The 144,179-nt window shown below is 32.4% G+C and overlaps 11 protein-coding genes and 2 long non-coding RNA genes across 14 annotated transcripts; 5 read left to right on the top strand and 8 right to left on the bottom strand.

Moving 5' to 3' along the window:
* Positions 1-21,224: 21,224 nt before the first annotated feature.
* On the bottom strand, positions 21,225-31,713 carry LOC108469904 (mediator of RNA polymerase II transcription subunit 33B-like). Its single transcript, XM_017771013.2, has 12 exons — positions 31,107-31,713; positions 29,863-29,973; positions 29,181-29,528; positions 28,646-28,965; positions 28,450-28,541; positions 27,321-27,681; positions 26,653-26,860; positions 25,623-25,737; positions 25,321-25,482; positions 23,849-24,509; positions 22,920-23,126; positions 21,225-22,537 (listed from the first exon to the last, which is right to left on the bottom strand). Exons 1-12 carry the CDS (start codon positions 31,370-31,372, stop codon positions 21,420-21,422), a joined length of 3,969 nt encoding a protein of 1,322 aa, XP_017626502.1. The 5' UTR covers positions 31,373-31,713; the 3' UTR covers positions 21,225-21,419.
* Positions 31,714-32,492: 779 nt separating this feature from the next.
* LOC108470059 (BTB/POZ and MATH domain-containing protein 2-like) lies at positions 32,493-37,329 on the bottom strand. The gene is made up of 4 exons (XM_017771247.2): positions 36,550-37,329; positions 34,687-35,035; positions 33,925-34,201; positions 32,493-33,058 (listed from the first exon to the last, which is right to left on the bottom strand). Exons 1-4 carry the CDS (start codon positions 36,963-36,965, stop codon positions 32,880-32,882), a joined length of 1,221 nt encoding a protein of 406 aa, XP_017626736.1. The 5' UTR covers positions 36,966-37,329; the 3' UTR covers positions 32,493-32,879.
* Positions 37,330-38,550: 1,221 nt separating this feature from the next.
* On the bottom strand, positions 38,551-39,330 carry LOC128296511 (uncharacterized). The gene is made up of 2 exons (XR_008287120.1): positions 39,172-39,330; positions 38,551-38,848 (listed from the first exon to the last, which is right to left on the bottom strand). It is a non-coding gene; the product is annotated as an uncharacterized LOC128296511 (long non-coding RNA).
* Positions 39,331-43,488: 4,158 nt separating this feature from the next.
* On the top strand, positions 43,489-46,105 carry LOC108467832 (cyclin-B1-2-like). Its single transcript, XM_017768628.2, has 4 exons — positions 43,489-43,797; positions 44,116-44,216; positions 45,596-45,687; positions 45,814-46,105. Exons 1-4 carry the CDS (start codon positions 43,672-43,674, stop codon positions 45,912-45,914), a joined length of 420 nt encoding a protein of 139 aa, XP_017624117.1. The 5' UTR covers positions 43,489-43,671; the 3' UTR covers positions 45,915-46,105.
* A 2,880-nt stretch (positions 46,106-48,985) lies between these two features.
* On the top strand, positions 48,986-54,540 carry LOC108467491 (E3 ubiquitin-protein ligase SP1-like). The gene is made up of 11 exons (XM_017768117.2): positions 48,986-49,528; positions 49,669-49,721; positions 51,030-51,154; positions 51,241-51,336; positions 51,521-51,658; positions 51,746-51,811; positions 52,361-52,473; positions 52,571-52,681; positions 52,856-52,899; positions 52,979-53,084; positions 54,042-54,540. The coding sequence occupies exons 1-11, from the start codon at positions 49,455-49,457 to the stop codon at positions 54,142-54,144; spliced, it is 1,029 nt and encodes a 342-aa protein (XP_017623606.1). The 5' UTR covers positions 48,986-49,454; the 3' UTR covers positions 54,145-54,540.
* A 50-nt stretch (positions 54,541-54,590) lies between these two features.
* LOC108468393 (sugar transporter ERD6-like 7) lies at positions 54,591-72,463 on the bottom strand. The gene is made up of 18 exons (XM_053032113.1): positions 72,217-72,463; positions 71,017-71,079; positions 67,544-67,723; positions 67,320-67,460; positions 66,663-66,722; positions 66,448-66,579; positions 57,870-57,945; positions 57,702-57,766; positions 56,708-56,803; positions 56,532-56,612; positions 56,369-56,453; positions 56,250-56,296; positions 55,646-55,708; positions 55,491-55,550; positions 55,307-55,360; positions 55,185-55,244; positions 54,997-55,111; positions 54,591-54,927 (listed from the first exon to the last, which is right to left on the bottom strand). The coding sequence occupies exons 1-18, from the start codon at positions 72,349-72,351 to the stop codon at positions 54,812-54,814; spliced, it is 1,629 nt and encodes a 542-aa protein (XP_052888073.1). The 5' UTR covers positions 72,352-72,463; the 3' UTR covers positions 54,591-54,811.
* On the top strand, positions 63,298-64,368 carry LOC128279379 (agamous-like MADS-box protein AGL80). The gene has a single exon (XM_053018003.1). The coding sequence runs from the start codon at positions 63,384-63,386 to the stop codon at positions 64,125-64,127; it is 744 nt and encodes a 247-aa protein (XP_052873963.1). The 5' UTR covers positions 63,298-63,383; the 3' UTR covers positions 64,128-64,368.
* A 4,515-nt stretch (positions 72,464-76,978) lies between the features above and the next one.
* LOC108470036 (serine/threonine-protein phosphatase BSL1) lies at positions 76,979-83,490 on the bottom strand. Its single transcript, XM_017771214.2, has 21 exons — positions 82,826-83,490; positions 82,670-82,730; positions 82,495-82,573; positions 82,318-82,397; positions 82,120-82,214; positions 81,715-81,814; positions 81,545-81,614; positions 80,556-80,657; positions 80,367-80,448; positions 80,105-80,275; positions 79,744-79,933; positions 79,465-79,666; positions 79,207-79,374; positions 78,886-79,124; positions 78,655-78,739; positions 78,456-78,554; positions 78,179-78,378; positions 78,022-78,097; positions 77,800-77,935; positions 77,589-77,728; positions 76,979-77,491 (listed from the first exon to the last, which is right to left on the bottom strand). Exons 1-21 carry the CDS (start codon positions 83,028-83,030, stop codon positions 77,408-77,410), a joined length of 2,664 nt encoding a protein of 887 aa, XP_017626703.1. The 5' UTR covers positions 83,031-83,490; the 3' UTR covers positions 76,979-77,407.
* A 6,148-nt stretch (positions 83,491-89,638) lies between these two features.
* LOC108468860 (histone H2AX) lies at positions 89,639-90,467 on the bottom strand. Its single transcript, XM_017769718.2, has 2 exons — positions 90,166-90,467; positions 89,639-90,090 (listed from the first exon to the last, which is right to left on the bottom strand). Exons 1-2 carry the CDS (start codon positions 90,361-90,363, stop codon positions 89,869-89,871), a joined length of 420 nt encoding a protein of 139 aa, XP_017625207.1. The 5' UTR covers positions 90,364-90,467; the 3' UTR covers positions 89,639-89,868.
* Positions 90,468-96,655: 6,188 nt separating this feature from the next.
* LOC108467532 (protein SLOW WALKER 1) lies at positions 96,656-98,562 on the top strand. The gene has a single exon (XM_017768179.2). The coding sequence runs from the start codon at positions 96,769-96,771 to the stop codon at positions 98,389-98,391; it is 1,623 nt and encodes a 540-aa protein (XP_017623668.1). The 5' UTR covers positions 96,656-96,768; the 3' UTR covers positions 98,392-98,562.
* Positions 98,563-101,659: 3,097 nt separating this feature from the next.
* LOC108468147 (uncharacterized) lies at positions 101,660-106,344 on the bottom strand. 2 transcript variants are annotated; one of them, XM_017769016.2, is made up of 9 exons: positions 106,075-106,344; positions 105,802-105,918; positions 105,174-105,235; positions 104,836-105,072; positions 104,592-104,762; positions 104,366-104,415; positions 103,907-104,036; positions 102,833-102,870; positions 101,660-102,150 (listed from the first exon to the last, which is right to left on the bottom strand). In XM_017769016.2, the coding sequence occupies exons 1-9, from the start codon at positions 106,112-106,114 to the stop codon at positions 102,054-102,056; spliced, it is 942 nt and encodes a 313-aa protein (XP_017624505.1). In that variant the 5' UTR covers positions 106,115-106,344; the 3' UTR covers positions 101,660-102,053. The 2 variants fall into 2 exon arrangements, with proteins under 2 accessions (XP_017624505.1, XP_052887475.1); XM_053031515.1 differs by having other exon boundaries at positions 105,992-106,339.
* Positions 106,345-122,825: 16,481 nt separating this feature from the next.
* On the bottom strand, positions 122,826-134,051 carry LOC108468392 (receptor like protein 21-like). The gene is made up of 16 exons (XM_017769277.2): positions 133,694-134,051; positions 133,438-133,556; positions 133,225-133,317; positions 130,172-130,553; positions 129,975-130,052; positions 128,921-128,995; positions 128,729-128,803; positions 128,284-128,436; positions 127,557-127,631; positions 127,297-127,452; positions 126,269-126,343; positions 126,011-126,166; positions 125,841-125,921; positions 125,603-125,755; positions 125,364-125,513; positions 122,826-125,262 (listed from the first exon to the last, which is right to left on the bottom strand). The coding sequence occupies exons 1-16, from the start codon at positions 134,049-134,051 to the stop codon at positions 123,017-123,019; spliced, it is 4,425 nt and encodes a 1,474-aa protein (XP_017624766.2). The 3' UTR covers positions 122,826-123,016.
* Positions 134,052-138,478: 4,427 nt separating this feature from the next.
* Positions 138,479-139,938, top strand: LOC128279489 (uncharacterized). Its single transcript, XR_008269681.1, has 2 exons — positions 138,479-138,743; positions 139,692-139,938. It is a non-coding gene; the product is annotated as an uncharacterized LOC128279489 (long non-coding RNA).
* Positions 139,939-144,179: the final 4,241 nt, after the last annotated feature.

A 144,179-nucleotide genomic window follows, 5' to 3' on the forward strand; every position in this document is an offset into this window, starting at 1 on the left:
AGGTCCACTTGTAGAATTCATTAGTTTTTGATTTTATGGGTGAAATTGGAAGTTACCCTGGATGGATAAGGGAATTTTATGATGAATTATTATGAAATTTAAGTTCTAATTTCATATTAAGGTGGTTTTATTAAGTGATTTTGATAGGAAATGATATTTAGGACCTAATTGTGAAAAAGTTGTGAATTGAAGGTTTCTGTTGAAATTAAGAATATAAAAGGTTTTGAAATAGTTTATAATGATAAAATAAAGTTTTAATTGAGAAAAATTAGTTCAATTGATGGGTGAATTGAGTAGGGACTAAATTGTGAAAACTGTAAATTTTGGGGTAAAAGTGTAATTTCGAAATTTGAACAGCATAAATTGTGAAGTGAAATAGAAATCAAATAACTGCTAATGAGTAGAAATATTTTATATTATAGATCAAGAATCCAAAGAAGAACGAGGAAAAGAAAAAGTTGCGGAATAGTCCCAAAATTTCAATATCTTTTACAAATTAGCCGGGTAAGTTCATATGGTTGAATTTAGATGTTTATTTGTGAATGATTGAAGTTTATAATGTGTTATTATATACGAATTTGTTGTGGGATTGTGTAGATTTTGTTAATGAAAGAATAAATGTGGAAATGCAAATTAGGAAAAACGCAGGATTGAGTAACGTTAGTATCGTGACGTGTGATGAATTGATTGGATAAGACCATGGTTGTTCCATGGCAAAGTGTGAAATGTAGGTATGGTATTATCCATCTTGAAATGTGAAATGTAGGTATGGTATTATCCATACTGAAATGTGAAATGTAGGTATGGTATTATCAAATCCATACTTGAGTTAAGAAATGTAGGTATGGCATTTCCCATACCGAGTTGAAAATGTAGGTATGGTATTTCAATGAGGAAAACCATACTGAGTTGTGAATCGTGGCATTGAGCAACGACGTACTCAATTTCGTAAGCCGTTTCCTAATTTGATTATAAGAAATAAAGAGAAGTGATCCAAATGAAAGAGATTGAGTAGTTATTCTTGTTGAGCTCAACTATGTGAATTATTATAACAATGGTTGTGAATCGCAGGAAACTTTAGTAAATGTTTTGGTATTGTTTGGAAATATTATGTTTGGTAAGCATTACTTTTAACTTATGAACTTACTAAGCTTCAATAAGCTTACTTGTGTGTGTTTAATATTTTTATGTAGATTGACTTGAAGTGAAGTGGGTAGATCGGATCAACACAATATCCAGATCAATTCCGGTAGCTTTTGTTTTATGTTTGAAGATTTATATGGCATGTATAGAGTTTGAATGAATTGAAGTAAAGATGTTATAAACTAGTTAACAATATTTGTACTAAAATAGTTTTCGTAAGTAGCAGTAGTTTGACTTTGAAAATCACTAAAAATAGTAGAAATGGAATTAAATAATGAATAAATTATGGAATCAAATCTCGATGAGTCTATTTTCATATGGAAGAAGCAAAACAGGTATATGAGCTATATTTTATGAGATGTTTAAATTTTTGTGAAACAGGGCCAGAGCAATTTCTGGATCCCCTGTTCTGACTTTGAAATTCACCATAAATTTTACAAATATAATTAGAAGTCATACTTTATATGTACAGATTCCTTATTGAGTCTAGTTTTATTAGAGACAAACGGCATAGTCATTGAAGCTCTGTACAGAGAGATATCTGATTCGTAATACACAAAGGTCAGAGTAGTCAAACCCTGAAACAGGGAGATTTTAAATAATAAACTGTACTAATTGGCTTGACCAAAATTCTAGAAAAAATTGGTAAGTAGATATATGAGTATAAATTCAGAGAAAATTTACGGATTTGGATTTCGAGTTTTATAACTCGAGATATGAACTATTTAGCAACTATGACACAGTTGGACAGCTTGTCTGGAAAGTGTGATATAAATTGTTTGAATTTGTTTAAGTGCTCAAATAAGTTTAGTAATGCCTCGTGCTCGACTCCAAGACGGTCTCGGGTAAAGGGGGCGTTACAGGTTTGGCTCATACGAGCATCTGGTGTGTTGGTTGGTTTGGTTCATATGAGCTTCTAGTATATTGGATGGTTAATCGTGTACTCGTATCCATTTATCATTCATCGGGCTATATTTTTATTGATCTCTATATACTACTGAATTGTGGAAACTGGTTTGCACAATCGTATTAAGCATTACTTACTGTTGTGAGCTGTGATTAATAGGAAATATGTTATTTAAATCTTGTTATTTGAATTGTTATGTTTAATTCGGTAAGATTTTTCGTTTAATCGATGAACGTACTAAGCTTTACGTAAGCTTACTCGTATCTTGTTCCTTTTCTTGTAAATTACATTTTATGGAAGGGAGATTGGATCAACTTGCAAAAAATCACACTATCCCGAGGACTCTTTTGGTAGATTTTGTAAACATTTTGGTTATATGACATGTAATAGGGCAAATGATTATGTTTGTAATGTTTCATAGCCATGTGTGGTATTTTGATATGTTTAATGTTGTAAAATGGTAACCTTATATGGTATGCTTGTTAAACTCAAAGTTCAGGTTGAGTGTTTTGTCTAGGGAATGGTAAATGTCATGTTTAAGTATGGTATAATGAGATTGAAATAGATTAGTTGGTGTGTATGTTATGACTTGTAGGTGATATGAAATGATAATTTTTGGGTATGGGCATTATTTTGTAACTTCATGTATGACACATTGGTTTGGTCATAGGTGGTTGAAATTGGCATGTTTTGGTTACTTTTAGGTGTGGTTATAGTCTTGTGATCATATGTTATGAATTTGTTTAGGTATCTATGTAATTTGATGAAAAATGAGCATAATTTTGCTCACTTTTGGGTACAAACGGCCTTGGAAATGGGCTGTCACACGACCGTGTGTTACGCACGGGTAACCCACATGGGCATATGCCACTAGCGTGTTAGGTGTAGGGTTCACACGGGCAGACATACAGGCTGCGACGGCCATCTGACCCAAGTAAGAGAGTTACATGGCCCATACACATGAGCGTGTGGGATGGCCACACGACTATGTCTGGAGCCACACAGTCTGGGCTCTGTCACACGGCTTGGACACATAGCTCTGTGACTCCTATTTTAATTTTTTTTATTCTTATCCCAAATCTCCTATTTTGTTCCGAATTGATCCCTGATTGTTCTTAAACTATTTTTAGGACATCGTAGGCTCGATTTAAGTCTTGTGAATGTATGTATTGCTTCGTTCTGAATTATTTATGAATATTGTTAATTAATTTGATGAATTGGATGCTATTGTTGTGGAATGTTCCAAATTGTATAGTAATACTCCATAAGCTTATTCCAGTGATGGAAACGGGTTATAGATGTTACATTTGTGGTATCAAAGCTACGGTTTAGTTGGTCCTCAGACTGAATGTAGCGTGAATGAAATATAAAAATTACTTGTCATATAAACCTGTGATAGTGTGATATTGATTGATCCAATCTAACCCCAGCTTTCTTGTAGATTTTAAAGATGTCATCTGGTTCTAATAGTGATGAAACTGATGAGGTTAATAGTAATATTCCGACTACTTGTAATAACCCGAATTTTACCGTTACCAAAACAGTGTATTTTCGGGTCTCCGTTTCTGAAAAACGGATTCGTAAATATTTATTAAAAATATTTACGAAGTAAAATGAGTGGTTAATTAGAGTTTAATTAAGTAAATTTAGCTTAATTAAGAGTAATTAGGAAAAATGACTAAATTGAATAAATGATGAAAGTTGAATTGTAGATTAAAAGAAAATGAAGAGGACCAAAATGGCAATTATACCATTTGTCTTAAGTGAGTGGCATAAACATAAAAATTTGAGATTTTTATGTGTTAAAATATATATTAAATTATTATTATTTATTATAGTTTTATATTTAATTATTATTGTTATTGTTATTATTATTTAAATTGATATTATATTATAAAATGAATAAAAGTAAAACAAGTGTGTGGTAAAAAATGATTTATATGTGTACCAATGATATACATACACTTGTAATACACATATATGTTTGCTTATTATATAAGTATATTATATATTATTATTAAAAGTAAAGTAAATAAAAAGAAAATAAAGGAAAGAAACAGAATGAAAAGAAACAGAATGTGGAAACGAAAACAGGGGAGAAAGAAAGAAAGAAAAAGGAAAATTTGGGGTTTCAAGGTTCAAAGTTAATTTGGTAAGGCAATTTAGCCCATTTTCTTGTAAATTTTGAGTTTATGGAATCCTAGAGATGAATACTACTTGGTTTAAGTGAAAATTTTGAAAGTTGTTAGATTTTTAGATATTGTTCTTTTTGAATAAAAAGATGAATTAAGGGCTAAATTGCTAGAAATTCAAGTTAGAAATGAAATAAGGATTAAATTGTAAAGTGATTCATAAGTTTTATGCTTTAAGGACTAAATTGAAAGAATTTCGAAATTATGATTTTATTATGAAAAATAGATAATTATGTCTAAGTTTGGTTAAAAATTGAATAGAAATGAAGTATGAATTGAGATAGAAAAAGCAAGTGAATCTAGTTAAGATTAAATTGAAATTAAAGTAGAAATTGAATAAAATTGTATTAATTAGATATAAATTAGTAGTGAATTAACGAATATGAGTTGTTTTAATTCCCGTAGCTAATGTTGTCTCAAGAAGTTTCGGCTAAGTAAGGAAATAGCAAAGTCGACGAGGAAAAGCTTGGAAAAGCTCGGAAAATATGGTTTGTATTTCTATAATCCGAACTCGGTCATTATTTGTTATATTTATATACATATGACAATTGTTAGTGTTAGAATTATGATGTTTTACTACTGAAATTGATTGATTTTGGTATGTGATGAATTTATCAAATTTATATTGATTGAAATCATTTTGATTGAATTTATATTGATTGAAATTATAATATATATATATATGATCTATGTAAAAATTTGAATATTGAATGAATGTTATATTGAAAAATTATATTGATTGGAAATATGAGGAATTGATATGAATATATGAGATTTGTGATAATTGAATATTTGATATTGAAAAGTGAATTGAGTTATATTGGATTATGAATTAATGTGAATAATTGAAAATATTGTTGAATTGAATGAAATTGTATGAATTGTGAAAATGGGTGAATATATGTAATTATCTGAATGAGATATTGATGAAAGAATTATTAAATTGAGAAAGTGAATGAAATACCCTATTAACTAGTCGGGCTGAGTCGGATATAATTGGCATGCCATAGGATCTGGAAGTGTACGGGATTTATCGGCTTTATCGATCAGGCACTTTATGTGTCGTATTTCAGGCACCTCGTGTGTTGTATCAGGCACCTCGTGTGTCGTTTTAGGCACTTTATGTGTCGATATCTCGATCAGTACTATGTACCGCTTTAGGCACAATGTGCCGCATGGTGTATTTGGGTTGGAATCCGTGTATCCGTCAAAGTCCGGGTTTGTTAATAGGGGTAAATAAGTGAAAGATAAATCGAGTGAATGTGATTGATTGAGCTATTGGAATGAAATGAGAAATTGAATTGAGAATTGAAATTGAGATATGAGATTGAAAACATGAACCAAAAGGTTCATGAAATGAGTGAAGTTCAAATGGATGATGATTGATGTTAGAATGAATTAAAATGGTATATTGTTAAGAAGTAAAGTGTGAATACAAATAAATTGTGAATATATTGTATATAATTTATACAGTAAGTAAATGAAAAGAATTGAACAAATATGTTATTGTGTTTGTTATATGACTTGTATAGAATTTTTATGGTAAGTAAATAAAATTTATCTATAAAACAAATAAATGAATACTTATAAATTTTATTGTGATTTTAAGTTTAATTGTTATATTATTAAGTGTTCGGATTATGGAAATACCATTGAGTATACCATACTCGATTATACGGTTTGTTTCGCATGTGAGTTTAGTAAAGATAGAACGTTGAATCAGCATCCCAGTTCGATCCCGAATTCATTAAGGTAAAGTGTGTTAATTATTGGTAACGGCATGTACCTAGGATGTCTTATGTGTGTGTCATTTTGAAATTGTAAATGTAAGAATGAAATGATATTGTATGGATTTAGTGAATAATAGTGGTGAATGAATAAATATGGCCTTGGCAGTTTTAGGTTACTGCAGTAGTGTAAATTTTGAAATTTACCATAAATTGTGGAAATTGAATTAAGGGCTGAATAAAATATGAGATTAAAGCCTGATGAGTCTAGTTTCATATAGAGGAAACGGTGCATGCAATTGGATTTTATGTTATGAGATATTTAAATTGTTGTGAGACAGAGTCTGAATGACTTAAAGATCCTCTGTTCTAATTTTAGAAAATCATTAGAAATTATACAAAAATAATTATGAGTTTTAATTTATATAGTTAAAATCCTTATCGAGTCTATTTTCAAGAGGAATAGACAGGAACATCATCCGAGTCCCAAATTATGAGATAAATAATTTTTAGTGAAGAGAGGTCAGAACCGTTGGACAGTGAAACAGGGGAAATTTTTAGAAATAAACTGTACTAATTGACTAAACCAAAAATTCTGAAAATTTTATGAAAGAAAGGTATATGAATCTAGTTTTAAGGAAAATTAACAGAACTTAATTTGGAGTTTCGTAGCTCCAGATATAAATATTTTAGTGACTGTTGCTTAAGAAGACAGTTTTGACATGAACATAAGAAAGTAATGGAATTGTGTGTAATTATTCTGTAAACTCCGGTAATGCTCCATAACCCTCTTCCGGGATGGTTTGGGGTTAGGGGGTGTTACACTACTGATTCTGGTGTCAGTCATAGTATACTAATTCCACTAATGTTTGAAAATGAGGTTAAAAATATGTTATTCGGTTTAATGGACAATGGTTCTCTAAGTTTATGAGAAATAAATCAATAGCTCAACAACCTCCACCCCCTGTTGTACCCCTCATTAAACCTCCTATGGTTATTTCACCCCCTGTTACACGATAACGATTCGGACAATACTCCAGATCCAGATCCAAGATTTGGGCCATATAAACATCCACCCCATATAACCAACATCGACCTCTCTGTAGAGGGTGGTTTAGAGTTCCAGCAGCTCCCATACAGAACACCTAGCTATGGAAAGCTAGATATTGGAAATTGGCATGGAGTACCCCAACAAAAATGTTTTTCTTGCTGCACTAAAGCAGTATAGCTTCAAAAAAGGTGTGAACTATCATGTCACAAAATCTCATTTGGAGAAATTCGAGGGAAAGTGCGTAATGCGCAACGAGAGGTGCAAATGGAAATTTATGACATCTTTTCAAAGTAGACATATTTGTGGACGATAATAAGTATTCTAGTCCACATACTTGTGTTGTAACAAGTGCGCGATGCAATCACTCGATTTTCTGACATAATGTAACTTTACCAAGGTCTTCATTTTTTCCAATAATGTAACTTTAACTCATAATTTGTAAGTGTAAGTCAAGATCATCCGAAGCTAGACTCCGACATAATATCTAATATAATTCTACCTATAATGAAAACGAGTTCCAAGATTCTCGTCTTAGTGTTGATTGCCAATATTCGTGGCCAGTACGATTACATGCCATCATACTACAAGGCATTGCTCGCAAAACAAAATGTTATGGATAAGTTGTATCACGGTTGGAATAGTTTGTGGCAATGGTATCAGGTACTAGATAGTTCTGTACCAAGTTCTATAACTGATTTAGAAATGCACCCAACGTACTTCGGTGATCAACTAGTCCCTGGAAAAAAAGTATTCTACTGATTCTTTTGGACCTTCATTCAATATAGGGAAGCTTTCCGACACTATAAGCCTTTGGTGTAAATTGACGGCATTTAGTTGTATGAGAAGTATGAGCATCAGTTGTTGATGGTCGTTGCCTAGGATGGTAATCAAGAGATTCTGCCGATAACGTTTGCGACAACTCCATCTGAAAAGACAGATGACTGAGATTTCTTTTTTAACCGATAGCGTTGTCATGTTTGCCAGCAGCCAAACATATGTGTCATATCTGACAGGGGAGCCGAATCTTGGTCACTATTGAGCGACATGGTAGCCTTTGGGATTGCACCTATCATAGGTACTATATAAGGCATGTCGGTTCCAACTATTACTCAAAATGACCTTCAAAAAGTGAGTGAGATCAATGTATTGGCATAGGTACATAGTTACCATTATTTTCATAATCATGCTAAACCGTATATGGAGTATATTGTTTGCATTCATGGGTATACATTTTTTGACAGGGTACGAGCTCATCCAATATCATTTTTATGAGATATTGGATAACTTGTGCACCATCAACAACGCTGGTGTGGACTTTCTCGCCAGCATACCTTTCAAACAGTGGACGCAATTATATGACGAGGGTTTACGATATGGGCACATGACAATGAACTTATCTGAATGCGCCAATCTCGTACTGAATGGGACGCGTCATTTACCGATAACCTTGATTGTCAAAGAAACATACTTTTTCCTGGTTGCCTTATTTCCAAAGTGGGGGACGGTATATACGTCACGTTTAGGGTGAGGATGTGATGAAAAAAATTAGATGAAATGTACAAAAAGTAAACACTATGTATATAGTGCATCACTCGCATTCAAACCTGAGATTTTGGGTCACGGAGTACGTTAGGCCTGACCAAGACATGTCAGAGACATCATTCTGTGTTGACCTACCAGAAGGGACTTGCGATTGTGGGAGGTTCCAGACATTTCAATTCCCATGCGCACATGTAATTGTCACATGTGCAAATGTACGAATTAAGTACACGCTTGTATAGATTGGAACGTATGTACAGATTGGAATATGTATACAATGTATGGAGATTTGAATTCTCACTCTTCCCTGATTAGAGTATGTAGCCACTAGTGTCCAGTGCCCCGTTCAAGTTGTCCTCGAACATGAACTTACGTCAAATCTTAAAAGGTCATCCAACTTCCACTCAGATACATAGCAATATGGATGTTTGGGAGAAGGACAATCAACAAAGGCTATGCAGGTATTGTAGAAATCCAGGGCATATGAGGACAACATGTTCCTTATTAAAGGATACATTGAGGCCTCAACGTTGTTAGCATTCTTTTTTCTTTTTTTTTTGCGATATAAAATTTATTATAATGCTTCTTTTCTTTTGTACAAAATATGTTCATTCTTTCTTTTTGTATTTCATTTGTATTTGTTATTGTATACTAACATTCATATAGTGGAAAAATTGCTACTTTAAGCACTACTTCAAGTACCAATTTTAATTTCTCTAGCTATTAAACTTTTACTATTTTACGATTTAGTCCTTGTACTTTAATTAATCACTAGTTCGATAAAGATACCTATCCAAAGTTACATATTTTATATCAAATATTATATATGGAAAATTACGTATACTTTATATTAGAATTTAACAAAGACAAATATTAGTTGCAACAGAAATAGAAAAAAAAATGATTATTTTTTATTGATATCATTTATATTTACATCACAAAAAGTAAATAAAAAATAAATCATCGGCGTCGTCGGGATGAATGTGTGTCACAGGGCGATGGTTGACGATTAGACGTAGGATTTTTGCGTAAAAATTGTGGTGCCGGCTCCTACTGTTGGTGATGATTATCTTTTTCATCTTCTTCGTCTTCACTTCGTCCCTCGTGCTCATCTTCATCTCTACTCTCGGTTTCATCTTTGTTTTCATCGTCTTCCTCCGTGCTTGAATGCGGTGTCGTCCTAGCCTCCCATTGTGTGTCCTCCACTCCACGAGAAAATGGTTGCATCGATGACCCACCTCAATTAAACAAAAACACGGTAGGTGTTTGTGACACTATTAGTGAATAATCATACGATGTCGTAAAACCCGGATACATCGACATTGATGTGGGCATCAATACTGGCATTGATGACGACATTGGTTTCACCATCGATGTAGGTACATGCATCAACATTTATGTCAGCATTTGCGTCAACATCGACGTCAGCATCAGGGCTAATATGTTGGGGACGGAGGTACCCTAAAATATGTACCTGCGAGAGGTTTAGATGCAGGGTGCTGCGGTGGTGCATAATATGGTGCTTGTGAATAGAACACAGGGTTAGTGAAATGAACAGAAATATATGAAGTGAACTGATCAGGATTTAGTGTAGACATTGGTAGCGTTTGTTGGGTTGGAACTAGTGATGAACCCGTCGTAGCATCTTCTGACGAAGTTCCCTACTCTTCGCCTTCACTAATAGCAGACATGGCTTATCGGCGACTCTGAACCAAGGCATATACTCCAAACAGACGCATGTTACATAAGAAAATGGTTTGCAGATAGGTAAAAATTTCATTCTCTGATCCCAAATGTCGATGTGCTCTTTGTGGTAATCTCGCCAATTTTCATCGGCCTTCTCCTGTAGATCAAGCTTGTACAGTGCTTCTATATCTTACAGTGGCGGCAGAATTTTTTACCTCTACCCGAACTACCACATCACTCAATGCGATTTATACATCTCCATCGTCGCGTACACTATCAATGGCACATTCGAGTCCCACATACTCCTAATGGCCAAAAATTTGAGTAGGACACATTCTATGATATCCGTATCGACGTATGACATCCATTTAAACTACATGCATAATTATAAATTATATTATGTACGAAATTTTAAATTTTAAATTATTGCGTGATTATTATAGGTTTAAAAAAACCAATAACTAACATCGACTTCTGAGCGTTGATCTAACAGTAGTCGGATATCTTTGAGCTGCTCTAATAGTATCATGTAACTCAGCCCATGGTTCCACCTATTCAAGTGATGTGTTAATTCAAACATATAATAAATAAACAACATTTACTATATTAATTACATATTATTATCAAATGAATTTTACCTTATCACCAATGGAAACGTATAGGGGTCATTCATTCGAGGACATAGAAATGGTAACCGCTACGATGCCCATGACTGTAGCAAGAGCAAGCAACCACTGATTGACATATTATTCTTTTCCATCGTTCGACACAACTCCTGGTGCAACGTGGCCAATACGGCTGATCCCCAACTCAGTCGTTTGCATTCTTTGAAGTCAACTAGGTGTAGTAGCCACCTTATGTGGATCAAATTTGGAGATTTATTGAACATTATAATGCCCCCGATTAACCTCAAATTGAATGCTCGGGCATATTGTTCTTTTATAACGTCGTTCGTGCCCTTAGAAAGTTCTTTGAGTTATTTTCCAAACACTTCATATCTATCCTACCACCTTGAAACTTATTCGACACCTTCCCCAAAAATGTCTCGCAAAGGTCCTCTTTACTGGGAATGGCTGCTAACCCTGTAACGAATGGCCCATCCACCAGTAAACCATGTTGTAAAGCTACGTCCTCGAGTGTGATTATACACTCACCGCGTAGAAGATGGAAAGTGTGTCTCGAGCCTCCATCTTTCTACCAACGCGTTGATGAGTGTAGGACAGAGTTTGTAACTCCCGAGCATACAAGACGCATTCAAGAATCTCGAATCTTGCAAGTAACCACAAATTTCGATGTCTAAATTTCTTGACAAATTGTGTATGAACCCCTCCAAAACACGATCTAGCTATTTATATAAAAAAATAAAATATTTTAAAAATTAAAAAAACTTTAAATTTAACTGAATTGAAATAATGAAATTTAAAATTTATTCTTACCATTATTGCTTGAGCAGAGGAAATATACTTGTTGTCAAAATAAATCAGAAAGCTTACCATTCGTGAAAATTTAATCGAAATGAATATACGAAATAATTAAATAAAACTGTAGTATTTTTAAACAAGTGTATAAGAAAATTTCGAACAAAACTTGAGAAAATTGAGAGAATAGAGAGAGTTGGATTTGAGTGAAAAGAATGAAAAATGGTCTAGTATTTATAGGGAAAGAAATTATCGTTGGCCCTTTAAAAAAATTTACCATTGCCAACGTTTAAAAAGTTGTTGGAAAAATAATCGTTGGAGGAAAGCGTGCTCATCCCGCCGCCGCCGTTGGCCACCACTATTTTTCTCCATTTTTCTTTCTCTCCTCCTCTACTTGTAATTGATTTTGTGAAAAATAAAATAAAATAAAAATAAATAAAAACACACAAATTTTAAGTGGAAACCCTTTCGGGAAAAAACCACGGACAGAGGAGAAGAAAATTCACTATGTCGAAAATTTGAATCGATACAAGAGGAATAGACTATGTCTATTTATAGGCTTGTAAAGCCATGTTCTAGTAGGATTGGAACACCTTATCCTAATCAATATAAAATAGATGGAGTTTAATAAGGTTTAAAAACCTTATTCTAAAATAAAATAAAAGAAGTCTAGTTCTATATGGATTTTACTTTTATTTTATTTTCCATTGTATTTTATTAAATAAGAATTCGGGTCACTTAATTCTAACAATCCCCACCTTGACACAAATTCTCTATGAACAAGTTCTTCATCGCGAACTTTTAATGAACAAGTTTTCCACCTCTTCCATAAAACCCCTTAAGGGTTTAACTTCAACAATGAACACCAACCAAGTCTAAGCAATGCTCAAACTTGGTTATAGGAAGTGACTTAGTCATCATATCTGCAGGATTTTCATGAGTACTAATTTTGCTCACAATAATATCACCACGAGCAATAATATCACGAACAAAATGATACCGAACATCAATATGTTTTGTTCTCTCATGAAACAATTGATCTTTTGTAAGGAAGATGGCACTCTGACTGTCACAAAATACTGTACTGATTTGAAAGTCTTCATTGAGTTCACTAAATAGTCCCTTCAACCAAATAGCTTCTTTACAAGCCTCAGTAATCGCCATGTACTCAGCTTCAGTGGTAGACAAAGCGACTGTAGTTTGCAAAGTGGCTTTCTAACTAATTGCACAACCTCCGATTGTAAAGACGTAACCTATGAGAGATCTTCTTCTATCAAAGTCTCCAGCAAAATCAGCATCAACATACCCTATGACTCCATCTTTAGTTCTTCCAAACTGTAAGCAAACATCAGTAGTGCCTTGTAAATATCTTAAAATCCACTGAACTGCTTTCCAATGTTCTTTACCGGGATTTGCCATGTATCTGCTAACTGCACTGACTGCATATGATAAATCTGGACGTGAACAAACCATAGCATACATGAGAGATTCTACTACACTAGAGTATGGAACATGTGACATGTACTCAATCTCATCATCTGATTGTGGAGACAAAGCCAATGAAAGTCTGAAATGGACTGCTAAAGGAGTATTAACAGGCTTAGCACTCTGCATATTGAACCTGCAAAGAACTTTCTCAATGTACCCCTTCTGACTTAGGTACAATTTACTTGCTTTTCTATCTCTGAGAATCTCCATACCAAGTATCTTCTTTGCTGGTCCTAAATCTTTCATCTCAAATTCTTCACTTAGTTGGGCTTTGACCTTTCTTATCTCTCATTTATCTTTTGCTGCTATCAATATGTCATCAACATAAAGAAGTAGATACACAAAAGAACCATCACTGTTTTTCTTAAAGTAAACAGAACTGTCTAAACTTGTAATACCCCGAAAATCTTTACAGTAATATATTATCCTTGATATAATATTGGGAAGTTTTGAGTTATGGCAACATTGGGAAGTAAATTATGATATCTTGATTCAGGAAAGGACTAAATTGTAAAAGTCAGAAAAGTTTTGTTGCCTAAGAGGAAATACTCAAGACTTAAGGGGTTAAAGTGTAAATATGAAAAAGTTGAAGGACCAATAGTGTAAATATTTTAAGGGGAGAATGATCTAGAAACTAAGGAAAATGGATGAATTAGGACCAAATTGAATAAGTGAAGAACTATGAGGGACTAAATTACAATTTTACCAAATTAAATGATGACTCAAGGATGGAATTCTAAAAGATCATGAAGGGCAAAATGGTCAATTAGTAAGAGAGAGAATTCTAGAATGTAATGATTATGTTGATGATATTTTAAATTAATTAATTAGATAAATATTATTTTATTAATATTTTATGAGATATTTAATATTATTTTATTATTATTTATTTAGTATATAAGGAAAGAAAGATGAAGAATTTTCATCATCTTTCCTTTCCATACAAACCAACGTGAGAAAGAGAAGATGAAGAATTTTCATCATCTTTCCTTTCCATGCAAACCAACGTGAGAAAGAGTAAGAAGAAAAGAAGTTTTCTTTCTTTACAATTTAGTCCTTTCACCAAAAATTCATTATTCTCACCTAAAAATTGAAAGAATTTCCATAGCCATCAAGAGAGAAAGATAGCAAGGAGATGATGGGGAGCAAGAATATCAAGTTGGATTCAAGAAATAGAAGCTGGAGGAGAGAGAAAAATCATGTTAAAGATTGAAGTTAATAAGAAAAAGTAAGAACATTAAGATTTCAATATATTTTTAAGTCTAATATTGTTGAAAAAGTATGGAATTGATGTTAATGTAGAGTTTTCTTTTATATGGTTCCATGTTTTTGATATATTAGTGAAGGGAAATGAGAGAAAATAATGGGAAATATGGTAGAAAATGGAAATAAGAGTGTTATAAACTTGGTAATCAATATGTTGCACTAAAGTAGTTTTAGACAGCAGTAATAGGCTAACTTTGAAAAATCACCAAAAATTATAGAAATTGAATTAGAAGCTAAGGGTGATATGGAATTAAAGCTTATTGAGTCTATTTTTATATAAAATAAATAGAGAAAGTAAAGTAATTCTGTATTCTGAGATATTTATATTTTTGTGAGACTGGTTTAGAATGATTTCAAGATCCCTTGTTCTGACTTGGAAAAATCACTAAAAATTATAAAAAAATAATTTTGTTACATAATTTATATGTAATGAGTATATTTTTATAAGAAATAAATTATAACATCATTTGAATTCTGTTTAAAGAGATAATTAAACTTTAGTGAAGAGTGGTCAGAACTGTCAAATAGCAAAACAGGGGAGACTTTAATGAATAAACTGTACTAATTGGATAAACCAAAAATTCTGAAAATTTTATGGTAAGAATACATGTGAGTCTAGTTTCAGGAAAAATTAACGGATCTTAATTTCGAGTTCTGTAGCTTAATATATAAATAATTTAGTGACTATGATGCAAATAGATAGTTTTGAATGTACATATAAGTAAATAGTGAAATTATTGATAATATTACTTGTTGCATGTTATATAAATTAAGAATGTGGAATGGAGAGGAGGAGGAGGAAAATATGTATGAATATTCATCTAGCATGGCTAATTTGCATGTTTTAGGCTTAGGGACTAAATTGAATAAAAGTAAAACTTTATGGGCAATTTTGTAAAATGTCGAAATGACTAAATTGCATGAAATAGATTATTTTATTATTTAAATTACAAAATTTAACGAAATTATCAATTTAGTTCAAGATTGGGGGAAAACATGTTTTAGGGATTAAATTGAAAAGTGTTGAAATTGTGAAAAATTTTGATATTTTATAGAATTCATGGACTGTTATCGATATGTATGATAATAATAGCTGGAAATAAGGATTAAATTGCAAGAATTTTATTTTCTTGACCCTAAGGATGAAATCGTCATTAATTAAAAGTTTAGAGGCAAAATGGTAATTTTGCCTGGAGCATTAATTAAATGCATTAGAATATGAAATGAATGAAAATGATGATCAAATTTATTTATAAAGATCCAGACGACACAAATACGAGACTTGATCATGGAAAAGAAAATATATCAGAATAATGAAATCATAAATATGAACAATCAATGAGGTAAGTTCATGTAACTTGAATTGTATTCATAAATGCTTGAAATGTATGTTATTGATGTGAATATAATTTGATTGTTCATTATATGAAAATTGATAAAATATTGATATATTTGATAAAAAGGGGAAGAAATCCCGATTGAATGAAAGAAAAATTCGATGGATCTCTGAGAAAGAATTGACGGTAAAAAGGATCTAGCCTGGACGGGTGATCCTAACCTGATATAGCCCTCCCGAAGAATATGTGAAAAATGGATTTAGCTCGGACGGGTAATCCGAATTAGGGTCTGAATTTAGCCTCGGGTGGTAGTTCAGATCCAAGCTCATTAGAGTAATTGTCGTTGCGAGGATTTAGCACGACCGGTAATCCCGACAATACTCTATGAGTTTATATTACAGGGGATTTAGCCTGGACTGGTAATACCACTGTAAGAATGAGGTTCGCGGGAGTGTGCTCTCTGATATGAAATGTGTAAGACCATGGTTGAAAGATACCATGGCAACCTAATATGAAATGTGTAAGACCATGGTTGAAAGATACCATGGCAACCTGATATGAAATGTGTAAGACCATGGTTGAAAGATACCATGGCAACGTGACATGAAACGTGTAAGACCATGGTTGAAAGATACCATGGCAATGTGATGGGGAAATGAATAAGACCATGGTTGAATGATACCATGGCAACATGACAGAAAATGAGTAAGACCATAGTTGAAAGACACTATGGCATCATGTCGAAGATAAATAAGATCGTGGAAGAGAAACGTTAAGATATCTGTTGAACAACCAATATTCAGGTAATATAACAAATGGTTAAATGAATTGGTTATACAAAATGGTAATGTGAAATGTTTACAGGAATTGGTCATATGGAAATAAATATACCTAAGATATAAGGAAATGATGGTGCATGAAATGTTGATATAATGAAATGAATGATATATGTTATTAAAGAAATGGTAAGAGAATGATATGTATCATGACATGTACATATGAGATTATCTTTTATATGTTAACATAAGGAAAATATGTAAGTTAAGACGAGTATTAAATTCAAATATGACATATTGAAAAAATAAGAATTTATATGAAATATGTGTAAGTACACTAACAAGTGTTGTTGTTGATGCTTAGGCAAGTGCCAAGCCATTGATTGAATGGTAATATATTTATTGATGCATTGAATTGATAAATATTTAAGTGAATTTTTTTTAGTGATCTGCAAGTGGTAGTAATGCTCCGAAACCCTATTCTGGTAGCGGATACGGGTTAGGGGCGTTACAAAACTACTTCTTTTGAAATCATGAGAAGTCATAAAGGAATCAAACTTCTTATACTATTGTCTTGGTGACTGTTTCAAACCGTAAAGGGACTTTCTCAGCAAGCAAACATAGTCCTCTTTTTCTGAGACTATAAAACCCTCTGGTTGTTGCATGTAAATATCCTCCTCAAGTTCTCCATGCAGAAATGTAGTTTTTATATCTAACTGCTCAAGCTCCAAATCATGCATGGCCACAATACCAAGCAAAGCTCGAATCGAACTATGCTTAACAACTGGAGAGAACACATCTGTTAAGTCCACTCCTAGAATTTGACTGTAACCCTTTGCAACAAGCCTTGCTTTATATCTGGGTTCTTCAACTCCTGAAGTCCCTTCTTTTTTTTTAAACACCCATTTACAACGAACAGCCTTTTTACCTTTAGGAAGTTTCACAAGGTCCTATGTTCTGTTTTTGTGGAGTGATTCCATCTCTTTTTGCATAGCAAACATCCACTTTTCTGAGTCTTCACAGCTAACCGCCTCAGAATAATTAGATGGCTCTTGATTTGCATATATATCTTCAGCCACATTTAAAGCATAAGCAACTAGATCAGCCTCGGCATACTTCTTCGGAGGTTTAATTTCTCTTCTAGTTCTGTTTTTGGCGATAGAGTATTGTGGTGAAGAAGCAACTCTATTCTCACTTTTTGTTTTTGCTTGAGGAGTTGACTCTGTATTAATATGATGCTCCACCTGCTTTTGATTTTCTTTATTGGAAGAGTCTTTAAGAGATAAGTTAGGTAGCATAGCAGTTTCATCAAAAACAACATCTCTGCTAATCACAACTTTTCTATTTTTAGGACACCATAACTTATACCCTTTTACACAGCTTTATAACCAAGAAAAACGTATTTAATGAATCTCGGTTCCAATTTTCCATTATCAACATGAGCATACGCAGGACACCCAAAAATCTTTAAATCAGAATAATTAGCAGGATTACCAGACAATACCTCTTGTGGAGTCTTTTTCTCAATGGCAACGGATGGAGATCGGTTAATCAAAAAACATGCAGTAGAGGCTGCTTCTGCCCAAAATGACTTCGGTACGTTGGAATTTGACAACATACATCGAACTTTCTCCATGATCGTTCTGTTCATTCGTTCTGCAACGCCGTTTTGTTGTGGATTATGACGAACTGTCAAGTGTCTCATGATCCCTTCTGACTTGCACAATCTATTAAACTTATCAAAATAGAACTCTAAGCCATTGTCTGTGCAGATGTATTTTATCTGTTTTCTCGTCTATTTTTCAATCATAACTTTCCAAGACTTAAATGCGGAAAACACATCACTTTTCTGCTTCAGGAAGAACGCCCAAACTTTTCTGGAAAAATCATCAATAAAGGTTAGCATATAATTAGCTCCACCTCTCGAAGGCACTCTAGATGGCCCCCACAGATCAGAATGAATATACTCCAACGTTCCCTTCGTGTTATGGATTCCTCTAGTGAATCGAACTCTCTTTTTCTTCCCAAAAACACAGTGCTCACAGAAATTCAGTTTGCAAATTCTTTGCCCATCAAGAAGTCCTCTTTTGCTCAATTCTGCCATGTTATTCTCACTCATATGCTTTAGGCGTATATTCCAAAGTTTAGTAATATCATCATCTGACAAGGAAGAGGAAGCGACAACTGCATCACCAGTAACAGTAGAACCTTGCAAAACATATAACTTGGCAATTTTTCTCTGGCCTTTCATCACAATAAGGGACCCTTTGGAAATCTTTAAAACCCCACTTTCATTGTGTATCTGCACCTTTTGAATCAATAGTACTCAACGAAATTAAATTTCTTTTCAATTCGGAACATGTAAATGACGTCACTAAGTGTTCTGACAACTCCATCAAACATCTTAACTTTAATTGTTCCAACACCTGCGATTTTACACGAAGTATTATTTCCCATCAAATCAACACCTTCAGACACTGTTTAGTAAGTTGTAAACCAATCCTGATTGGCACTCATATGAAAGGTGCAGCCTGAATCAAGTATTCACTCCTCGCTTACTTTAGAATCATTGACAGAAGCGACTAGAAGTTCACCATCACTGTAATCTTCTACAACATCACCTTCACCGAATTTTCGGTTGTTTTCCTTTGATTCGCAGACCTCCTTTTAATCTTATTTTGTAGCTTATAGCACTCAGATTTAATGTGCCTTTCTTCTTGCAGAAGTTACAAGTTTTACCTCTGTTTGAAGACTTCGATCTACCCTTAGATTTACCACGAGGATTTTGTTCCTGTGTCCTACCACGATCAACATTAGCATTCCGATCTTATCTCCCACGAACAATGAGACCCTCTCCCTGAGAGTCGGGTTTAACCACAAGATGCTTCATATTATCATACGAAGTTAAAGAATCATAAACCTCATCAACTGCGAGAGACTCGCGGCTATATAAAATCGTGTCTCTAAAGGTTGAATAAGACGGGGGCAACGAACAAAGCAGAATCAACCCTAGATCTTCCTTATCATACTGAACCTCCATTGCCTCCAAGTTTGAGAGAATTTCTTTAAACATTGTTAAGTGTTCGTGTACAGACGCACCTTCCTCCAAACGATGAGCATAAAAACGTTGCTTCATATGCAACTTGCTTGTTAGAGTTTTCGACATACATATTTGTTCTAGCCTCTTCCATAATGCAGCGGCAGTCTTCTCTTTCATCACATCCTGCAAAATTTCGTTGGAAAAATGTAGATGTAATTGTGTTAACGCCTTTCGATCCTTACGCTTCTTCTCTTCATCTGTTAATATCGAAGGCATCTTATCTATCCCTAGCAGGGCATCCTCTAGATCTATCTGCGCAAGAACTGCTTGCATATTAATCTACCACAATGCAAATCTGGTGTTGCGATCCAATAGCGGAATTTCATACTTCAAAGACGTCATTACTGTGATTGAGATGAACAACCCGGAAGCTCTGATACCAATTTGTGAAAAATAAAATAAAATAAAAAATAAAAAACACAAATTTTACGTGGAAACCCTTTCGGGAATAAACCACGGGCAGAGGAGAAGAAAATTCACTATGTCGAAAATTTGAATCGATACAAGAGGAATAGACTATGTCTATTTATAGGCTTGTAAAGCCATATTCTAGTAGGATTGAAACACCTTATCCTAATCAATATAAAATAGATGGAGTTTAATAAGGTTTAAAAACCTTATTCTAAAATAAAATAAAAGAAGTCTAGTTCTATATGGATTTTACTTTTATTTTATTTTCCATCGTATTTTATTAAATAAGAATTCGGGTCACTTAATTCTAACAGATTTTCTATTCGTTCAACTAGTATATTTCTATTTTAGAAAGGATTTATTAACATCTTTTTTTTCTAATCCATCTTTTTATATTTTTAATATTCTGATTAGTTGTGAATCCTCCGTTGGCAGAAAAGTACATCTAGCGAAACGCGTTTTTACAAGCTCCTTACAAAAATGATCTATTTCCCTAATTAAAAAAAACAGCATGCTAATTTAGCGTAAAACCAAAATTTACCAATTTGAGGCTAGTGTTTTGCTAACTTACTTTGATACAAAGAAGAAAACCGGTGATAACGAAGGTATTTATTATTTGGCAACAATGAAATTCATCACTCAATATTAAATAAATCAAATTAATAACTAGATATTGAATTCGCCAGTTAATCTGTTTATAAAAAATTTATTAAAGGCTATTTTATTTGAAATTTTAGAAAATAAACGAATTTCTCAAAAAAAAAGTGTATACCATGTTTGTTAAGCCTTATTAAATAAGTTTAATATTGTTGAGAATTTCGAATTATGATTTGACGATTAAAGGTAACGAGCATTGATATAGGCGGTCATCTTTTATCTTTTTAAAATCCAAATATCATATTTCAATTTTATGTCTATTACAAATTTGACATTTTATTTCTATATATTAATTTTAAAAATTTAGTCCTTTAATTTTTAAATTTTAAATTTGAATCTAATTATAATTTTTTAATTTATTGATATAATATATTAAAATAAAAAAAACCTACTTAGTGACATTATAATTAACTTAAATTTAATAAAATAATTTATAAATTTATAAAAACTACAAAAACTTATAACATATTTTGCGATCGGCATAAATTTCCAAGTCTATAAAAATGGAAAATTAAATGACAGAAAATTGAATCAAGCAAGCAAAAAATAAAACTGTTAATAATCCAAATTAAAATTTACAAAACAAAAAGAATTGCTTGGACTATATTTACAGAAATGTACTTCAGATTAGTTTTCATCAATTCCCTGTTTCAAAATTCTTAGAAAGTAATGAAATGCATCTACATGAAGTGAATAAGTAGAAATAAGGGTATTTGAAATTTTAAGCTCCGATTTCGACAATCAACTCAGCAGCTGTGCCAGCAGCAGTGGCACCGCCAAGTCCGAGCAAAGCTATAGCCAGTTCTTCCTCATTCCACTGCCTCAATCCATTGCTCAGCCTTTTCAAAACATCAACATTGACATCCAAAACCCACTTGTGAGTGCAACCTACCATCAGGCTCACAAAACCAGTTACGTATGCACGCCAAGTGGCATAATCACATCCGAGCGATATTTTCCCATCTAATGCACTTGCAACAAATTCCAAGTGTGAGTCGAGAACTTTTGGTCGCCGTCTTGATTCTGGTGAGACTGAGTCCACACCCCATGCGAATGTACCACAAAGTACAGCAAAGTATGCAAGTGCATAACCCCTTAGCATGGAAACTACACCTCCAGGTTCCCCACGGTCCAGCTCAGGTGTATGGGCTGATATGAACCAAGAAGGTAATGTTTCTTTAATCAATGATTGGACTAAGCTTAATCCACCGGATAGCCAAACCAATGAAGCCCCAAGTGAAGCAGCAAGTTTGACTCGTGTCATTGCTGTTCCAAGAGAAACTTGGCCATATCTCAGTCCAAACGTCGTCTTTTTCAGCTTCTCCATTTTCTCCTGGGATAACCTACTGGCAATCTCTTTTACAGAAAACATTAAAAGAGAAACGATTTCTTCTGTCATAAACATGATATCTCTGATTGTTCGATGTGATCGTAAGTACATAATCCCTGGGGAAACCGGAGCCATTCCCCCTGAGAAATGAGAGCCAAATCCATGACCGAGGAGTGCACCCACTCCACCGTTGCTGCACATGATAGAAGGGCTTAATCCGAGAGTAGCCGTGAAGCAACTCCTAAGAAGCTGAACTACAGCATCGCTGTTGTGGTGGAAGACAGTACGGGCAGAAGAGAATACAAGGAAATCATTCCACCGCTTAACCTTCTGAGCCCATAGTGCAGATATGATGGGCATACATGGCCAAGGACAACTCCCACCTAGGGAACTCATTGCTGGGCCAAGTAATACAAGGGAGCGCTCAGAGGATTTATCAAGTTTATAGGTTATCGTGAGGCTAACGAGAGCAGCCAAGGGCAAAGGAAGCATAGCCGGAGAGCTTCCCCCTGTAAGCAAAAATAAGAGTGCATGACAGAATATTAGCTGACCAATCAGTCAAATCATAAAACTGCCTAATATGCTTGGCGTAAAATTCATTTTTCGGACATTTTTAAAATTGCAAGGACATGTAGGTTGATCCTCAATTTAGATGTCTCATTACATTTAAGATTCCGTCCAGCAATAAAAATTCTATCTTTACTTTCCTCTTTTTCTTTTCTTCTTAATTACATCTAAAAATACAGAAAAAGCAATTCAGTGGCCAGTATTATGGAAGCAACTTTTGTTCAAAAAGTCACTTCTGGGGATACAGATTGATAGAAAAAATATCATTGTCCACAAACTAATAATCGGAAAAGGAGAACAAACATAATGGTATAAAAATAATACCTGTTTCAAGGCTTGGGACATCAACACCAGTGGCAGCAATAAATTTTTTGATTTGTTGCAGAACGACGGATAAATTTGCCAAGGGACTAGGCCAATCTGTTCCATTCATAAAAACGGGCTTCCATATACCTCGTGTTACTTCAGCAGAGAAGTAGCTAATGATGGTTCCCAGGGTTGCCGGAAGGAAATCAGCAAGATCTTTGAGTCCTGAGATATTGCAGGCAAAAGAAAAGAATTATGTTGATATCTTGAAGAACAGGATATTACCATTTCTTTCATAAATTGATTACTGCAGAAGTCCAACACACACTGTTTATGGAAGATATACAATACCTTTTAGCAACTTAAGAAAGACTGTTCAATTAAGCTTGTGTGTGATTGTTTCGATTATGCAATACATAAACAGTTTGCGACAACTGCTATATACTACACTGCATTCCCATATTAGTTTTCAGATATCAATTTAGACTGTCAAACTAAATCCAGTATCATGCTTTAGAATAGGAAAAAACTTGCAATCGAGCGACGTTAAACTTCTTCAGAATACCAGCAATTACTTGTAAGGGTCAATTTACAAAATTACATTTGACCCCAATGGATCACAAAGAAGCATATAAAACTCATATTCAAAAAGTAATTCCTATATCAAGAAAAAAAAAAGGAAATTCCAGAAATGTCACTCCAGCATTCGCATGATGTGAGATTGAACCCACTTTTAACTTGACAATAAGATATGATATCAGTCTATTCCTATATAAGCTCTTCGTACACTAATACCAGATCCTGCTATACCTCTACCAATATTGTTTTCCATGCATATATTTACTTTCTATGTTTCTCCAACTCCTAATTTTTCTTGAATCATGTCCGGAACTTACAACTGGGTCTAAGTTACGTGGCTTACTTTTAAGCCAAGAGAAAGGTCAAACCTGTTGCCAGTTCACGGGGTGCGATTCTTCCATGGGCACAGGCTGTCAGCGCTGCATCAAGCACATAGGGAGCTCCTTCCAGGATATCCCATGCTGGCACTTTTAGTCTTGCCAAGATATCCTCAGCTCCAGATGCAGAAGAACTACTACTTCCGGAAGTTGTAGAAGTTGAAGACTGAGCAGCCCTGCCTATCTTCCGAAACATCATATTGAGGAGTGCATCAACAATCTGATGAACAGTGGTCCCTTGTACAAGCCCTGATAGGGTCGAAGCAATGCATTTTTGATGCTGCCGGTACCAGCGTTTTAACTTGGGAAAGGAATCCATAAAAATGGGTTCCATACAGAAGTTTAAAATTTTTGACATTCTTCTAATTTTCAAACGATCCTTCGCTGATTTGCCAAAAGCTGATAATTTAGAGTTTCTAACCAACAACAGATAATCAGGACTTCGTTCAGATCCCACTGGTGTTGCATCTCTCATCACATGTTCAACAGGTGGATGATCAAACTTCCATAACATCAGTAGAATAGTGAATGCATTGCTGAAAACCGCATGACTAGTCAGTTCTTCCCCCGTTGGAAGAGTCCACGAAACATTGGGAGCAGTTGACCCGAAAACCTCACAAAGGGGCATCAATGCACCAGCGAGTAGGGGAACCTGATATCAAATAGCATCAATGAGTAGAGCACATAGGATTTCACATTGTGGATATGTGCCACAAAGGTGCTTCATTATTCACATAACGTATTTATCTCTTTTAAAGCAGAAAGCAACAGCTTCTAATTCTTAGTTATCAAAGTTACATCTAAATCCCCACAGTTATACACAGACTGCAGAAAATCTAGGGTTGGCAAAATTACCCAAACCTGTTGGCTCCAATGAACCCCGACCCTATAGGGAGTTTTTTCCTTTTGGAAACCGGGTTCAGGGGCAAGGCGGGCTTTTACATTAACATTTACTGGATGGAGTCCAAGGTGGTTTTAGATCAAAATGTCCCCACCCTGGGAAAATTACTAAAAGGCCTTCTTTTTAGTTTATAACTAATTTTATAATTCAATCATTATTTGTGAGATTTTATAACATTAATTAGGTTTAGTTCTGTAAAAATTAATATCATAAATAGCATTATGTAAAATTTATGGGCAGGCAAAGGTCGGGGTCAAGGGATATATTTTCTATTCAAGGTCGAGGAGGGAGTTGATGTGTTATATTATTTGATGCAGCTTGCGTATATATACTTAAAAAGTTGGGTTAGAGTCAGGGCAAGCAAAAAAAACTGCCTCGCTCCACCTTGTTGCCGTCCCTAAGAAAAACCATATGCAACTCATTTGCAATATATGATAGCAGGGTCTTTTCAGAAAACTCATTCAAAAAATGGCTCCACGGACCTTTCTTCAATTCACAAGGCACATAAGAATATTCCAATATAAGCCAGCTGAAAACACAAATCATGAAAAATAAAGCGCACCATGCCATGTAAAGAGAAGATCTGGATGCAATCTACAGGTGATATTCCAACAAGAAGAACATTAAAAAATGGGGCATATCTGATCAAATGGCTCTCACTCCCAGAATAGTCAGCAGGAACTGGTGGCGACAACAAACTTATAATGAAGAGAACAACTTGTTCCTACAAGGAGTTAGACCAACATAAGCCCCATAAATGGCACAAATAGAAGAAAATATAAAGGGGGAAAGTGGATAACCAAACTTGTGAAGCACTTAAGAATGAGTAATGCACACTGTATGAAGTGACCTACTGCAAATTACCTGTATATTCCAACCACGCACTAGAGATGCCCCACAAAGAATGCTAGCAGCAGATATCTTCTCATCATCCGAACCTTTGGTTGCAATCTCGTATATTTTCTCGATCTCTGGTAAGCTTCCATCAAATCCATGAGCTTAAATTCAGTTGCCTTAGGACTGGGTAAATTTACAAAAAAGAGCATCTCATATACCTGGCTTCAGGAAAAAGAATGCCATAACTGAAGACCAGGTCATAGCCAATAGATTACTCTGATTCTACAGTTAATCAGTTGAGATACTTAAAATCCCCACTCCCACTCCCACCCACCCAACCCCATCTCACCCCAACATGGACACATTACCATACATTAATGAGATACGCATAGCTGCCATGCAGATATGCATTTCCAATTTCTCTTTGAATGTATTTATTTTTAAACATATCGTGTTTGTGCATAGGAAACTTATCGTACAGAAATAGAAAGAGAAAATATATGATGAATATTGTAGCATCATCAAACAAGCAGAGCAAAACGGGGAAAAAATGCTAATGTGCGCAATAACTGGAAATAGTATTAAACCCACATTTCTGATGCCCAACTCATACGCTGTACATAGTAACTATAAGGTATAATAATATAACTGACTTGTTGACATCTTTCAACCATCCAATTCAAAAGCTCTCACATTCAGAAAAGCAAAAAGAATGGCCATTGGTGAAAAAAAAGCATATATTTAAATTTAAAAAAAAAAAAAAACCAATTCTAGTGAAGCCAAAAAGGCATTCAGATAAAATCAATGGTACAAGAAACTCTCAAAAAAAAAAACCATGCACTCTTTTTTTAGATATAAGAAAATAATAAAAAATTAATACATGAATGATGTCGATGACAACTCTAACAAGGATAGTATTAGGGTTCAGAATGATGTTTCTGTCATCGGCCCCATCTTAGTGCTTTAATTAAGCAACCAAGCCAACTACCCTCCCCTTTCAGTAAAGCAAAGACGAAAGTAAAAATATCTAAAGAAGAAACATCATGTTGCAGCATACCTAGAAGCCGGAGTAGCAACCAACGCATTTATCAACGTAGGAGTTAGAGGGGATCCTTTCATCAACGACGACCAACCAGGCACTTGACTAGGAACACTATGGGGTATATTAGCACGTACATTTACATAGCCTGGCCAGAGATATGCTGACGTGTCCAATAGATTTCTGGAAATACAAGCCTCAATAATCAGATGCCGCAAGTTTCCAGCTGCAAGAAATACATAATAGTGTAAAATAGACCAGAAGTGAGAATATTGCACATGAGATTAGGGGAAAGCATTAGGTGGGGGAAAAAGCAAAATCTAAGGAAACAGCTACAAGCAGACAGCAGAGAATTAGAAAATGGGACCAAAAAATCTGTCTGAAATGAATGGAGAGAAAATATCAACAAAATTTTCAGAAACTAAATCTAATATCTAGAAAGAGAAAAAGAGAGCTTTCAATAATTATGCTCTTATATAGAGGAGGGAAAGTTCACAATATTTTGAAATAATAAAAATAGTAACTAGCACTGTTCCGTGTGTACTTCTGATTAGGAATCTGCACTTAAGTCAACTTATGCAAGAACTCAAAACAACCTTATAATTAACTTGTACAGGAACTCATCTCAAAAAAGACTTAAATAGATAGGTAACTTCATATCAAAAACGAAGGATAACAGTGCTTACAGCAATTCATGGGCATGTCATTAATGCTCATGCACTCATAGTATCCATTGCCAACTGTGAGACCAGAATGAAACATGATTGCTTTGGCAGCAGCCTGGTTGGCTACTGAACAAACTGCTTGAGGTGGAGTCAATAAAGCCTCATAATCGCCCAACATCTGTAAGCTGGATATTAAACCCTTACGACATCTTCCCATGGTTTGCTTCTCTTTTGTTGGATTCGACGCACTACAATCAGTTTCATCAATCAACTCACTTTCCTCTTCCTCAACAATATTGGCCACCACAAGCGTGGTGATAGACAATAACATGCACAAGCAGGTATCGAGGCGAGGTACAGGACCCTCAATAATGTCCCTTTCCTATGAAACAAATAGGATAGAAAGGAAAGACAGATCAGTTTAAATACATGAAATACTTGGGAAATGAATATCAAAGCATAATTTGTTTTATATCAAAAACATGTGTGCTTCTCTGAAACATACTAAGCCTTTGACAAACCAACTTTACTGATAATGAACCAATCATTTCTCAATATCGTTTCTTCTAGTAGACAGCATTATTATAATATCCTAGTATTTCCCGAGAATATGTATATTACTTACTTGTTTGTCACAACAAGTCTCGTAAAATTGCCTCAGAAATTGACAAGAGTACAAGACCAAAACAGAGAACCAAATTTAGAGTTGCTTTAAAGCAGAAAGTCCAAAGCCACAACAACAAAGATTGTTTACCTGCAGTATACACACACTAATCCATCTGGATACATGTAAGCATATATGTTGTATCATACATACACATAGACCGGACAACTTTGGACACAATATGATTACATGACATAAAAAAGAAACTAAAACATGACATGACATTTATACACGAATGTCTCAGAATCTATATGAAATGAATTATTAACATATCAAAAGTTGTAGAAATGCAAAACCTTAAACATGATTATGACATGTGAAAATATATATAAACACGAGAATGCACCAATTGCCAGGTCTACATATACACAAAAACACATACATATATATATGTACTTCTGTATGTATATTTGGCATCAGTAAATGAAGCGAAGAATGATTACCCTAGGTCAACAAGAGCTCAACTGAGTTTGCACAAATTCTTACCCTTTGAACAAGCCTCAAAGCTGCAATCCATAGACCTAGAAATGTATCGTGCCATGTTGTACCATTGACTGCTTGTAAAGCCTTTACTAAACCTGCAAAGTTTACTCTGCCTTAATAAGATGATTGAGAAACTAGAATCTTTTCTGTTTCAAATAAAGAGATGAATTGAGTGTCCGAGGCAAGTATTAACGAGTACCAGCAAGTCTATCAATAGCACCACTTGCAGCCACCTGGGGTCCAGCCATAGCATCCTCAAGAAACATATCAATAGGAAGCCAAAGTGCAGATGGACTAGTTCCGTGCCACTGACCAGATGGAGATGTTAGGGACCCATCGCCCATAACAGCATGTAACGCTTGTTGAGATATTCTTTTACATTCTCTAGATAGAACGTTATGTGTATCAGATGTCAGCTGCAGAAGGTTCTCTGGTGTAATATGTTTTGAATTTCTCAATTCCACTGACTTTGCTGCAAGAACTCTTAATTGCTGAATGAAAGCTTCCCAATGTGATGGCCTAAGAAGAGTAACAGAATATAAATGTTAGTCACATCTTACTATCAACTCAAAGCATTACCCAGGGCCCCACCCAACTTCAGTAAATCAAAATCTACACTAAAGGCGCTAAATGAATGGCTATTTTTTTTCTCATTTGTCTCTTATTCATAAGGTATAACTAGCACCATAATCCCTCAACAGAAAGAAAAATTAATAACAGATATAAGGTCTTACATGTTTCTTCGTGCCAAGAAAAGAATCCTAGAAGTCACTTTATTTTGCAGAAATTCCCCAATTATCTCAATAGCTATCATAGTATTTCCTTTATACAGCACATCATGGTGTGCACTTCTCGTCTCATTAAAGTTGTCAGCGGTATCTATTTCCATGTCTTGAGTTACAGTGGGCCATATAGATCTCTTTTCTGGTGTAAGTTCCAGTAACCCTTCATCATCTAGTGAAGCATCAAGCAGTTGCCATACAATTGAAAAAACAAATTCAACTAGAAGCAGACCAGGTTCAGACACTTGAACACCAAATATCAGGGAAAGATGTAGAACATCATCTATTGATTTCATAATCCTGTAATTTCAATGAAACTTGCTTTAATACATATTTCAAGTGTCTCCAAAAAGATATGAAAGCAAAGGCAAAGGTAGAGAAGTTTATACAATCAGATCAAACCATTCATGAACTAGAAGTTGATGTGAATTTAGGTTTCATTATTTTGGCACATATGACATAGTTTTCTTTAATACAATTTAGCTAATAATGTCTTCAAAGAGGGAAAAAATGTAAAAAGTCTTAACTGATCTTAGATTTTATTTTAACCAATAAAGAGGTAACACGAATGGCAACCCATAAACAAACTATACTTTTAAGGAAACAAAAAAACGGGGGTGAAACTGAAAGTTACTTTTGATAATTTTGCCCATTGATTTGACATTTAAGTGGAAAGGCATGTCTCCTAAGGAGTTCCATGTAAAGCCGATATGCTGTAGGATGAAACTTACGCTTTGGAATGACCCTGTCATAGAAATCAAATGTCAGTTTCAATAAATGAAATAACATATGAATAGGCACCTTCCGACAAAAATCATGATCTCACCAGCCACCCCATTGCTAAACAATATTTGCAGGTGGAAGACCTAAATGTTTTGCCCAAAAACTAAATTATAGCTATTTAGTGATTGCATTCTAACATAAAATTCCAATCAAGCAGAAAATTTCTTCAGAACCAAAAAGGGAATAAAAACAACAACAATAAAAATCCACCAGAAAAGCACAATATTGTAAGATGCCTCAAACTTTGGTCACTCACAAGCAAATAGGATTAAAAATAAAATGTTTAAACTAGCCATTAAAAGAAAGAAAAACAGAACCAAATAATATATTTAAGTATTTAACCTTTGTTGAAGAAACATCATAGTGACTTAATTTTCTTAAAAATATTGGCCTTTTTCATTTTGGTATTTGAATTAAGTAATGCGAAGAAAAAACATAGAAATACAGAATGAAACAAAAAAACAGTTGCGACGCATGCATCCTTCAAATGATGAGCACATATCCGCCATAAAAACTGAACCTAGCTACACCTCAGCACCACCTTCAACTTCCCCATGTATGCATGCATACATGTACACACACAAACATACAAAAAGCTGTAATCATCTTTTAGACTTTTACACCAGCAATGGAGTTTAAAACAAAATCATATTAGGCAACTAGGGGCAGTGTGTGAGAAGCAAAATTATAACAGATTCCTACACGAAACAGGGGTCAACAGAATCAACAGCATCCTGTATTCATCTGAACTGTTAAGAGTTCTATTGTGTTTAAAAATAAAAAATCAACTAAGGCCTACAAAAGATCGATACTATCAACTCAAAAACCAAAACCAAATACAAGTCACCAACAACAAAATCAAACACAAAAATGCCCCCATAAGAGAAAAAAAACCAAACAATATAGTCACAAATATCATCAATTGTAACCAGACAAATAGGTAAAGTAATAAGAAGCTCGATGTCCTTTATCTCGATTTCGAGTCATGGAGGAAATAGGTGTCGAGAGCTTTTCCGGTCTGAGCCGGCTCGACTCGGATACCGAGGCCTTAGACCATATATTCTAAAACCAAACTTCTAGAGAAGGGAAACGGACCTCGTAGAGAGAAGGGCAAGAACGAGCATAGGAGGGACGAAATTGGCAGTCAAGGCCTTCTCCAGGAACTTCCACGTAATGGGCAAGTGATTATCCCAGCAGATGTGAGAAACAAGAAGATGAGCCAGGTCGATCGAAGGCAATGAAACCCCAGCTGAGTTAAGCCTAGAACTGAGTTGAACCGCCCAAACAAGTGGGTCACTGTTCTTGTCCTGAGCAGATTTAGTCTGCTCCAGAACTGATTCCCATACCGGACCAACCTCCATGAAAGCTGCCGGAGCAAGGTGGTGGTCGGAGATTTGATTATAGTAGCGTTTAGAGTGCACTAGGTCGAGTAGAGAGCGTTGACTCAAGAAGTCTCCGTTGTCCCTTTAAACCTCGGGACAAATATCAACTATGGGGATCGCCATGATTGAAGAAACTAGAACTTCGTAAATCAAAGCAGGGGAGGGTCTTTCTTTATTTTTTTTGTTTTACATATGTGAAAAACAGTGAAAGGGATTTGTTATTGTTTTTGACTCAATTAAAGCCTTTTTAAGGGGACAGTCAATTTTGGGGGCTGCTTGTTTTCCCATGCATCTCTTCCCCTTTGGTATAACGTGGGTTTCAACCATGTTTTAAAAACCGAAAATGTGACCCAACTATTTTCGGTTTAACCTATTCCACTATAAATCCAATAATGATAAATTAAATAATTTATAATAAATTTAAAAAATCAAATAAATTAATTCAATTTTTTATTATTAACCAATTTTCAATCCAATCGATTTGACTTATCATCGATTCACCTTCATAATCCAACCCTTAAATCTACTCCACCCATTTAAAATTATTCATTAAGCCATCTAATTCAACTATTGACTAGATCTTATCAGAGATGTTATATCACCTCTACTAGTCCCCTATACGTGTTTCTAACAAGCGAACTACAAACTACACATGTGTCTCTTCCAATTAAACCTTAAACCACTATCAATAACGTGACAAACTCTTGCTAGATCACATTACCTTTGCTTAACCCATAATTATCTTAACATGCCATATCCTTGATTTAAAACATTACATCAGCATCATTGTGAAAGGACAAGATATAACCCCATTGTCAATAAACTCAAGATACGTGAATGTTTCTATTCTCCACAACACCTGAGAGAAAAAGAGACCAAGACACTTTAATACCTTGACTTCCTATCAACCTAACCCAATACTTCTTCCATCCATCTCCTTCCTTACCAACATCATGCAGCTTCTCGCCCTAACCCGTAGTGAATCTGAATCACCACAACTGTCACCTCGTCGATGTTACTTGTCAACAAGAGACTATCCTTCAAATTTAATTACAAAGTGTAGAAATATTATTCTTGACAATATGATCTGAACTGAAAATTTATGAAATCTAAGAACATGGATTACTAACAATGAAATGTATATGTAAAGTGGTAAGCACTTCGGGTGTCCAAATGTTCCCTAGGACGTCAATCCTTGAAAAGCACAGACACAGACATCAGTAATCAAAGTAACACCAACAAGTACTACAAATGACCAAACATACAGATATATAATATATTTATATATTTATATATTTATATATGGAAATACAAAGCAAACAAAACAATGGACATCAAATGGAAAGCTACATTTACATCTCTCAAAAGTACACCAACAGTGGAAAAAAATTTCCTAGTCCTAGAGAATTATATTTTTGCTCCTCTTTTTTTAAAGGGTTCACAACTACAGAGACAGATGGGAACAGTAGTAGTCAGCCGCTGCAAACTATAGTCGTTGCTTGACCCGCCTACCATTGGCATCACTTCCGTCAAGGATGGCTTCGTTCCCATGCCTGCATACAATCACTGAGTGCTCGTTGACTCTAGCCACATGCTCCAACAGCTCGGTCAAGACAGACGGGCAACTTTCCTTTAAGTACTCGAAACCGTCAGTCTGCATTACAGCTGCAAAACATGAAAAAGAAAATGGGTCAAGAAACAGTTACAAAAAAAGAGATTGATCTTTATTGAACATACGAGGAACAGCGCATGAAACAATAATAATAATGGAATTGCATTTAGCAGTAGCATTTATAACTCATAACATCACAACACATCTTTAAAAAAGAAAGGCCAAACCTATTTATACTTTCCAACAAACTCCTGTGTGGAATTGAAAAGTAAGGCAACATAATTAAGGAGTTACAAATGACTTGCTATACTTCAATCTAGAAACCCTGTCATCAATTAGGTTGCATGCAGTATGCAGCGATGAAACAGCGAAAACCAGTTTGACCTCCATGTCGTCAGTTTAACTGGTTCAACTTGATAATTCAATTAAAATATAAATTTAATATCAAATATATCATTTTAATATTAAATTACTATTAAATAAAGAGACTAGTGATAAAAATATGCATTTTGTTTAATGGCACGGCCATTAATATATGAATAAGAGGTTAAAATTTCAAATTTCATCACTGCCATACATAGCTTTAACAAAAGAAAATTAGAACTGCTATTTCACCAGGTTTTTAACTGGTTCAACCAGTTCATAGGCAGTTCAATGGATCCCCAGTTCTTGATTATGTTCCAGACTGGACAGACCAACAGTTCCCAGTTGATCCGGCTGGTTCAATCCAGGTTTTTCATCATGGTGGGCAGTCCTTAATTTCAATGATTTCATATTAAGAAACAAAGAACCTTGGGAATTGTCCACCTGATAATTAGCCTAATCAAATAAAATTTTCCTGCTAAAATAATATCCATACCATAACAAAATCTTGCCACAACATTGATGTAAATAAATATCAAAGCAAAAAATGATCCACCTCTAAGATTTTCTGGCATCGCAACAAACTTGAGACACACAGCTTTCAGCTGGAAACAATGGTGCTGCTCCGCCAAGGCTAATGTAGTTGCCACAGTGTTAATGGTAACATCCTCACAAAGATTGGCCTCACAGAGTAATCTCAGCCTATCAAGCCCATACCTATCTGCAGCGGCAAGCAGGTGCTGAGACATCAAAGCAGAGGCCCACTTTGAGTTGAGACCAGTGAGCTCTTGCATGTCAGGTAGAGAATCCCAGTATATAAAGTGAAGTAAGGCCTGAAAAGTACAAAATTGGACAAAGAGATGGAAAGAGTATCAGTAAACATTACTGATGAATGCATAATTATTAATGGTTGACTTGCTCTAGCTTGATGAGTTAATGGAGGAAGACTTCAAATACAGAATGAATATCATGATTTTTCAGAAATGAACAGTCATGAGTTAAGTATTATCATGTACAAACACATGTTACATTAAGCAAAAAAGAGCTTAAGACAGTACATGCCACAATCCTGACTTCAAAAGTATAGCACCAGCCAACCCTATCATAAAGGCTCTAGTAAGAAGTTCTCAGTGACTAATTGCTGGCATCAGGTTTGCTACCAATGGCAAGTTGATATCATAGATCCGAGGACAGTTCACATTATCCATAGCAAGTTCACAGTTTGATGCCATGCATCCATTGCTGGTCAATTATCAAGGATAAGAAGTAGTAGCATGAAATTTTGTCCAATATAAGAAGAGAGCGATTTGCACTGAACCTTGAAAACAGGAGCTTCCATATCTTCAATTTTTATTTGCTTCGTATTCTGATCCTTCATCGGTCCAAAAAGTTGTGCCCTAAACACAGGAGAACGAGCAGCAAGTACCAACTTGTGGGCATGAATGACTTCCCCATCAACCTCAAAGCTTACATCAGTTCCCTTTCCACTTTCTAGTAGTTTCCCAAAATGACGACTGATGTTGGAAGGTGTAACAGCTATGGAGTAGATCTTAGGACCCTCTGTGTGTGACTTAACAACACCAACACTACAGTGAACCGAGAGGCAATCATCTTTGAGGTAGTCCGACTGCTCCAGTAGAGTTCTTTTGAAAAATCGTTTATATCCCCTGCAGAAGATCAAACTAATTACTCCAACACTCACCAGTATTTATCATATAGCGTGAGAAATAAGGGAAACGAATAAATCACGCTTCTTTTTGCTCATTTTTCAGGTGAAACACTGGAGAAGGGGTCAGACCCTGGAACTTAATAAATTCCCCAATACAGGGAGCTAAGAACCCATGGACCTAGTGGCTAAGCCTAAATTCTGATATATCACAACCCACAAATGTCTTATTAGCATTTTTTGCCTAGTTAGTTAAGGTCAGGCATGATAAGATCAAAGTACTATAATCAAGAGTTGCATGTTACAAGAGTTACTCAATCACTCTAGCGCTAATGCTATTGTGTATGTCTTTAGGGGATCATGTCTTACTTGATAGTCACCGAATGCTTTATGATGACCAAAAAAAACACAAGCTACTACTAGTTTAAACTGTAGTGATATCAATCATAGTAAAAAGCAGAAATAAGCATAGCTTCAGGTAACAATCCTCCTAGACAAATAATCATAATGGAGGAAATGTGCAAAACACACCACCACCAACAACAACAAATCAAAACTTAACACTCTAACATTCAACATTCAGTGACAATATTCAATAATTGACTTTTTCTTTCTCCTTACTAATCCAAACAACCTCTTCTCAAAACAGAATGTAGAATTTTATACTAAAACATTTATTTCTAAATGAATTTAAATTCACACTGTCATGGGTCTTAATGAGAAAAGGAAAAACAAAATAATAAAAATTATAAAGGAAATTTTAAAAAATAAATAATAGCAGTGAAGGTTAACCAGGAAGCTAGTGAACAGGTAATGACTAATGAGCAAACCATATCGCATTTGCATGTACCATAGAATAATGGTGAATAACATTAAGAGCAACAACCACTTTTAGCATATGTCCGGTCCATTATTTGCAAGCCACCCTAACTTCTTTTGATGTCAAAGAGTATGTCACCAGAGAGAAGCTCATTATTCCATATTACCCAAACCCGGCAACTCCTTTTTTTTTTTTTTTTCAAGATATTCTACATTTATACAACTTTTGACAAGCACATAACTTACTGTATATAGATTTAGACATATTTCTGAATTCGGGTCATGTTCTAGTATAGTGTATACTTGAGTCGAATGCCAGGTCTAATTTCCCCCTATTATGTAGCTATTATATGTACTATACAGGCAACACACTTGTTATACAAACATCCGAGCTCCCTAAAAATCAACAAGTTCAATCAACGAAACAAGAGATGACCCCGGATCCAGCCCTTGAATAACAAAGTCAATCAGCGAATTATAATGTTGAAACACAAGAACCACAAGCAAACATCATGAAGTTCTTACTATGCAGCAATACACTTGAACCCCATTAACTATCACAACAGAAGAACCACGATTATCAAATCAAACCCCAAATTCCACCAAACTTCGAACAAGAAAATTCTATTCCAAACCCCAAATCAAAGGCCAATGCACCAAAAACAAAAGAGAAAAAGAAAAAATGGGAACACTTACCACATGCTGCCGCGATACTTAAGTGTGTAAGGCCCACTCTCAAGCGTCCTCCCAAAATGGCTATGCACCTTATGCCGTTCTTTCCCGCTTTGATCCAAGAGCGTGAGCTCAAAAAGCGCCCTTACATCGGTCCCCTCGCTTGCCAAAGCAATGAACAATGAAACGTAGGTGGCATTATCTTCGGGGCTCTTTCCATCGGGATAAAAATAGATCGCCCACAAATATCCACCCACCATGAACGTGTCGGAAGCTATGTATTTTCCGATCCCCAAACCTTTAGACAACGAATACCCCGTGATCTTGAACTGGTGAGACCCATTCACTGTCTCCGTCACCGACGTCGAAGTCGTTGTCGTGCTAACGGAGGAGGCCGACGACGAGGATGGCTTCGATGCTTCCAATAGAACCTTCCCCATATGCCCCCCAAGAAAATTCTAATTTCCTTAAACCTGAAATTGGGCTTTAAAATTCCCTTCTTAATTAATATCGAAAAGGATTTTCTCGGGAAAAGGGAGGGTTTTATTGAGAAAATTGGGGGTTCTTTTGATTTTGTGATATTGGGAGGGTGAATTTCTAGGGTTTCGGGCAGAGACAATTGAGAGAAGGGAGAATGATAATGATTGAAGATGATATCTTTATTTGAGCTTTTTTCCTGAATAATAAAATAATTCTTTTATTCCTTTCCCAATATATACATATTAATATTAATCTATTTATTTAAATTCTTTTTTTATCTTTACAATCTTATCGAGGAAGGGAACCCTGCACCTTGAAGTTCCAATAAAAAGCTTTAGGCCTAGTGCTTTGGGGAATGCTTCTCGACATTTATGAGTCTAAATTTGATTGAAAATGGTGATAGGAATACAGCTTTATTTCCTAAAGGAGAAAGATAAATTAGACTGAAGATCCTAATGGCAATTCGCAAGATGAACTTTCTAAAATAATATCAATGTGGTCTATGAGATTCAACACTCGATGAAGAAGAAACAAACAAGGCAGCATAGTTCTTTTGATTTAAAATTAGACATGAAGAGTGGAGTGATATTTTATCGAAGAAATGAGATTGAACTTTGATTTTTTTAAAAATTACATTGAACTGTTAAATTTATAATGAGTGTGTTAATTTGGTGACGATGACATATATAGTGATTATTAATTAAAGAGCTAACAATAATATCACTTCAACTCGAGAATTGGGAGAAGGAAATCCATTAAGCTCATATTGTTTCTAATTTGCAATGAAATGTTTTCAAAACTTTTGAAACTTGCTAATCAAGGAAGTGTTTGTAGGGAACGACAGTATGTAGAGATCCTCGATTATTCATTTATTTTTTTCGTCGATAACAATATTATTTTTGAAGAGGCATTACTAATGGGGCTTTTATTGTGAAATAAAATATTAGAAATGTGAGGCATGTTCGGATCAATGTATTAATTTTGAGAAGTCATCAATCAATTTTGGCTCCAATGTGAATATGATCTATGGAGAGAGAGGGGCATATATATTAAGTGTTTGAAGTATTAGCAACCTTAAACATTACTTAAATCTCTTTATTATGGTGGGATGGAACAAAAAATTTACCTTTTAGAGTTTTATAGATAAAGTTCATAACTAAATTTGTAATTGGAACTCCGGAACACTATTTAATAAGACAAAAAAAAATCATTGTCATTTTTACAAACTATTTCAATGTGTGCAATGTCTTATTTAAGGAACTTGAAGCAATTATCTGACAAAAATCTCAAGGGGAACATGGGATTCACTAGTGTTTTAAGCCTGTCTTGTGTGAATTAAAGGAATGTTGGGGAATGAGTTTTGGTGATTTAAGTTTAATATTGCCCTACTTGCTAAATAACAGTGAAGATTAATCTCTAGCCCCCTATTTCGTTGGTTCTTAATATTTCTAAAGTAGTGACTATATGAGAGTAGGGTTAATCTGGAGTGCCAGAGGACTATTAGGTGCTGGATTAAGGTGGAAGGTTGGTTCAGGGCGAAGGGTCTTACAAAATTCAATCTCCAAGCATTAATAACATTGTATGGGCTTCTGATTTGATACAATCGTAACAACTGGAATTCGCACCATTGTTAGTGCAGGTGAAGCCGACTGTATTCCAAGGAATCATCAAGGAGACAACCGAGAATGCACACAGTCAAAAGCAGATACAATTCCTCCTATTGCTATCAGAAACTTATACAAGCAAATGTGACAAATTACAACCCCAACAAAAATCATACGAGGTTCACTGGTCTCCTCCTTTTATTCGTTTGTCAAAGCAAATTTTGATCTGGGTTCCAATTCTGGATTCAAATAATGGGGATAATAGTGAGAAATAATGATGGACAAGTGATAGGAGTGTGAACAAAGACATACCTAGCTCCTTTGTTATTGAAGTTTTAACTTGTCTACAGCTGATTCAATTTACTAGTGAAATGGGTTTTAGATTCATTGAAATTGAGACAGACTCACAATCAATCATTAATAAACTCTTTGAGACAAAAGAGGACAACTTTTTGGTTAGTGCTTACATTTGAGATGCCAAAATTATCTCGAAAAGCTTTGAACAAGGCAACACAGTAGCTCATAGTCTTGCAAAAGAATGTTTCAACAGATTAGAGAGTACCTTTTGGGTAGAAGAAGCGCCGATTTCAATGATGGGGGACAGGTTGTGTGGGTGGATCCACCGGATTGATAAGCTTCATTATCGGATTTCTAGCAGGGGAAAGGCTCGTTCTTGGCTTCCCGCCACTATGCATGCTTATAGTTTAGAGTATTTCACAGATAGATCAAAAAATTTGGAGCTAGAGGCATATTTGAGTTGTTGATCAGCTTTCGATTAAATCGAGTAAAAAAAATTCTTATTGATGAGTTTCATTTTATGATTCTAATTCGATTTAAAACTTTTTCAAGTTAAGTTGAATCGAATAAAATTGTTCAAGTTAAATTTAAAAAAGAACAATTAAACATGTCAAATTAATACCGAAAAAATAATTGTAAACATGAAACATGAATTTACTGTTCTAAAATTATTATTCTAGAATTTTTAAATTTTTATATATTCTTTAGCTTTTTAATTTTTATAATTTTTTAAAAATATAAATTTTGAAATTTTATAAATATTTTAATTTTTTGTAATTTTATTGAGAGATATCAATTTGTTAATTTTAAAATTAACAGAGACCAAAGGTATATTTATACCGATCTATTATTTTATTCAAATTATACCAGTTATCAAATTATTCGAATTATAAATTTTAACTTAACTCGAAACTCAAATTACTTATTCAAATTTATTGAAAAAAACCGAATAACTTGATTCGGTTAACTTAAAATTCGAATTATTTATTTATTTTTTCAAATCGAATCGAGTTTTACTCATTTTTAATCTAATTAACTTTGAAATGCAAATGAGGAAGAGAGAGAGCTGAAGAAGATGAATTGTTTATCTATTTTTGTTTTTTGAATTTTGAGATGGTTTTATGGCTATCATTTTCTTTTAATTCCTTCTCCTATTGTAACATGTATTAGGAGCTTTTCATCTCACAACTTAGGGGTATGACTGGGAAGGTTATAAATTGTCATTTGCCTATCAAAGGAGTTGTCGTTGACTAGCACAAAATTTTCATTCACATGGTCTTCATCTTCATTTTCTTCTCATTCCTATGTGTAAGATTCTCTTTTAGAGCTTTTTAAATTCCATTTGGATAGATTTTAGAACTTTTTAAATTCCATTTGGATAGACGATGACAGTAGTGCGATAGAATTTTTTATTTTATAGTTATAATAATTAATTTCATCGTTACCACTAATTGAATCTTACTAAAAATAAGCGCATAGGGCATTTAAAAACACCCCTAACCTTCCTCGTTAACTTAAGTGGCTGAGTAATGATTTTGCGGCTTCACAACTTTAACCATAAGCCGATTATCCCTCTCCACCCTGTTTGTAAAAACTCGAAAAAACAAAACCTGGGCTGGGTCAAGATCAACGTCGATGCTACTGTCTCAAATGGAAGAATGGGTTTCGGGGTTATTGCAAGGGACGACGAGGGCTTTGTGGTGGACGGCTATGGGGGCTCTAAAGAATCGACGTTGAATAGCGAGTGGGCAGAGCTGTTGGCGCTAGAAGAAGGGGTGCAGCTGGCCAGGAAATTAAAGCTTCAAAGACTGGTCTTTGAATCAGACAACGCAAGCATTGTAAACAAGATTGGAAGAAATGGGCAGGATATCACGATTCTGGGGCAGCGTGCGTACGATACTTGCATGCAATTGAAGACTTTTGAAGCGGCTGACGTGACGTGGGCTCCTAGAAGTTGTAATAAAATAGCCGATTTCATTTGCAATTTTGTTTTAAATAACAATTGTTCTTGGGATTTTGACGTGAATTACCCCTAAAGAAATTCACGAGTACGTAATTCATGATGCTATTAATTGACTCTCGGCCTTTTTAGGTCTTTTTGATAAAAAAAAAAAAGAAAAAGAAAAGTCGCTGAGTAGAGGAGCATACGAAGCGACTCATTGATCATTGGAAGCGAAACGAGTTGACCTTGCTCTAAAACTAATGAAATAAGTTTTGGGGATGGAGTGCTTCAAGAGTGATGATAAGAACATATGACTTAAAGCTGGATTTTGCCATTATTAAAAAGCTGCAACTATTACATAACATATGAATTACATATTTTGATAAAAGAATTCCATAGTTAAGTCTCAACCAAAATTTAAAAACAAGCTTTATTTTAATATAATTTGTTTTCACCCTACATAAACAATAAGATAAATTTGATTATATGTCGGGTTGAACTGATGTAAAATTTTAGGTTTGTTTTCTATATTCAAATCCAACTAAAAATTTGGATCTAAAATTTTATACAAATCAGTCTATATTAAAAATGCTAAATTCGAGTTTGATCCAACCCGATTGTAATATAATTTTTAATATTACTTTTATATAAAAACAAAATTTAAAAATATAACATATTAAATACACTAAAAATATTAAAATAAATGTTTCTATTACATTGAAAATATAATATATATATATATATATAGCCATGTGATTCAGGCCAGCCCGGACCAAAAAAAATTTGCCTGAGGCCCAACTTGTTTAGAAAATGAATTTTATTTTTATTCAAACCTATATTTTTGTTTAAATCTTCTAACTTTTCAAACAAACATTCAGATCTGGACGAAGAACTTAATCCATAATCAGGCTTACATCAATATACTAAAACAACTAATAAGTTAAAAGCAAAAGTGTTACTTATAAATATATTTATATAAAAAAATTAAAATTAAAAGTTAGAAAACTGTTTTAGTCAAAAAAAAAGTTCGAAAAATGATTAAAGGTTGAAGATTGTTGTCCACAAAATATGTATCATAACTGCATCTGGTTAGGGAAGAATTAGTCAAGAAATCCATCAATGTGACTCTCACTTGTTGGCAATGGACCACAAATTTGTTAATTGTGATCTCACAGAAGTGGTCTGGTTTGGAGGACCCTTCTCTATCACAATTCAATTTTCAGTCTTAATCTGATCAGATCTAGTAATGGTCACTAGTCGATGATCTAAACAACATGGAAATGAGATATTTTTATACCATCCTCGCATTTACGTAAAATTTTTAGTTGCTGGACTTCATATTTAGGCTTTGTTTATTGTTACGGTTGAAAAGTATTCTTCAAAATTTTAATTTCAAATGAAAAATTTTAATAAATAAGCAGCTTTTCAAATAAAACATTGATTTTAAATTGATATTTTTTTTATGAATTACAATAATAGAGTAAAGCCTAAACAATAAATGCAACTAGTGCGATTTAGACCCAAGCTACACTTAAGGTAATGAACACCCTTAACTATTAAAACATCACATAGGGCTCTTAAATTGAGATTTTAACCCAAGCTAAAAGTGCTTTTCAATAAAATTACCTTTTTATACCCCGTTAAATATTATATTTTATAACATTATGTCTAAAATTATAATTTTATCTTCTAAAGCACCTTTTGATTTTAATGATAAATACTATCAAATTTTCAAAAGCTCTTTTTTACCTCATTTTTTAACCTTAATGGTAAACTAGTCTTTAGTGCGTTTTATAAAGAATAGAATATCATGGAAGTTATTATGTATTTGAATAGATATTAGATAGGGACCAAAGTATTTGAATAGACGAAGGAATAGAGAGCAAGTGGAATCTCTTTCTTAGAACCGGAATATCTTCCTTAACCATAAAGAGAAGAAAAATGGGTAGCTTTAGATGTGTAGTTATGCAAATGATTAGGCTAACAATATAGTTCTAACTTGTAAAAGGTCGTATTCTATTTTATCTTATTTGATTAATTCTACTCCATTGGGGAGAATAAGTATTCGTAATTCCAGATTAATGAATGGAGAGAAGAACTAGAGTAACATCATAGAGGGAAAATCAAAGCTGAATTAGAACATCATCCTAACTCTTATATGTATTGAAACTCTAATGCATGATATGGAAATGATAAAATCGATACAAGAAGACGAACAAGTTATAAGAAAAATTAAAATTGGGCAAAAATGACAACCAATATGGACTTCTCGTTCAGCTGGTCCCTACTCTATTATGTGTTTTTTTTTCTTTTTATTTTTTTCGTCGATTACAAATTAAAGTTTTTAGAATCGAATCGGTGATTGAACTATCAGAATGCTGATTTATTGTTTCAATAAATCTATTCAATTCGATTAAATAAATCATTAAAAATTTATAAAAATAAAAAATATATATTAAAAATCTGATTCAATTGTTTGGTTCAGCAAATTATGTCTAATTCTCGAATTTAGGGTTTACCAAGCTAATTACTTTTTTCCCCAATTATAATTTACTTTAAATTTCAGTACTTCAATAAGCTAAGTCCGTATTGCAGCCCAACAACAATATAAACCGAGACCCATATGTAGTTTGGCAGGTTTTGAGGAACTGGATTGCTGGCACTTGCACTATTGAATACGACATCGTATGCAAGCTTTTCCCTATATCACCTCCTTTTCTTGCTCGCAAAGATATAACCCTCCTGCGACATTATAAAAAAATCCCGAAAGAAAAAATTTAACAAGAAGAGACTATATTCAAAAAGGAAAAAAAGAAGAGGAAAATGGAGGCACCAAAGACGATTCAGCACGAAATTGGAGGAGTCCAGAACGACGCCCTGCGATTCGGTCTCCACGGCGTTAAGAGCGACCTCGTCGGATCTCACCCTCTCCAATCTGCTTACGAATCAGTAATCCCTACAACCGTTTGTTTCCCTAGAAAATATACGAGACTTAATATTATTATTTTGTTTGTTTATTTGTGTGTGTGTTTCATCTTGTTGCGTTCATTACTCAGATCTCAAACGCACGCCTGAGCATAGTTGATCGACCGCATTATATTTTTGAAAAAAAAAAAAGTGGTTTTAGGGTTTTTGTTGCTAGATGGTTCTTATGAAGTTAAAAATAGCTACTTATTTTTTTTAAAGATTTTTAATTAGGTTTTGAGGTAGTATTGGGAATGGAATACTATTTAGTTATATGTGTTTTTTTTTTTTTTTTTCTTGTAGGCAAAGAAAACGCAGGAAGAGATGAAGAGGAAAGTTCTGGCCAATACTTATGGGACAGCAATGCCACTCAAAATGGATCTCGATAGGCAAATTCTCTCGCGGTATGTTTCTATCTTTATGCCAAATTACTGCTCTTTTAATCCCAATTTTAAGCTGTTGAAGTTCAACAAATTGCTTTAGACTTGTCTGCATAATTAGAGTTTCATCTTCCCTGATGACATAATTATATGAGCCCTGTCAGTTTCTTAATGGCATAAACATGGAGAATAGAGTTTAGAAGAGGTTTAGAATAAAGAATTCGAATACATTATTTTTATCTCCAAGTGGTGAAGAAAACCAAGAGGGGGATGAATGGTTCTTACAAAAATTGAAGTGAAATTCTCATCCAAGTGAAAAATATCTAGAAATTAAGTACTTGATGAAAAATATAAACAATTCATGCAAGTATATGGCCTGTAAATAAAGTAAAAGAATAGGGAAAGTAGAGCTAACAGAACAATATAGAGTTTCTACCCTTTCTTTCAGCACCTGCATGCTCACTTCGTGCCCTTGTCAAAGTACTCAATCCACTAAATTGATATATATATATTTATGCTTTATTCCATGTATAACTTTTAGAATCCCTGTCTTTTCTAGGCTTAGGTAGCAACGTTGTATCCTCTAAGGCTTCTTCCCAAATTTTAGTTGGCCAAGGGTCTTGCACACCTTGAATCCCTTCTATTTCAAGGATTTTCTTGAATCTCTTAAGAACTTCTAAAGGGTAGGTTTTTGGTACTTTTTAGGCACAAATGAAGAGACTTATTCAATAATATAACAAATGAATCCAAATGATGAAGAAAAGTCATTTCTGGAAGAGAAGGCTTATATGGAAGCACTCATCTTCTTGTCATGTCCAAATTAAGAATCGGGTTGGCCTTATCATTTTTTTTTCATTATTAATGATTGTAGATTGTTGGGAAGTTCTTTTATGAAGATTTTTCTTTCCACCATGGTGTGTATAAAATGTGCTAGTATTATGGTTTTTATTCTTAAAGATCTGTGCATCTATTTGAAATAGGAAGAAATCTCAAAAACTCTGCTCATACGGGAGTACTTTATTTTTTTGGTTATTTTACTTAGTGTTTGTATCTATTTTCCATGTTATAATCATGTTTAAGGTGTTATATATTTATAAAAATTTTGATCTGGACGCATTAATGATCCATGTTATATAGATTTGACTCATTTGTGTTGTGTTGTGTTAGCGTCTCTTTTATGTTAGGGGACATGCATATATCTAAATGGTAATTAAAAATTTCCCTTACTGGTTTTAGAGAGGGCATGGATTTGGACCAGACAGATTAGAAAAGCCTAATTATCCCTATAGTGAACAAAGACTACCAAGATGTATATAGTGTATGACATCTTTAGTGGCAATTATCAGATTTAGAATTCACTGCTGAATAACATCTTTTATTTATATTCTTTGAAAATTATGCAGGTTTCAGAGGCCATTGCTACCATCTTCGATGCTAGGGTTGGAAGCGGTGACAGGAACTTTAGATGATTTTGGCTTTGAGGATTATCTAAATGGTATAATAATACATACTAAAATCAAAATAAGCTCTCTTTTCCTTGTGACTATTGCACATATTCATCCCATGGTAATGTTTATTTTGCGGGTTATCTGAAATTTAAAATTAATGTTGTTTGTTGCAGATCCTCGAGATTCGGAGACTGTTCGGCCATTGGACTTGCACCACAGCATGGAAGTTCGTCTCGGCCTCTCCAAGGGACCAGTCTGGCCTAGTTTTATGTGAGATTTTCATTGACTACTTCAGTGTTGTCCCATGAAGGAAGTCACTGCTGAACTTTTTATTTTCCCTTAATGAATTTAGCCGTTCTGGCCTTTGTATAATGCACATCAGCTTTTTTTATTGTGTTGGGTTGAACTTCTTGAAAACCAACTGCTTTGACAACTATTTAATCCAATACCAAGGCCAATACTAAAGCTGGAGATGTTTATGGGTGGAGTTATGTCACTGTTTGAAAACTCACCCAAAGCCACAAGGCTCTTGCTCTTTTATACGCATTCTTGATTGGAAGTAGATTCCTTTTAGTACCTTTTGCCTATTGTTAGAAAGCAAATTATCTAAAAGCCAAAAAAAAGGAACCAAACCAAACCATTATAGAGTTTGGATTGATTGGTGGTCTAACCAATCTGATTGGTTTGATTGCCGGTTCAATTTTAATTAAATTAAATTAAATTATATATTTAAAAATTTGGTTCAAATGGTTTTGAGCTGTTCTTTGAAAAGTTGTTGCTATCTTTTTATTTGGATTGATATATTGATTGAGTTTTCGAGTGAACAATGAAGGAATATTTACTTGTTTAACATTGCTACAATGACAATGCCAAAGAAAGACTAAGAAAATTGGAATTGGAAATATAATGTTCTAATTTGACTTTTTAAAATATAGTTTGGTTTTGATCAAAATTATAATTAAATACATTCGATTTGGATTGATATACATGACAAAAAATCATAATTGCTGGAAACGAATTGAATTGTAATTTTATAATATAAATATTTTATTCCTAAATGAAAAACTAACCCGTAAATTTATTTTGGTTTAAGTTTAAGACCCGACCAACTATACTAATATGGATAGATGGAAGTTAACTTTGTGATACCTAATTTGATTTCATTATATTTTAAATAAGGGTAAATTACACTAACAGTCATCCAACTTTGATGTGGCTGGCAAAACAGTCACCTAGGTTTTATTTTAGTCATTCAACTTTTGAAAAGTTACAAAACAGTTACTAACGTTATAAAAAAATGACAGAATAATCACTGATTAACAGTTTCCGTTAGGTTGTTAACAGGATGCTGACGTGGCAAGTTAATCAGCTGATGTGGCAAGTTAACTTGCCACGTTGGTGATGACTGTTGGTATAAAGGTTCCTATCTCCATCCTTCCATCTAACCAAACTGCAATTTTCACTCATCTCCTCTCACCATCTTTTTCGGCCGGGAACTTCCACAAAACGTCACCTTCAAAACAGATCTTAATGTCTTTGAACTCCAGCAGTGCTGCTATATACTCTCCTAAAAAAACAAACAACTCCTCCACCTCTCTTCATCTTCAACCTTTTTCATTTCTATGGCTGCTCATTTTCATCGTCTCACTTAACCATTCTCTTTATGGCTTGCGCCGTCCCTTTCTACAATCGTCGAACCCATTTTTCAAACCTAGTATCTGACCCGTCGAACCCATTTGCTCTACCAGTTGCATCATCCACTACAATTCCAATGCTTGCCTTCTTAAGCGCAGGTGCATCATTCACACCATTTCTAGTCATGCCACAAAGTCATTTGCTGTAATTCATTACAATCTCATATTTGTGCTCATGGGAACCATCAAGCCTGTAACCAGTTTCTTTGCCAATGGCTAATTCATAACTAGTGATCACCTTGATATTGACACCAAGATTTAGAACCAAATGAATTGTCTTCGCACTAAAAGCCTTGAAGGATCGAGCAAATGGAGTATACCCACAAACTCCCATGCTTCTCCTTGAACAACCTTGTGTTTTTCTTGCACAATTTGTCTAACCACATCAAGAGAGCCAAGTCCTCAATCTGCTTTGGCTTTTTTGGGATCACCTAGCATTCCAACAACACAGGCAACAATAGCATCTTGATTCCCAACCGAACTAAGCATATACATAAGCTTCCCAACCCAACCCAACTATTTTGGAGAAAAAATTTTCTTAGACTTTTTTTTTTAACGCCGGGAAGGGAAGAGTGAATGAGATTGAATATGAGAGGGTGAAAGGAAATGAGTGAGGAGCTTGAGGTTGAATATGAGATACAATGAATGGAGGGCCATTGGGTCTACATACAGGGCATAACAATTTTTCTTCTTTTTCTTCTTCTTTTCCTCTTCTTCTTTTTTTTTTCTTTTTCTCTAGCTTTAAAATGGTACTAGGAGGGTAGTTAAAGTGAGAGTAACCTGCCAACTGGACAGTTTTTTTGACAGCAATGACTCTGTCACCTGCCACGTCACTTTACCTTAACATCTATGACGGAAAACGACAAAAAGGACTGTTTTGTAATTTTTCGAAAATTGAGTAACTAAAATGAAACTTAGGTGACTATTGGTGTAATTTACCCTTTGAATAAAACCAAAGTAAATTATCTGTATATTAGTAAAAACTTACCAAGTTATGTTAATGAAAATAAAATCTTTATTTCAAAAATAAAATCTTTAAAATATTATATCTAAAATTTTTAGTTTAATAGAAGGTGAAAGAGAGTTTCTTTCAATGCGAATGGTTGTTTTAGACCAATTAAGCCTTCAATCAATATGGAATTATTAAACCAATATTTAAACTCTTTTTGTGAATTTTTTAATAATTTCTTTAATCAAATTGGTTGAATTGACAAATAGTCAGACCGATTTGATCATCAGTCTAGTTTTGAAAACTTTTGATGGATGTTTTGAAGACTTTAAGAATTTATATCGAATCTTATTATATATAAATTATTTTTAAATTTATTCGATTGATAGTCCGTTAGTTTATTATTTTATTACAATGATTGATTTTGTTTTCCATTTATGGTTATTTAGATTATATTAAATGTAATTGTCATTATATCTTTACTATTATTAAGCCATTAATTAAATTTGTGTAATAAGTAAATCATAAAACATATCGAAAAAATTTTAAAATATATTTTATAAGTAATAAATATTATTACAATGATATTTTAATTTTAGATAAAATCTATAAAAAACTATTTAAACCCGCAATAAATTAAAAAAAACCATGAAACCTAAACTTAAGGAAATAAAATAATCAAAACCTTATATTATTATTTCTAGAATTTATAATTGCAGTAACAGTAGTAACTGTATTTTGTTTAAGAAAGAGGGAAGGGAAGATTGCGTGCGTAAGATAAGCTTCTTTACCTCGTTCCATAAACTCTGAGTTGGTTGCCTGTCTGTCTCCTCCACAATTCGCATCTAATTGCTTCTTCATTTTATCCCTCTCTCTTTCTCTCTCATCCCCATAATATATTAAATTAAATAAAAGCTTTTAACTTTACTAATTTCTTGTGTCTTGGCCCTTTCTTCACCCATTCTCCTTCAGATTTACTTTCTTTCTTCCTTTCGTTTTCCTTTTCTTTTCTATATTCTTGTTTCACTCGACTTTCGTTTGTTTTTAAAACGTTCATTATCCGGAATCCGATTGGCTTTCTTTTCTTTTTCTTTTTCAATTTTTTTGGGCAAAATCTGGTGCTGATTTATGGTAAAATTAGGGTTTCGTTTTGAGTTTCCCTCTCTTTAATATGGTTCCGTGGGGCGGCCTCACTTGCTGCTTGAGTGCAGCCGCTCTTTATCTTCTTGGAATCAGCAGTGGCAGGTTAGTTTTTCCGTTAACTGTATCAGTAATACTGATTTTATCTGGTTTTTTTTTTTTTTATCTATGCACTTGACAGAAATTTCAGGGAAAAAAAGAAAATAAAGTTTTAATGAAATTCCATGCTTAAAACGGTGGAACAGGGATGCACAGATTCTCAAGACGGTCACTCGAGTCAATCAGCTTAAGGAATTGGGTATGGAGCTAATTTCTCTTTTTGCGTTTTATCATTTATGTGATTTGTTTGATTTCTTCATAATTTTTTGAGATTTATAGCTGTTGGGTATTGGTTTCTGTTGTTTTTATAACTTTTTGAAGGAAATGAGAGAAATAGGCAAATAATTTAGGATTTGGTTTAAGTTTTACCATTTTCTAACTTGTGTCAACTTAATACTATCTGCCCTCTCTATAACATCATTTCATTATAACAATCAAGTTATAATCAAGTTTGTTGTAGAACCGATTTTTATGTTTATTTTTCATCTATAACAACAACATTGTTACTCTTTAATAAGTTAGTTCTTTATAACATTTTGTCTCAAATTTTGATAAAAGTTGTTCTATTCTTAAATGAAATGAATTTCTTAGTTAAGATATTATTTTAATAAAATTTTAATTTTATATAAAAATATTAATAATACATTATTAAATGAAAATAATCTTGAATAAATGTAATTTCATTTACAAATTTTATTAAAGATACACTGCAATCTGAATCTCACTAATTAACAATATTATTAATATATTATAGTTTTTAAATTTGAAAATTCAAATATTATCTAAATCTCAAATGCTATTATAGGTGTATAACAACCACCTCTTTGTAACATCCAAAATTTTGTCGAAAAATGGGGCTGTTATAGAGAGGATTGATTGCATATCAAGTTCGAGAACTGGTTCTGCATTTATTGATCATTTAAGAATTTATTGGTTATTTTGCTAATTAGTTACCTTGGAACATCCCAAGTGCTCATGAGTGTAGCAATAAGTTCATTGTCCTTGATCATTGATTTGCCAGCAAGTTTATTGAGTACCAGTTTAACTTTCATTATTTCATGTTAAAAACTTCGGATAACATTGGAAATTATCCTATGGTATGTCAACTCTTCATTTCTTTGAAGTACTTGTGTATTTGTGTTCAGCACATATCCTTGTTCAAAATTAAAACTTCCTATGTTATGTCAACTATTAGGGAAAACGTAGGAAAAATTAAGTATACCCCTGTTAGATAAGTACTTATATCCAACACTTGCATTCGATTCCAAGTAACATAGAAATGATATTGTCCACCTTAAACATTAACTAATGAAAAATGGGTGTTGGACACATGTATTTGATTGTTGGTGTGAGTTTTATTTGCATTTTCACTTGTTATGGCTCTAAAGATGTTCATCATTAAATTAATGTTAGGTGACAGACTTAATCGTTGATGATTTGGTTAGTTTCCTTCATTTGAATTTGCTACGCCGTGTCTTGATGATACCATGTTTCTTTCACCTTTCAGCTCAATTGCTAGATATTGAAAGTAAAGTGATTCCTTTAATCGTTACAATCTCCGGAAGAGTTGGTTCTGAGACCCCAATTAATTGTGAACATAGTGGATTAAGAGGTGTTATAGTAGAGGAAACGGTAACTTTCTTTTCTTAAATTAAAAGAGCATTAATGTTGGATTTTTTCCTGCTTGCATGTAATAATTCTTGTTCATGTATCTTTAGGCCGAGCAGCATTTTCTAAAGCACAATGATGCTGGTTCTTGGATACAAGATTCTGCTTTGATGCTTTCTATGAGTAAAGAGGTTCCGTGGTACCTGGTTAGAACATATTTCTCTTCATCCTTTTAGTTTGAGTTGTATGCTGGAATTGTTTATGTTTTCTGGGTTTCTAAGGTGGTTGTCATTTGAAATCACACTTGAAGGAACTATTTTGTGTTGCATAAGAATTGAGGTTGTTAATGTAGCTGATTTTCTGAAATTGTCTTTAAATTATTAATTATAGGATGATGGGACGGGTCGTGCATATGTAGTTGGTGCTCGCAGCGCAGCAGGTTTTGCACTAACTGTTGGAAGTGAAGTGTTTGAAGATTCAGGCCGATCAATTGTACGTGGAACATTAGACTATCTCCAAGGTCTCAAGGTATTTCTTCCAATGTCTTTTTTTGTCCATTTTATTGTAACACTTTCAGTTGAATTAAGCTTATTTGAGGGCCAATTTTGCTTCTAGATGCTTGGAGTGAAGAGAATAGAGCGTGTGCTTCCCATTGGTTCTTCCTTGACTGTTGTTGGTGAGGTAGGTTTTGGATAATGATTGCCTTGAGTTTCTGATGATGCAGGAATATTGATGCAAATTGCAGTGTACAAAAATATATAAATATTAGGAAATTGCAATGCTGTACTAGTTAATATGCTTGGTGCTTTCTGCCTTTCTCCCTACCAAGGTTTTGAAGTTGAATTCTTGGATATGTGTATAGAAGTATCTTGTGCGTGCAATTATGGTAGAAAACCAATTTTTTTTTTAAATTTTTTTTAAGGAAAGTATAATTTTAAAGCGGTCCATCCTGATGCATATATGGTCCTAAATGAGTAGAAGGTTATGTTTCAATGTGATTGGACACTGAAGTCTTATCTTAAAACATTAAAGGCCCAGTGCTGAAGCAGTTTGATCATAGTTTTTAATGGACATGAAACAAAACTTGATCTAGTATTTGAGATTGATCTTTGGTCCAGGTAACTTAGTCAAGGCCATAGTTTTGGCTCTGCCTAGAAGTTTGTTGCTGCTATTATTGGGTTCATAATTTGTATTTTGGTTATCTCATTTTGCCTCTCCTATACATGGTAGGCTGTCAAGGATGACGTTGGAACAATTCGGATTCAGAAACCCCATAAAGGACCGTTTTATGTGTCCCCCAAATCTATTGATCAACTCATTTCCAACCTTGGAAAGTGGGCTAGGTTGTAAATATTCAGGACTTAGGACTTTTTTTCTCACATTTTCAAGTTTCAGTGATTATTTCAAAAAATTAAGAGAGTAACAGGTCCAATTTTTTAGATTGTACAAGTATGCTTCGTTTGGACTGACCATCTTTGGCGCCTTCCTAATCACCAAGCATGCAATCCTTTATTTCTTGGAGAGAAGACGCCGACGTGAATTGCAGCGAAGGTATGCTTGATGAGTGCTTGTAGTAATTGTTGAGAAACACCAGGGTATGAATTGAATATTGAGAGCAATTAACATTTAGTAGTATCCCCCTTTTAAGAGAGGCACGTATTTACAAGCATCTGCTTATGTTATTTTCTGTAATAACAAACTCAATTGTAAACTTTGTTCATTCAGGGTTCTTGCTGCTGCAGCTAAGAGATCCGGGCCAGATAATGAAGGTAATATGCTGTCTAAATGATGGTTGTTGTTATGGTCTTATCTGTGTAAGATTTTGGGATCTCACAGTAATTTCTGTAGATCCAACTTTGAAAGTTGAAAACGGAGCAGAACCCAAGAGAGATCGCATGATGCCAAATATATGTGTAATATGCCTTGAGCAAGAGTACAATGCCGTTTTTATTCAGTAAGTTCAGTAGTTGCATCCTTTTTGAGTAGTCAGATCCAAATTTTAACAAGATGCTGCTTGCTGTGAAAATAAAGGCTTTACATCTGACTAGTTTATGCATTAATTTCCATTAAGTACTTATATGATTTTGCTTAGTTCATATCAGTCTCATTTGAAAATTCTATCAATATCTAATCTGATCCATAAAGTTCTGTTGGATCAGTCACTTCTGTATATAATAGAATTTCTATTGCCTCTATTACATATCGTGAGTTGCAAATAAGATGTTCACTCGTTGTGCATATATTCCAGTAGACAGCAATATATCACCATTACCATTACCATGTAACGACAATATTCCACATAAATGCTAAGGTTTTCCTTATGAAGGATTGTTGTTTGTCGTATGAAATATGCTGATGCTGTTGATCCAAGAGCATTATATGTATATATCCTTGTCATTTTCTGTCCCTCCTTTTTGGGTTGTGAATGGAATCACCTAATATTTGCCTTAGACTGCATTTTCTGACTCTTCTTTTTTATTGAAGTGCTCATGTTTGTCGTATGTCTGGACGTGGGTATGGGGATATAGCTATTTAAAGATCCTCCAAATACATGGAAAAACTTGGAAAAAATTGAATGTATATGTTGGATATGCATGTGCCTGATTAACATAGGCCTTAGAATATGTCATTCAAGCATTGATTTAGAATTTGGGTTTAGTATTTTCCATATTTGGCTGTTGCTTGAATTCCCTGTCCTCTTTTATGAGCTCAAGCCTGAAGCATTATGCCTGTGGTGATTGCTAGCCCTGCGGAGAGTATTATCTACATGTATACATGCCTTCTTTCAATTTGTTCTAGAATGCTTGGGAAGTTGTGTCTTCATGAATAACTTTAGTCTTGTTTGAAGTCTCACTGCATCGAAATTGTCGGACTCCTAGCAAAGTACTTATTGCTTATGATATTAATGCAGATGTGGCCATATGTGCTGCTGTACAACCTGCGCTTCACACTTAACCAGCTGTCCTCTTTGCCGGAGGCGTATTGAACAGGTTGTAAAAGTCTTTTGCCATTGAAGTTTCGGGTTATGAGATGTAGGGTTCATTTGGACCCCTGGTGGAAAGCAGCCTGACTGCACAGGGAGTCTCAGTTCTGTGATCGGAACCCCTCAAATAAGTGCCAACGTTATCAGCTGGGAGATGAGGATCTTTATTTTTGGCCAATTATGCAAATCCCTACTTGCTGCAAGCCCTATTATAACTTGCTTGATATCCTGTAAATATTGAAGGTTACTTTTTTTAAAAAAAATAATGTTATTTTGAATAATAGATGTTTTCATTGTTGTAATTTATTTACAGATGCAGTTTTTATTTTTTATTTTCCTTTTATTTTTATTTTGTATAAATTTGTTCACCACCTTAAAATATGTTTTTAACCTATGTTGTCTCGGATGAATAGAGTATGTTTTTTAACATGAGTATATTTAATTTTCAATTGCACATATATATTTATGTAATGTGCTCGTTTAAGATGATAATGTGAATAAATTTGACACCAATTTAGTATGAAAAACTAACTGAAATTTGACTTTTAATAAATTAATAAATATTAATATAAGAGTGTTTTTTTTTTTTTATATGAAATGCTTAAATAAAACTAAATATGAAATGTCTAAAATTCAAGTTTAATTTAATTTAACAATAAAAGGAAAATCATTAATTTGGAAATGATAAGTTGTGAACTTCAAGAATTGATGGAAGCTTGTATTTCTTTAAGGGTTCTTCCTTTAGTTTCTGGCACAACTTTGTTGACGAAAATAATAGAAGCTGCACAAACTCCTGAATATACCAAAAATGTACCTGTTTCCACCAAACATTACTTTGATCAATTCTATACATTATTTTTGTGATGAATTAAAATAGTAATACCTGAAGGGCTCCAATCCATGAGGAAATTGAAAGTGTAAGAAACAGCCCAAGCACCAAACCAGTGTTCTAGATTCACCAAACTTCCTGCTGCTCCCTTTACATTTATGGGAAATATCTGCATCCCCATCCCAATTTCAATTTCTGTTTACTATTTGCATTAATTATTAGATATTTCAATAGAAGTGTACCTCCGACAACAGGACCCAAGGAACTGCTCCCATTCCAATTGCAAATGAACCCACGAAGATCTGCTTTCATTTTTAAAATTATTTTGTATGAAATAATGATATAATTACATAAAATTTATTACCAGCAATCCACTCAGTACAAGCAATGGAACCCATTGTTGAAGCAAGTTGTGTTCCTGAGAATTTCAGATTTTGTACATAAAAATCAAGTACTAGGAATTCAGACAACATTTATTTATTGTTTTTAAATTAAAGTTGATATTTTAAAAAAAAAAAAAGAAAAGAAAAGAAGGATCAATGATTTACCTTCATTAGAAATGATATTGCTGCAATAAAACATCCTAAGAATGTGCCTGTTGATGAAGCCTGAAAAAGACAAACTCATGTTTTTTTAATATTATATTTAAATACACATTAAGCATGAATATTTTAAGAAAAATTGCAAGTAATTAGGGACTTACTAGCAAAAGGGGTTTTCTTCCACAGTTATCCACTAAGAATGCACTCACAGCTGTTATAGGGATCTGTAATAATTCAATTAGGTATTATTATCACCACAAATTATCCTTAATTTTAAATGCCATACAAACACAATTCCAATAATAACTAAAATGTACCTAATATGGATACATAAATTTATAAATATGTCAAAATTTTATATAATAACATGATAATAAGGTATAAAAATAATTAGGTATATTAGAGATATAAAACAAAAGAAAAAAATATTATACGAAACAGAGATGCCACATCGTCTTGTATTCCTTATCAATTATTTAATGTCATTTTAACCTATTTTTATATGTTATTGACACATCATTTCTATAAATTTTTAAACTTGTATCTTAAACCGTGAAACCCTAAACCTTGGATTCAGGGTTTAAAGTCTAAGATTTAAGGTTTAAATCTAGGGTTCAAAGTTTAATGTTTACGTTAAAAAATTATAAAATGATGTGTTAAATATAAAAAATTAAAATAATATTAAATAATTGATAAAAAATATAAGATGATATGACGTCTCTGTTTTTTACTATCATTTTTCAAAATAAAAGAGGGAATTAATACCTGAATAGAGGCAAAAGCTATTATAGCAATTTTCGAAGAAGAAAAGCCTGAAACACAGAAATATTCATTAATATATATATATAAAAGAAGTTTAATTATATAAAGAAAATACTGTAAACCTGCAGAGGTGAAAATTTGATTTGCATAGAAAGCAACTCCATTTATCCCTCCAAATTGTTGAAACATCATTAGCCCTACTCCAATCTGAAAAATATCACAAATATAGCCTCATATATATATATATATCCGTGTGTGTGGATCCTCGAAATTTTGGATGCTTACAATGATGGAATGCATGTATTTTGTTTGGAACAAGTCTAGCATAGTGGCGTTAGATTGGTGCTCTAGGGTTTGCAAATAATCCTGTCAATAAATAAATACAATTTTGAGCAGAACTGTTTTTAGGTAAAAAGAAAAATGTTATAAAATTTAAAAAAGATTGGATGCTTAATTAGTACTTGGATTTCATTTGCTTCATGAGTAACAGCATCTTCATCATCTCCATGGAGTCTCTTCAAAGCATTGTAGAACTCTTTTTCATACCCAACCTTTGCCTGAAATCATAAATCAGTTTTCTTCTTTTTAATGTTTTGGAAGGGATTCAATTTAGTGTTATTCCGATTTTTATTTTACAGTTTATGTTCACGGTTTAAAATTATCACTTTTAACATTGTCTCTCCTAAGGTTCGAATCATATTCTTTCTTTGGGAGTGCAATATATACTACTATATATATATATATTTTTAGTGTTTGACATATATATATATATATATATATCTATTTCCTTACATGAAATCTGTCCTTACCAGAGAAACTAATGGCCAAATATCAATTCTAATCCCTCCACATTTTCCATGATATACCTATTCAATGCTGTAATGTCAATTGTTTTCTTTTTCTTTTTACATGAGAAGGTGATGGCAAAATATCAATTCTAATCTCTCTACTTTTTTACATGACAGCCGTCCAGTACTCTAATGTCAATTGTTCTTTTTTTCTCTCTTTTTGACACGAGATGCTAATTGTCAAATATCAATTCTAATCCTTCTAGTTTTTTGAGATTATATAAAAATGGTTAAATTCCAGATCTAATCCCTACATTTCGCTCAAATATGAAAATTAATCTTTATACTTTAATTTTGACATAATGTGGAACATCAAATTTTATAATATCATTAGTTAGCTTAAATATTTAATTCTAATTACAGATTTAATAGAAGAATTTTAACAGTGTTTACAAATGAGCCTAAATATTTAAATTTAAAAAGTAGAGGGACTAGATTCCTGAAAATAAAGTATTAAGATTAAATTCTAAATATACAAAGAGCACAATAACTTTGAACATATTACAATCTTTAAATTTTACTTTATAATTTAGTTAAAAATAAATAATTATCTTAACACGAAGCGCGAGTAAAAACCATACTAATTTAAATATAAATGTGCACTTACCAACCATCTTGGAGACTCACAGATGAAATTAAGACCCAGGAGCTGAATTAAACATGGAATGATTCCTTCAAAAACAAACAAACAAATTTGTTTATTTATTTAAAAAAGACAGCACAATAATGGTGAAGGAGATAGAAAACTCTTTGGTTTTCTTCAATATTATCGTACCAGTTAGAGCTAATAGTCGCCATTCCAAAGCTGTCCCTACTACGAACGTCGTTGATGCTCCGATCACTATCATCAGCTGCAATACCGGGTTCAGGTGCGAGTGTCGAGTAAGGATGTTAATTCTACAAACTAATACATACATAAGGGCAAAGTCGGGAAATGTGTGATAGGGGAAGAAGATAAGATTAAAAAAAATTAGGGGCAAAGTTAGACCTGATCATGAATCGGGTCGGATCAATATAAAATTTTAAGTCCTGAGCGTGGTTATAAAATGGGCTTAAAATTCTGCCAAATTTATACATTAGCATTCATTCAATGTACATTGATACGTGAATTTTATGCAATTATATAAATGAATTTTTCCTTTTAATTAATTTATTGTACAAACCACTAGCATTGTGATTAGAGGTAAGCAAAACACGATTTGATTCTAAAAAGTCAAAAAATAAAAATTTGAATTACGTGTTAATCAAATCGAGTTATTCGAGTCAACTTGAATAGGTAATTTGAGTTTCGAATTCGAATTGAGTTAAATTTTATAATTCGAATAATTCAAATAATTCGAATAGTAGATTGGTGTAAGTACGGTCCTTGTCAATTTGAAAATGAGAAAATTAATCTCTCAATAACGAACAATAGCAACAATTAACAGAATTTCGACAACCAAAAGTTATGTTGATAACCTTTCAGTCAAACACCCCTCAACAGAACAACAACAAAACTAACGAAAGGAAATAAAAGAAAAAGATGAACAGAGGAGAAGGAGAAAATGATAGGAAGGACAAAAAAGAAAAAATTAAAAGAAAGAAGAGGGAACGGGGGGAAAACAATTTAGTTAGTTTTAAAAATAATCAAATTTTACGGAATTGCACAAAAATTATACTTCCACATTGATTACACAAAAACTCAAACTTCGGATCTCAACACACAATTAAGTCATTGATAGAATCTAGCAAGCAAAGGTTAAATTTTTGGGGCATTACAAGAATCTTTATGGAGAATTAAAGTTCCATTCAAGATAATTTTATTCCGGAAACATGCAATTAACTTTTTTTCCATTAAAGTTGAGCTTCGAAAGAGAGGTATGTCAATTGAAGACACTAGTTTGGTTTGCAGATTACATATTAAATTTTTGGATAAATTGTTTCACAGTTGTACCTTTTCTTGAGTTAGGGTGTAAAAGAGATAGTGGTCTTCGAAAGCATTTCTATTTTGACTAAAAAATGAACTCGATTTGTTAATTATCAAGTCGAGCTTGGGCTCAAGCAAGTTGAGCTATCAATCGAGCCAAATGTGAGTTTAATAATGCTCGACTCGGATGGCTTGCGAGCCTTATAAAGCATTTCATATTTTTACATAATTAAATTATGATATTAGCCTTAATATATACTGTTATACCTAAGCTTAATCATTAGACTGAGCTTGAGCTTGAGCAGAAAAAATTAGTAAACGAGTTTAATCAAACTCGAGCTCAAGCTCAATTATATCTAGAGCGAAGTTTGAGCTTAAACATAGAAGCTCAATTAAGCTCGAGTCAAGAATCGAGCTCGAAATTTCAAGTTGAGCTTAAGCTCGAACTTGACAATATTCAAGCTCAACTTCGCTCGATTACAACTCTAGCTTGGGTTGTTTGGATTGATTGCTTAGTTGCAAATATAGTGGAAGCTTATAATTAACATTTCAACCAACATATACTACATTAACATGGATATGTAGATCACCCCAATGCTTCCATTTTGATAATTGCACTATTCTAAGTCGATGAATGTTAGCATTACGAATTGTATTTAATTGGCGATCTGCTCTTCTTCATGGTGCAACATTACCAGAAGATAAATGATTGCAACATCTCTTTTCATCCAACGGTTAGCTCACCCTTTGTATAGGTCAATTTTGGGCCATTTATAAGACTCAGACCCAAATGCATTACAAATAAACTAAGCCTAAACAACTAAACCCGAAGCCCAACTACCCCAGCCCAATAACCTAAACTCAGCATTCAGAAAACCCTAATCCCACCACGCCCCATACCCCCTGCCATCTGACTTGCACCACGCCCCACGCTTCTGACACCAGCACTGGCCGTCTGCTCCACCATGCCTCTGCCACCGCCGTTCGCCCATGCCCTGCAAGCAAGGAAGAAGACAAGACAGATATAATAAAAAATATGTGTAAAAGGGTTATAAAAACCCAAATCAAAAACTGTAAAAGCTCTCTTTTTTCGGCAAGTTCTAATACATACACTATATTTTTCAAATACAAGATCAGTGAATCAACAAGTCAAAAATCAGAAATCAAAACCCTAAGGTGATTTTTTTTCTTTTTTTCTTTCTATTTTCGATTTAAATCTGTTTTACACCCATAAATACATATAAATAAATAAATAGCAAAAAAAAAAAATTTATTTTCCTTCCACCACGTGGCGATGGCCGGCATGCGTCGCCGACGGGCTCGGTGCCCAATCAGCGACCGCCGATGACGGCCCGTGACCGAGCCCCTCTCCTCCCTCTCCTTTCTCCCTCTCCTTTTCTCTTTTTTTTTTTTTTCTTTCCCACCTCACAAATGTTTTTTTGATTTTTAGGCTATTTATAGCCCGGTGAAAGCAGTACCGCTTTTGGTACCAGATTTAAATAAAAACGACGCCGTTTTGAGGCGGGCCGACCGATCCGATCCGCTCCGGACAAGGATCCGTGTTTTTATAGAGGGTTATTTGCAATCAGTCCTTCCGCATTTTTATGTTCTAAATCGACTTATAATTTTTGCAAATTGACCCTATTAACTGTTGCGCCGCAATTTGGTTCCCCTTGATGCGCATCGTTTTAAAGGCGTTGGAAAATTTCTCTATTGGTCCCCACTACATGCACGCGTGTTCGAATGAGTCCCTCTTCTGCTTTTTATTCTAAATTTGCCCCAAAAGTTTCGATTATAGTTCATTTAGTCATTTTTCTTACTTTTCTCATTTTTAATGTATTGTATTTATTATTATTATAGATCTTATCATTTATATATATATATATATATCTTAATATATATATATACGTATGTATGTATATATTATTATTGATTTTACTTTAATGATATTATTACTTTCCTATCATGTTATGATGTAAATATTTCAATATTATATTATATACGTATTTTTATACGTACTATTTATATATGCTTCTAATATTTTACAGGTATTTTTACGTAAATGTTTAATATTATATATTTTTCATATATGTTATATATAAGTCTTTTAATATATATTTTATATATATTTTTAATGTTACTAGTTATATTTTTATGTATACCTCTAATATTATATTATATATTCCTAATACTTGTATTTATATATATATGCATGTATGTATTTATGTAATATACTAATGGTCTTCTTTTTCATATTATTATTTCTAATGTATGTATATATTTCTATATTTATAAATTATACATATACATTTTAATGTTCTTTATTGTATACTTCTTTACTATTCATACACTTTTATGTATGTGTATATATCTTTTATATTATTAGTTATGTATTCTTTTTACTATTTCATGTATATTATTATATATGTATACTGTATATGTTCATATTAAATATATTATGTATATATATTTCTCACGACGTTACATACATACTCTTAATACCATTTTTATATATACATATATTTATTGTTTTCTCGTATCTTATGTTATTATTACATTTAATCTTGCATGTATTATTGTTATTTTCTTATATTCTTGTCACACTCGTTATTCGCCTCAATATATTTCTAGATCCTTTAATTATCTTTATTTCGCATCAATTTGCTTAGCATTATTTGAAAATCTTATTCTTGTTTTTAAATAAGCGAGGCAATATATCGATGTGACATTAGGTCATGAGTTTCATCGCTATGTTGGATGGAATTTTTAGGCCGTGTTAACACGGTATATCCTTCTCAAAATAAAAAATTGAAAGTTTTCGTCTTTTGAATTGGATCACAATTGAATATTACTTTGAACTCATATTTATGAAAATCAAGACAACACTTGTTTATGAGATACCATTTTTTGGGCGTCGCGAGGGTGCTAATACCTTCCTTATGCGTGAACCGACTCCGAACCCTAATTTTTCTCGGCTTTTTAACGTAGACCTTAACTCGGCCTTTTCTCGTTTTTAAAAAAATTTAATAGGTGTCCGATCACACCTAGTAAAAAGATCGGTGGCGACTCCCGGTTTAATCTAAAATCAAATTTCAAATTTCAAGTTTTTAATTGCCACAATTAGCGACCCGAAACCAAAATTTTTACGTCGCTACACCCTTTACACAATTTGGCTATTCATATAGCAAAAAAAGTTGTTATACTTAGTCTAGGTGGCATACTTATCATCTCTACGTTATTTTTGTCGTAACATTAAAATATTTACCAAATTTATAAGAAAAAATATATAGCACATTATTACAATTCTTAGTTAATAATTTACACTACTTAAATACCAAACACTCTAACATGGTAATTATATAACTGGTACATACCATTTATGCATTATAATGTTATTTTTACCTTTTTTCAATTTTCCAAAATAACTGTTGTTTGAAAAAATAATTTTGTTTTTGTTTTATATGCTTTATTACCATTAATAACTAAAAATTGCCATGGTGTACATGCATGTATGGTATATGTGAACGCTTGCCTTTTATATACCTATGTATGCGTTATATTTATCTGGCATTACCATTTATAAATTAATATACAAAATATTTATGATTCTTTTTAAAATATGGATAAAATATGCTATTAGTCCCTGTACTTCTACCGAATTTAATATTTAGCCATCATACTTTAAAAGCTAATAACTCAATCATTTTACTTTTTTAAATTAAAAATCCTAGTCCCATCATTATCATGGTTGGTAGTTTCCGTTGAAATCTATCAACTTAACATGACTATTTTTTGTCAATCATATAACACTTCATATGAGGACAGTTTAATCAACTTATCAAATTGATAAATTTTGATGGAAAATACTTACGAATTTAATTATTGAACTGATATTTTTAAATAAAAAGTTGGAGGACTTAATTTTTTACTATAAGTACACAGACTAAGTCTCAGATTTTGTTTGTACAAGGACTAGCACCATATCTTTTATATTACGTTAGTTGTATAAATACATGATGAAAGTCGTTTTTATCGTTTTATAACTAACCAAATTATTCGATATTATAAGATTCATATAGATACGTAATAATTTTTGTTGTAATACATATGACGTCACTTTATGACTAAATAAAATATATATCTGGATAAAACTTTAATCATGGAAAAATAAAGAATAAAAACCTAACCTATCTCGATTGGATTCTTTATAATGCATTACAATGATATCTTTTATATACTAAAATTAGTGGTTATTATTTTCATTTAATTTGAGAAAATTTTCACTCCCTTCACCTCTATATAAAGCATCCAATTTTTGTTTGGGAAAGAAATACATAAGAAAAAGAAAAAGCCATTCCAATATCCCCCTTTGCTTTGAGAGCCATGACTGGGAAGAAGGTTAAGCTTGCTTATATCACCAATGATTCAGCAAGGAAAGCCACCTACAAGAAAAGAACGAAGGGTTTGATGAAAAAACTAAGTGAGCTGAGTTCCCTTTGTGGTATCGACGCTTGTTCTATCATGTACAGTCCTTATAAGTCCCTACCCGAGGTTTGGCCTTCCCCCATGGGAGTCCAACAGGTGCTTTCCAAGCTTGAGACGATCCCCGATATGGAGAAAAGCAAGAATATGTTGAACCAGGAGAGTTTCCTCTCCCAAAAGACCACCAAAGCAGCTGAGCAGCTAAAGAAGCATTGCAAGGAAAACTGGGAAAAAGAGATGACCCATGTCATGTTCAATACGATTTGCGGCAAAGGGGTCATCCATGGTTTGAAATTTGAGGCCTTGAGTGAAATCAACTTGTTGCTCGATAAAAAAATGAGTGATATTGACAAGAGGATAGATGTACTTGCTAAGACACCTATTAATCCTCAAGGGGTGTCATCATCATCATCGTCGTCCCTAATTCTACTGCCACCGATGATGATGGTAACGCCCGAAGCGATGCCAAGGACAGGTATGGAGGATATTGTGCAAGCAGATGTGAACGAAATGGATCCAATGCAAAGGCAACAATGGATCATGGAACTGATGAGCAACAACAACAACAACCCTCAAGCTCATGTGGGAGACAATGGGATGATGTTCCAATTTGGTGACAACATCAATCCCAACAATAGCCTTTAGTCAAATGTTGTTTTCCCTTGGGGAAAATGAGAGTTCATTCGATTTATCTATTTGCTTCTATTATGGCCTTTGATCGAAAGGTATTTTGCCATTTTATGTTAGGATAGTGTTGTGTTTGTTGAACTTTGCTCACAGATCATAATTTTTCCCCTTCAACTAAAGCACCTATATCATTTTCCTTTTTAGAATTAAAAAATTATGTTTGTTATTTGAATTTAAAATTGTTATGTTATTCTCATAATTTGGAGTTTTTATTTTATCTTTTAAATTTTCTATGCTTCAATCTTAATTACTTTAATGAAGAAATTTTTAAGATCATAAGTTAGATTAGCTCTTATTTTATAATTTTGAGAATGAGAGTTCCTATAAAATATATAAAAGCTATCTTGAATACATGCTATAAAGCAATCTAGGAAGATGCTTTATTATTTTTGAGACAAGTTAGTGAAGGGATTAAAACTTATGAAAGATAATTAGGGAATGATAAAATTAGATTTGTTGTGACTTTCTATCTAATTCTATGGGACCAAAACTATATATTTGGCGTGTGTTTGGTTGGTATTCATATTATTTTTCTATTCAACATAATATAAATTTATATAAATTGGTATTAGTACATTTTAGTAATTCATTTTATGGTATTCATGTGTTTCTTCAATCATATATCTATGTTATGTTATTTTTCTTTATGTTCGTAGGTTGCTAAACATATACCGCAACTTGTATAAATATTTAAAATATGATAATAAAAATTAGGTATTGTTTGACAAGTTGCATTTGTTTTAATTAGGTTAATTTGGATTGATTAATTCTTTTTTTCATTTGGTTTTGAGAGTTATGGTTGGATTATTTTTAATTTAGATAATAAGGGTTGTTTTTTTTTTTTTTGAGTTATTTCAAGTTCAAGTCAATTTAAGTTAGGGTTGGACGAGTTCGCGTTATTGACCTTTTATAGTCAAATCAAGTTATGTTCTATTTGGATTCAGATTAACTGGGTTGGAGTTTCGAGTTCATATTAGAATTTATAAGCCTGTATAAAATTATATGAATATATAAATAATTTAAAACTTATACAATAAACAATATTGAAACAATATAATAATCTAGGATAAATTAAAAATTATATATGACCCTTCATTTAGTGCACATTGATACGTGAATTTTATGCAATTGTACGGATGAATTTTTCAGTTTAATTTATTGTACAAACCACTATTATGGTTGATGTAACACTAATTTACATTTACTTACTACATAAAAATAGTTATATTTATCACAAAATACAATTGGATATTCAAAGATACATGTATATAGCCAAATCAATATAAAACTTCTTTTTGTGTATAATTGAACTAAGTTGTTGTTTAACAAACTAAAGAAAAAATTTTAAGTGCTGAAAATATAATTATTGAGTTTTTAATATTTAATTCAATATGTATTGAATTTGAATTATTAAAGATTTTGGTATTTATTAAAAAATCGAAATTAAAAATGTTAAACTTGAGTTTAAATTACGCGTATTAAATTTTTAAGATTTTTTATAAAATAAATTTAAAAATATAGTATATCAAATACACTAAAAATATTAAAATAAATGTTTCTCAACAAATTGAAAATACATAAAAAAAGGTCTTTATATTTAAATAACATTAAGATAATTGCAATTTAACAAGAAAATGCCTCTAAAATAGTAGCAAAAGTAACAATAAGACAAGAATTATACAATATCCAAACAATAACAATAAAATAATAGAAATATAATAGCGAAATGGCATCAAAACAATTGATTTGGGTTGGGCCAAGCCTGGGTAAATAATCTTACCCGAGGCCTGACTCGTTTAGAAAATGAGTCTTATCTTCTGTCCAAACCTTCCCACTTTTCAAACAGATTTTTGAGTTTAGGCGGGTGGGTCGACCCATACTTAGGTCTAGACAAAAAAAAATTTAATTGAAATTTTTTACTTGAGGTGAAAACTTTTTTTTTACCTTAAAAGAGAGGAAATGGATAGGATTAAATTGAATTATTAATACTTTGGAGTATGTAATGTTGAAAATTTACCATTAATTAAAGGTGCATCAAGCATTACTGCGCTCCCATTTATATATTAATTATTTAATTTAAGTGTGAGTTTTACATCGATTCGCATTAGTATTGTTATCAATATAAAAAGATGTGAGTTTGAGTGTGCTGAAACGCATTATTCTCCTATATAATGATTGAAAAAGGCTATAAATAATTCTAAACATTATATAAAAAAGAGTAGATATAGTCAGAATCTAGAATGAGATTTTTATATAATATGAGATGAGATAAACCAACCTGATTCAAGGCAGCTAAGCCACCACGAACATCCTTTGGCGCAATTTCACCTACATAAATTGGTACCACATAAGCGAAAATTCCTATTCCATATCCGCACAGGAATCTTCCAATATCAAGCAACAAAGCTCCCTGTATAATTCAAACCCATTATTTCAATCTATTTTTTTTCTGTTTTTATTTTTATTTTATGATGAGAAAAAAGAGAGTAAAACCTTGGAGAAGTAAATAGCTATCCATCCTGTAATGCTGAAGCCTGAACTTATTCTCATTGCCTGAATCATTTTTAAATATATTAATCAGATATATATATATATATATATTATATGCATTATTTGTAAAATCTAAATTATATTTAAAATTATTGTTTGGTGAAAATGGTATTTAATTTATTAATTTTGTTTCATTTTACTCAAATGCCAATACTGACATTGTACCATTTTTGAAGTAAAATGAGATAAAATTAATAATTTAAGTATCATTTTAATCAAAATAATTTAAATACAATGAGAAAAATATTATAGAATTTACTTGTTGAAGCATATATTTTGTTTCATTTATAAAATAAAGGGTAAATTAATTTTTTACATTAAATCAAAGAGCAAATTGATCATTTTATTAAAAATTTATCTATTTTACTATTAAAAACTGTCATGGCTAATAAAAAAACTAAACAGATTATATGTGACATGCCATGTATACCTTATGATGATGTATAGAGACAAATTTTAATAGTAAAATAAATAAAAATTTTAATAAAAGAACTATTTTATTTTTAATCTAAACTATATAATGATAAATTTATCTATTTTTTTAAAAAAAAAATCAATGTTAATTCATGGTGTATGATACTTTTACTGAATTTGATTTACCCCTTTCCGGCCCATGAAATCTGCAATTCGCCCACTTGTGATAGCACCAATCATTGCACCAACGTTCAGTATGGAACTGTTATAGGCCAATTTTGGACCGTTTATGAGACTCAGGCCCAAATACATTACAATAGGACTTAGCTAACCCAAACAACAATATTAGACCCACCTAAGCCCATTAAACCTAACTAAACCCATTCAATAACCCCCAAACCCTTACAAACCCAAAACCCAATACACAGAAACCCAATAACCCCAACTAACCTAAACCCATAACACCAGCCCAAACCCGAATGGCCCATTGAACCTAAACCTAGCCCCCACTTGCGTCTGACCAGCACCGAACCCCACCAGCACGCCCAACCTTGGCCACCACGCCCCATACTGTCTGACATTCCCATCACCTGCACCTCCAGACCTGCACATAAACAAAAGAGGACAGGAAAGGAACGAAGAAGCATGCGAAGCAGAAAATAAAATAAGCAAGAGAGCAGTGGGAATCACATGTAATCGGCTATAAAGCCGAGAGAGAACTAATGTAATGGGTTCGGTTTTTTTGAAAAAATAAAACGCAGAAAGGTTCGATTGTAGAGCAAAAAATAGCAGCCTAATTAGAGTTTGAACACAAAATAACATCCAAGCAGGCAGAATACAAAAGATCGAAGATTCAAAAGTGAGTAAAACCGAAGGTAGTTCTTCATTTCAATAACTGTTTTAAGTCTATTTTTTCACCATAAATACATAAACATTTACAAATAAACATAAAGAAATAAAAAGCAAAAAAAGAGAAAAAAATAAAAAATTACCTTTTCCGCCACGGCGTGCAGTGGTAACGCCAACAGCAAACAGCAGTCCGTGATCGGACCGAGCCCTCCCTTGGCGAAAATCGCTCTGGGCTCCCTCTCCTTCTCTCCTTTTCTCTTTTTTTTTTCTTTCTCCCTAACTCAAATGATTTTTTTAAATTTTTGACTTTTATAGGGGTCAAACGCACCGCTTTGGACCCCGATTTTAATGAACAAACGACATTGTTTTACTTGGCCCGACCCGATTCGACCCGAACCCGCCTCAGGATCCGCGTGTTTTTAACTCAATGGGATATTTGTGCAATCGGTCCTTCCGCATTTTTTGTTGTTTGAATCAGGTTTATATTTATTTACAAATCGACCCTAAAATTTAAACTGATTTGTGATCTAATCCCTATTGATGCGCTGCGTTTTGATAGAGCGGATATATTGTTGTTTCAGTCCCCCCATGTTTCATGCGCGTTTCAATTCAGTCCCGTGGCTTATTTTATTTCGAATTTCGCCCTAAAATTCTGTTTTGAGCTCGATTTAGTCTTTTTTGCTAGATTACGGTTTTATTTTCAAATTATTTGTTTCTTATTTTCTGTTAATTATTATTATTAATTATAATCTTTATATTCTTATTATATTTACTATATTTAATATATGTAGTGGTGTATATTGTGTTATGTACAGATACGCGTATGTGTTCTATATATATTTATGGAATATTATTATTAGTTATTTTTAATATGTGTATTATGTAAATATTTTAATATTGTATTCTATACATTATTCCACATAATATTAAAGAACACGTGTTCTCAATATAACCATGTGCATTTAAATATATACTGTATATATTTGGGGAAGCATTGTCGATAGTTTTTTATTATCTTTTAACATGTATGTATCATATAAATATTTGAGTGTTATATTATGTATATATATATATATATATATATTTCCAATGTGTATATTTTTTATTGTATTTTTATACGTCATATATATTTTTCAAGCTATATTACATTTCACATATTATCATATAAATATGTACATATATTTTTAACTACTTTACGCACATTATTTTTTAACTTCACATTATGTATATATTTTGAACACCATACATATTGAGTATTTCTAATGTCCCGTTTATTTATACCCACGCATTTAACATATCCATGTAATGTACTAGTAAGTTCATTCTATGTCGTTATCATTTCTAATGTATATGTATATTTCATGCAATATAATTAATAGTTACTCTTTTAACATTATTTTGAAGTACGTGTATATTATATGTATTCTTTTAATATGTATTACATGTATATATATAAATATATTCTGATTCTACATTGTGTATATATATATTTTCAATGTTATCTTTTTAAATCATACGTCGTTTTATATATTTTCCATAGTCTTAACTAGATTTTATATTTTTATATGTATATTATTACATTTATTTTATTCTTATCATATATATTATCAATACATGTACTTTATTATATGTATATATATACGTCATGTACACATATTAATATTATTATGTAAATCTTTTCATCCCTATTTTTACGTATATATTCGTAATGTCACTTTTACATATGTATATTCAATGTTTTTTCGTTTTCAATATTATTGTCATATTTAATCTTGCATGCGCGGTTATTGTTTTAATATTTTTTGTGATGTTTGTCATTTGCTTAAATATGTATACCTAGTCCTTTCATTTGTTTATTTATTTCTGTATTCGTTTTGTCTTACACGTTTTAAAAAATCACGTTTTTGTTTCTAAATTAATTTCGATAATCAAAGGCAACATATCGGTTTAATACCAAGTCGACGGTTCCATTGCTATGTTGAGTGGAATTTGTCGGTTCGTGTTTAATCGGTATACCCTTCTCAAAAAAAGGGAAATCAAAAATTGAAAGTTTTCGTGTTTTGAATCGGATCACGATTGAATATTACTTTGAACTCATATTTTTGAAAATCAAGACAACACTTGTTTATGAGATACCAATTTTTGGGCGTCGCGAGGGTGCTAATACCTTCCTCGCGCGTAACCGACTCCCGAACCCTAATTTTTCTCTGATTTTTAACGTAGACCTCAACTCGGCCTTTTCCTCGTTTTTAAAAAAAAAAATCTAATAGGTGTCCGATCACACCTAGAAAAAGGATCGGTGGCGACTCCTGGTTCATTCTAAAGCCAAATTTCAACTTCCAATTTTCTAAATCGCCACAATTTAGCGACCCGAATCTAAACTAAAATTTTTACGTCACACAGAACCAAATCTGAAAACTACATATATTTTCCAAATGTAAAGTAATGAATATTCATAAGAAAATTTAGAATAATTCAATCCGATTTTATATAATTACTTTTAAAAATAACATTAATCCGAACTTATTTTATAATTTTTATATATATTAAAATTCCTATCACATATACGTGTAAAAATCACGAATTTAGAGTTTAAATATATGTTTAAAAATAACATATAATAAATAATAAAAACGTATAATTAAAACTAATGTACGATATTAAAATAAAAATATTAAATTGTGAATAAAACGAAACTTAAACACATAAATATATCAAGTTACTGAATACTAAATGACTGCAATTGATTTTTTTAACGTTTTGCTAACCCAATTGATATGAGGTTAAATCTTACCATACACATATTTTTATTGATTTTTTAAATAAAATACTACATATCTTCAAAAATATAATTTAAATTAAATACAAATAGATATTAAAATATTTTTCCTAACTGATTGAGATCCGATTCATCGATGACACTAACTCAATAAAAACTTTATAAATAATATAAGTTAAAGATATTATTTTTGAAATTACTATACAACTTATTACACTTTATTTATTTGAATAAAATAATTTTTCTTAAACAAACCTCAGCAATGGATAGGTGAAGGTCCTTTGTGATAGCAGATTGAACTGGTGCTGAATATCCCATCTGAAAATTTTTAAAAAATTAATTAGGAATAAATTTTAAATTTATATATAAATTTTGATCTGATCTGTAATTTGATACATAAACTTTGATTTGATGCCATTATACATATTTAAAGAAATAAATATATATTTATTTTCATATTGAATAATATAATTATTTGTGTATGCAATATACTAATACAAAATGTTACTAATTCGATAATGTTGTTAGTGTTTTGTAAAAACTGAATCAAATTATACAAAATCAAAATTCATGTATGACATTATACATTAAACTAAAATTCATGTATAATTTTCTTATTTATCCCTTTTAATTAAAAGTTAAATTCATTTTTACAGTGTGAGCATAAATAAGATACTTGTGCTTGCAATTTATTTAATTTGATTTGAAGAATAAAATTTGAATTACGTTTGATTGTTATTTAGTTGAGTTTGAGAAATTTGTCTCATCAATTGAATCAGATTCAGGTATTGTAACACTTGATTTGAATTAACTTACAAGTTTGATTAAGCTTTATATTATTTTGAATTATTATTGTGAAATTTCAGTTTTGAATTCGAGCTCAAAAAAATAATCGAGTTAAAAGTTAAGCATAAAAATAAAGTTACTTTTATTAATAAATTGTTGAAGGAGTTTTGACCAATTGGGGAGAAATTTCTGAAGTGTCATCTGTAGAAGAATGACGAACCCACTCAACAGATCTAATATTGGTCTCGAAGTGTCAGTATTCGATTTTGTCCTCGAGTTTTTGCCTTCATACTTTGCTAAAAGCTCAAGGAGATGATGAGTTCACAAAGCAAGAGCGCCTCCACCCACCAAAGAAATCTCAACGTTTACTCTTAGCAATACTTTGGTAGGTGGAGGCACTTCCACTTTGAAACCTGTCATCTCCTAAAGCTCTAGACAAAGTTATTCTATGAATTTGCTCGCACTTTTGACAAAGTTGGAAGACAAAATTATAAGATAAGATCCTAATATCAAACTTACTGAAAGGGTTTGTTGATTCTCTACAGTTGACACTCCTTAATAAATTTCAAACATTTTAAATAAGCTTGAGCTCAACTCGATAGATTACAACAAAAACAAAATTCAAAGAAAAGGTAAAAGGAGAGGAGGATTGAGTGAAAGGGTACTTACGCAAGAGCCGAATACATAGGAACCCAGTACTGCAACAAAAGTAGTTAGAAACACCACTTTTAGTGATCTTTTCTTCTTCGCATGGTGCAATAGTAATGGCTCTTTCATACTGCTTTCGCCATTTTCCAGACCCATCTCTTTTCTTAAACAATGTTCAGACCAATTGAAAGAACTTGAGATTAAAGGAGATCCTGTCTGGAATCTGGATATTTAAATTACAATCATTGATTTCCTTTTCAGTCATGTCGTGTTCAAGGGTAGGTTGGTCCAAGTCAACACTATATAGGGCATCAACATGTGCCAAGCGCAGAAAATGGTTTTAAGGAGGGGTTAGAATTTATTTATAAATTTTGAGGGTTAAAATGTAGTTTTATCATTTAATTAATTTGTAATTTGACAGATTTTGAAGGGATTGAATGCTAATTTTACCCTTTTTATAGTAGGTTGGTATTATATATATTATATAGACATAATCATAAATCTAGTCCTTAATGTTTTTCTTATTTGTCTATTTGACCCTATTTTTTAAAAATCATTTTGGCTCTCAACCTTCAAATTTTAGTCAATTTGCTTTTCTTTGAATAAATGTTATCTTAATCAGTAGTCGAAGGTTTGATTTTCGTCTTGGGTATGGAATAGTTTTAAAACTCATGACTAGCGTTGACCTTTTAATGGGCTTACAAAACATGAAGAATTAGTCATTGGATTTGCTCTAGTAGATACTTTGGGAAACATAAAAAACTGTCTCAATCGTTCAAATTTTAATAAAAAATTATGTGATAACTTGCACGACAGTTCGTGTATACTACACAAAATTTTAAAAAATAAATATTATTAAAATTTTCAAGAAAAGTAAAAAAAATCATTAAAACTTCAAAAATATTATCCACATCAACAATGAAATACACATGAATTGTCGTACAAACTACCACGTCATTGTCATCAAAATTTTAACAGACCAACCAACTTACAATTTGATTAAATTTTAAAGGTTTAGAACCCAAAAAATATTAGGATCAAAATTACCAAAAAGAAAAACGTTGGAGTTGAATTTACATAAGATAGACTCATACCTTAAATATTCAAATCAAAACTTGATTATATATATACAGTGGCAGAGTCTGAAATTTTTTTGGGGAGGTCGGGAATTAAATTATATATTTTTATGATAGGAAAATTACAATTTCATTATTTTAATAGTTTATGTCTTTATAATTTTAAATAATTAAATTAATTTTTATTATTTTAAGGGCCAAAATATAATTTTATCATTAATAAATTAAAATTTATAAATTATAAAATGTTTAAATTAAAATTTTACCATTTTAGGCTTATCACCTTCTGATCTTCACTAAAATCCGCCATTATATATATTTTAAATTATTTTTAGTGTATAATAATTTTATTGGAACCCTTAATTTATAAATATTGTAGAATTGAATAAGTGTTCAGATCTATATGCTAGATTTGGCAGTATATGCATTCTGTCAGTGCGAGATCTACATTCATGTCACAGACGATTGTTGGTTTGTGTTTTATTTGTAGGGTTAAGTCAAAAAAAAAAATCGAAAAATTAAAAATTGATTTAAATCAAAATGTTTAGATGATTTATGGAATATTAAAAAATAATTATTTAATTTAAATAATTTTTTATTTAATTTTAAATTTTAATTTTATGTAAAAATAAATATTTTATATTTAAAATACTACATAATAATTATTTATTATTTACTTTTAAATTTTTAGAAATATTTATGGAAAGATTCTTAAAATTTTATCACATAATATTCAAAAATCATTAAAATAAGGCTTATTTTATTAAAATAAACCTGACAACACAAACCATAAAATTATTATGAGAAATCAAAACTAAACTGAACCGTATTATTATGGATGGTTTAAAATTTTAAAAGATTTAACTAAATTAAATCCTAAATTTTATTAAAAGATATGTATTGAAATATTGTTGATTTTATTTTGCTCAATAAAATGATATATTATTGAAAAGTTTTAGATATGGAAGGAATTAACTTTGTTCATTCATGGAACAATCACCTAAGTTTTATAATCTATCTTTTCTAGAGGTAGTTACAAATTTATCAAAAGATCTCTTTTGTGATTTTATTAATATTGCTTGAATTTTTTATTTGTTTTTACTTTTCAGTTTTGAATAATCTGATTTATATTTTTGGTTTACATCTTTTTATTTTTATATAATATGTTTTCGCTCAATATTTAGTAAAGGACTAATATAGACAATAATATTGATTATATAAAAAAAAAAAAAAGTTCAAACAAACCAATAATTCAAATTTGGTAAAATATAAACTATTAATATAACTTTTAAAGTTAAAATAATATAATCTGGTTAGAAGTTGGATTGTCAATGATCACTAGAGAAATTCAAAAGATATTCTTCAATCTTGATTCTTGACAAATATACGGGAGTATCTCAATTCTAAGGCTAAGAAGCGCTAAAGACATGTATAGATATAGCACTAAAAATAGAAAATTTTTCATTTAGGCTTTTGAAATTTTAAAATTTTAAATTAGTAAAAGTAAAATTGTACTTTGACCCCTTAAAAATAATAAAAATTAATTTAATCATTTAAAAATTATAAAGATAGATGCTATTAAAATGATAAAATTATATTTTTATTATCGTAAAATTACAATTTAATTTTGACCCTTAAAAAGTTTTTCGGCTTCCCATGCGGATATATATATTTTTATGAGAATGGAAGAATTAGAATACTGGTTGCAAGAGGAAAAATATGTTGTTTGATTAATTTAATTATGATAGATAACTTTTAATTAGGAGTCCATAAATAAAAAAGGTAGTTTTCAAAGCTTCATCAGCGGCTAATAAGCTTCCTTCTTTTAATGTTGGCTTTTCGGCTTCTAATACTTTGTTATTGGTAGGCCTAGATTTGTTAAGTAATAATATCAAAGATAATTAAATAATAATACGGCAATTATGTGAATATTTAATTTAGTGATAACATTGTGCCATTTGTTGATAATTTAAGTAATTTAAAATTATCAATTAAATCATATTATAGTTCAATTTATCTAAGTTTTGTAAGCCAGTTTAGTTGGGTGATTAAAAGAGAAAAAAAAAAAAAAGTAAACATTTCATCATGGGATTGCTAGATTTTAGGACGCACGTTCAATTGAGTGATTTTGTTTGTAACTTTAGTAGGAAACGTGAGTGACAAGAGTTTATATTAAGTGTATTTGGATGAGATTATAATTATCGAAATAAATTTTTTTATATCATTAATAATTTTCTTTTTATTTAGAGTTTTTTTTTTTTTTTGGTATGTTAGTGTAACATTCGGTATATTAGCACACTTCACTACTGATTTCAAATATATTATTCTCCAAAAGAGAGATAGAGACCTTGTTCTTTAGACTCTTAAAATTTATAATGTTACGATTAATAAAATAATCAAATTGGGATCCCACTCATTGTCTGATATCTTGCTGGAGCATGTGTGTTGAACTCCATAGATTCCTCAAAGTGAGCTCAACAAAACCACACAAATGGCTTAAATATGTTGGTTGTTAGATCTAAGAAAAAGCATTTGTTTTTAGGGTGAATATTTAGTATAGTAGTGTTTTTTTTTTACGTCTTTCTGCACAGATAGTAATATTAATGTCAATTGAGTTAAGACTCAATCAGCTCTATATGACCTGTGATGCATGTTAAAGCATGTGACTTTTGGAGAGTTTAGGGGACTTTACTTATCTGTCTAGTAGATTGTCCGATTTGGTAAGCTTAAGAAAGTTATGATCAATAACTCATAAGTCAAACAATGTTTGTTCTCACTTTTAAATAAAAAAAACCGTATAATTACATAATTATATTACAAGAAAATATTATTTCGAATTTCGAGTGATTCATATAATTATCTTTAAAAGTTGATATCCAATGTTTGAAACTTGAATCTTAGTATCCACAATCTCCTCTCTTATCCTCATACTATAATCTATATATGAGAAAAATAAAATATCTTCTGTTTTTAATTTCTTCATGGTAATATTATATCCAATCAATCTTAATTCCACGAAAAAGAAAATCCACCATGAATCATTGGGTTTGAACTTAATTTTTAACTAAAAACAGTTGACTTCTCTATAAGAAGCTTGGCCCAAAATAGTGCTAACGTTGACTATATTTTCAAAGAAATGCATATTTAAACTTTGAATACAATATTATTAAAAAATAATTATAAATTTTAAAATTTTATATAATACTAAAAGAATCTCGTGCAGAGTTTAATTTTAGACTTGTTACCTTCATTTGATTTAATAAGTTGTTCTAATAAGTAGTTCGATCATATCTATTTTTTTTTTTGAAACAATATATAAAACTACCCATAATCCCTTCCCAACTCATAAATAAAATGACAATATGTTTTAGCATACTCAAACTCTCATTTTCCTATATTAACAACAATAACTATACCAATCGAACTAAAATACAATTAACAAAATAACTTCAGTTCCAATCCCTATATTACAGTGAAATCCTTTGAACCAAAAAGAAATATACAGTCAAATTCCAAATATTTGTGGGTGGGTAGGAATATATATAATAAAGTTGAAATCTAAGATTTTTATAATAAAAAAAAAGTTACAAGTACAATTACATTAATTAACACAATACATAGACAACAACATTCAAATTACTACAAAAATAAAATTAATCAATATAAAATACAGAACATAATAAAAAATATGTTGATAGAGCCCACCATTTACACCAACCTTGAGCTTATGAATATATATAATAAACTTGAAAGCGCAATACTATCTTTATACTTTATAAAGACAGTGCCTTAAATATTAAATCCAAAGTATAAAGAAAAAAAAAATATTTCTTCATATAAAACCTAGATGTATCACCATTAATGCCACAATGCACAAACTGATGAAAAAAGAAAACAAAAAAATTAAGTTGACCCAAATCACTATAAATTATCCTATAAAATCCCTCTTCAAATAACTAACAAAACTATATGCATATATTGAATTTCACTGGTTAAATACTGATCTTCAAACTCCATAGCTATGCATACAATAAACAATGGCTTCCATCTTCGAGAAACTACACGAGCAATAATACGTACACAGAGATTTGTCAATTAGAAAAAGGTTGTAAGTCCTTGAATTTGTAATGCCGTGTTCATATATATGCAAGTGAGCTCCGGTCGTGGTCGGGTTGAGGGCGACCACGAGTTGGTGTTGGTGGTCTTTGGATGTTTAGTTCCTGCAGTGCCGATGGAAATATATTACAAGTTAATGTACTTGCGGTGAGCAGGGATGCATATATACATCAATATATAATATATATATATAAGCATTACCTGCATCCATGTGTCGTCTCCAACACGCTCCGGCGATGTTTCTGGAGACTGAATGGGAGGTGGTAAGGGATGTATTAACTTCGGGACGATAACCAGTCCTCTACCAACGACTAATATGGCTCCAGCATTGTTTGCAGTACCTAGATGTACATATATTACTGGATTAGGAAGCGGAAAATTCAGTGACAGGTGGTTCGGTTAGTTTACTTACCACAATAGTTTGTTGCAGAAAAAAGAGTAATCAATTGACCCTGAGCGAATCGTTCGAACCCGTCCATTACACATTCATGTGCCCTTATAATAAGCTGTAGCTTGTTTTTCTTACAGAAGTCCGTCACACGATCCGGCTGCATATGGCAACATGAATCATTGTAGGATTGCCTTGATGCATTCAAGAAACTATATTTTACACATAAAGCAATAACATGCATACCCCAAAAGTGACAAGACCGGGACCTCGAGCATTAGGTCTCAAACCTTCTATGCTATCATTTTCTGTTGGATCAGACCTGAAAAGGTAAATGAAAGCCAAATTTAGTTGGAAGAAAGATTTATTTTTAATCCGATTAATAGATTTATAACATGCATACCATAACAGGTCCATTAAAATAATGGATCCTGCATCCATTGTTATCGGTCGCTCGAGTTTCTCTATCTGTTCGACCGAATGTATAGATCTTCCTATGCCACCGTGCATGCAGATAATTTTCTTTTCAATAAGAGCAGCAAGTGGAAGATAATTGAATAATTGATTGAACCGTGTCCATGCCCATATACCATCGTTCTCCCCCTACAAGTAAATAATAATGAGCACAATTTATCTGGAAAAGATAAATAACTAATCCGCATGTGAATACTCATTCGGACCATTCGCTCGATGCATTCAATACGAAAACCGAAGAGTGCATTTATGTCAGCAGCCTCATGATTTCCACGAATCAAGTGAACGTTTTCAGGATACTCGATCTGCACAATTGTAACGAACAAGAGAATGGAATCAAATTAGAGAAATGGCACAACGTTGCATTCATGCTCAAATTTAAGGCTTGTTTAGTCCAGAGCTTGCCTTAAGAGCAAGGAGCAATGTAATTGTCTCCAAGCTGTGCTGTCCTCGATCGACATAATCTCCTAGAAACAGATAATCAATGTACCTAAAACACGCAAACACACACATACAAAAAGAAAGCTTTCAGAACTAGTTCGGCATCATAATAGGAAGTAATAGTCACAGGCCTTACGTTTCAATTCTAACAAGGGGTTATCTGATTTGGAAGGACAGCAAGACTATCAAACTTACGTAATATCTCCTGCAGTTGAAGGAAATCCATACTCGTCAAATAGCCGCATTAAATCACCAAACTGTCCGTGAAGATCACCAAATACTTTTACCGGAGCTTTCAACTGAAGGACGGTGGGTTCTTGCATAAATAGCTGTTCGGCAGCATAGCAGAGCTCACCCACTTCATAAGAATCCAAGAAAAACCTCCTATTTACCGGAGCTTTCCAGTTACGGGGCCTAAGCAATGTAGAAATGACCTGCAAAAGGATGGTAAATATTCTAACTATGTTTTAAGAAGTTTTAAATGATAGACAACTAATTAATTCCAGTAATGCTTGCCTTTTTATGCAAGCCTTGCGGAGACCTCTGTCTAGCAAACTTTTTGGTAGGGTAGGACAAGTCATTATTTGAGGGAATCATTCTTCGGCTCTCGTTTTCAAACTGGTCCAAAGATAGTTGCCTAACCATCCCACCTAGGTTACCAACAGCCTCTTTAGCTACCACAACCTGTGCGGAAAAAATATACATACAGCCTCATTAGAATACTATGGCTGGACATTTAGAGAACTGTACGGACACGACTTAGAGTATACATACAGCTCGAGGATGCAGGCGAACATCACCCTCATTATCACTACCATCTGATGCTGTTTCAGCAGCAGGTGAGTTGTCATCAGATACAGATGTTTCTTCAGCTGGAACAGCAGATGCAGCCTGTGCAGCTTGCCATACAGCGCTTGCTGCCTCAGCTTCAGCAGCAGAAGCCTCCCTCAGTTTCTCCATCGAATTTTTGTCCATACTATCAAGGTAAATTTTAATCATCAATCAATACTCCCGCATTGTTCGTCAATAAGAGAGAGAGTTATCGAGTCAGACCTCATGCTCCCAGAAGATGAGAACTCTTGGCCATCATCTGAAGTTGGTGATGTTCCAAATGAGCTTAAGTTAGGCTGATTAAATCTGGGGCTCGACAAACTAGAGGCTCGATCAGGGGATAATATAGAAGAACTCAAATCAGATTGGAATGGCGAATTTTCTGCAACTAGGAAATCATCTAATAGCATATCTGCAGAAAATCAAATAATTAATTCAAGACGAGAAATTGACACACAGGACTAGATAAATGATCTAAATTGGTAACTTTTATTTCGACATATAAAACCAAAAGTGAGTTACGGAATTGCACACATCAGTGAGTGAAATGTGTGAATAGTTTCAGACACAACTGTTTCCTTACCTCCTCTAAGACCACCATAAATATATATACGAACACCAACGGATGCAGATGCATGTCGACAACGGCGCATAAGTTCCAAAGATGGATCGTATTCAACATGTCCCTTAGTGTTCCGTGAGGAAGTCACAAGCCCATTCCTGTCCAACCAGACTCCAGCAGCAGTATCCAGTACTACAAAAACAAAGAGAAAATTGGAAAATAAACTTATTTGAGATATGCACGAGACATACCCTCTATCTCAAGATGAGAAGCAAAAGCTTACCTGCAACAGTTGCTTCACCTTCTATTGCTCGTCCTCCTCTAAGAGTACCTCCAGTAACATGCAACCGTGCACCAACAAAAACCTGGTAGAAAGCAAATATCAGGCTGATTGTTTTCACCAAAAAAGTAATTGTATTTTATGTTCAATTGTTCATAACTACCATATGCAATAGCAGTGGCATCTACTTACCGCAGCATGCTGATACCTTGGTGAAGGGGAAACTCCGGGTGCAAGAGTCCATTCCCATTGACCATTTCTATGCATAAGCAGACCGTATGCATCTGCTAGAGGCTGTTGAAGAACATATATAATCAATAAACTCAAAAACAGCATCTCACATTGGAAAATTGTTAGCGCCGATTATAGTTTGACGTAGAATATCAATTAGAGTAAATTATACTATTCAGTCTAAAAGTTAAATGGCTATATAATGTTCAAGGGCAACAAACTTAAACATTGAGACTTATGTTAAAACAAAGCACACGCTAACGAATAAAGCCGATAAAAGTATCATGGAGGCCCCTATACTAGGAGTCAAATTGCATTTTTTCCACTTTACTCAAAAAATGGGCAAATTAGTCCCTGTATATTAGATTAAAGAGCAAGCTGGTCCTTTCTGTTAAAAATTCTATCTATTTCTTCTGTTAAAAATTGGTGTAGCTGAGAGAATAACCAGACAATTACATGTAATGTGTAACATGTACCTTATGCTGACATACAAGGACCAATTTTTAATGGTAGAAATTAATGGAATTTTTAACAGAAGGACTAGTTTGTTCTTTGGTCTAATGCATAAGGACTAATTTGCCCATTCTTTTAGTAGAGGGGGCAAAATGCAATTTGGCTCCTAGTACAAGGACCTCCATGGTACTTTTACCAATAAAGCCTAATGCAGAATGACCTTTGACTTCAGCAATTAAAACCCATGTTACTTGAACTCAGGTGTGAGCGTAGGTTACAGGTTTGTGTCTAACAAAACTTCCGAAGGTTTTTTTTAATCATATCCCCACATCCAGTTCAAATGTATCAGACATGGTGCAAGACGACACAGGTATTTCAAGAAAAATAAAGAGCTGAAGTAACAAATAGTAAGAGTATTCCCTTTTTCCTTGACAAGTGAACCGAATAATCGTAATGCATTATGCATAAAGTACATGTTATACAAGGATTGATCATACCGCCCCAGAGGAATCTCTTCCACCACAAAGCAAAAACATGCCATCCGAGCGGGCACTAGCAGTCGCATACCTATAACAAAAGTAGAGGTAATTGGAACATTTAGAACGCAATTTGTGAAAACATACACAAGTTGATGGCTTATTTATATTATTAAAATAAACAAACTCACATTCTAGCAGAAGGCCTATCGCCTTCAGGGTTTAGTCTCTGCCATACATATGGTTTCTGGCCAGTATCCAAAGCCCATGCATCTGAAAGAACTCGTTTTCCTATTTAAAAATAAAATAACCATTGCTCAAATGTTAATGCAACCAAATAAACATCATCAAGAGGAAATCACTGGATGAACACGAAAAATCACAAAATTGACAATGCTTTGATCTTAGTTGCCACATAATAAGACAAGCAATATATATAAGTCATCCCAAAGGATTTACGAGCACAAGGATATTGCTGTAGAAGAATGAAGAGTGATCATCAAAGTGAATAAGTTGACCAATATCCAAAACTTGTTGTTTCAATGCATTCAGGTCACTTTTAACAAAATTAAAGCTGGAAAGTGAAATGTTCATACCATCATTGCCGCTTACAGTGACAAGATATCTCTGTGCAACCAAATCCATAACATGGCCATAGCGAGGTCCGGGTCCCTGTCCTTGCACAACAACTCTAGCCAAAAATAAACCGCCGAATTGGAAATATAATCAGATTATATCAAAACAACGGCAATTCACGATGAGAAATAGCCAAAAACCAAAGAACTGAAACTCACCGATGCCATTTAAACTTATCATTGGTCAGATCAAGCACGTAAAGATCATCAGTAGAATGACCAGCTGGTCCTATTCCACCCTAGCCAATGAAACAAATAAACCAATAAAATAACCAATACATCATAAAATGATATAAATGCAGCAATCTTTAGTGATGATTCTGCTGTTTTACAGACCTGAAACACAACCATGGTGCCAACTGCGGCTGCAGCGTGAGCAGCCCTAGGTGAAGGCGGCTCTCCAGCTGGTCTGATTCTGCAAATTTTAATTAAAAACAAAAGATCAGCTATCAATTCCACAGCAAGATTTGAAAAAAAAAAAAAGGGGGGGGGACAAGACATGAGTAAAAACCTAGTCCACTTTCTGGTAAGAACATCGTATGAATGAACTGAATTGGTAACACCAGCTAATCCTGATTACCAAAAAATGTTTAAAACAAATCACATCCAAAGTATTAAAAAAAAAAAAGGTGGTCGATAGGCAGATAGAAAGAGGAAGGGTTTTAACTGATTCCAGGAGCAGAAGAGGCAGCACCACCCTCGATGGCGGTGGCACCACCAAAGAGAATAAGTCGAGGACCATGCGTCTTAGTGGCAGCGACGGCGGTAAGAGTGTGACCACATCGTGGACCAGGCGCATCCTCATCGGAATCCCAATAAGTCTCCAAAGTCCGGTAAGTCGGAGCCGGATACAACCACGGTTTCGAACCCATCCCTAAAAAAAGAAGAAGAAACCCAAAATCCCTTCACAAACAAAAATCAAAACCCAAACCTTCAAATCCTGATCTTCTGTCACAATAACCTCATTTAAGTTTCAACCAAAACAAAACCCAAGATCGGGAGCTCAATGATGTGGACCCAGATTTTGCTTGGGACCATCACTTTTTTTTCCTTCCACTTTCTTTATGGGGTTTTAAGAAATGAAATCACTGTTCATACATGTTGAAAGTTCTAAAACTGATTGCATATAGTAAATCTTTTTTTTTCTTTGTTAATGGATTGGAAGAAAAAATTAAATGGGGATGGTGGGAGCAGTAAAAAAAAAAAAAAACTGGGTGCTGCTGAGTTGTGTATTAAGACATGACACAATGTGTGGTATGACCCCACTAAAACTCCCACAAAGAGAGGGTCAACCACTGGTGAGGACTGTAAACCGTGAAGTATTTTATGGGGATGTGTTTGTATAGCTGTCCCTTCTTTGTAATAAATAAATAAAGGTATAATCCTAAATTAGTCCTTAAGGTTTATATTTTTGTCAATTGACTCTTACTATTTTTTTAAGTTAATTTTGGTTGAATTGCTTTTTTGACTAGGTTAAAATATGTTATAAGTTCTTGTACTCTTCACAAATTAGAAATTTAGTCTTTGTACTCCTATTTTCAAGAATTTGGTTCATTTACTTTTCAGATTTATAAATTCATATTCAATTGTTACTTGTTAAATTTATTGGGGACATTTTGAAATAATAAAAATTCATTTAGTAGCACTATAATTAGAAAAATGACCTTATAATGAACCTAAATTTAACAAATTGATTTTAATAATTTTAATAATTGGACTTGAAATTTGAAACCTAAAAAGTAGAGGACTAAAATCTTAGAAAAACATATAGTGTTCCAAATTCAAAAGAGTATAGGAACCTGTGGCATATTTTCACCTTTTTAATGAAAATGTATCCTGTGTATCAAATTTCAAAAAATATAATAAAGTTCATAAAAATAGAAAGAAAAAAAAGCATGAAATTGGCCATACGAATTACCATCATTAAAAATTAATATTTTAGTTAATATTTCCGTTAAAAAACAAATAATGTAACTTTTTGAAAGGTTAGTTGTCATTTTGACTTTTTAAAAACGTTTATGGTAAAATTTAACTAAAAATATAAAGACTAAATTGATAAAAAGATAAATATTAAGGACTAAAATTAAAATTATACTAAAAAGAAAGAAATATGACATAACCGTATAAAATTCAAAAGCTGAACTAAAATCCTTCAGAACGGAAGACTTTTTTTTTCTCCTTTGCTTTTCTGTTTTTCTGTTTTTTACTTTTCTCTTACGTTGAAAGAAAAGGAAAATGACTTTTCTTTCCCACATTTAGTCATAGCCATACGGGATTTGTTTGGAAATTGCTTTTGCAGACTAAATGTTGGTAGTAAACGTGTATATTTTTTCAATTCAATCAGTTTGATTTTTATTCATAAATAATTGATAAATTTATTATTACTTATTGAACTAATTAAATTTTGTATGTTAAATTAAAATGATTAAATCGCTAAGAAAGTTTTTTTTATTAAAATTAGATTGTATTTTACTATTTTATTAAAAATATAAGTAAATTAGTCCATGTACATTAGAATAAATAGCAAGTTGATCCAACCATGAGATGTAGTGTAGTGGTTATTAATCTTATCTCTTAACTATGACGTCAATGGTTCAATCTTTACCTATAAGAATAAAGCGCATTGGTTTTGACTAAAAGAAGAGCTTTTTAATCTCTTGTGCCGCGACCAATTTGACATTTTAAATAAAAGGGAAAAATTGTAATCAGTCTCTTAATATAAAGACCTTCATAATACTTTTACTTGACTAAACCATAATTCAGTTGATTAATTTTAGTTTTATTTTTATTTTTAGATTAATTAACTTTCATTAGCTAATGCAATTTTTTATTTTTAAACATAGAGAGCAGGTTAGCGTAATATCCTAATGCACTAATTACACCACTAAAAATTTTGAAAGTTACATAATAGTCACTAATGTTATCAATTGTTACATTTTTATCACTTGACTGTTAATTTCAGTTAAAAAAAATAACGTAACACATTAATTCAAAGGGTTAATAGCTAATTTGGTCTCTAAGCTCTAGTTAAAAAATCATTTTGATATTTTTAAAATTTTCTTAACAATAATTGTAAAAAAAACAAAAAAAACTTAGACTAAAAACTATTAGAAAATATATAAAATAATTAAAAATCATGCTTTTCTAAAAATTATTTAAATATGTATAATTCTAAAAGAATCTTAAATGAGCATTTCTTGCAAATTTTCATTATATAAAAATCTTATAAAATTTTTAACTAAATTTCGTATTTTTTCCGCCGTTAATGAACATTTTCTATCACATTAACAACTTCATGGTGTTTTACTCTGAAATTATTTTCCAAAGTTTATTTTGTTTTATTTTTTTTTTTTCTCAAAACCCTAAAAACTTTAGCAAAATATATCTCAATGCAATATTCGAACAATAAACAAAATCTAGGATTGCAACACTACTTTCATTATTGAGAATCGTAAAAGCTTCTACAATCAATGGCCTATCTACGGATTTTCCTGATAATTATTAAAAAGAAAAGGAGAAAAAAAATTAAGAAATAAAGCAAGAGAAGAGAGCAAAAATGTTCCATTGTATTATCTGGGTTCTTTGCTAAGTTTTTAATTTTTTGAAATTTGCGAATTTTTTTTAATTTATAATATAAAGTACACTACTTTTTAAACCTATCATTTCTTTTTAGTAACTCCAATTATCAGATTAATTGGGTTTATATATATATATATATATATATATATATTTTAGAATTTTAGAATTTTAAATTTTATAATATTAAGTGTTTTTCTTTTTTCTCCAAACTCACCATTTCTTCTCTCGAATTTCATGTTAAGATTTTACTTTTAACTATAAATAAAACACACGCGCACACACACATATATATTGTTTTTAATGATCTGAGAAGAGCAGAGCTAATGTCATGTGCACGAAAAAAGAGGAAAGAAAAAAGCAAAGAAAGATAAAAATGAAAAGAACTTAAAACAACAAAGTAAATAAAAAAATGAGTAGGATATACATGAATCAGTATTTATTTATTTATTCTTTTTGTGAAGGTTCAAATACTGTGAATTGTTATGAGATTGAATGTGAAAAATTAGCTGCAAAATTCTTGATTTTTTCTTGCCGTAATTTATTAGTATATTGATTTTTTTACAATTATTGTTAAGAAAATTTTTAAAATATCAAAATGACTTTTTAACCGTAGCTCAAGACCCAAATTAGCCAAAAATCTTTTGAATTGAGATGCAATGTTACTTTTTTATGGCAGCTAACAATCAAGTAACAAAAATGTAATAATTTGATAATATTAATGATTATTATAAAATTTTTAAAATTTGGTGACTGAAATATAATTTTAAATAAAATTTAGGGACAATCAGTGAAATTTACCCTTAATTATAAAACAATTCAGGTTAGAAAAATTCAAAACCGAAAATGGAATAAATTGCATAAACTAATTACAATGACTGAAAAACCTGAGAAATCAACTATTTTTTTACTCACCCTTAATTGCTGTTGGCCAAAACAGAACACATAATGGGTTTTATGTTCATTAGTAGTTTAACCAATAATTAAATAATTATTGATCCTTTTAAGAAACAAGAAAAAAATTATATTTAATTGATAAAGTGACATTAATTCTGCATAAAATCAAAATCATGTTTAATTTTTAACAAATATTTTTTCAGGCTACTTGTTTAATTTAAAGATATTATTATTATATATTTAAGAAAAAAACATAAGATATTATAAAAGTCAGAAATGAGGGTGGGGACCAATTATGATATATTGGGTGACAATGAGAAATGGTCCAATTATGCCTCAAACCCACCATTCCCCTGGAAAACTGGAATGTCCAACGTGTCAAAATAAATTGTGTTGGTTTAAAAGAAACCTTAATTCAATTTAAGATCTTGAACCTGCTGAATTTAACAAGTTTGATGCTTGCTCACCACTTTAATTATTTTTTTAATTAGTAGGAATCAAAATTAGTAAAGAAGGCATCAAGCTTCAACAGTACTTTCAGCCTTAAATTACCTATGTTTAAAATTTGTTCTTCTTTGAGTCTATAAAGAGTGAGCATCTGGTATGTATTTCTTTTACTTCATAAATAATTTTAAAAAATTGGTATAGATTGCTTTTCTTAAATATTTATTTTTAATTCTTTATTACAACTTCAGTAAAACACTTATTAATCTCTTCATGAAGCCTAAAAACTTTACGGACAAAATTAAAAGATTAAAAATGTCTTATAAAAGTATAACAAAATATTAAAAGAATATAAATATAAAAAACACATATCAATTTTTAAAATTAATTGTGAAATAAAAATTCACCTCTATACGCATACTCACCTCACGTACATTGAAAAATGGCATAAAAGATATTGTGCTCAATTTTTGCAACTCCACAAAGTCAAGTCCATCGCCAAGTAGCCTACCCAATCCAATGGGCTAACTTAGACAAGTATTTTTTACACTTCAAACCAGCCTGACCCATTTTAATTTGAATAATAAAAATATTTTTTTAATTTTTAATTTAAAAATATAAAATATTAATTAAAAATATATTTAATATTTTATTAAAATTTAATAACAAAATGGACTTTTAAAGTGTACAAGCCAAAAAACAAGTCTAGATTTGAAATTTTTATTTTGATAAAATATCTAAAATTACTTATAACCCCTTACCCTCAATAAATTCATAAGTAAATTCATAAATAGAAGGTACACTCAAACCCATATAGTCTTACATTAATAATAATACCAATACCAATTAAACTAAAATACAATTCACCATACTAACCTTCAAGATTCCAAATATATAAAAAAAAAAAAAAATCTAATCATACCCATATCCATACCTACACAAGTAACACTGGTCATCAACCTATCCCCTAAAGAAATAGATTTGATAAAGATCAAAATAATCCATTTGCAGACACTTCGAAGCCATTAGAGCATAAAAAGTTACACAGCCACCCACAAAGGCACGTGTATCATTCCACTAGAAATCAAATTGTAATAATTATGGTCTTTCATTATCTGGAGTCTTTTACTTTTCCTAAATTCTCCATATCCAATACATATTCAGTCATAAGAATGGAATGAAAGTATAATCATCCAACTATATGGAAAAACTTGGAAAACGATAAGCTTTTCCATAACATTTACCCGAATCTTGGTAAAGTAGATTATTATACTTAGGGTATACAAATATAATTACACTAAAAATCCATTTATACTGATAAGCTAGAGTAGTCCACTTCTACAGAACTACAGGTATATACTATTCATTCAATCTAAAGAAATAAGAATAATATAAGTTTCAAACTTCTACAATTAGGTACTCCAAAAAACACTATTGATTCAAGTAAACAAATAACATGCTATGAAAGAAGACCAAAAAGACCAGCAAGTAAAAGGTTTGAGTATCCAAAATATCAAAAATACCAGAAAGAACAGCTTCAAGGAAATAAATTACATGCTTTGTAAGACACTTGGCCTAAAAGGGTAACTTAACATGCAAGAACAATCAGGAACCAGCAAAAGAATTCACCTTGCTACAAAGTAATAATGAAATTATACAGAGCAGGTTAGCATAATATCCTAATGCACTAATTACACCAGTAAAAATTTCCAAACAAGGAATATTCCAGACACATTTCCAGTGCAATGATACAGGCGATCATAACATATGGAACTAACATTCTATCTAATCCTCAGTAATATCAGGTCCAACTCATTTGCCTGGATGGCAGACTAAGTCATCTCACAATTTGCTATACACTGCGGCAAAGATTAATAGATTAACAGATTTACATTGTTAGGAAAATAACCCATCTAAAAATTATATTTATACATCATAGGAATCATCATAAGTCTTCACGGCTAGTTCTTGGAATCCTTGTTACTATTCAGACCAATTGATCAAAAGGTATATTAAGGTCCAAGGGATGCAAGCATAAAAAAAAAAAAGCATTTTCTTTTCAAATTGAACCTATTCACAGTGTATTTTACTATACTAGTGTTTACACAACCCTGGACTAAAATGTGGAAAACTGAAATTAGATTATGGAATTGAATTTCCTTCTTTCCATGCAATGAGAGTAAACAAACGCCTGTGCAATCATACTCAAACAAGACAACCCTAGATTAAAGGATATGGTTTTTGATCAAAATGAAAACCGATCATCAGAATCCATCATCTAATTTTGTTAAGGAAACAAATAAAGGAAGCTAACCTTGGTCGCAATGACAACAGAATCATCAAAGATCTTCCTCTTTGTAACCCATTTTCCAATGTTTTCATCACTCTGCCCTTGAGTCTCAGCAGACTGAGGAACAACTAGATACCTATACTTGCAAAATAGAATAGAACACATATACATCGATACTTAGACCGGAAGGCAGAAGACTGCCAACTACACAGAATACTTTTGAATATATATGTACATGTAAGTTTTGTTTGGCGTGTTGAATTGCAAAAAAAATTACTGCAAATGCAAAGTAATTATATATAAGGATAACAATTTTGCACACCCTACTCAACCAAAATCAAAACGAGCCCAAAATATGATTTACAGGACCAGTTGAAAGCTCACAAAACAACCCATCGGAAAACAAAATATAAGATTACCCAATCCTTTTAACAATTTCCAATTATAAGAATATAAGAATAAATTTCCGAAACAAAAGAGACTTCTTCACGCTCCAGAATCGTCTAAAATTCTTGTGAAGCCGATCCAATATCACCCTTCCCTTTACCAATCTTCTTCGGCAACAGATTTTGATGAATATTAGGCAAAACACCTCCATTAGCAATGGTAACAGTCCCCAAAAGTTTACTTAACTCTTCATCGTTCCTAACAGCCAATTGAATATGCCTCGGCACGATCCGATTCTTCTTGTTATCCCTAGCAGCATTTCCAGCAAGTTCAAGAACCTGCAAAAAAATCGATTAAACTTTTCGTTTACGGTTCCAACATTACCAAAGCAAAATAAGATTAAGAGGATATACCTCAGCAGCAAGGTATTCAAGGACGGCGGAGAGATAAACGGGGGCACCAGCGCCGACACGATCGGCGTATTTCCCGGCTTTAAGGAAACGGGCGATACGGCCAACGGGAAACTGTAGGCCGGCTTTTTGAGATCGGGAGACGGATTTGGAGGACTTAGGCTTTCCTCTGCCTCCCTTTGTTGATACTGTTGAGCTCATCTTCTTTTGAAAACCCTAGATTTTGTTAATGGAGATTGTAGAGTCTCGAGTTCTTTTTTGGCGCAATTTTGGTGATTGATGAGAGAAAAAGGCGTGGGAACGAAGTTTATAAAGTGAGTGGGAAACTCGTTTCGGGGAAGGAGTTTATTTCGATTGGTTCAGGAGTTGGATGCCACGGATTGCCAACGTGGATCTGAAGACAGTATTTTCGTATGATTAGAAAAAAGTTGGTATGTTTTATTTGAGGTCTTATTCTAATTCCAGTCCCTATACTCTTTGCGTATTTAAAATTTAGTCCCTTCTATTTTTAGTTTTATGAATTTATTTTTTCTACTCTTTTAATTTCTTCTTCGAAAAAGTGCCAGATCCAAATTTAGAATTGAAAATATTACATTAATCGATGCCCTCTTTTGCATATTTTTCTTCTTTTTGTTCTTTCAAGCTTTTTGCTTTTTAATTAAAACATGTTTTAAGTTTTTTATTTTATTTTAATTAATATTTTTAATTAATAATTTATTTATATAAACAAAATAATAAATATGTAATTATATAATAAAAATATTTTTTATAAATCATTATGTTAAATATTTTATTTAAAAATTAAATTAAATTTTATATGTCAAATATTTATTTTTATATATCAATTAATTTTTATATTATTTTTTATATATAGTGTAACACCCTTACCCATATTCGTCACTGGAATAGGGTAGGAGTCATTACCGAAGTTTACCGAATTAATTTTCTATTAATACGAGTTAAATACTATTCATTTACTAAAACATGTCATGGTGTCCTTTAGATGGGCCTCCAAAGCCCAAAACATACTTCGAGATCAAACTAGAATTAAATCGAAACCATAGGGAATTTTTCGCAAAATCCCAAAGTTTTTTTTTTCTTGCTCAATATAACCCCTTTATAAATATCTAACCTTCCTTGCAAATTTTAAAACCGAGACCAATCAAACCAACCAATTCATTTCAATCAAATTTGATACCAAATTATACTATTTAACATATTCATCATTCTTTACTTTAATGTGTATTTCTTAAACAAATCTTAGTATTTATATAATAATCAAACCTTATACATGCCATATAAATCAAAAAGAAATTTACAAAAGCTACCGGAGATAATCTGGATAGTGTGATCCTCTGTGTTGATCCGATCCTCCGTATACTTCCACGTCAATCTACAAGAGACATTGATTACACTCGTGTAAGCTTATAGAAACTTAGTAAGTTCATAGGCATAAACCATAAATCTTACCAAATATTTATACACTTATACAATATACACAATTATTAAGTTCACCTGTCAACCACGGCCATTGGTGAGTTCCCTTGTATAAACTTACTACTACTTATCCATTTCCTTTAATTCTTTTGGGCCCATTTGTCACATATCATTCTTTAACCAAATTAGGGAATGGTTACGGAAAATTGAGTACTTCACTTTCACTTTGCCATAGTATAACTATGGTCTTGTGTATGATCACTTATCACCTTTTGAAGTCATAGTCCTGCCAGGTCTTACACTGATTACATTTATCACTTGTCACTGATCAGATAAGTGTAGCTAAAACTACCACTTATCACTTATCACTTATCACTTATCACTTATCACTTGTCACTGATCAGATAATTGTAGCTAAAGCTACCACTTATCACTTGTCGCTTGTCGATTGTCACTTATCACTGATCAGATAAGTGTAGCTGAGGCTACCACTTATCACTTGTCACTGATCAAAAGTACTCAAATCCGACATTCCGCTCAATTTAATCATTTATTCAATTTTCGTGTTATTATTTTATTCTCTATTTATCAATAAATATATTTCATCATACGTATTACATTATATAATTCATAAAATTAACAATAAACTTCAACCATATGAACTTACCTGGGTCGATTTGTAAAATTTGTGAAAGTTCAGGGACTAATCAGCTACTTTTTTTTTCCTCGACTTGCTTCGGGTTCTCGATTTGCAGTAAAAATATGAAAAACCAGCTTAAAAAAACCCTTCTATGGTGTTTTTGCTGATGAGAATGCAGAAAAATAATGAGAATTCTAGATAATTCCACTTTAGTCCTAATTTATTAAGTAAATTTTGCAATATTCCAATTTTGCCCTTAATTCATCAATTTTCCTGCTTATTTCATGCACCTTGCCGTCCAGCCTAAATAGACCTTGGGTCTATTTTTCTTTTAAACCCTCTTTCTTTTATCATTTAAGCTATTTAATCATTTCCCATAATTTTACATTTGTTACAATTTAATCCTTTTTATTCAATTAACTATCGAAACTTTAAAATTTCTTAACGAAACTTTAATACTAACTTATTAACACTCCATAAATATTTATAAAAATATTTACGGCTCGTTTTTAAATTTTCAAACTCTCGATATCTCATTTCCGATTCTAATTTTTAAAATTCTTATTTCTAGTACACTATTCGCTATTTCAAAAATTTTCCTAACTTCACACTTAACTTATATTCACTAAATTATTAATATTTTCTACTCATTTTTTGGATTTAGTGATCTCGAATCACTGTTCCGACACCACTGAAAATTTAGGCTATAACATATAGTCTTACTAAAGGTTGAAGAATAAAGGTCAATGAAAGTTCTGAACCATATCAAAGCAATCTAATAAAGTATCCAAAATCTTAAAAAAAAGAAGGAAAAAAAAACATCCTTGGAGCTTTCAAGCATCAAGGTTTAAGCTAATTCCACTATGGTTGGAATATTCTCCAATTACCTTCTTCTACCAATAATTGTCCCAGATTTTAAATCAGAACAAAAACTCGTTTAAAAATTCATTTAAACACGCACGATTTACATTATATTTATTGTTTCAATAACAATGGTACTAACTGAACTAAAGTTAAATTAATATTGTAAATGGATTTCATAAATGAAAAAAAATATAAAAGATAATAAAACAAATTGTATATTTTTAATACATGTCGAAAAATATCACATTTATCTTCCTCGAAATGTTGAAAGGAGAAAAAAAAAAAATATCATTAATCAATATTCACATGTTTGATTAAAAACTTCAATTGATGTACATTTCAAGAACATACTCTTAGAGGTGATGAGGAAGCTAAAACATGACAAAGCCATGCTTAGTTTGATATCATATTCACAATAATGAGATTGTAACAGATACAGAAAAAGCTCCAAAAATGTTACACATATAGTTGAGGAAACTTGACATTAGTCTAAAAAGGGGGAAATGACCATTATCTTGAGATGTACTAAACAAAAATGCATACGTGACAAAAACAAATACTTGCAATTGTTGATGCTAAGTACATTGTTGCATTGAAGGATGGATGTGTGATATTTTATGCCATCTCTCAGTATAATTTGAATGTTCATAATATTCAAGGATAAGGCTGTGACAATGCAAGTAATATGAGAGGAGACTGGAATGGCTTTGTCAGCCTTGATTTTAAGTGTATACCCACATGCTTACTATGTTCATTGCACGACATATCATTTGCAATTAGCATTTGTTGTTGCAGAGGTTAAGAAATACTCGATGGAGTTCACATTTCAACAATATGTTTTTGTTTAACTTGTTAAACATTATTGATAAAATAATTACTAGAGGTGTTTATCGGTCGGTAATAAAATGGAAAGTTTGATCGTTAATAAAATTGTATTACATTGAAACATTATTTTGAACTAGAAATTTTCAATGTCGTGATTGATACTTAGTTGCAAGAATTAAACGATAAATTCAATGATTATATAATGGAGTTGTGATATCTTATTTCAACATTAAATCCGAATGAGATGTACAATTCATTTTAAATTGATAGACATTTGTCAATGATAGACCTACTCCCGAAAAGTGGAAAGGTTTAAATAAAAATATAGGCTCAAAAAACAAACCTAAAAAAAAAAAAAGGTCTGTTTAGAAAATAGGCTAGGTCTTGGGTATCACTTTTTTGACCCAAGCCCGGCCTGCATATGCAAAAAAAACTATTTTTTTATTGTTTTGTTATTATCTTCTTTTTGTATTTTTTCACTATTTTCCTACCATTTTACTAATATGTTGTTAATGTCTAACTCTTATTTCATTATTAATTGTGTTATTATTTTAGAGACATTTATTTGTTAAGTTGCATCTATTTTAGTGTTATTTAAGCACGTATATATTTTTAATTTATTTTCAATTTATTGAGAAACACTTATTTTAATATTTTTAGTATTTTTGATGTATTATATATATATATTAAAAATTATATAAAAATAATATACAAAATTAAAATAGGCTGGCCGAGCTTGAATTTTGGCATTTTTATTCGGGCTTGAACAAAAATTTAGGCCAAATTTTCGGGTTGGACCCGAACCTAACAAATGGACCTAAAAATTTAATTGGACCCAACTTGGCCCATAAGCACCATGGATTTTCTCTAATGCTAACAATATTTTTGTAGCATAACAAAAAAAAATATTAAGACCGTTTGCAATTTGCGTAATTTTTATAACATTTAATAAATTTAGGTACCAAATTGAACTTAAAAAAAAGAAGCTTAGGTACCAAATTAAAAAAAAAAGTTAAAGTATCAAAGTTGGCCCCAAAAAATTTAGGTACCGAAAATGTATCAAATTTAGGCACTAAATTGGGTAAAATTTAAAATACCAAATTAAAAAAATCAAATTCAAATATTAAATATTATATTAAACATTTTAGCAATCCAACATTATTAAATAAGCATCACAACAAGATTAGACAAATTCTCCTTTGATTGTTTGCTATTAAATATCAAAAAGAATTGTCTAAACATATAATGCTAATTCACTTATACATTAAAAACTGAAAATGTATTCATTTATGATTTTATTATATTTTGGTAAGTTGGAGATGCATGTAATTAATATCTTAATGAAAAGAAAAATTCATTTTATTTCAATATTAAATATGAGTATTTTAATGCTTGATTCATATATCTTTTATGTTTAATTGAGTTTTAATATTTTCATAATTAATACAAAATTCTAACATAAGCTCCAACTCAAACAAAAATAATCAAACTCAATGTTCAGAATGAAAATCTAACTCGTTTTTTTTCCCTAACTACGTAAACAAACTTAATTGAATCTATTTTATCAATTACAAGTTTGAAAACAATAACTCGAGCTTAAATAGAACTTTTAAGCATTAAATTTCAAGTAAAACCAAAGTGTTTTTTTTTCTAAGTTAAACTATTGATTACATGTTTTGCATGACTTTTTATTATTATTAAAGCTAGATATAGAAGTTACTCAAATGTACTAATTATATATAATTAACCTGTAATTAATGTTAGTGGAAGATTTAGTTTAATTTAAATATATAATTTATACATCGATAGTATATTAAATATAGCTATAAATTTATTTATCATTCAGTTGATGCTAAATATATAATTTATACACAAGTGTAAGTCGAATAATTTTTAGAGGATCGAATGAAATTTTAAATTTCCATAGTCTATACTTTGTAATTTTTAAATGATTAAATCAAATTTTTATAATTTTAGGAGGTTAAAGTGCAATTTTACTTTTACTAATTTAAAATTTTTTAAAATTAAAGAGCTTAAATAACAAATTTTCATTTTAGAGAAATTGGGCCACTGCCGGCCCCTAAATTCGCCTTTGCTTATACACTAATAATATGTTAAATAGAACTATAAATTATATTAAAGTATGTTATATTTTATACTAAAATTAAATAAAAATAATATAGTTTTATTATGAATTATTTTTCAAGTGAAGTCATTTTGAATATTTATAAAACCTTCTTAGACCTAATTCACATATTACCAATAACTAGGGTCTACGTTAAAAGTGTAAATGAGATATTGATGTTCATAAATTATTTGAGTTCAATTTAAAGAAAATTTAAACTCGATTTGATAATCATTAAGTCAATCTCAAGTTAGGAAATACTTGATTCGAACGAGTTGTAGGTCTTTTTGTGCTTTTTATTTTTATTTTTATATTATATTTATTATGCATATTTTTATATTATATTATTATTCTTAATACATATTAATAACCTTAAACTTAATTATCAAGTTAAACTCGAGTTCAATATAAAATTAATAAATAACTTCATAAAACTTAAATTTAAATAATTCAATTATATCTCAAATCAAAGTCAAAGTAGATGTTTAATTGAGCTAACCCAGAATTTCGAGCAGGGCCTGCTCGAGACGCTAGTATTCCGCCTCGGCTTAATTACACTCTAGTCTACACGTGGCATCACGGGGGGAAAGTTATTTTATATTTCCTTCAGCGCATCGTTTTGTTAAAGTGAAGTTCCAAAACCCTAAAACATAATAACCAAAAACCCTAAACACAAAAAAACCCCTCCATTTTTGCAGCAAAATCCCGAGCGAAAATGGCAGAAATCAGAGCAGAAGAACCAGCATCAACGATCTCGAAGACCTTCTTAATCAAACCCAAGCTAAAATCCAAGCCAAGAAGCCTACCCCAAACCCCAGAATCCAAATACTGGTCTTCTTTCAAATCCACTAAAATCCCCAACCTCGTCTCTTCCATCTCTTCCCTTTCCTTTTCCCCTTCGCCGCCCCACCTTTTCGCCACCGCCTACTCCACTTCCGTTTCCCTCTTCTCCCCGCTCTCCCTCTCCGACGGCGATGTTTCACCTTCCTCCACAATCTCCTCCTTCTCCGACGTCGTTTCTTCTATTGCCTTCCGTAACGACGGCCTCCTCTTAGCCGCTTCCGATCTCTCCGGTCTCATCCAGGTCTTCGATGTCAAAACCCGGACCCCGCTTCGTCGCCTCCGGTCTCATACCCGTCCGGTTCGGTTCGTTAAGTACCCGGTTCTGGATAAGCTCCATTTGCTATCTGGTGGTGACGATGCGGTCGTTAAGTTCTGGGACGTTGCTGGGGAGAGCTTGGTATTGGACTTGATGGGTCATAAGGATTACGTACGGTGCAGTGATTGTAGTCCGGTAAGTCCTGATTTGTTTGTTACTGGTTCTTATGATCATACTGTTAAGGTTTGGGATGTTAGGGTAGAGAATTCGAGGTCGGTTTTGGAAGTGAATCATGGGAAACCAGTGGAAGATGTGATTTATTTGCCTTCTGGTGGATTGATTGCAACTGCTGGTGGGAATTCAGTGAAGATATGGGATTTGATTGGGGGAGGGAGAATGGTTTATTCAATGGAAAGTCATAATAAAACTGTTACATCGATTTGTGTAGGAAGGGTTAGGAAGGAAAATGATGGGGCTGAATCAATGGAGGATAGGATTTTGAGTGTTGGTTTAGATGGTTACATGAAGGTTTTTGATTTTGGTAATATGAAGGTTACTCATTCGATGCGGTTCCCTGCTCCTCTTATGTCAGTTAGCTTTTCGCCAGATTGTCGTACTAGAGTGATCGGAACATCGAACGGGATCATATTTGCCGGGAGAAGGAAAGGAAAGGAGAATGTGGAGAGTGGTAGAGTGGGGAACGTTTTGGGTTTTGAGAGTATATCGGAACCGGAAAGACGGGTATTGAGGCCAACGTATTTTAGGTACTTTCATAGAGGGCAGAGTGAGAAGCCAACTGAAGGGGATTATTTAGTGATGAGAAATAAGAAGATCAAGTTGGCTGAGCACGACAAGTTACTGAAGAAGTTTAGGCATAAGGATGCACTAGTTTCTGTTTTAAGTAGGAAGAACCGGGAGAATGTGGTTGCCGTGATGGAGGAATTGGTGGCAAGGAAGAAGTTACTGAAATGCGTATCGAATTTGGATTCAGACGAGCTTGGTTTATTGTTAACGTTTTTGAGTAAGAATGCCACAATGCCAAGGTATTCTAGTTTGTTGATGGGGTTGACGAAAAAGGTGATTGAGATGAGGGTTGAAGATATCCGAAATTCGGACGCATTGAAGGGTCATATTAGAAACCTTAAGCGGTCGATCGAGGAAGAACTAAGGATACAGCATTCATTACAGGAAATACAGGGTATAATCTCTCCTTTATTAAGGATTGCTGGTAGAAGATAAATTAATTAAAGCTTGTTTTTATGTTATTTTATGGTTTTCTCCATTACTTGCTTTTGCTTTACATGCTTGAGAATTTTCATGAGGAGAGAAGCTCTTCAATTTTGTTTAATTATAACTTTGCTTTACATGCTTGAGAAATATCATTATCAGGCTCACTTGTTTCTCTCTTAATGCTGTATTTCCATCACATCTTTTTTTTCTTACAAAGCTATGGCTAGGAACATGTTTTTGACTCCAAAGAAGCTTACCCCAACTTACCTTGGGACTTCCCGAGCTTCCTTGGTGAATTTGTTCAGGGGGTTGGGCAACATTCATCTTCCATCTCTCCAAACCTCATTAACACCAGCCGCTCTTCTCACATCGGCATCCTTGATATTAATGTTTGGAAATAAGTCGAGGATGGTGTTTGTAAATTTCTTCTAAGCCCCTAGCCTATAGAAGACAAATAGACGGAATGCTTCTCCAAGCCCGGCTACTATTCGGAAGCTTAGAAATAACCCAGAAGCCAAAGAGTTCTTAGAGTTCTTAGAGGTGAGAATCTTCCATAGCAGAGTTGCTTAGTGAGAATCTTCCATGGATAGTTCTTACATTTGACATCAATGGTTTTAATTATGAAATCAGAGCACCAAAAAACATAGGTGCTTCTCAGAACAGCCAAAATAAGCTGTTCAGCATAGGATAGAAACTTGACAGTTATTAATCTTTGCTGAGATCTTCTTTTTCAACTAGTTCATAGCAATGATGCTTCTTGAATCTAGTAAATAAGAGGAATGGCCAAGTACTTGACAGGTAATTTCCCCCTCTTCGGTAACCTTTTTGCCGAAGTTTTTTCGATTTAATTACATCCAATGATTTCAAGTGGTCATACTAAAATTGGTCCTTGACAATTTCTCTTACGGCATGCTGGAATAAATAAGGAAAATCAGAGCGATTAGTCCTTTCAAAAAGTTGATTGGTAAGAAGGAAAACATACAGCTTTGAAAAATATAAATCCATGATATTATTTGGCTCTTCAACTAATTTTTTTTTTTTTTTAGTTGGTGGTCATGTGGATTGCAATGTGAATGGTTATTTCATCAATTAATTAATTTTTAAATTTTAAAAAAATATTTTAAAAGTATTTTAAAATTAAGAATTACTAAAATTGTTAAAAATATAAAAAATATTTTAGTTTTTAAAAATTAATTAATTATTAATGTAATATATATTGTATTAATAGATGTTAAATTTTTATTTATTTTGGAGTGATTTGATAAATAATTTTAGATTAAAAGTTAAAAGAGACAAATAATAAATGTAAAATTAAAATGAAATTTTATATAAAATTAGAGGATTAAATAAATTATTATTTCAAATATAACTATGTCCATTTAGGAATGATAAATATGCAAATATATCTAAAATTTTCAATCCATTTATTGTTTACAAATATTACCATTTGAATTGAATAAATTTTATTATTCGTCGGATATTTGAATTTAAAAAATTAATTTAAAAATTTTAAGTCATTTTAGGATGCTTAAATTAAAAAAATTAGATTATGAATTCATTCTCTCTTTATATATATAATATTAAAATTATAAACATTTTGTAACTAGTAGAATTTGGTATTCAAATTTAAATTTAAATCTATTATCCAAATAAGCAATGTATATTTAGATAATAGGTATTAAAGTATCTGCTTCAATTGTGTAGTAAATAATTTTAAAATTAAATTTAGAATATTATCTAAATCCTCAATATTTGAATTTGAGGTCCCTACTCATCTATAATTTATTAAAATTTGAAAATATAAAAATATAAAAATATAAAAAAATTAAATAAAACATAAATAAGCCCGTCAAATTTTTTAAAATATTTTTTACAAATATTTTCTTAAAATTAAAAATTTTATAGAAAAATGCCATATGACATATTCCTGATGTAACAAAGGCAAACATAAAAAAAAAAAAATCACAAACTAACAACCAACGACAATCAACATTAAGATATAATAGTCACAATTCAGTTGAGTGAAAAAGTAGGAGTATTTCTTCTTTCTTTTATCTCTCCAACTATTGATTGGGATTTCAACTACGCCGTTGATATATTATTTTTGTTTTGATATTAATATATATTTGTATTAATTTGTTTGAATGAATCATATTTAATTTTTTAAACTACTTAAGTTTTAGGACACTTTTATTTTATCATTTTATTTTTAAAATACTTTCATTTTAATCACTTAATTTTTAAGTATTGATTGGGTAAAAAATCAAGGATTAAAGTAAAAAGTAGTAGAAACTAAAATAATACACATAAATTATCAAATTGTATTTTTTTATCCTATTGTCAAAATTTTTAAATTTTTATATTGAAAATTTAAATTTTAAAACATCAAAATAAATTGGATAAATTTGTTGAAAATTTTATTCATTGATGATGTCAATCAATTTGTTAATATAATACTAAAATTAAATAATTTAATCTCTTTTAAATCTTAATTTATTGTATTTCTTGATTATCTTTAACAAAATCAACTTAAATAATTCATTTAATAATTGTCTATGAAACTTAATTTTTTAGTATCTAATCTTGAATCTTCCATGCTAAGCTAAAGGAAAATCATTGCAATTAATTAAACTGATTGCTTGTTCTTCTTTTAAGTTAATTAATTGTAATATTTTTCTTTACTTTTAGTTTAACATGGAATCAATATTATATAATAAAAAGAAATTTGAGTTTTGTAGGAAACTATTAAACAATAATTTTTATTTATGGCTTTTGCAAATAATTTCAAAACATTAAAATAAATTAAATAAATTAAATTAAATAAAATGTTAAAATTTTTTAACTATTGATAATATAAACCAATTTGTTACTATAATTTTGAATTTTAATATTTAAAATTTATTTTTCAAAATTTAAATTTAAAATTTTCAACAATGGAATAAATAAATACAATTTGACAACTTATATGTATTATTTTAGTTTCTACATTTTGTATTATTTTACCCCAACTCAATATTTAAAAAATATTTTTCAAGTAACTAAAATGAAAATGAACTAAAATTTAGTAATCAAAACGAAAATGCAAACATTACGTGGGCGACCTAAAATATGCAGTTAACCGCTGTTAGTTAATGTTTGGGTGAAAGCACCCTAAAATTTAAATGACCAAAATAAATGCATTAAAAATTGAGCAACTACGGACGTAGTTTACCTTCTTCTTCTTCTTTTTTTTTTTTTTTTTTTTTTTTTTTAAGTTTTAAAAGATGATGCCCATACGTAAAACACAAATATAGAACATAGCTACTTTTAAAAAAGTTGGAAGACAAGTTACCAGTCTTTAATCAAATTCTCCCAACTATAAGTAAACCCAAAAGATTTGATGGGCAAAAGAATAAGTAATTATACAAACAATTCATCAGGTTGATGAACAATTTTATGAATGATAAAGTTCTAGCCAATTTCCAAGTGTGGCTAAACCTAAAAAATTGGTTTCCCATGCTTATTGAATACTGATAAAATTGAATTCTTACCAAAAGAATGAAGACAAATTTAGATTAAAATCATACCTTCCTTCAAAATGGGCTTTGTTGGCAATGAAGGACAGCTTTGTAGCATTTCCCATATCATCAAAGACAGCTAATATTGTAGTTAAATATGAACTATCCGAACCACTAGATTGCATTCAATCCTGCAAGCTTGCGCAGTTTCTCACAGAGTATAAAGGTAATCGTAGTTTGTGGACCCAATCTCGCAAAAATGGCAAAGCCCCTGGTGAAAATGTAAAGATCGATATCCCGACTTTAGCACGTTAACATCAATGGGGAAAACGAGGATAAGCTAACAACCTCTTAACTTAGTGGCAAGATGCTTATGAGCTTTTGATAGTTAACAACCTCCTCATAGCATTGCTAAGAATTATTAACAATCTTCTACCACAACCTCTAGAGCTTAAACCTATGCGAATTGGACTCTATAGTGTGAGTGTTGGGCTCAGGTATGTTCAAAATTTTTTTCAAAGTTTTTCCATGTTTTTCGAGAGCCCTTGGAGTGCCATATTCTCATACTCATGCTCAAATGTATCAAGAACTAGTGTTAGACATGAGTATTTAAAGAAAAACGGAAGGTCGAAGCAATATAGGTTCAAACTCTAGCAACCCTACACCATCCCAGCATGATCAAAAGAAAAAATCTATACAGATTCACTGAGCTCATTAGTCCATTGAAGTTATCACCTATCCCTTTCAAATATATACAAGCAACAAGAACTTTTAAGAAGAAAATGACAATCAGAACATGAATATATGTCTTAACAATGAATGCCCAGCAACTAACTCTGCGGCTTCTGGCCTACATGCTATATGGATAATGCATTTATTTCTATTGACCGCAAATTTACAATGCAAGCATCAAAAAGGAAAAAAGAAAGAATGGAAACTTATGTAAATCTCACCCTTTATATAGTCCTCTGGGGCCTTCTGTACGAAGAACCTGAAACCAGGAACGGAGATGAATTGGAAAGAACATCAGTCTAGTTGTGTATTTATAATTAAAGGTCACCATAAAAAGTTTAAAATAAAGCAAAAGTGTAGGAAATAGCATAACTCGTAGATAAATTTTGTCAAACCCTAGGAGTCCATATCAACCGACATCTATAACGAGGTTAAATCTATAATCTATGACCTCCAGCACCCCCAAAAATGTAAGGGCAAAAGATAACAACATGCTCATTCTTAGCAATTTTCTTCTGTTTTTGGTAGAAGCCCTCAGGAATGCCATAACATCCAACTTCAGACCTTATAATTAAAACAGTAGAATGTTCAGCAAGCCATAGTGTACAACAACAGAAGACATAACTTTGTGGTGTAGCAGCTGTGAATTTCAATGTAATAAGACATAAATTCTGGCTAACATGTACCAGGCTGTTAGCGTATTAAAAGGCGAATGGCAGAAGGCATTAATTTATTGTTCTCTTGGCCTACTTAAGGTGACTTTCATTTTGGTCCAACATCAATTCTATATTGTTAAGTCGTATTATCCAATATCTCTATCAAGCATTGAATTTCCTAAGGTCTGAGCCCCTCTACCAGTTACCAAATGGTTTAGATTGGATACATAAAATTCTATTAGAGACTAGACGTGTTCTGTTGTTCCTACTAACCCTATGTGAGGTTGACAAATCTCAATGAGGTTGGCCACATATAGGCCCTTGGTGAGCTGCATGAGACCGGAGTTTTAACTCTTAGGTAGTATTATTTCACATCTATTAAGTATTGATTTCTTGTGGTCTTATATTCAAGTTGAGCCCTCCACCTATTATCAATTGATTTTAGGTTGGATGCTTAATGAGTTCTAGTGAACACAAAACCATGTATCTAGTCCATGGCACCAAAGAAAACTAATAAAAGTAAATGAAAATTAGAATACAAAAAGAAAAAAAAACTTGAAATGACAAAAACAACTTCTTATAGCAACAATGATGAAGGCAATATATAAAAAGCCACTAGAAATAAAACCAACCCAGTACCTGATATGCACAGTGAAATCCATTTTTATAGCTTCCTACAACACTTTCTCGTTGCAACATAAGACGGGTTTTAACCATGTCAATGGGTGCCGTAATAAGGGTGCTCACCAAGCCAGCTATTGTACTTGAGCTTCAATTGATGCAAAAGTCCAGGAATAAATAGTGTTAGAAAAACTTTCACTAACATAATGTCACATTCTAAAATATTAAGCTGACAGATAAAGTATCAATTTAAAACCCCTCTTTGCTCTCAAACCAAAAATTTGCTGGACGTAATATGTCCTATTTCCGAATGTTTCCTTTTTGCTATAATTTTCAATTTCATCCATAACATATCAACTTCAACAAGTCATATAGTCCAGTCAATATTTTGCAGTTTATCTTATCATATGTTCTTTCAATTACGTCAACGGGAAAGGGCAAAGAAATGAGAAAAAAGAAGCATAGGCAGTGTCATACGTAAGATGCAGGTAAAATCCTTCTTCAAGAGGCGTCCAATTCACCAATATCTGCATTAATAGCATTTTATACAACTTTAAAAGTGGAAAAGGCAAAGTGTAAGAAAAATGACCACAGGCACTCCCGCTGCATGATAAATCAAACACGATATAAATCATCCAACAACTTTGGAAATTACTTTGTGGATTTTCAAATCAAACCAAAAAACAGCATATTTCATATTTACCTGCTTGGATTCATCATATGTTGCAAGCTGTGAAGCAGTCAAGGCAGCAGCTCTAACTGAAGCAGGGCCAACACCTTTCCAAAGAGCACCTATTCCCTCTTTCGAGACGATCCTGCGCATTTCTGCAATTGGCCCTCTTTGTCTCAAATCTGAGTTCATCTGTAGCCGCACCTGATGGAAGAAAACGATTTCTTAGATCCACAATAAGATTAAAAGATTAGAATATGTAATGATGTAACATTACCTTCAGAACTTCTACAGGATTGGTGACGGCAGTTGAAATGGCACCGGAAAATGCTCCAGATGCAATTTTAAACAAGATATTGTTGGAACCAAAGGCCCTATCACAGGCATATTTTGATGGTTCATACAAGCCTAAACGTAAACCTCCATATAGAAGAGACCTAGTCAATGCAGGTGCCAATCCTAGATATAGAGACTTTGGTCCTTCATTTTTCATTACTTGAACAAATAATGGTCCCTGTTTATATCCATATAAATATCGAATTTTTGAATCAATTTAATCCTATAAACCAGTAAATCTTCTTCAGGGAAGTAAGACTAAAAGCATTGGTTAAATACCATTCCAATCAAAGGACCCCTCTGACCTACAAGCTGCATTTGTAGCCTAACTTTAAGCACATCTGCATGACGTGCATAGATAAATGAATTAGTTAAAGATTCAATCAAAATGAAGTTTTACTAATCCAATGTGAGTTCAAATCCCCATATACATATTTTTATTAGTTTTTTGTTAAAATAAAAAAAAAAACTAAAGTACACTCAAATAATACAACTTATTTTAATTACGGAAGGATATTTATGTAACTTCCCTCGTGTTAATAATTTGTGCTATATATATATTGACATATTCATACATGCCCATTATTCTTTTCCCTGTCATGTACAGTGTTTTATTTTTTTTTCATCCTATCCAATATTGTTAGTCTAATTCAAACTAAATAATGGGAAACTTCTCACTAATGGCATTCCACTTCATAATTTAAGAAAAAATTCTATCAATTTTAAAAAATTTCAACTAAACATTAATATTAACTGCAACCGCGCAATCCACCAAAAAAAATCAGATTTGATTAATTCATTAGATTTCTTTCTAGGTCCATTAACAAATCAAAGGAAAAAAAAAGAGAATTAATCATTAAGTGATCAATGGCGCGAAGCATAAATTAAAAATAAAAAAAAATTGAACCTAGGGGATGAGTAAGTCCGGTGGCGACTGCGACGGAGATCCCACTTGTACCAAAGTGATAAAGTGCACCCGACGGAGACGATGCCGGAATTCGCTTCTCGTTAAACTTAAACGCACCTGCCATGGAAAATTCAAAAATTTTTCAAAAATAAACCGAACATGAAAAAAACATTCACGAACTCGTACTCACCATTGCCATTTTCCTTGAGTTTCTTTTTGTTTTTTTCTGGGTAACCAAACAGATGAGAACATTTAAGGAGACTTGAAACCGACCTGAAAGTGAGGAATTTCGAGAAGACGAATTGCCATCCATTTTTGTTTGCTTTTTCCCCCTCTTTTTGTAATTTTCCGACCGTTTTGTTTTCAGGGCAGAAAAGGTCGCACGGTTGGGCGTTTCCGTTGGAAGAGGGATTTTGTAATGGAGTTGAAACGTCTTTATTAGTCAAATAGAGAACGGCGCCGTTTTCATGGATCATTTTTGGTTAATGGCGCTCGTGGAAAATGTTTTTCCTTAAAAAAAAAAAACTATAGCCATGGTGATTCCAAATAGGGTTTGTCTTATTTTAGTATATATATATATATTTTTAATTTAGTCACTCTAAATAAGATAATTATGTGAATTTAGTCATTATCACTAATTTTTTTTTCTTTTAACGGTTGCTAATATGACGCATTCGCACATTGAGTGACTGACACGTGACATTTTTTTGTTAACTTTTACTTAAAATTTAAGGACCTCTCTATAATTAGTCCAATTTTTTTTTCCTCTGAACTTTATAGAGAGATACCTAAACTCTAGTCAAAAGTTAACAAAAAAATGTCACATATCAGTCACTCAATGGGCTAATGTGCTACGTCAGCAATTCATTAAAAGAAAAAGAGATTTTAACAATAATGATTAATTCGCACAATTATTTTATTTAGAGTGATTAAATTGAAAAAAATTAAAGTGACCAAAATAAAACAAACCCTATTTTAAAGTGACCATGAGTGTAGTTTAACTTAAAAAGTGTTAAACTTAATAATTAAAAGGACATGGTTTTTTGTAAATATTATATAGAAATAGCAAGCTAACATATTATTATATAAGTGACTATATTTATTACATAAAATTTTAAAAATGATAAAATTTAATCAATAAATTTAACTATCACATTTTGAATACAAACTAAAATTCCAAATTTCAAAAAATACTGAAACAAAAATTACCCAAATTAGTGTCCAAACTTAAATCCATAACTTACATATTATCGGAGATTAATTGTAGATATAAACTTAATCAACCATATTATTGCAAATCGTGATTTCTTTCCCTAGAAATAATACATAAAAAAGTGAAAAGTTTATTCAAATAAGTTTTAATATAGGTTAGTCATTGAATTTGGTAATTTTTTTAAAATTAATTCTTAAATTTTTATCATATTAAGTCTTAAAGTTAACATCCGTTACATAAATTAATCTTTATAATTAATACAATTAGTTTTAAACAACTGAGTAGCATGACCAAACATAGAAGTGACATGTCATATATCTTCATCTTTAAATATTTTTAAAAAATTCAAAACCATAAAAATTTAAAAAGAATATTTAAAAAAAGGAATTAAAAAATTGAATATATATTTAAAATAAAAATAAAAACATAAAATAGAAAGAAAATTTTAGAAAATTTAAAATATTGAAAATCTAAAAAGTTCAAAAAGTAATTTAGAACGTGGATCCATTGTTATACTGGATGGGATTTTATTGATCTTTATTGTTAAACGAAAAATGGCTGCGACACTCAGATTTCATAAATTACAAATTATTAAATACTACCTAACTGATATGTTAAGAAGTTGGTAGTTTGCATTTCTACAATTATTTTAAAATTAAAAACTGTAAATATTATTTGAATTCATATTATATAAATTATATATATATATTATATTGTAAGGTCTCATGTCAACTTAATTTATTAATTTTAACTTTCTATTTTTATTTTAATTTCAAGAAAAACACATAACACACTTTTAATTTTAATTTTAATATTTTATTTTAAATTCTGAATTTAAAGTTATTAATTTTAATATTTAATTCAAACTTAAAAGTTTCATAAAAATTAATTTAAATAATTTATATTTTATTTATCCTTAAAAATATAGTTTAAATTTAAAATTCAAAAGTGAAACATAATATCATATTTATCATAAAGATAAATAACATGAAGTTAAAAATATTTATCTTAACATCAAATTATTTTTAATATTTATTATAAAGAACACTATTATCATAAAAATAAATAAATAAAATTTAATTATCATTAAGATAAATATTATTTCTCTTAATATTTAAGTTTTACTTATCTTTTCATGAAAATACAAGGTATAATAAGCTAGAGATCATCGATATATTAACTCTTATTCTGTTAGAACAAGAAAGCATAATTTATTATTGGATTGTGAATTGTTGATAGAATAGAAATATCAATTAAAATATTTTGTGACGATAAATCTGTAATAACTCTAATAATAATAAGAACACATCAAAATCAAAACACATAGAAATTAAGTTCTTAGTTGTTGAAGAAAAATTTAAAGTGGTGTTTATAAAGCTCATTAGTATAAACTCCATAGTTGTAAATCCACTTATAAAGGTACTACCAACTGGTGTCTTTCATAATCACACTATTAAAGAGGGTGTCATGTAAGGTTATTGAAATTTAGTGGGAGTTCATAATTTTAAACTATTTTTATTATAGATGCATTTTATTATTATTTCACTTTACAAATATTTTAAGGTTGTTTTTTTCAAAAAATATATTTTTATTTATTTAAATTTCAATTTTGGTACTCACTAATGTTTAAGGATGACAAATTGAAAAAGACATGTTTAAATTACATTGCATGTAATTTCTATACTATACATCTATTTTGATCTATTTTATTTGGTTGTGTTAATACATGTAATTAAGGATGGATTTAGTTACTATATATGTTACATCGTCGTCTTGATTCTATGTTAACATAATTGATGAACGAAATTATTCAGAATAACTTTTGGTTATGATAGTAAAGTTTTGAGCTAAATAACGTTATATTACAACATGTAATTATAAGGTGATAAATATTTGTATGTGCTTACGGTTCAAATGGGAGATTGTTGTATAATATAGAAATCACATACATACATATATATATATATATATAATAAGAATACTTAAATGTTATTATTTGTTATCATAAAAGATATTTAGTCCAAATTAAAAGAGATCTAATACAATTAAGGTTAATTGGGCTTCACTTAATAAATAAAGTATGGTTGGACAAGTGTATATACTTAAGTAACTAGTTTTTAATTCATGATTGGCTAACTATAAATTAAAGTTATTGTGCAAAAGTTACATATTAGAGTTATGGTCTCCATATTACACATATGGTAAATTTTCTAACATCTTATCATTAAAAAAGAGAGAGCCACTTTCTTTAAAAAGTTGTATGCTCATTTCGAAGATCAAATCCATAAGACTTGAGAAATTTAGCATATAGGCGAATTAAATTTTTATTAATTTTTATGGTTCTAACATAATTTTATTCATAATTTATTAAATGTTCATTTTAAATAAAAATAAAAATGTATTTATATCGATAAAAATTTAAAGACTATTTATATCATTCATGTTTGATATATGTAAGGGTGTTCAAAATTTGGTTAAAATCGAATTAATCAACTAAACTGATTTAATTTGATTAATCAGTCAGTGGCCGAACTTAGTTCAGTCGAAGGTCAGTTAATGATTTTTTAGAATTTCAGTTATCGGTTAATTCGGTTCGAAATCGGATAATTAAGCCCTGCTGGCTGTGAAAACATCGCCCACGCAATGTAACGAACATGGGCAATGAAGGAAGTATCATTCGAAGTTTTTTCCTGGAAGTTTCAACCAGTCAATTTGTAGGGACAAAACCCTACCTCCTATCTTCAAGAATGCTTTTAGGCGTTCTGGTTTTGCTTCTCATTAAGAAGCACACCGGCTTTAGTTGGTTTTTGTGAAAGGGATGCTCTTATCATGTTATTGCTGAAAAGAAAAATCGAATTCCTCTATTTAATTCGATTCATCCACACTTCCATTCCTTGTAGAGGAAGGCTAACTGCTTGCTGGCTGGGAGCTGTATGAGCGGTAACGTCCACGTACGGTTCCGTGAGAAGGGCGGTGGACAGAAATGGCCTTGTTGTACCTTACTCTCGTCTTCAATGGGGTCTGCTCTTTTTTTTTTGGGAGAGTATGCCAATATGATCTTAATGAGGTGCGGGGCTTTGCATCTGACATTCGTTGGGCTTCCCTCTTCGGGAGCCTGCGTCCCGGCGTTTTTGTGCAATAAATTAACCGAACTTAATAATTATGTAATGTAACACCCCAAACTCGGCCTAGACGTCATGACCGAATTTGATATTGTCACATAGAATGGATATTAAAAACGAAGTTGTCGAGTTAAAATCGTCATTTTGATTAAAAACCTCCTAACCAGTTTAAAAATCCAATAAAGTTCAACAGTCCATAAAGTCCCAAATTACATCAAAACAACCCAGAAAATAATTAAGTAATAAATACCGAAATTAAGTTCAAAACAGTTTAAATATGAGTGACCACCGTCGAGTCCTCCGTTGCGCTGATCCATCAAGGCTGGGGATTTCCTGTACAGATTAAATAGAAAGGGTGAGTTTTCGCAAACTCAGTGTGTGATCCCTAGAGAAACACGCATAAACAACCACATTAGAGTACAGTCATATACAGATTGGCCCTCAGCCCATTGCAGATTCAGTTTGGGCCTTAGCCCACTCAGATACAGAATCAGAAATATACTAGGGCCTTAGCCCAATCAGATACAGTATGCAAACAAAATATCATAAATATACCCACCAGCCTCTACACACCATCTCTGTCCAACCCTACACACCATGTGGGGATAAAATCGACCCACCCATCCCTACACACCATGCTGTACCGAAATACGGCACATAATCTGATAATTGCAGCTAAGCTGCCAGATATTAGGCTTAAGAGCCTTTCAGAATACTTTCTCTAAAATATCAACCTAACCCCGATGCAATGCAACATACAATACATGACATGCAAATATGCAATTTTACAGATCCTACGTACGAATCGATATACATGCTAAGAGTAACATGCTAAAATCCATATATCACATAATCAGATCACGGAATCAAGGGTCAAGTAACTCTTACCGACCGTACAGTAGGTCCCAGTCGACTTGAGCGACCCAAGCAACCTTACAGATCATTTTAGAAAAATGGGCTCACATGCCCATGTGGCCCACATGGCCCAAATTGGCCTTGGCCGTGTGGATCACACGGCCTGGCCCAGAATCTCACATGCCCTATTTAGTTGAGCCCATGTGTCGTACGTGACCTCCTCTAGCCATTACATGGCCGTGTCTTATCACACGGCCTACCATACGGGCGACTGCATACCCGTGTGGTGTCGACCAAATGGTTTCTGACTTTCGTTGAAACCTTATTTTTTGCATTTCTGAGTACACACCTAGTATTTCCGCTGCAAAAGTAATCTCGAGCAATCCAGAACCTATAATCGATTGAGAAAACCCTACTTTCAGTCACTTAAACCAACATCAGACCAAATTGTCATGAACAGACAATCTCGAAAACCACCAACAACCCTTTCCTCCAAATGAAACAATGGCGCATTCACATTTACACAGCACCAATTGAAGACCCAAACTCCTTAATCCTCTCTTAAACATAATTCAGAACTCCATTAACAACAATTCAACATCCCAAAAAGGAAATTGTATTTACAAAACTTACTGATAATGTACTAGAGATACTACAGTAAAGAGACGCGAAAAATGGCAGTATGCAAAAAGCAGAACTGAAATTGACAGCACGAAAGGTGAATATTCAGCAGAAGCAAAAAGAAAAGAGGGAGAAAGAGTGGAAGAGAAGATGTTAGTTTTTTTTTCGGGGAGATAATTTTGGGAAACTGATTACCCAAATCCTACTACCTACTCTATCTCAACCACCCACCACTCAGATTTTTGATCAAACACAAACTCTAGCCGAATTTTGTAGCAAAAAAAAAAGTACCCTTGCCACAACAGAGATTTGAACACAAGACCTCTCACAGACTGACACTCCACCAACCACTAGACCAGTAGGCCCATTCTGATATACTTGTACAAATACTTAAATATAAGCCTATTGAACAAGGTAAGGCTTTATTTAGAAAAAAAATACCAAAATTTGCCAAAAATAAGGCTTGAACTTGGGACCTCTCACACACACCCAGAACACTTATCCACTAAAGCAGATACACACTTGTGTCATAAATTCACAAAAATGAAAATATAACTTTTAGGGCGTTACAACTCTACCCCTTAAAAGAAAATTTCAGCCTCGAAAATTTATCTGATCAGAAAAGGTGAGGATATTACTGGTGCATCGCATCCTCAGATTCCTACGTAGCCTTTTTGGTGCTATGATCCCGCCACAACACCTTCACTAATGGAATGGATTTCCTCCTCAGAGCTTTAACGTTGCGATCCAGGATTTGAACCGGCTCCTCCTTGAAGGTCAGATCTGGTCGAACCTCAATCTCTTCAACTGGAACAATATGCGTGAGATCAGAATGGTAGCGCCTCAGTATCGAGTCGTGAAATACATTATAAACGTGATCCAGCTCCGGAGGTAGCTTTAACTGATAAGCAACCAGTCCCACTCGCTTCAGAATCTGGTACGGCCTAATAAACTGAGGGCTCAACTTAACTTTACGACCGAACCTCAAAACCTTCTTCCAAGGCGAGACCTTCAGAAACACGAAGTCCCCCACAGAATACTTTATCTCTCGACATTTCAGATCCGCATATGACTTTTGCCTATCAGAAGCCGCTTTCAGTTGATCTCGAATCAAACGGACCTTGTCCTCAGTCTCAGAAACCAATTCCGGACCCAGAATATGTTTCTCACCCAACTCAGTTTAGCATAAGGGAGTGCGACACTTACGTCAGTACAAGGCCTCATAAGGCGCCATCTGGATACTAGACTGGTAACTGTTATTGTAAGCGAACTCCGCTAAAGGCAATTACTCCTCCTAACTGCCTCAAAAATCGATAACACAGCTTCTCAACATGTCCTCTAGTATCTAAATCACCCTGTCTAATTGACCATCTGTCTGAGGATGAAAAGCAGTACTGAAGTCTAATCTTGAACCTAGAGCCTCATGAAGTTTCTTCCAGAACTGAGACGTGAAACGTGGATCCCTATCAAAGATGATCGAGACAGGTACCCCATGCAACCTCACTATTTCAGAAATATAGAGCTTGGCCAATTTTTGCAGAGAAAAGTCTATCCTGATTGGGATGAAGTGCGCGGACTTGGTCAATGATCCACGATGACCTAAACAAAATCCTTCTTAGTGGACGTTAGAGGCAACCCACTAACGAAGTCTATCGTTACTCGCTCTTACTTCTACATCGGTATCCTAACTGGCTGCAGCAAACCTGAAGGTAATTGATGTTCAGGCTTAACCTACTAACAAGTCAAACAATAAGTAACGAAATTAGTAACCTCAAGCTTCAACCCTGGTCACCAGTACAACTCTCGAAGATCTCGATACATCTTATTACCATCGGGATGCATAGCATAGGGGCTACTATGTGCCTCTCTCAGAATCGATTGTTTTAAATCCTCATCATTTGGTACACAAATCCGACCGCGGAAACATAGTACCCCATCACTGTTTAACCCAAAATCTTTCGTGTCACCCCTCTCAATCTATCTGAACCGAAGACTCAAAGACTTATCTTCTCATTGTTTACCATTAATCTGATCTATCCAAGTCAGTTTAACCTGAAGCTTGGCTAACAAACTACCATCATCAAAGAGACTAAGTCGAGCGAACATCGCTCTCAGATCGGTAATGGCCCTATGACTCAACGCATCGGCCACCACATTAGCCTTACTAGGATGATACTCGATATTTCAATCATAATCTTTAAGCAACTCAACCCATCTATGCTGCCTAAGATTCAACTCTTGTGGGTGAGGAGGTATTTGAGGCTTTTGTGATTAGTGTATATAGTACACTTCTCACCATACAGATAGTGCCTCCAGATTTTCAAAGCGAAGACTACTGCTGCCAACTCCAAATCGTGCGTCGGATAGTTAGTCTCATGTGTTTTGAGCTGACGAGACGCATAAGCAACCAACTTTTCGTCTTGCATCAGAACACAACCTAGACCCACATGTGACGCATCACTATGTACCACAAAGTTTCTATAGAGTTCAGGCTGTATCAGAACAGGAGCCTAAGTTAAGGCAGTCTTGAGCTTATCAAAGCTCTCATGCTGTACCTCAGTCCAAACGAAAGGAACTCCCTTACGCAGAAGCTTAGTCAACTGAGCGGCGTTCAAGAAGAACCGTTCTACGAAACGTCGATAATATCCTGCCAGCCCAAGGAAACTATGAATTTTTGATACATTCTTCGGCTGTTTCTAACTCACCACAGCCCTAATCCTACGAGGATCCATACGAATCCCTCAGTTAAAACCACATGTCCCAGAAATGTTACCTTTCAAAGCCAGAACTCACACTTGCTGAACTTCGCAAATAACTGTTTCTCACGGAGAATCTGTAATACCACTCTCAGATGCTCATTGTGCTCATCCTTAAACTTAGAATACACCAAAATATCTTTAACGAACACCACTACAAACTAATCCAGGTAGGGCTGAAATACTCAGTTCATCAAGTCTATGAATGCCGCTGGTGCTTTAGTCAAACCAAAAAGCATAACTAGGAACTCGTAATGTCCATATCGAGTTCTATATGCCGTCTTATGCACGTCAGCCTCCTTTACTCTCAAATGATGGTAACTCGATCGTAGATCAATCTTAGAAAACACAGAAGCCCCTCTGAATTGATTGAATAGATCATCTATCCTCTGAAGTGGGAACTCATTTTTAATCGTTAGCTTGTTCAACTGTTGGTAGTTGATACACATCCTCATTGTCCCATAGCCGGTGCTCTCCACGGAGACATACTGGGACGAATGAACCCACGATCTAACAGTTCTTGAATCTGAGCCTTAAGCTCAGTAAGCTCATTCAGTGCATTCGGTAAGGGGCAATAGACACCGGAGCTGTACCAGGAATCAATTCAATCCCGAACTCTACCTTTTGGCTCGGAGACAACCCCGGTAGTTCCTCAGAAAAAACATCTAGAAAATCTCTCGCGGTTCTGATGTCCTTAACTGAAAAGTTTCCAGAATTAAAAACACTGATGTAGGCCAATAATGCCTCACACCCTTTCCTTACTAACGTTTCTTCCATCAGCTTAGAAGTCACATTGGTCAAATAATCTCGTCGTTCCCCAATCACGACTACCTCGTTGCCCTCCTCGGTCTTCAAGAAAACCCTTTGCGTCACACAATCCAGTCTCACCCGGTATTTAACCAACCAGTCCATTCTTAGAATCAGATCGAACTCCCCAAACGGAAGCTTTGCTAGATCAACCAAAAATATCGTCCCTTGAACTTCTAGTGGAACGTCTCTATACAATCTACTAACCTAGACAGATTGCCCCAAAGGACTTACCACAGTTACTTCACTGTCAGTACTCTCGACTGGAATTCCCAAAGTCTCAGACACAGTACTAGCTATGTAACACCCCTTACCCGTACCAAAGATCGGGACAAAGTAGGGGCATTGCTAGGTACATACAAAGATATTCGAGAAATACGGCTATTTAATTTTGTTGGAAAATAAAAACATTCATAATATCTCTGATATGGGCTTACGAGGCCCAAAACATGCTTAGAAATCTATTCGGGACCAACTCGAGTCCTTAAACAAACCATGAAAACCTTGCCTTTAAAACAGGGCAACACGCCCATGTGGAAGGGCAACACGCCCGTGTGACTATTACAACATGGTCATGCTAATGGTCCGTGTGTCTCACACGGCCTAAACACCTAGAGACATGCCCGTGTCCCTTACCCGAGTGGCCAATTTATTTTCACAATTTCTCAAAAATCAAGTGCAGACTTCACACGGCCAGGACATATGCCCGTGTCCTTGGCCCGTGTTCCTTACACGGCCTGGACATGCCTGTGTCTATGGCCCGTGGAGTATACTGCCAACTTGGCTATAAAACAAGGAAAACACACAGCTGAGGCACACGCCCATGTCTGTGACCCGTGTCCTTCACACAGCCATGACACGCCAGTGTCCTCAGCCCGTGGAGCTCTCTGTCTAATTGGTCATGATCTAAATGAAGTTGTACGGTCAAGACACACGCCCGTGTGCTCAGGCCGTGTGGCTAAAAATAGGCTATTTACCAAGCCTTCAAGCTACTCTTACTAACAATAACCTACATGGCGTTCAACCATACCAATATTCCAAGCAACATGGGACCAAGTAAACACAACAAATGGCAATTCAACTAACTACTAGAATAATTCAATTTACCAAGGAGGCAACAACCTTCAACTCATAACCCTAAAATGAATGTTACCCATTAACCATGGCCTTATACAAAATGAATTAATAACACATTCATGAGCTATTACTTTGGCTAAACTAATGACATATACCAAGCAAAATAATTAAAAGTCCTATACATGCCATTATAACAAAATAAAAGTTTCTATATACCTAAAACGGGATTGAGTCCATAGTGTGATCAACCCTCTAACCGTCTTCCAATCCTCAAGAGTCCACGAATACTGTAAAATAGGGGAAAACAAAAGGGGTAAGCATTAACATACTTAGTAAGTCTGGATAACGGGAAAGTATACTTATCGATTATTTAGCATACAACCATAATAAGCACTCAATCCAAACAAGTATAAGATCGATTTCCTAACACTTGCACTGAACCATTAAGTTAGTCTCATGGCATTATAAGATAATAACATATCTAGATGAGCTCATCATATCATTATTCCCCAAATTTACATCTCATATTAGTCCCATTGAATTTCTCAATTTTTTGGTAGATATCTCATTTCCCGTCAATTCCCACAAGTGATCATTCCAAGTACGCTCTCCTGCGAACCTCGTTTCCTACGGCGGGATTACCAGTCCAGGCTAAATCCCCCATAGTGTAAACTTATAGAGTAAATGTCGGGATTACCAGTCCAGGCTAAATCCTTTACAATGACATTTACTCTAATGAGCTCGAATCTGAATTACCAGTCCAGGCTAGATTCAGATCCTACTTCAGATTACCCGTTCGGGCTAAATCCTTAAGGTACACATATTCTTCGGGAGGCTAGATTACTTTAGGATCACCTGTCCGGGCTAGATCCTTTTCACTGTCAATTCATTTTCGAGATATTCCATCGAATAACCTTATTCATTTAACCGAGACATTTTTATTCGCATTTTACTCTCTTCATTAAATCTCAATAATTATCATGCAATAAACATCCACAACATTTATGTAATTAAAAACATACATTTTAAGTACATTAAAAGTCTACTTCGTGTTATTCGAACTTACCTGGTGATCGTCTCGGATTTGAGTTTTGATCACTCCGAAACCTTTCGTTTCCCTCGGTCAATTTTTGAATTCGGTATCTCGGGGTTTATATCAGTAAAATAACTATATCAATACATCATTTAATTCCTTTTTAGTCCCTATCTCATCCTAGGGCAAAATGACCAATTTACCCCTGAACCTTGCTAAAATTACGATTTTTCCCTCGAACTCGTAATTTAATTTTCATCACATTTTCTAATCATTCAAGCCTAGCCTGATAATATTTATACTTATGGCATCTTAAAAATCCATCTATATCATACATTTCTTACCAATTTTGCAAACTTTGCAAAATGGTTCAATTAGGTGTTTTCATGGTAACACCCTTCATAAAAGTTGTTTATCTAACCACAAAGACTTATTTTATTCCATGAAAACTCAAAAAACCTCATAAATCTTTTCATGACAACTCCCTAGAACTTTTACCATTTTGCAAAATAGTCCCTTCAATAGAAAGCCCATGCAATAGGGACTCTAAAAGTACAAAAATTATCAAGAAAATCACTTACTTGTGTGGGTAATGAGTTGCTGAAATTTAAAGCTTCAAAAACCTTCCTCTTTGCTGTAAATTTTGGTGGAAAAATGGAAAAGATGAAGTGTGATATCATCTTTTCTTTATTATAGTAAAAAAGTCCACCTAAATTTACCTAAACCAAAAAATTGTCTCCTATGCTACTAATGCCGGCCACCCTTTTTTTAAAGGTTTAATTGCTCTTTAAAGACCCCCAATTTAGGTTCTCTAGCTATTTGACGCCTTTAGCTATCAATTCGGGACTTTTGCACTTTATGCGATTTAGTCATTTTTTCGCAATTGGACTCACAATCGCTAAAATTAATTCACCAAAATTTTCATGTATCTATATAATCATGCTAGGACACCAAAAATATTAATAAAACAATTTTCTTAGCCTCAGATTCATGGTCCCGAAACCACTGTTTCAACTAGGCCTTATTTTAAGATGTTACAAGCTACATATGAGTGTGTAGAACTTATGTTTATCAATGCAAGATAAGGCACATCAAATATTAAACATGTACCTGTAATAATGTTTAGAGTATCTCTGTCCTCACAGTGACAAGCTGCGTAAACCAAAGTAGGCTGCCTCGCCTCAGTCAGTCCCTTACCTCTCCCCGGTGCTCTCTGTCCTTGGCCCATGCCGTTACCACATTTGGCTTGACCTTGGCCCCTAGGTGGCTGCGCAGTATCAATACCCGTAGCTTGCATCTGATCGGTCCTCAATGGACAATCCCGAACACAGTGCTCAGTCAACCCACACCTCAAACACACCCCAGTAGTCCTCTAACACTCGCTCGGATGACGTTTACCATAGTGCCCACAAAACGCACCCCAGTAGGTGGAACAGGAGGCCCAACTCTTAATGGCCCATCAGATTTGGCCTTTTTTTAAGGCCTCATCCCAGAATTTGAGGGCTCCAAATCTCTTTTACTTTTCCCTCTATCTCTATTTTGGCGCTCAGTATACTTTACCTCTTTAGCGATCTTCGCCTTCTCAACTAGGGCAGAGAAATCACGCTCTCTTTGCGGAGCTATCAGAACTTGCAAACTATCTAGGAGACTATTCTCAAACCAGACACAGTGCTCATACTCGGTCGCCACCATGCCTCAAACATAACGGCTCAACCTTAGGAACTTGACCTCATACTCGGCCATAGAACGCTCTCCCTGAGTGAGATTAAGGAACTCCCGGCTCCTAGGGTTGACATAACTAGCCCCCACATATTTACCCTGGAAGGCCGTTTTAAATAGATTCCACGTCAGCCGTTCGGGCTGAGTGCCCTCTTTAACGGTCAAACACCATTGTTACGCCTTATCATGAAGTAGAGATACAACTCCCTTAAGCTTCTGCTCGACAATGAAATCCAGGTCGTCCATAATTCTCTCTATGGCCTCCATCCAATACTAAGCCACGTTAGGGGCGACTCCCGTGACACCCTTGAATAACTTACCCCCATTGGATCAGAGTCGTTCCGTAACCAAATCGCGGCCTCCAGATCTAGTGTTGGGCCCAGCGACCCTATCCAAAATCGATAGCATAGCTTGAGACAGTACGTTGTCCCCAGCCGTACGATCATGAGACCCTGACCCAGTCTTTGTAACAGGTGATACCGTCTCTCACTAGTGTCTAGATTCAGTATATTATCCATGGAAGAGGGCTCAGGTAGAGCCCCTCTACGACCTCTACCTCGGCCTCTAGTACCACACCCGCGGATACCTCGTGCGCTCATTGTGTAATCAAATTTATCAGTATTACAAATTTTATGGATTAGTTACAATTTTAATAGTTATTAATGAATGTTTTATGCCAATCAGTATCAGAAGTTCAGAGCTTGTTTTTGTAAGTCGCAGTCTTACTACAGTTTTCAGTACGGTTTACTACCTATAGTAGTTTCAGAATATACTATCTACGGTATTGCTAAATAAATAGCACAAATTTCAGAAAACTTACAGGATCGACGCCAAAGACTTGGTGTACCACATACTTATTCCAAAAATATTTCAAATTTATTTATAAATCATTTCTTTAAAACTCAAAACCACAGCTGAGTTTTACAACCTGACTCTGATACTACTAAATGTAACACCCCAAACCCAACCTAGACGTTATGGCCGAATTTGATATTGTCACATAGAGTGGATATTAAAAACAAAATTGTCGAGTTAAATCGTCTTTTTGATTAAAAACCCCTTAACCAGTTTAAAAATCCAATAAAATCCAACGGTACATAAAGTCCTAAATTACATCAAAACAACCCAGAAAATAATTAAGTAATAAATATCGGAATTGAGTTCAAAACAGTTTAAATATAAGTTTCCACCATCGAGTCCTCCGTTGTGCTGATCTATCAAGGCTGGGGATTTCTTGTACAGATTAAACAAAAAGGGTGAGTTTTCGTAAACTCAGTGTGTGATCCCCACAAAAACATGCATAAACAACCACATCAGAGTACAGTCAAATACAGATTGGCCCTAAGCCCATTACAGATTCAGTTTGGGCCTTAGCCCACTCAGATATAGAATCAGAAATATACTAGGGCCTTATCCAAATCACATACAGTATACAAACAGAATATCAGAATCCTACCTACCAGCCTCTACACACCATATCCGTCCAACCCTACATACTATGTGGAGATAAAATCGACCCATCTATCCCTACACACCATGCTGTACCGAAATGCGGCACATAATCTGATAATTTATTTGTTTACATTTTATGTGTTCTTTATTTTTTGGGTTTCGGGGTTTAGTTTTTATCTCCATCTTTTGTACTCTTTGTTCTTTTGCTATTATAGTAAAATTATCTTTGCCCATGGTTTTTTATCCTCTTTAGAGGAATTTTTCCACGTTAAATTTGTGTTTTCAATTTCTCAATTTCTTCCGCTATTTTTTACTTGTTCATTGCTTAATCAGGTCGATCCCCAACAAGTGGTATCAAAGCTAGTTCAATTTTCGTAGATCAACCATTCAGAGATGACAACAACAATGTTTGACATTGAGAAGTTTGATGGTGTCACAAATTTCAATCTATGACAAGTTCGAATGATGCCAATTCTAGTTTAGATTGGCCTGAAAAAGGTCATTACCGGGAAAAGGCTTGAGAATCTAGATCAGATAGAATGGGAAGAACTTGATGAAAATGCTCTATCTGTAATCTAGTTATGCCTCACGAATAAAGTATTACAGAATGTGTTGATGGAGAAAACTTCATTTGCCTTGTAGAGAATGTTAGAAACTCTTTATGTGACTAAGTTTCTGGCTAACTGTTTAGTGTTGAAACAACATCTATTTACATTCCGCATGAATGAAAGTGAGCTTCTTAGAGATCACATTAGTTAATTTATTACTCTTTTGAATAATTTAAAAAACACTAAGGTTCAGATTGATGATGAAGATCAGGTTATGTTATTATTGTGCTCTTTACCCCCTTCATACAAGTCTTGTAGGGAGACCCTAATTTATGGTAGAGAAACTCTTATTCGAGGGTGCGAAAGGTCATTTTTTGGGTAGAGACAAACTCGATAATGAGTTTGGTTTAGATAGCAAGACAGATATGTAACCTTCCATTTTGGTAGCATCAAAGAAGCGAGACAAAAGGTGTTGCTATTGTAAGAAGTTAGGTCACGTCAAAACAGATTGTTATATATTGCGAAATAAAAGGGCTGCCGAGAGTAATGAGGAAGATGTAACTGGTGCTAATTTGGCTGATGAAAGTGGTGATGATTTCTTGTTAGTGTTAACGAGTGATAGCTTTAAGCGTATGTCTGAGTTGATCCTAGATTCGGGATGTTTTTTCTACATTTTTCCCAACAGAGAATGGTTCTTCACATACAACTCTGTTGAAGGTAGAGTTGTGTGCATGAGAAATGATTCATTCAGTAAGGTAATCGTAATTGGTACTGTTAAAATTAGTATGCACGATAGGATGATTAAGAAACTCTTAGATGCTAGGTATGTACTTGATTTACAAAAGAATCTCATCTCATTGAGTATTTTAGACTCGAAAGGTTACAGAATCAACATCAAGTCGAACGTCATTAAGGTGTCTCTTGGGGCTCTCGTGTTGTTAAAAGGTAAAATAATTGACAGTCTTTATATTCTGGAAGGTTCTATAGTGATCAGTGAAACCGGATGTCCCTCTTCCGTTATGAAGTTGAAGTCAACTTATTTGGAGTGTAGGCAACTTGGTCATAGGAGGGAAAATGTATGATCGTTTTGTTGAATAGAGGTTCTCTTTTAGATGCAGATTTTGAAAAGTTAGGGCATTATGTTTGTGAAAATTAGACTCGATTTAATTTTGATTTGGTAGTGGACAAGTCGAAGGCTAGAAGTTTTCCAGTTTCTAAGCATAGATTTGACTCAGTTAATTCCCTACATAGTTCAGGATAGGCCTGTGGTAGGCTTTAGCAAAGATGACGTTGTGAAAATACGAGTCAAGGTGGAGATTTGTTGAGTATGACTCATATTTCAGTCAAATTTGAGAGATAATCTCCCAATTAAACTCTATTTATTTGTTTCAATCGAACTCTGATTAGCCTAGATTATTTTATTATTATTTGACCTACGAATTTAGCTTATAAATAGGCTCTTTTACAACATTGGAAAATACACCTATTAAAGATTAGAACTCATAACACTTTTGGAGAATTTTATGTTTATATTTTGTAGGTTCTTTATTTTTAGGGTTTCGGGGTTTAGTTTTTATCTCCATCTTTTGTACTATTCGTTCTTTTTCCATTATAGTAAAATTATCCTTGCCCATGGTTTTTTTATTCTCTTTGGAGGGGTTTTTCCACGTTAAATTTGTATGTTCAATTTCTCAAATTCTTCCACTATTTTTTACTTGTTTGTTGCTTAATTGGGTCAATCATTAACGCATGAAAAATGAAACATATATTGAATTTAACATTATACTACTAGAACAATACAAATTATAAAGCAATATTAAATGTTTTAAATGAAAATGCATAGCATTATATACTGTTTTCTCATACTAGACTGGCAATTATTACATCACAGAGGTATTGCATTCTAGCTCTAAAAACTTAAAGTAGATAACTCAATCAAACTTTTAAAAAATTTACATATAGATGTAAACCACCAAAGCACAAGGCTATTCGCTTCTTTTGAAGATGGAAAATCACAGAAGATTGTCCTCAATAAAGTACTGGCAGGTCTTGATGCAGTGTTCAACAAAAGAAAACCACGCTTGTCGCCAATAAGGATTTATATATAGGATGAGAACAATAACCAGCAACAGAATTACATAAGAAACAAAAAAGGTCACCCAAAAAACGTACTTGTCTATTACACCATTTTCTTCTTCTTCGTTTGAGGTATTTGGTGCTGTAATCGAAGGTGAATCAATGTCGATGCAATTTTCATGCAAGGGAGGCCCACAGAGAAAATGATTCCCCACATAACTACTTTCATCGAAAGTTCCAAATTGAGCTTTTGGAGACGGAATACTCCCTAACAAGTTGTTGTATGACACATTGAAAACCGCTAAGTTGTACAACTCCACCAATTGAATAGGGATTCTTCCAATTAGGTTGTTGTGAGAAAGGTCCAGACTCTCAATTTGCTTGAGCTTTGAGAACGTTGACGGTATATGTCCAGTCAAATTGTTGTGCGACAAGTTTAGTGATCGAATTTCACTCAAATTTCCAATCTCTGTGGGGATTTCACCTGTTAATCTATTACATGATAAATCAATTCCAGACATTAACTCAAGATTGTTTCTCTTGTAGGTGTAAGAGTTTCTCTTTGTTGTATAATCCACCTTTTCTTCTAGTTGTTCATGAATAGAGGTATGTAGATTGAATGGTTCTTCAACTCTAAAATTGAACAATTCAAATTCAGTAATTCCAAAGTAATTAGCTTCCCTCAATATTTCTCCAAAATCCACAATTCCTATTAAACCTAATACTTCTGTAGAATCCAATGTCAAAGATTTTTCACCATTTGGCTCAAGAGTTAAGTGACTCAAACAAGAATGTATTGGACCAGAAAGCTTGTTTTGAGAAAGATCAATGATACTTAACGAATACAATTTACATATGTCAATGGGAATTTCTCCGACAAAATAATTGGCTTTTAGAAGGAGAACACTCAAAGCCGAAAGAGTTCCAATCTTGTATGGAATTTCACCAGTCAACTGGTTTTCACTAAGATCTAAAGTAACCAGGGAAGAGCTATTAAAGAATGCATTCCTCAAAGTACCACTTAATCTATTTCTGCTCAAATGGAGATGTTTGATAGATTGTGCATGGAAGCAAGATGGTATTGGCCCAAAAAAATTATTTTTTGAAAGGTCCAAAGTTTCAAGGGAATCCAAATAGCACAATTCCATCGGAATGAGACCCTTGAGCTGGTTGTTGGATACTACCAATGTATGTAAATTTGACACATTCCATATCCATTTTGGTAGTTCTCCAGACAAATTGTTGTTACTTAAATCTATATCACTAAGGGAATAATAAGGGAAAGTGGAGATATCAATGCTAGGTATATTTCCATCAAATTTATTGCCATCTAAATATAAAAATTTTAATGAAGGTGAACAAAAGATCGTTGGGGTTATCTTTCCACTTAGATGATTATTTGATAGCCTAAGAAACATCAATGAGTCACTTTGAGCTGACATTTTTGGTATTCCTCCATATAGCTGATTTTGTGACATATCTATCATCAACATAGTGTTCAAACTAACCAAACAGGGAGGAATATTACCTTGAAGGAAATTGCTTGATAGGTTTAACCTAGCTAGTTGTGGAAAGATTGAACAAATGTTTGCTGGAATTGGACCTTGTATTTTGTTGTCAGATATATCAACAATGGACATGTTTGGATTCGGATGAGATGGGATATTGAAATGGCCCATAAAAGAGTTACCCTCTATTAAAAATGCTCCCATTCTTGTATTGTTCTCTAACAACCAAAAAGGATTCCCTCCAAAATTATTATCTGAAAGATCAATAAAACTCAAGTCATTTTGGTAATAGAGGAATTTTGGAATTTCAATGTGGAGTTCCTTTGTTGCACAATTCCACAAACGGAAGACTTTTAGTTGGAACTTTGGGACCCATGTTTGAATGGTAGGTTCTTTGACTAACTTGTTTTGATCGCTAAAGAGGAATTTGAGGTGTGAGTGGTTGGCAAATGATATGAAAATTGATGGAACTTCGAATAGGTTTTGTGAAAGAGAAATGAATCTAAGCAAAGTGAGATTGGCTAAAGTAGTGGAGGCACCTTTCCCGGTGAATTGATTATTAGAAATATCCAAATAATCAAGAGATGACAAGTTAGCCAAACATGGAGGGAGTGTTCCCTTAAGTGCATTTTCACTAAGATCCAACACCTCAAGCTTCCATAAATCGCACCACCCTTTAAAACAAAATTGTGCAAGTTATTCCAGTTATCTAAGAGGATAAGAAATAATTAATCAAGAGATTGCCTAAATAATTATGTCATAATTATTAATTTACCTTGGGTAGATAATGTCCCAGACAACCCACAACCACGCAAAGATAAAATTTTAAGAGAAGCCAATACACCAATGCCTTGAAGAATGTTGTTGTTGATATATGAACCATCCAACACCAATTCCTCTATTTTGCTCGACATATGCAATTGATCTTTACAAATTTATAAGAGTTATTTAGATGATTGATGTTAAGTAAATAATATTTTTAAAACTATATATTCACGCACATATATGTTATACCTTGAGTAGATATGGTGTCATTGAAGTGATTGTCTATCAAATATAAGGTATTAACAGATGAGAATGTCTCCAAAAGCTGCATTAGAGAAACAGTCCCATTGATGAACACATTGTTTAATGTAGCAACCTTTAGCTTCTCCAAACTTTCATTTTCTGAGAGTCAAATTAGTGGTTGGCATCAATTCACTAGATATCTAAAGACAAATAATTAGTAAGATTTTCTTTAGTTGATATATACCTTTATTCTTCGTGGGCACAAATTCCTTCACCTTATTATTGCTCATGTCTAGCTCTTCTAAGTTGCTCAAAGCATTTAGGTCTGTGAAGATTGACAAATAGAATTTAATTAAATCACACAAAGTAAATGTAATAACTCAACAAGTAATTTGTTTCATTTAATAATTTCACCTTTAATATTTATTGATCCTTTAAGTTGATTATTCCTTATATTCAATGACTTTAGATTAGAAAATCCACTAAGCTGTGCCAATAAACTGTTTGTGAAGGAGTTGGAATCCAAATAAAGCTCTTCTAAATTGGTCAAATTAATGGGCCTCTCACCATCTACAAAGCATTTAGATAAACAAATTTATTACTAATGGAATATTAAATGAGATATTGGTATGTATATATATAAGAATATGATAAAGTAAAATCAACACATACCATGGAGAGATTGGAGGCTCTCAATTTTATTGTCACTCAAATCCAACGTCTTTAGCCTTGTCAGATTATTCAATACTATCCAAATCAATCCAATGCATTTTTTGTCAGTCGAATAAAGTAATCATCACAAAAATTTAGTTATATTCAACTTTCATATAACAACTCCATTAAATCATCAAAATATTGGATGTTATAGATAAGTGATTGTGATATATTTATAACAATATTTAATATTTAGATCATATTTGAATTTTAAAATTTTAAATTAAAAATTATAATATATTAATAAAAATATTAATTAACGAGATTGATTGTATCTTTAACAAAATTTATTAATGTAATTCCATTTATTAAAAAATATTTTCTTTTAATAAAATATGATTAATATATCTTATATTAAATTATTAAAATAATATATTAACTAAAATTTATTATTTATTATTTCACTTAGAAATAGAATTAGTTGTGCTAAAATTTGAGATTATTATAAAGAAATGGTACTGTATAATTTATAGATGTTACTATTAGAAATAATTAATTCCACATCTACAAAGCTGGTCATATATATTAACTAGTTTCTTTCTCGTGTGATGCTTAGGTTGATTGTATGTATTGATTAAAATACAACTTTTTAATTTAATACTAAAAATGTTAAAAGAATTGATAACAAAAAAATAATTGAAATTGAAATACTATTATTTTGGTACATATATTTTACTTTATATATTAAATAGACAATTTTTTAAATTTTTTTAATATATTAATATACTTTTAAAAGAGATAATATATTAATTTTAATATATAAAAATTATCATTATAATTTAAATGATTTAAGAGATAATATATAAAATTTATACATTTTTAAAATTAAAATATTTTTCTCAATGGCTCTAAGTTGCTCAATGCATCTAATAATTATGTGAAGATTGATAAATAAAATTTAAAATTAAATCACATAGAATGAATGCAATAACTCAACAAGTAATTTGTTTCGTTTAAAAGAAGATTAAATAATTAAGTAATTCTACCTTTAATATTTATTGATCCTTTAAGCTGGTTACCGTATATACTCAATGACTTTAGATTGGAAAATCCACTAAGTTGTGACAATAAGCTGTTTGTGAAGGAGTTGGAATCCAAATAAAGCTCTTCTAAATTGGTCAAATTGAGTGGCCTCTCACCATCTACAAAACGTTTAGATATGCAAATTTATTACTAATGGAATATTAAATGAGATATTGGTATGTATATGTAAGAATATGATAAAGTAAAACATATCAACACATACCATGAGAAGATTGGAGGCTCTCAATTTTATTGCCACTCAAATCCAACTGCTTTAGCTTTGTCAGATTATTCAATACTATTCAAATTAATCAAATATCTCTTTTGTTAGTCAAACAAAGTCATATCACAAAAAATCAATAATTTTGGTTCATGAAATTCAACTACTTTCCTCGATAAAAAATGTCATCAAATACATTTTAGAGATAATAACTTATTTGACTCTTTGACTTTATAAAAAAAAAAGTTATTTTAGATTTCCATTTAATTTTCCGCTTTTGCGTGCACGTGGATTGTTATGTAGATAACACATCAACATTTAATTAAAATTTTAAATTTAAAATTTCAAAAATATAAAAACTATTTTAAAAATAAAAAATATTAAAACTTAGAATAAAATTAAAAATACTTAAATTTTTAAAATGAATTAAATATTGATGTGTCATCTATGTGGCAATCCACATGTATGCCACATTAGCAAAATTAACAAATGCCTAACTTTTTCATCTATTTTAGGGTGATTTGACAAAAAATACAAATTTAAATATTAAAAGTGACGAAAAATTAAATTGAGGGCTAAAATAATTTTTTTATACATTCATTTTACTACCTAAAAGTTAAATCCCACATGAACCAATACATTTTGGATATAATTTTTTAACAGTTAAAAAAGGTGATGAAATTGTAATTTACATATAGCTTATTATTTTATTTTATGAAATTTTACACACCTCTAATACTTATTGACCCTTCCAATTGATTTCTTCGTATACTCAAGGACTTTAAACTTGATAACCCCTTCAGATATGTTAGATCATTGTTCTTCAAAAGATTACCAGACAAATCAAGCACTTCTAAATTCATCATCGGTTGCACTTTCTCACCTGTAAAAAAATTATGTCATACAATTCAAAGGACAATTTATTTGGGTTAACCTTTTGAGGGTTTAGTTGATTGTATAAAGAATATCAAATTTAAATATATCTTGAAAGTGCTCAAGGCTTTCGGTTCTATTTTGACTTAAATCTAACGTTTTCAAGTTTGTCAAACTCTTCAACTCTATTCAAAAGCAACGAAATATATCAACACATATGAAGGCCTTTATAAATATACCTTTATAAGTCTAATGCCTTAAAACTTAATTGAATGCATATAAAATATCAAATTCAGATATACCTTCAAAGTGGTGGAGGCTTACGATCCTATTGTAGCTTAAATCTAATGTCTTCAACTTTGTCAAACTCTTCAATTCTATCCAAGAGCAATGAAATATATCAACACATATGAAGGCCTTTATAAATATACCTTTATAAGTCTAACGCCTTAAAACATAATTAAATGTATATAGAATATCAAATTCAGATATACCTTCAAAGTGGTAGAGGCTTACGATCATATTGTTGCTTATATCTAATGTCTTCAAGTTTGTCAAACTCTTCAATCCTATCAAAAAGAAATGGAATATATCAACACATATGGAGGCTTATTCACATTAAAAAAAGGAATGTAGGATATTTAATTTTAAAAGAAGAATATATTTCCAACTTTTAATATACAGCATGTAAGAGAAAATTAATAATCATGAGTGTCTTAATTTAGAAAAATAAAATAAACGAATTAATTATAAAACGTTAAATAAAATTTCAGGAATTAATTGGTGATTGAAAAGATGAAAAGTAACGAACTTTGGTTATCCACTTATTTCCACTCAAATCAAGACTTCTCAATTTCTCAAATGGAAGAAAAAAAGAGATATTGAGATACCCATATGAAAAAAAAGACGGAGACCTATTACTCGTTCACTAGTGATGTTGCACTCTAACTCTTTCCCATTCACCCAACCCTTCAAATAGCGAAGGTTACGAATTATGAGTTTGGGTTCATGATTTAAAGATTTAGAGTTACGGGTTTTAAGTTTAGGGTTTAGAGTAAAAAATCATTAAAATTTGTGTTAATGGCATGAAAAAAATTGTTGAAGTGAGAAAAGTCCATAAAATAATTTCTCTATAGATAAGTGTATAATAATAATTTCAAATATTTAAAATTTAATGGTGACAAAATTTTATTGGTGCCTAAAACCTTAATTTTAGGATAATATGTAAGTTATTCCCATTAGTTATATAAAAATCTGTAATCTTTAAATATTAGAGAAGTAATTGAGAGTTTTATAATAAGTACATATATGCTTTTAACTTGTTTAAATGTATGCAAATAAGGAAACAATTTGTTTATTTCAACCTGTTGTCTGTTAATCAAAAGAAATTTAATAAGCGTATTATGAAATAAATTAATAGAGAGAGTAGCAATCAATTGTAAGTTGGTATGATCGAACCCTATTCACTTTCATTTCCTTTTTTTTTTTTTTGCATAAACTTACAATTAATTGCTGGATATAGATAGAAATTGAGAGATGGAAGCTTACTTGATAACACACTATCATTGAAGTTATTGCCGGATAAGTCAAGGATTTCCAAGTTGTTGAAAACAGATGATAAAGATACTGCATTATTGGTAATGAGTGTCTTAGTTTAGAACAATAAAAGAAACAAATTAATTATTAAACGTTAAATTAAATTTCAAGGATTAATAGGTAATCAGAGAGAGAGAAAAGCAACTAACCTTGGTTATCTACAAGATCTGCAATATTATTTTCACTCAAATTAAGGCTCTTCAATTCCTCAAATGGAAGAAATAAAGAGACATTGAGATACTCAGATAGATCTGATCTCCATCCACGGTTATCCCAATAACGTGTGAAATAAAGATCAAGGCCTATTACTCGTTTACTTGTGATGTTGCACTCAACTCTTTCCCATTGGCAACAATTCGAACCCTTCACATCCCGCCCAGTTTTCCAATTTGTAAGGGCGATTGAAGAAGGATTTGAGTTGGAAGAGAGCAATTCTCTCCTGCTCCAAGCACCCCTCAGTCTGTCGCCACCCTTGTATGATGAACAGAAGTGTAGTGAATAATACCCACAACGATTTAGCCTCCATCTTCTCTAAATCAACAAACCACTCACTTGATACCTTTGTGCATTTGAATCAACCAAAGCCTTGGAATTTATACACAACTTGAAATCCTCTATTACTCCAAAAGTTGGGCCCCACTGCATTGATTTTTCTCCCTAATTATGGTAACCACATAATTATTGTATAGGAATATATCTTTGTGGAGTTGTATTTTAGGAATAAATTATATTAGAATTATCTTAAAAGTATTATTTTTAGGCATAAATAAAATAGTGTCACATCATTAAATTTTAAAGATAACAAAATATTATTATACACTCATCTATATCTAATATCTTATAAAACTTAATTTAACTTTAATTAAATTACTTAAAATAAATAATTTTTAAATTATAAACAATCATTTTTCTTCTTTTATAAATTTTAATCATTTTGCTTTTTTCCATAAGTTAATATATATTTTTATTTTTGCAACCAATTTTTTTTAAAAAATAGTAATTTTTGTGTAATTTTTCCATATTATTGACACATAATTTTGGTAATTATTTTAACATGAACTTCGAACCTTGAACCCAAGCCCTGAACCTTAAACTTTGAACCCTGAACCCTAAGGTTCAAGGTTTCGATTCAAGATTTAAGGTTCAAGATTCGGGTTCGGGTTTTGAGTTTGGGGTTCAAGTAGGTTCAAGGTTTAAGGGTTTAAAGTTTTGGATTTGAGGTTCAAGGTTTCGGTTTAAAGGTTTAGGGTTAAGGGTTAAGAGTGTGGATTAAAGTTTAGGTTTAGTGTTCAAGGGTTCGGGGTTACAAGTTCAATGTTCAAGTTTAGGATTTTGGGTTTAAGGCTTTGGATTCAAGGTTTGAGATTCTAGATTTAATGTTCATAGTTTTGGGTTTGGGGTTCAAGGTAAAAAAAATTACAAATATTATGTGTTAATCACATGGAAAAATTGTTGAAATGTTATTAAATAATTCGAAATGGGCCATGAATAATGTGGTGGGAAGGGTTCATAAAATAATTTTTCTATGGATGAGTGTATAATAATAATTTTATGTCTTTAAAATTTAATGATATGACAAAATTTTATTGGTGCCTAAAACTTTAATTTTAATATTATTCTAATGTAAATATTCCCTTGTATTTTTATTTATATGAGATTTATTAAAAAATTATAAAGTAAATGATTTATATAAGAAATATTGGTTTAATTTTTCTTAAAATTTGATTTTTAATTTATTCATTTGAAATAAATGAATTTATAATTTTCTCATTTAGGTAATTAGATATGATTTAATATTCATGTTCTGAAAAAATTATTTTAATTTTATTTTACGTACTTTTATTTCACTATTAATTATATAGAAATTTAAGAGATTTCTCAAAAATCATTTAAATATATTTTTACCTAAACAATATTTGGAGTAAAACTTCAAATGTAATTTAGGTAGATATATTTATTTATTTCGTTAGTTTCGCATTATCAATTTTCTAGTTAGTAAAAATAGAAGTTGGTTTCCTTTTATTGCTCAATTGAGGCATATTCGACACGTTGGTCCATGACATATTAACATTATTTTAATTAAAATGTAAACAAATAACTTTTGTGTAATTTGTATCTTTTACTTTATTCTCACATTCTCATTTATTTGTTAATCCAATAATATTGACAGTATCTCTACCTATCATCTTATTGGAAAAATGATTTTTACTCATAAAATCTTTTATTTTAATATTAAAGTAAATATATTTTGTATTCTAAGATCTTATCTTATTTTTTTGATGCAATAAAATTATATACACTTTAACATCAATATAAAATCTAAAAATAATCAAAAATTTCAAAAGAATAGTTAAGAATATCATGTATATAAGCACTCTTTAAGAAATTTTAAAATTTTATTTTTTAATAAGCTATTATCATAAAATTCACATCAACATAAATTGCGAATTAGTTTATATATTTTAAATAGCTTTACTTTGGGTAAAATATATTTACTTTAATATTAAAATAAAGGGATTTTATGAGTAAAATTATAAGTTAAGAGCTTATTTAACTACAAAAAATAGGTTAAGGGTTTGTTTAAATACAATATAGTGAGTTGAAGGGGAATACAAATAAAATAATAAATAAGGAGGGCTTACAAGGCAATTAGCTACGTTTAAGGTTTGGTGCCGCCACACTGTCTGTCAGGAGGCACCCTCTCACTTTTTTAGCAGCCACTCAAAAAGGAAAATTTGCATATCAAGTCCTTGAATACTTCAGATCATTACATTTTAGTCCAGTACCGCCAATTTAACAAGCGACACCAGTAAAACCATACCATTTTAGTAAATAATCTTATGAGCATACCATTTCAGTTATTAATTTCATTTTTTGTATTATTTAGATAAAAAACCCACTATCACACATAAAAAATGTGGAAGTTGGGCAGCAAAACTTGACAACAAAATTGGTGGCATTCCCACAAACCAAAAGCCTACAATATATATATTTCCACAACTTCAAAAAAAGGAATATTGTCAAGGATTCATTGCGAAAAACTAACCAATGCTCCATTCAAATATTGCCTTTATATTATATACAATATAAGACATTAATGAAGAAAAATGAGGTCACTCTATCGTTTGGTCTGCTATGTTTTTTTTTTTTTCGCTTAATCAAGGTGCAACAGCTTTTAAAGCTGTAGAAAAGCTAAACATACAACAGATACAAGAAGACCCAAACCCAAGAAACAGTAATCCAAACACAGACAAATTACAACAAGCAAACCCACAAAAACCCAAACAAATCCCATCTGTTAAACAATCCTCAAACCAGAATAAAACCTACACAAAACACCCTATTAAACCACTAAACAATTTACAAATACACCTACAAACACACAACAACATCACACCTAAAATCACCATCATGCCTTAAACATTCCCAGCCTTTTCAGATTAGCAACTGCCAGCGCAAATGCCATCTTATGGCTGTGCTTATCCGCTTTCGAAAAGGAAACATTTCCAATTCTAGACAACCTGATTTCAACTTCTTTAAAGAAAGAAAACAACAACCACGGTCTCAAACATTTGTTTTCTACCCAATTAAACGCCTTAATGGATCCAATTTGTTTTCTACCCAATTAAACACCTCAATGGATCCAACCTTGATGATTAAAGAGCATTTACCTTTCCACCCCATCGCTAAAAACACACTCAAACCCAAGCTAATTGCCCCCACCTCCACAACAAGGGAGTCTTTCGCTGCAAACGGACCAGAAAATAATGCCCTTGCCACCCCATCCGAATCTCTTAACACCCCTCCACACCCGACTTCATCCTCAATCTCCACACCACAAACATTAAATTTTACCCAACCAAGACTCGGAGGGCACCAAAACATACCATTCAATCCAAATTTTTTAATATCACTCCAGCTTTTATATGGACAGACCCACCAAATTTTCTCATCCACATTTAATTCTTCATGCACAGATTTGATCCACATCAAAGCCCTAATCGTTGAAAGAAAAACCAAGCTGGACATTGTAGGCCACTTTCTAACGAACACCAACTCATTCCTTGCTAATCACATTGACCAGCAAGTCGCTAACACCGGGATCATCCATAAAATTTTAACCACACTTGTATAAGAGAAATTATTACAAAATAAGAAAAAAAATTAGAGAATCCATCAATTGGCCTCCATTTCACCTCCCATCATTCAAAAATTTTTCTCCAAAAACCCACAATGAATTTGTAATGGAAGAAAATGTGCACCGCTGTCTCCGGTTCTCTATAGCACTAAGGGCAACCAATCCCCATTTGACTAATCTTCACACCTCTTCTAATAAGGAAATCTTTAGTAGGAAGACGATCAATTGAAACTAACCAAAGGAAACTTCTCACTCTAGGACGCACTTTTAACTTTCAGATTTTATCAAAAGCGAAACTTATGTCTACCACACCTTCACTGATCAATAATTCTATTAATTTCCTTATCGAAAACACCCCTTTGTTATCATGAATCCAGATTAATTGATCCTCCTCCTCAGGTAACAAAACCATACTACTAACAGCATCTTTTAAACGAATAACCATATTAATCTCCCTATCCAATAACGGATGAGAAAAGAAATCAGCCCAATTAACCTCCTTAAACCCATTTGACATCACAAAGTCTTTTACTATTCCTTTCTTATTCAAAACTAAATGAAACAGCCTTGGAAATCCCACTCTCAGAGGACTATCACCACATCAAATATCCTCCCAAAAAAATATCGAATTACCATTCCCTACCAACCAACGAAAAGACTCATTCTCCATCCATTTAGCCACTTTTGAATCTTTCTCATTCTCCATAATACCCCTCCAAACCATCAACATATCTTTCAAATTGCTTGTTCTAAAATGCCAATGTTGCACAGGGGAACCATACTTTGTAGCAATAATTTTTCTCCACAAAGCTTCTCTATCCACCGCGAATCTCCAGCACCATTTGGCCATGAGAGACTTATTTTTAGCCCTGATATTCACCACTCTCGCGCCTTCTTTATCCTTTGGCAAACAAATCTTTTCTATTTTACCTTCGCCATTTTCCTCCGACCACCTACACTTCTCCATAACAAATTTCGTCTAATTTTGTCTATCTTATTAATCACTGCAATAGGCGCTTGAAAAATTGACATAAGATAGATAGGAAGAGAGGATAACACAGCATTAATAAGCACAATTTTGCCTGCCCAAGAGAGAGACCTACTTTTCCAGCCCGATAATTTCCTCTTTACTCTTTCTGCAATACCATCCCAAGAAGAGATCTTCCTTAGATCAGCACCTAAAGGTATACCCAAAAAATTGAATGACAATTCCCCTATCTTGTATTTACAAACAACAACCATTCTAAACAAAAATTCCTCTTCTGTACCAAAACCAACTATGCAAGACTTCCGAAAATTTATACTTAATCCTAAAAAAATTTTAAAACAATGAAGAATGTAATTAGAATTCCTTACCACAACCTCATCCGCCCTCAAAAATAAAATGGTGTCATCCGCAAATTGAATATGTGAAATAGACTGCCCATGAATAACGTCTTTTATCCTCTCAATTACTCCTAACTCCTCTACTTCCACCAACATCAGATGTAGAACTTCCGTTACAAGAATGAATAAAAATAGAGATAAAGAATCTCCTTTCCAGAGACCTCTGAACATTTTGAACTCATTTGTAAATGCACTATTAATTAACACTGCAGCCCTCGCTGTTGGCACACACTCAACCGTCCATCCCGTTCATCTTTTGCCGAAACCCATCTTCAACAATATCAATTCCAAGAAATCCCACCTCACACAATCGTACACCTTAGCAAAATCCAACTTAGAAAAAAAATAACCCCCCGAACCATCCTTTTTCTTAACCGAATGTATCAACTCATTTGTGATTAAAATTTCATCGAAAATATGTCTACCTCGAATGAAGGCACATTGCGTATCACTGACCATATCCCTAATAACATCTCGTCGATAGAACCTTAGCAACAATTTTGTACAGCGAGCTCACCAAACAGATTGGTCTGAATTCAGAAATATCTTGCAGATTATCGTTCTTGGGAATTAACGCAATAAAATACGAGTTTATACTTTTCTCCAATTTTCCAGATTTAAAGAACTTCTCCATCATCTCAAACAAATTCTCTTGAACAACCTTCTAACATTTTCTAAAAAAGCATAAATTAAAGCCATCCGGACCCACAGGCTTCTCCAGGTTCGAAGCATTAACTTCTTTTAGCCTCTTAAATTTCAAAGCCAAATCCGTTCTCCATCTCCTCGAGGGACAACTAAAATGGTTTCTAAAAAAATTAAACATCTTCTCCTTCAACGCCTTAGGTTCGCAAAACCACGAATTACCAATTTTCATCCCATACATAATTTTCCTCTTTGCTTTAAAGTTTACCGCTCTATGAAAAATACAGTATTAGAGTCTCCATCTTTTAGCCATGTCATTCTCGATTTTTGCCTCCAAATCGACTCCTTAAATTCAATTATCTCCTCCATTTCAGGATTCAAGCTTTTCAACCCCTCCAATTCCACCTTAGATAGCTCTCGATTATCACTTATAGCATCTAAAAACTTAATTCTCTCTTCAATCTTATTAATTTTTTCTCCAAAATATTTCTATCCTCTCCATTTCATTTTCTGAGAGCCCTTTTAGCTTCCTCAATTTCCCCGATACCCTACCATTCATGCTTGCCATCTCGCCCCATTCTTTTCTAATTAGACACATGCACTCCTTTTTGTTAACCCACGCATAAAAAACTTAAAAGGTTTCGAGCCCAATCCACAGCCATAAGATAACAGAATCAGGATGTGATCCGAAACTGATCTATTTAACCATTGCTGTTGAATATCTTCAAAATTTTCATACCAATCTTCATCCACCAAGAATCTATCCAACCCATTTTTTTTATTTTCTGGGCCATATCATGTGAATTTTTTCCCCAACAATGACAATTAATCCACCAATTTGCATTTCTCAATGAAGCTCTCAAAATCCTTCGAACCTCTTAATAATCCCACACAACTACTTTTTTCGCTCTTATTCCTAATCGCATTAAAACTGCCACCCACAATCCAATGTTTTGTGAATTGTTTCCAAATCTCAATCATTTCCTCCCATAAAATTTTCTGATCCCTCAACATATTGGGTGCGTAAACATTGATCAAAACCCCTTCCCATCCTTTAGAACACCAATACCCCACAATGAAACAATTAACACAATAATCCTTTTTCAACAGAAAAAAAGATTTATCCCAAATGGTAATTAGCCCTCCCAAACAACCTACAACAGCTACAAATCTAAAATCAAAATTATTGTCACCCCAAATTCTTCTAACTAAATCCCCTGACACTTCCTTTAACTTTGTTTCCCGTAAGAAACATATATTCACCCTGTGTATTTTAACTAATCTATTTACCATGGCTACTTTAACATCTGAACTTAGTCCCCTAATATTCCACGATACAATTTTCATATCACCCAGTAAAAGGCCAATAATCACAAATCATCTAACTCAAAAAAAAAAACGCACCTGTTATTGTAAATGTAACTTTATTATGTTTTGCCTCTTTTGCTACCGGTCTTCAAGCCTCATAATGTCTTCAATAACATCTCTTTCGTCTCCCCTCACTCTAAGCCCTAATTTCTTTCCTATTTCCCAAGTCTGCTTAGCCTCCCTTAGAATTACCTTCCTCCTATTACTGATGTCCGAAGCAGACAATGAAAGATTCACAATTTTATCTTTGCTCCTTGACGTAACTCTGCTCTTTTCTTTTCTCCAGCTTCTATCCCTCCTTTGTTTTTCTTTGAAAGTCAACACCCTGTCCTGAATGTCTTGCATGGAGCTGATTCTTTTATTAAATTGTTTCTTATTCCTCCTGTTTCTGATTGTGTTTAAGAATTCCTCTTCAATCTCCTAGCATAAGCCTCGACCCTCTGTTTTTGGAATTTTATAATTAATTGGGGAAATCTTATCTGCTACCTGAGTATTACCCTTTCTCAAATGCTGCCCTTCAATTCTAAATGAGCCCATCCCTTCTTCAATATCCAACGGACCATCATGACCCCCACTTGGGCTCAAAACCAAGGCTAGACCCATATTAACAACATCCTCACTCACCCGATCAATTCCACTATTAAGTCTACTGGCTCCAAAATCATCTTTTGCTAAAATTCCCACGCTAACAGCATCATAATCACCTTCATTTAATTCCCCCAACATCTTCTGACAATCTTTTCCTACACTTTCATTTTCAATGACTTTTTCCTTAGTTATGTCCATCGAGTCATTTCAGTTACCATCCGACAATTTCTCTGATTCCAGACCAATCACCTATTCCTATTGTGACACACTTTCATCAGCCACCACTTGATGACTTTCCTTCTTCAAAAAATTATTAATAGATTCCTCTGACCATCATTTCTTCCTAACACTGAACGGGAATCTGACATCTTCCACCTCCAATAATACTATCTCATCTAGCTTTTGTACTTCTGTGATTGAAATCAGCATATCAGTCTTCTCAAAGTTGTTTGCTCTTGACAAATTTTCACCCATCGACACCAGAGTGCCCCACTTTCCAGCAATCCTTTTGAACGTTTCGTAATTCCAGCAATGCATGGGTACCCCAGATATTTCAATCCATGTAACCTTCTCAGAGAACACCGTCTTTTCTGACCAAGGTTCAATGTTAATGAATAACTCCTTCAAATACGACCAATCTCTTTGTTTCAATATATCAAAAAGTTCTTCATCCAGAATCTCAATAAGAAAATAATTTCCTTGAATTCTCTTCACACATATGTCACCAAGACCCATCCTCACAACTCTATCAGCTAAACTTTTCGATTCACAGAAAGAAGCCACTTCCCTCACTAGACATTTCTATAATTTCCACAGTTGCTCATCCTCAACGTGACCTTGTACAAATTTTGCTATATTCATTTCCCTTACACTCGAACCATCACCTGATCTTCTTTCGATCGTATTCGATTTCCTAACTACTTCCAACTTCTCTTCTGCTTCCTTCTTCTTTAACTCATCTTCCACTCTTTTCTGATTTGTTTCTTTGATAGACAATGGTTTTCATTGTTTGATTACCCTTCTCCATATTGTCCTCCTACCTTTAAACCTTGCTACCTTTACCTATATTCTGCTCCCAAGAATCATAAAGCCATTTAATCTTGATATCGCCCTTTGAGCATCCGAGAAATTAGAGAATCTCATGAACCAAGTGGCAGCTTGTCTGTAAATGTTTTTATCTAAAAATACCAGTGGTTTACCCATAAATTTTACAAACCTAGTGGCAGCTTTTATCTGCAATTACGTCGCGTATCCAGAACAAGTGGCAGTTTTGTTGCAAATCAACGATGGTTTATCCGCAACCTAGAGTGATATTTTCAGACAAATTGAAATTACATTGTCATTCATTAGCATGTGCATATAAAATTGTGATTTTGAAATAGTAAAGTGATGATATGAAAAACTGTTAATCTGAAATGCTTTATGATTGTGATTATTCTCAGAATTGCTAACCCATGTGCTTTGCCTACAATTTTGTTCCAGTTTTCTTATGACTGGACTCATACTAAACTTCATAGCTCACTCCCTTTTAATTTACATATTTACAGATAATCCACCAAGTTAGGAAGCAGAATCGGGAAATTGGAGGGCTAGTCTCGGATTGAAGATATATAAATATTTTTTTTACATAATATTATTTATAGTTCCTATTTTTTGAGAACTTTAACATCTTATTCAAACTGTGGCACAAGAGTTAGTTTTGAGTTTATTTAGGGCATGCATGGTATTTTTAGGCTATTAAAACTTGAGTTTTTATTTTATTTTATAATGCATGAAACATGATTTTCATTAAAACTACGTTAGTATCACTTTTCTGCTACATTGTTGAAAAATGAATTTTTAAACGAGTAGCTAATTTATAAATCAATCAGTTTTGGATTAACTGTATTATTTCGTAAGAAGGGAAGTCAAACGCTAAGTTCTTTTGAAAATAGACAAAGCTTCCTCTAAAGATAAACAAATGTTTTAAAACGACTATTTTATAAACTCTGCTAATTTATTGAGTCATTTCAGTAGCCAATATAATCTTTCGAATTCGAATCTAACGTTTAGGCGGGTTGGTAGCTTACAATTCTCATTACCTTTGCCTTTTGCATTGCAATTTTAGTATGATGTTCTCCGTCAACATCGGTAGCTATTTTATAAAGGAGTTACTTTTATCCATAATTTTTTGTAATACTGAAGGAAAATTGTTTGAAACCAATTAAATACATGTATCTTATAAAAACATGAGTCATATTTCCGCAACTTCAAACAAAGGAATGTTGTGGAGGATTCACTGTGAAAAACTAACCAATGCTTCATTCAGATATTGCCTTTATATCATATGCAATATATGACAATGAAAAATAATTGTTACAAAAAAAACTTCTAAGCAACATTCGTATATACGACGATAATTTCAATAAAAGCAATTAAATTATTCAATGAAATATACTTCTATGAGAATAAAAAACATTTTATTGTTTAATTAAATTTTACCAAATCCAAATGAATCATATTTTTACTTTATTAATAATTAATGAAACAAAATATTTTTGTTTTTCACATGTATTTTATTATATACAATGTCTTTCTCACCTAACTACACTTCAAGTGTTGTGCAGGTTCGAGTCGCACTAAGCACATTGGTTATTCAATTTTACCTTGTTATTGTAATTCACCAAAAAAATTATATAATTTTTTTACCATCACACACATTTTTTTTTGCTCTAACAATGTTGATATCTTAATAAGTAATAACTACTATATAATAGCTTTTATAGTAAAAAAAGAAAATCAAAAGTATTAATGAAAAACAAAGAGTAACCTAAACATTCAATAGAATTAAAGTTACAATATTAAATAGAAAAACTGAAATTTTAATGGGGTTTTAATGAGAATAATAAAAAATTATTTAATGTTGGTATTAAATCAAAAAAATGAAATAACTAACTTATTGCAGCAAGTAATTCCAATCATAAACCAACTTGATTCAAAATTGAAAAGCATTTGTAGAAAATTTCTTGTGGGAAATTCAATGGCATTTGTAGCAATAGTGACAAGAAAACAATTGTCCTCTAGCTTCGTTTTCAATGTAGAAAATTCAATCACCCCAGAACACTCAACACAAGTGACCATTATGGAGATATCTCTTAACTTTTGGCGTCAAGCTTCCATCCTCTTGCTATACCCTTTCTACAAGTTTATTGACTCCTTCAAATTATTGCTCTATCAGCATTTGATGATCCTGACTCTTTTAAGCAAAGTTTTTAAAATATCCTTCATTCGATAATCTACAGATCTCTTTAATAACTAAAGATATTGTCCTTCAGTGGGAGTTTTCTATTTTTAAATGATTTTTTATTATTTAGTTGATACATATACCTTTATTTTTATGGTCATAAATTTCTTCTTCTAATAATTATGTGAAAGATTGATAAATAAAATTTAAAATTAAAATTACAGAATAAATAGAATAACTCAACAAGTAGCTTGTTCCATTTAAAGGAAGATTAAATATATTAATTTTAATATATAAAATTATCATTATAATTTAAATGGATAAATCTCAAAACTATACATGAATTATGGTTTAATGTACAATTGTATATATGAACTTTGATTTTATATAATTTTATACATGAAATTTTATTTTGATCAAATTCTTGTAAATTATTAAATCAAATTAAAGTTTATGTATACAATTTCATATTAAATCAAAGTTCATGTATAACTTCGAGAGTTATCCCTAATTTAAATTATTCAAAAGATAATATATAAATTTTATACATTTAATAAATTAAAATATTTTACTCCATCATGATATCATTATAATTTAAGACTTTATATTCTATTATAAACAATAATTACAAATTTAATTTCTATGTTAATATTATAATAATTTTAGAAATAAATAAATTTTTAATAATTTTTTTAAACCCGATCATACGTGGAGACATAATTCTAGTCTAATAATAGTGGTTGTGAAAAATCCAGCGGGTCTTAGGACCAAAATTTTAATTCCACAACGACTTTGTTTTTGGTGGAAAATTAGAACATTCGAAATAAGTCTATATATGAATTTTCGGTCACCCCACACAGTCGTGTATAATTATTATTTTCATCATAGACTGTGTGACTCAGTATCGAATGCACACATGGTTTGGCGCACGACTTGTGACATATTCGTGTAGCTTTATTCTGAATATTCATACGGGTTGGAACAAGGCTGTGTGTCCAGACTTCGAATGTCGATATGATCTGGGCTATGTCACACGACCGTGTGATCCCTATTTCCAAAATTTTTATGTTTTTCTAAAATTTTTTAATTTGTTTCGAATTAATCCTTGAATATTCCCAAACTATATTTAGGGCCCTATAAACTCGAGTTAAGACTTGCAATTGTATTTTTACCATGATTACATTTAATTAATGTAATTGTTTTTGCTGTGAAGTTAAATGTTCTGTTTTGCTTGGTAATATTCGTAACCTTAATATGACAACGGAGACTAGTTAGGGGTGTTACATATAGGGTGCTACAAAAATATCCCTAGAATAGTTAGAGTTAAATTGGAAAAAGAAAACCGAGAATCAAAGTTCAACTAGGAGAATAAAAATCCATTGAGTTGTCAAGAGACGTGGCTGTCTCGTAGTATCGTCGTGACATCGTAGGTCCCCTCATTGTGATGTCGGCCTTGCTTTGATTTAGATTCGAATGTCATCATGTCATTGTGACATCCTATGCTCCATGTCGCGACGCTGCCCCTACTTTGCCATTTAATTTGACCGAAAATACGAGGCACACTTCATAGAAATACTTTCAAAAGTAATATTTTAAATAAATATTTTCCAATTGTTAAGAAAGCATGCTTAATTATTCGGGATCTTAAACTAATAGGGAAACATCAAATATAACAATCAAAAGCTCATTCTTGATAGGATTCAAATTTATTCGGTACATGACTCCCTTCAAATTCCTAGACATTAATGAAGAAAAATGAGGTAAAAGTAGTTTTATAACTAAAAACGGATCATGTATATTTACCAAAAAAAAAAAAAAAAAGAAAGAGAAAAGGATCATGTCTGTGACATATTATTTAAAGACTTCTAATGTTATGCAATTTACAATTTTGGATGAATATTTTAAATTAAATATTAAATCCCAGTTACTTGATTATTTTCTATATTAAAATTGTCTGAATTATACATTTGTACTATAAAAGTTAAAATTCATTATTTAATTATTATTTTTTAAACTTCTAGATTATCTCTATTTATTTAAGTTTGGAGTTTAAAGTGTAAATGTATATTTATATATATATATATATATATATATATTTGATACCAAAAACTTTAACATTCTGAAGTTTTCCATTGTTTTTGAAACAAAAAGAAATGAGGAGCAATTAAATAATATCACATAGAGTTACTTTTGGCATTTTTAATATTTATATTTATTTACACTTTGATACTTGAAACATATAAGATTAAAGACTTTATAAATGAAAAGAAAAATAAAGGACAAAAATAAAAATAACTTTAAAAAAGTAAAGAAAGGGATTAAAGTGAAATTTACTGAAGAAAAATGTTAGTTTAAAATTATTATACATTGAAATGAATGAAAATCATGTTGCTTTTTTAAAAACAATTTAATTAAAATTTCCAATTTTAATTTCCTCAAATTTATTTAAGATGAAAAGTTCAAATAACCTATATCTAATCAAGCTTTAATATTTAGAGTTGTAAATAAATATTATATATAATTTAGATTTTAAGAGTTAAAAATATTAATATATAGATAAAATTGAAAAACACTATTATCAACCCATTCACTCTTAAAACTCTCTTAAGAGCTAATTTGTACCATAGATAGATATAGATAATTTTAAATTTGTTATTAGAAATTAAAAAAAAAGTGTAGGAATATCTAATTGGATAAAAATCAAAGATAATTTTGACCTAAGAAATTTATTATAATATAATATAATATAATAAAATAATGCTAAATTTATCTGTTAAAACTTAATGTAAAATTAATATATAATAAGGAAAGT

This window comes from Gossypium arboreum, chromosome 8 (assembly GCF_025698485.1).
Source record: "Gossypium arboreum isolate Shixiya-1 chromosome 8, ASM2569848v2, whole genome shotgun sequence".
NCBI classification, from domain to species: Eukaryota; Viridiplantae; Streptophyta; class Magnoliopsida; order Malvales; family Malvaceae; genus Gossypium; species Gossypium arboreum.

Coding starts and splice junctions, on each gene's coding strand:
- LOC108468147 (XM_053031515.1), bottom strand. CDS start 106,277: ATGATCCATGAAAACGGCGCCGTTCTCTATTTGACTAATAAAGACGTT. Junction 105,919..105,991: donor ACTCAAGGAAAATGGCAATG/GTGAGTACGAGT, acceptor TTTCCATGGCAG/GTGCGTTTAAGTTTAACGAG. Junction 104,416..104,591: donor CATATGATGAATCCAAGCAG/GTAAATATGAAA, acceptor CTATTAATGCAG/ATATTGGTGAATTGGACGCC.
- LOC108470036 (XM_017771214.2), bottom strand. CDS start 83,030: ATGGGTTCGAAACCGTGGTTGTATCCGGCTCCGACTTACCGGACTTTG. Junction 81,815..82,119: donor CACTGTAAGCGGCAATGATG/GTATGAACATTT, acceptor ATTTTTAAATAG/GAAAACGAGTTCTTTCAGAT. Junction 78,555..78,654: donor CATTGCTCCTTGCTCTTAAG/GCAAGCTCTGGA, acceptor ACAATTGTGCAG/ATCGAGTATCCTGAAAACGT.
- LOC108467832 (XM_017768628.2), top strand. CDS start 43,672: ATGGAGGCACCAAAGACGATTCAGCACGAAATTGGAGGAGTCCAGAAC. Junction 44,217..45,595: donor GATAGGCAAATTCTCTCGCG/GTATGTTTCTAT, acceptor AAAATTATGCAG/GTTTCAGAGGCCATTGCTAC. Junction 45,688..45,813: donor CTTTGAGGATTATCTAAATG/GTATAATAATAC, acceptor TGTTTGTTGCAG/ATCCTCGAGATTCGGAGACT.
- LOC108469904 (XM_017771013.2), bottom strand. CDS start 31,372: ATGGAGGTTGGTCCGGTATGGGAATCAGTTCTGGAGCAGACTAAATCT. Junction 29,974..31,106: donor CTTGCCCTTCTCTCTACGAG/GTCCGTTTCCCT, acceptor TTTCTATGACAG/GGTCATTCCAAAGCGTAAGT. Junction 23,127..23,848: donor ACCCCGTGAACTGGCAACAG/GTTTGACCTTTC, acceptor GCAATATCTCAG/GACTCAAAGATCTTGCTGAT.
- LOC108468392 (XM_017769277.2), bottom strand. CDS start 134,051: ATGTCCAGCTTGGTTTTTCTTTCAACGATTAGGGCTTTGATGTGGATC. Junction 127,453..127,556: donor GAGCCTCCAATCTTCTCATG/GTATGTGTTGAT, acceptor AACGTTTTGTAG/ATGGTGAGAGGCCACTCAAT. Junction 125,922..126,010: donor AGGATCAATAAATATTAAAG/GTGAAATTATTA, acceptor CAATCTTCACAG/ACCTAAATGCTTTGAGCAAC.
- LOC108467491 (XM_017768117.2), top strand. CDS start 49,455: ATGGTTCCGTGGGGCGGCCTCACTTGCTGCTTGAGTGCAGCCGCTCTT. Junction 52,474..52,570: donor AACCTTGGAAAGTGGGCTAG/GTTGTAAATATT, acceptor CCAATTTTTTAG/ATTGTACAAGTATGCTTCGT. Junction 53,085..54,041: donor TACAATGCCGTTTTTATTCA/GTAAGTTCAGTA, acceptor ATATTAATGCAG/ATGTGGCCATATGTGCTGCT.
- LOC108467532 (XM_017768179.2), top strand. CDS start 96,769: ATGGCAGAAATCAGAGCAGAAGAACCAGCATCAACGATCTCGAAGACC.
- LOC128279379 (XM_053018003.1), top strand. CDS start 63,384: ATGACTGGGAAGAAGGTTAAGCTTGCTTATATCACCAATGATTCAGCA.
- LOC108468860 (XM_017769718.2), bottom strand. CDS start 90,363: ATGAGCTCAACAGTATCAACAAAGGGAGGCAGAGGAAAGCCTAAGTCC. Junction 90,091..90,165: donor TTGAATACCTTGCTGCTGAG/GTATATCCTCTT, acceptor ATTTTTTTGCAG/GTTCTTGAACTTGCTGGAAA.
- LOC108470059 (XM_017771247.2), bottom strand. CDS start 36,965: ATGGGGAAGGTTCTATTGGAAGCATCGAAGCCATCCTCGTCGTCGGCC. Junction 34,202..34,686: donor TGGAAGCTCCTGTTTTCAAG/GTTCAGTGCAAA, acceptor TGTACTTTTCAG/GCCTTACTTCACTTTATATA. Junction 33,059..33,924: donor GATGCCAGAAAATCTTAGAG/GTGGATCATTTT, acceptor CATGTTTTGCAG/CTGTAATGCAGACTGACGGT.
- LOC108468393 (XM_053032113.1), bottom strand. CDS start 72,351: ATGGGTCTGGAAAATGGCGAAAGCAGTATGAAAGAGCCATTACTATTG. Junction 71,080..72,216: donor CCTATGTATTCGGCTCTTGC/GTAAGTACCCTT, acceptor AAAAATTTTCAG/ATGGGATATTCAGCACCAGT. Junction 56,454..56,531: donor AATACATGCATTCCATCATT/GTAAGCATCCAA, acceptor GATATTTTTCAG/ATTGGAGTAGGGCTAATGAT.